Here is a 135,150-nt window from a genome sequence, read left to right on the forward strand (position 1 = left end):
GGGGCGGGTCCGGAAGTGAACATCACTTTAGTGCTTCCAGCGAAGCGAGGGCCTCCGGGTGGGTAGGTGACCGTGGGGAGCTTAGGGTGGCTGCACTGACGGGTCTCGAAGGCATGAACTCGGGGGCGGCTGCGACCTCCCGCGACAGTCCCCAAGGCCGGGGTCCGGAGAAGGCTGAGACGGCCGTGGGGGTCACAGGACCCCCGAAACCAGCTCAGCCCTGAGGCTTGGCGCAGCCCGGGGGGCGGGGCGCCGGGAGGGCTGCAGCCCCCGAGCGACAACACTGGTAGCCAACCGTACCCCAGGTTATAGAGCGCTGCCCCGCCCCAGTCCAGTAAACCCAATAGCGAGCAAGCAGACGGCACTAGGGGCGGGACCTGGGCGGTAGCGGCGGTGCGCGGGCGCGGCACCCGGAAGTCGGCGGCGGCGGAGGCGGTGAGTGCGCGGCTGGCTGCCTCGGCTGGTGGACTCAGCTCCCAGCGGGGCTGGCCCGGGCTCGGGGACTCGGGGCTCTGGAGGCGCGGGGCTCTGGAGGCCCGGGAGGGGAGGGGCAGGGTCCCACCTCCCCCTGCCTCAGTTTCCGCTTTTTGAGGCGTGAATTGGAAATCTAGCGGCTGTGTCCCGGGAGACCAAACCAACCCCGGGCGACTGAGGTTCCCACGCGTTGCTGAAAGGTGTTTCTAGTGATCCCTGCCCGCCCGGATAGGGCGGTTGGTGGGGGGAGCCCACTGGCAGGCAGGGCTGGTCTCACTGCAGGGAAGTAGAGACTGGCGGTGCTGGGAGTTGCGTGGTGGCTGCGGGGTGGGTGGGTCACGGTGTCGGTCACCAATGGAACCCTGAGTCACGCTGCTGCCTCCCTGGTCCTGCTGCAGGTGCAGCGGGGTGATAGCTAATCTATGTCTGAGTGGGCAGCAAATGCTGGGTTATTCCTATGCCTGGAGAAGACCTTCCTGGGGTGACTCAGGTGGTGAAACCCTCCCTCCAGGACATCAGGGGTTGGGGCTGGGTAGGGCTGCCCCCAGGGCAAGTTCTGGCCCATTTGCTAGCCTTTGAGACCCCCACCCTCACCCCAGCTCCTTCCATGCTTCCAGGCTTCATTCTGGTCCACAGGTAGAGGGAACCTTCTGCCCTTGGACCAGTCCCTGAGCCTCAGGCCACCATTCTTTTGCAAATATGTCACATGCTCGGTACAGGCCTGACTTGTCCTCCTGCTCCAGACTTGCTGACCACTGTTTTGCTGCTGCTGTCTGGGCTCAGTGCCCTCTTCCCTGAGGCAGATATGACGGGACAGCTACAAGGAGTGTCTCCAGCTGGTAGTGCTTTGGAAGTGCTTTCTCACACTTGCTTGATGGTCCTCTGGGAACCGTTAGTCCCCTGGGCAAACTTCTGGGGCAAGCGTTCATTGGCCAAACACTGTTCACAGTGAAGAAAACTCAGGCTGAAGGGTAAATGGTGTTCCCAAGGTCACTCAGAGCCAGGGCTGGCTCCTAGTGCCTCTGCTCCTTCTGGGTCTCTCTCTCAGGAGCCTCCCTGCATCAGGTGACCTGTCAGGTGGAGTGGTGGCAACTGGAGAGGATGGCTGTGTTGTGTTGGCAGATGGACACAGCAGAGCCTCTAGCCCCCTTTGAACCCCTTCTCCAGGATTCCAGTGTTCCCGAGAGGCAGAGTGGATTGCTCCGGTGATCCCACCCACAGGCCCCCGACCATTTACCCCAGTCCTGTAGCTTCGTGTTACAATGTGTCCACATGCTGGAGGCCCTTCAGACCAGGCCACTGCCTGCTCCCATGTGTGGTGACAACAGTCCTTCTCTGAACGAAAGCAACGGGCCATCCCTTCTGCCTGGCTGCCCAGCCCCTGAGCTGTTATGATTGCCTCATGTTTCCTTTGTCATTATGTGAGGGCTGTCATTTTGGTTATGTTTCCCCGTGGGTGTAACCATGTGCTGTGTGCTTGGACTTGGCCTCCAGACGAGCTGGCGGGCTCTCTGAAGGCATTACAGGTGGTGCTGCTGAGGCCTACTGTGGTGACGAGGTGAGGGGACCCCAGAGCCTGTCTGGAGAGACGAGGGAGGGAGACTGGGAGGCTTCTAGAGGTGAGGCCACACTGACACTGATGCTCTGGATGTGTGAGAACAGGGCCCACCCTTTGCCGACACGTTGGTCTGCGTGTGAGGACAGCACTACAGAGCCTGGCATTTCTGGGTTCCTGATGGGTTCCATGAAAATAAGATCTGCCAGAACCACTGTGCTGCCCTCTCAGGTTTTCTGTGCAGCTTTTTTCTTTCTCTCTCAACTTCCTTTCCTATTGCAAAAATAATATGTACGCACTTCAAAGTACCAAAGGCCGATCCCCATCTCCTGGTGACTGCCACCACGTGGGGCTCATCCTGTGAGGTCTTCTGTGCCATGCCAGCTTTAGGTGCTTGTTTTCATCCCCTTTTCATGGGTTCGTGGGAAGGTGGCCCCTTCCCCTTTGTTAACATGCAGCTTGCAGGGGCCACTGTGAGGACAGGCTGGCGTGTAGGGGAGCCGAGTGTTCCTGCCAGGAGGGGCCGAGGTGCAGGGGCTGCCTCATGATGGCAGCTTTCCTTAATTCTCAGTATTGCCCCCTCATTTGTGCTGCTCCTTTGAACTGTGAAGGGATGATGACACTTGGTGTGAGGCTAAACTAGTGTTCTTAAAACATCTCAGAGATCTTAGGAGAGAGTATCACTAAAGAGAATCTGTCATGGTGAAATGCCACTTAACAGTCAGAACGGTAAAATAGGGATTGAGGAGTCTTCCGTGGCTAAGCAGTGGGGAGGGTGGAGCACTGCAGTGGGCCGGCTGCTTAGGATATTTACCAACGTCAGGGCTTTCTTAGCTAAGGCCTGGAACAGCAAGCGACACTGTGTTCCCATGTGTGTTTACCTCTCTGGCAGCCGCTGGGAGGACTTCAGGCGTCATGTGAAAAGAGCAGCTCAGGCTTTCCAGCTCCGCCCCTGGGAGCTGTTACAGGGTGGGGACCACGTGCAGGGTGAGGAGGAGGTGCCTGGCTCTGCAGCCCTCCTGTGTGAGGCCCGAGGGATCCCGTGCTGCTCTGCACGGCTCCTTGACCCTGGATGGACAGACTGGCTAGACTCACAAATGTATTTCCAAATGTGTAAAGTGCTTGGCGTAATGAAATGGGACCTGACTCTAGGGACCAGTTAACCTCTGTCCAGAGTCTTAGCATGGGCAGCTGGGTAGGACACTGATTTTTTTTTTTTTTATTATTAAAGACTTTATTTGTTTTTTAGAGAGAGGGGAAGGGAGGGAGAAAGAGAGGGAGAGGAACATTTATTGGTTGCCTCTCAACTGGGGACCTGGCCTGCAAACCAGGCATGTGCCCTGACTAGAAATCGAACTGGTAGCCTTTTGGTTCGCGGGCCAGCACTCAACCCCCTGAGCCACACCAGCCAGGGCACAGGACACTGCTTTGAGGTGAATAGGGAGCCTCACTTTCCTGAGCATCTGGGCCCCCTGGCTCTGTGTGGAGAAAATACCACCCCTGCCGTTCACTGCTGCATTCTGACCTGGCATCTCCCCACCCCCTGCATGCCCTGTGTACCTTTTTAGTTGAAAAACGGAAGTGGTCCTGTTGAGGGCACAGGTATCCCTTGCCCCTCTGCCCCAGTGGTCAGGTGTGGCTTTGACACCAGCTCAGGTGGGTGGCGTGGTTGTGCGGAACTCACAACAGCCCAGCGCGGTCCTTGGTCCCTGTTTTGAGGCATTTTGAGCCAGGGCTGAGTCTGTTCTTGTCTACTTTTCTGTGAACAGCCTCACCTTCTGGACTTTTGTGTTTCACCCCATCCCCCCACCCAGGGAAACATCTCAAAGCCAGTGGGGAAGGAGGGTGGGTCTGTCCACTTGCTTCTCAGGGGCAGCTTTGGACGGTGGACGATCCATCTTACTTCCCTGACGTCAGAACCACCTACGTTGCGAGTGTCTAGCTCCGTGGATGGGGCACCGAGCCCAGCCTCTCAGTCACCCGTGTAGGGTGTAGAGACCATCGCCAGCACATAGATGTCTCCCTCGTGTCCACTAGTGTCCTGCAGACCAGGTGCCACTGTGCATGGACGTGCTTTCGGGCAGCTTTCTGTTCCAGGCTGCAGACTCCCTCGCCTGTGTTGTTTCGTGGGCAGCGGCACTGGTGTGGCCGGCAGGGGTGGGGCGTCGCACGCTCCCTCGGAGTTTTGGACGACTGTGTGAGTGGTCAAAAGGGAGACTGGCCCTCCAGGCACTAGAGTGCTGAGAGGCCTGGTGACTCGTGCAGGGCCCTGAGGGGCTGTGTGATTGGGTGTCCAGGTGCCATGAGGTTGGATAGACTGGATGCCCCGGAGACGGGGAAGCACAGGAGCCCATCCCTCATACCACCCACTTGGGCAGACCCTGCGCAGACCTGAGAACTAAACCATAATACAACCGGGCTAGGGTGTCAAGAAAGGGGATCTTGTCTGGGGACAGGAAGGGCGACCACTGTACAGGAAAGATGGGAAGATTCACTAAAGAATAGTAGACTTCAAAATAAATCGGATCCTTTTATTGTTATTTATTAATTTTAGAGAGACAGAGGAACATTGACTTGTTATTCCACTTATTTATGCATTCATTGGTTGTGCCCTCACCAGGGATCAAATCCATAGCCGCGATATATTGGGACGATGCTCTAACCAACTGAGCTACCTGGCTAGGGCAATAACAAGACATTCTGATAGGCAACGTCACAGGCAAGGCTGCAGTGCGCGGGATGGACTGGGAGAAAACATCTGTGGCTCCTGGAGCACGCAGGGCATGCCTGCCCGCACCACATCAACTGCGCTGCAGGTTGGTGCAGCAGAGGCCCAGATTCAGTATCCAGATCGGTGGTTCATGGACATGGTGGGTGCGGGGGACAAGACATGCAGGTACGAGAGAATGCCAAGGAAACTGGTGAGAGCATTACCTGCCACATCAGGAGGGTGAGTTGTGGCAGGTTCTGCCCAGGGGTGGAGCGGGGCGGGACCAGACTGGCCCCAGATGTTTGGAGGGAGTTGGGCCCTGTGTGCTCACCTGAGAGCCTCAGCCTCCTGGGTCACAGTCCTGGGAAGGTCATCGGCCCATTTGCATAGCTTGTGCACAGGATTCCACCCCCCAGGAAAGCTGGGCTACAGTAAGCAGGCTGGGGATACCACCCCTTGGTGAGGAGGGACCTGCACAGTCAGTCGTGGGGACGACAGGCAACCACATCCTGCCTGTGTGATGACACGATGCTCCCATACTTTGTGGAGGATGGTGTGGCAGCTCACAGCTGACTGGAGTGAGGGATCTTGCTGGAGGCGCACAGTTGGAAAATTTCTAGATGACTGTGCGTTTCTGGGTGACCTGGGAATGGGAACCACAACCATAGGTCCTGCTGGGCCCCAGCAGCTGCTGGTTGTGGCAGCAGGAGGTGTGGAGCCTCGGGCCTGGGGACAGAGAGGCTGAACTGGGCGGGCCGATGAGCGTGCAGCGGGCGTGCGAGAATGGGTGGGCTGGGAGGAAAGGGAAAGGAGAAGCCCTTGGTGCAAACGCTGGAGGAGGTGGTGCTGGTAGGCACTGGGTGGGTGGTGGCAGCCAGTTTGCGATGCCGTTAGCCCCTGGGCAGGGTGCGGTGGGCAGCCAGGTGGGGTCTGGAGAGGGGTGCATGACCACCCCCGCTGCATGACCACCCCCAGCAGTACTGAGGTCTGCCAGTTGCCCTGCTGGGACCTTGTCCATCTGAGCTGGCAGTGACAATGAGGCCTTATCAGTGGCCCTCAGGCCCTTCTTGCCTCCTCTCCCCGTGGCCTCTGTGAGCTCGATGGCCTGCCCTGCCTTTCACCTGCCTGCCTCTGTGCCAGGCGTGGGGGCCAGGGCAGCAGATCCTCACTGTTGGTCAGCGGGTTGTGGGCCAGTCCATAGGGTGCCAGGTCTTGTCCTCGTAGCCCTTGCCCAAGCCGCTGCAGTCGTTGCCACATTTCTTGGCATGTTACTCTGACCTGCTTTTAGCCAGGCCTGTCAGCCTGTGACATTTTCTTGTACTCTTGTTAGATGCCACATGGAGTGAGGTTGCACGCTTGACTCACTGAAGAGCTTGATCCTTCTGACAGGCAGTTTACCAGCTCCACGTGGCTGTTGGGAACAGCCCTGTTGGTCCTCTGGCAGGCAGGGGAGGAGGAAGGAAGAGGCAGCAGTCAGAGGGGGCGATTCCGAGGCAGTGGGTGAGCAGCAGGACGCAGCGGGCCAGGAGAACTCTCAAAAGCGCTATCAGCAGATGGGCTGTGAGTGCCTAGAAAGCTCCTATGCTTTGCAGCCAGTGCCAGCGCATTAAGAATAACTGTTGCCAAATCTGTGACCCATCCTTCCTGTGCTTCGGATTTGCCAGGCGGTTAGATGGGGAAAGCCAGACTCGCTGAGCTGTGATCTGGGGAGACTTCAGCTGCCTTTCTCAGAGAGGCTGGGAAGCTCTTGGCTTTGGTTTCAAGAAGACACTTTCCTTTTGCTTCATGCTTCACAGGTCCTTCCTCCAGGGGCGCAGGTGTGCCCAGAGATTCCAGGTGTACGTGGGAAGTGCTAGCCCTGCTCTGCACACGTGGATCTGCCCAGGCTGCAGGTGGGAGGACCTGGCAGAGATGCATGCTCAGGCTGGTGGAGGGTACCCCAGGGGTAATCGTGTTTTCTTAGCTGTGTCCAGGAAGGCCAAGGTCATAGTGGGAGCCCCAGGCTGAGTGACTGGTGAGCAGCAGTGAGTGGGCAGCTGTGAGTGTGGGTCCACTGGTCTCACCTGTGCCTGTGCAGTCTCGTGTACCTACCCAGCATGAATTGCAATTCCTGGGCCGGGGACTTTTGTCACCGTCTCAGTTGTCGCAGAGAATGAGCTTCCGGAGCTGCAGTCTTCCTGGTCTAGGCAGGACTTCATGCTGCTCTCTATTCAGTTCCAGAAGAGACCTGGGTAGTTTGTTCCAGCAGAGTTGTCACTCGGCCAAGCTCACAGAGGTCAGTGTTTTACGTGGAATCGTGGTCATTACAAAAATTGCCTGGCTGCAGCTGGGAGAGTCCGAGTCAGTATGAGTCATGAAGCGTGGCTTTGCAAAGCAACCATGGTGAGGACGCTCCAGGGGCATGGGGACCGCCGATGCCAACTTCCTCCCCAGCGGGACCAGCCCCTGGCTTTCTGTACAGAGCAGCCCAGGCTGCAGTGAGCACGGAGGGACATGCCTCCTACAGCGGAGATGGCACCTCTCCGTGGCCGGCTCTGCCGTCCGCTGAGGTGCAGGGCTGTGCCGGAGTCCCAGGCGCTTGGCAGGATGTTTGGCTGCCTCCAGGGCTCCACTCTCTAGCTCTTCGTGTGGTCCCTCCAGACTGCTGCCCACACAACTCCCCTCCTCAGCCTGGGCCACTCTCTGAGGTCTTCTATCCCTGCAGACCACTCCCCCTGAGGGTGAGGCAGTTGTAAAACTGCGCCTCCAGGGGGACCACACATGGACACAGTGACTTTCCACCGTGGCTGGGATGGAGCTGGCTGCCCATCACTGGCTTCCCCAGGGCCCTTCTCATGCCCTGGGGAGGGAGAACAGTGGGGCCCGTGCAGGAGGCGTGCTGGCTTCCCAGGGCCTCCACGATGACACAGGGTGGTGCGGACGTGCAGGCCCAGTGCCAGGGTGTCCTGGCCTTCTAAGCGGCTGCCTGGGAGCAGAGGTGAGGTCAGGGAGGCCCGCTTGACCGCGGCACCCCATGTGTGCCTGCTCCTTCACCCCTTGTGCAGCCCGCAGGTACCCCTCCAATGAGCCTCTCGGGTGACGTCAAGCTGAGCTCTCAGTGAGGGGACATCATGCCTACAAAGTGCCCAGCACGGGAAGAGGTTCCCCAGCTGTCCCCTCCCTTGCCCTGTGGCTCCCGGTGCCCAGCCTCCCCTGACTCAGTGTGTCACTGGCCAGAGAGCCAAGCTCTGTGCGGGGCCCTCCTCCCTGCACCCTGTGTTCCCTGGCTGCCGTCTTGGTTGCCTGGAGGCCAAGTGAGGGCGAGGAAGGGAAAGCAGAGGGGGGGCCCGGGATGACTCTTGCCTGTCGTCCAGAGGCTCTGCTGAGTGTGTGCACTGCTGTCGTGGCCTCTTTGGCCTGCTGGGGCAGGCAGCACCCTGAGCACGGGACTTGGAGGTGGGACATGGCTTCCTGCATTGCTTAGATGCCCGCCTTAAGGCCCGTGGTGGAGCTCCTGGTCAGATCCTATGGGACTCTTCTGCCTGACTTTTCTCTGGCTGTGGGCTGGGTCTGGCTGCCCCACCCTCAGGAGTAACCCCAGCACCTGCATAGCCCTTATTTCTTGGGCCTCTATGGATATTCCCCCTGGGCCTGCGCCTATGTGCCAAGCCCCAGGTGGAGGTGGGGACAGGTCGGTTGGGGGTGTCACCAAGAAAGCCAAGCACGCTCCTCCTTCCCAGGATGCTGCCCGACCTCTCCTACAGATTTTACCAGCTCAGGTGTCATTCAGGGTGAGCCCCTCCTGAGAAACGTAGATGCCACCAGCCTTACCTGGCGTGATGGGACCTGTTGAGGCCCCTCCCCCTCTGCTGGCCTCAGAGCTGTGGGAAGTGGAGAGGAGCATTTTCTCAGAGGGCCTGAGTGGCCCAGCAGGCAGAACGCTGTTTGCCACTGTGGGCAGTTCCAGCCACCTACCTGCCCCTCTCCTCTGCACCCAGACCTTGGTGCAGTGACTGGGATGACAGAGGCTGTCTCCAGAGCTTGTTCTCAGAGCCCTGAAAGTCAGCAGGGTGACAAGGTAGCCGAATGAGCAGGGGTGTCGGGAAGGACATTGCCAGGCCCTGGGAAGGGTACTGGAGCTCCGTGGTGGGCCAGGGTAGGGGCACTCTTGGAGGAGGGCCGTGTACCCATGGGACCTGCCAGGAGTTTGCTGAGACTGTGTATCGGGTATAGATGAAGAAGGGTGCTGGGGGTGGGTGGGAGGTGAAGCCAGGAAGGGCAGGGGCCAGTGGGCAGCGGGCCTGGCTTGAGTGGGGGGTGAGGGATTGGAGAGAAAGGCAGTTCCTGATGGTCCCCTCCCCAGGGGCTGGCTTTCCTCTGGTCCTTCCCTCCTAATGACTGCACCTTCGTCACGGCCGCAGCCCGGGGCTCTGCACCCACCCACCTCTGACACCAGGCTGCCTGGAGACCCCTGGGCAGCCTCTGCCCAGACTACAGAGTCCTCCCTGCTACATCTGGAGGGCTGGCCTGCAGTTAGGACAGCGGGATCCTATATCTGAGTTGGGGGTGGGGCCTGTGAGCATCAGGGACCAGGCCTGCCCTTTGCAGTGGCCTCATCTAGCGGCCAGGTGTGCAGCTCAGGGAGGGACATGGTGGGCCAAGGCAGACACAGTGGCCTCTTCCTCTGACAGTCCAGAGTGGCACATCCCTGATGGGGTAGCCTTCAGAATAGCCCTCCATCCAGCGGGGCTCTCGACCAGTGGGATGTCAGCAGGGAGAGGCCGGTAGGCCTCCTATCACTGCCTGTGGCAGCCGGAGTACCACACTCACCACCGTCTTGCGTGGAGCCTTCTTGTTTCTGAGAGAGACCAGCCTCTCTGGGCTGAGGGGCCTCTGTCTTGTGTGCTGAACTGTGGTCAGGTGGCAGGTGCTGGAAACCTGTCAGCTGTCCCCGGTGGCTGGGACACCTGAAGTCCTCAGAGGTCCAGCATGCTTCCTGTCTCCCTGCACTGCGTTCTGGATGATTCTGCTGACTCATGGCATCAGCTGTGTCTAATCGGCTGTGAAATCCACTGCTGAGTTTTAATTTGTGGTTACCCATAGCTTCCATTTCTGAAAGTTCTTTCTGGTGCTTCGTGAACCTCCTTTTCTCTGCAGATGTTCCCAAGTTCCCCTTTTCTGCAGGCAGAGCGTGGTTGGTTTATAGACCTGTGGGAGTCTCTTCCTGCTTGTTCTTGTGCATGGAGGTTTGTTCTGGTGTGTGGCTCTTCCTGGCTGTGTACTGCTGCTTGTCTGAGAAATTACTGTGGGACTTCTTGGTTTCCCACTAGGTTCTGTCTTAGGGCAGCTCTGGGTTTTGTCTTCTGTCCCCCTCACTCCCGAGGCCACCAGAGGCCTGTGTGCCCACATGAGTCAATGCCCCAGGGCGGAAGCGCCCCCGAACTCTGCTCTTCTCCCGCTCTGATGCTCACGCTCTCCAAGGTGCTGGTTCAGTCGGACATGACCTTGTTAGTGCTTGGCTGCTTCTACAATGTTTTCATTTTCTCAAGCATTTGGAGCTGTTTTTACCAAGAGCTTTAGGCCCCTCAGGCCATCCAACAGGATTGGGGCGCCAGGCCCCCCCTGGAATGATGGCTGCTAGTGGGCACTGCTGGGGACCCAAGGGTGGGAAATGCTCCTGTCAGCTCAGGCTGGTGGGCAGCAGCCCATCTCACGTGGCTGGCATTCCCTAGCATGTGGCACTTCTGCTAGTTGCCATGACAGTGCCTCACCTGTATGACTGCGGGCTTTACACACGCCTTCTCCCTCACTCGTGCCTGCTGAGGCCAGGAGAAGTGGGGCTGGGTCCTGGGGGTCGCTCCAGGGCATGCAGGAGCCAGTGGAGTCAGTCCTTTGCCCCTCCACCCCCACCTTCCACCCCAGCTCGACCAGCGAGCAGAGGGGAGTGGAGTGAGTGGAGCACCGTGGCGTTGTCCACAACAAGGCCTGGGAGCTAGCAGCCTCCGACTGGCTCTCAGCCAACGTTGTGTTTGTGGTGCTGGCCACGGCCTTTGGACCCTCTGTGGCCGAAGCCCCTCCTGCCCACTTGCCTGCCCGTGGGTGCTGGCAGAGTCAGTGTGGTGGGAACACCCCCTTCTATGGGTCCTGAGATGGGAAGGGTTTCATTTCAGAGACCCAAGAACCAGGAGTGATTCACCGACATTGGAGAGGCATGCTCCCCGTCACTGTTTGTCTGCCTCTCCCCATGGTGGGGAGTGGGTCTCTCCTGGAGCTGGGGGGGCTCGGGCCTGAGGCGGGGAGCTGGAGCCCTCTCTGGCCCATGCCTGCTGCCCATAGGCGTGCAGGGGTTCTGTGTCAGTGTTCCATACTGCAGGCTAGCCCCCTTCCCTATGTGGCTGCTCTGAAGCCCAGGATAGAGGCAGGGGTGGCAGAGTAGTCATGGCTTATATGGAAGATTAGAGAAAGGATGGACTAGGTGGGGCATCTTTCCCCTGCCCCTAGGCGAGGCCCCAACTCACTGACCTGCTTTATAATTGTGCCCCCTGGAGCAGAGTCCAGGCCCTACTCCAATAGGCTCCACACCCGTCTGAGACAGGCCACTGCACGGACCCTCCCTAGCCCCAGGGTGCCTCAGGGTGGGGCAGTTGGGTTCAGTGGCCTCCTCTAGGCACATGTGCACACATGCACACAGAAGCACACACGTGGACATATCCATCCACTTAACACATAGGCACAGATCCCTCTGCCTCACATATGTGCACAGACACTGAACACATCTCCCCCTGCTTGCTTACCAGGCTCTTCTGGTGTTGCGTGGGTCACTGGCCAGCAGTGATCATGGAACGCTGCGGATGGCTCGTCGAAAACACATGAGAAAAAACATGCACAGAGACAGACTAGTTTCTGTGGAGAAGTAGGGAAGGAATGGCCACCCCCTCTAGTGGGGAGCACGCTAATTTACCGTCCAAACCTGCTTTTATTGGGCTTGTTTTGCACAATAATTCAGGTAAAGTACAGTACTCATTACGAGGAAGTAAGGAACTCTGCCGGTCTATTTTGAGTTGGGGTCAAAGAGCTGTAAGACTTTGAGGAACAAACTAACTTCCTCCTTGGACCCTTCTCATTCATCTGAGAGCATTCTAAACAAAGAAGGTTTCACAGTAATTTACATGTTCTTTCTTAGGCCTGATCACCCGGGGAATCCGCCCTTTTCAGCACAGAGCTGCACCACCCTGTCATTGTTTCAGGCTTAGGTGGAGCAAGGGAACTAAGGCAACCAAGAGATAAAGAGATTTTCTCCCAGATGATGGGAACTCAGGCTATATCAAAGCTGAGGAGCGAGGGTTCATCACCCCCTTTTGCTGCAGCCCCCAAAGTCCTTCTTTTGGGGGGCCTCCCACATGATCGTGCCTGTCTTAGATCGTCCCCCCCTTGGGGAATCTTACCCGTCTTTGGCTAACCGATCAAGCTTTGGGGTTCTTTTATGAATGAAGCAGCAGAAACAGCATTCCTGCCAGGAAGATAAGCTTTTGTCTCCTTGCTGGCTTACGGTTCCAAGGGCGTTCCCTTAGCCCTAGCCTAGGAGGGGGTTACAGCTTCTGATACCAGGCAGGGCGGTTCCCAACATTCTGGGGCATCTTCTTGGCTCACTTCGGTACCTGCACAATCACCTTATTCAGGATCAGTGGCCTTGAGATCTCATCTCAGTTCTCAACTCATTTGTGGGGGAAAGCCCTGCTGGCTCCAGAGGCCCCAGGTGAGGGACCTGTGTGTGGTGGTGAGGAGGGAAATGAGGTGCACACCGAGTCCTCACCTGTCACCTGAGTTGGTGTCCATGTCACCAGCACGTGTGCTTTGCCCCTTGTCCCTGGCTGATGGGGTGTGCAGGGCCCTGTGGGAGTCTGGCTGTGCTTGGGCTGTCATGGGTGGAGGGCGTGCACCTCAGGCCCACGGTAGACACTGCCCCTGAGCAGCCCCAGGCCAGTCGGGTGTGATGTGGCCCTGCACTGAATGGCGGGGGGCTAGAATTGCTGCTGTTGCCGGGGAGGGAATGGGCAGGCTGGGTGAGGGCCACGGAGCGGGCTGCAGAACCTCGCTCCGGGTCAGGCGTGGACTGGCTGCCCTGCCCGCTGCTCCAGCTGTGCTTGTGGTTCTTGCTCTTGCTGCTTCTTCCTGCTAGCACTTCCTCTTGAGACCCCCATGTGCTCTGGGGCCAGTGAGCACAGCTGGCATCAGGGTGGTCTGGCCAGTGCTGACGAGTGTGCATGTTTGGGGAAGGGGTTGTTCAGTGCTGGTGAGCGTCACGGTGTTGGGCATGTGACTCTGGCACATCTAGGGAAGGTCACGGGCATTACAGAGTTGGTTCTGTTCCCCATCCAAGAACATCGCAGGTTAGGGAAGGCGGTTCTACTGTCCGCTGTTTACTCAATTCACTTTTTTTCCTTTTCCCGCAGACTGTGTGACCCCGTGTAAGCAAAGCCACTCTTGGTGACCCATGTGCATCATCTTCTTTAAGTTCGATCCTCGCCCCGTTTCCAAAAATGCATACAGGTAACCTCCTCACTCTGCGTCTGCCATCATCCGCTCAGCCTCGTTGCCCCACCGTCCTCAGTGCCCATGCAGGTGCCCCAAGCAGGGGAGGCATGCTGCTGCCGCCCTCGGGTGGGGAGAGGGAGGCCCCAGGATGAGCCGCGAGGGCGTGGCTACGCCCTCTCAGACAGTGGCCACTCAGCCTGGGGTGCTGGAGGGAATGCACGGAATGCTCTCCATGGTGAAGACCCTGAGTCAATGTATAAATATATTAAGACTCAGCCTCTAACGGTGGCTGTGGGCTGGACAGAGGAGCAAAGTGGGTCAAGGCAGGGGAGCCACCCTGGGGGCTCTGACAGAGGACCAGAGGTCAGCGGAATTGGGTAACAGTGGGCAAGGGCCTCACTTGGACTGGCTGGTCCGTGTTGCTGGAAGAAGCCTGGGTAATGTTGTCAGGGTGCAGGAGGATGGGGGACACTGAGGGTACCTCCTTTCTCCAACTTTAGACTTTGGACCATGCCCCTGCATGCCCCGGGGCCCCCCACCAGAACCCCATCATAATTTATCCACTCAGAGAATAAGGCTGAGATGAAACCCACAACCAAAAATGGTGTCTGAAGCTGCTGACTAGTGCAATTGCCTGCAAAGTTTTTATCATTTTAAAATCTGTACCAGCAACAATTTTAACTATTTCAACCAGCTTTTTGGGTTTGAGTCGCTGGGCCAAATCGCAGACACCGTGCTGCCTCACATGGTGGCTGAATTCACTCCGTCCAGGCCAGGGAGTGGAGGGTGAGGAGTGTCCAACACTCCCTTCCTGCAGAGGAGAGGGCAGCAGGCCCAGCCGGGGCCTGGGAGCTGAGCCTGCCTGGCCCCCGCAGGGTGAGCTGCGCGTCAGGGTGCAGCCAGAGGACAGATCCAGACCCAGTGCTTTGAGCAGGGAAAGGGTAACACACAGAAGGACTAGCGACAGTGGGGCTCGAGTGCCCACAGAGGAGCCCTGTCCTTTATCCCCTTGCCTGGGATCTGGACCCTGCTGGAGAGGCACAGCCCCGGCTCACTGGATGACCAAGGAGTCGCTGGGGTGCTGCACCAGCAGAACTTGCTGGGCTGCCCTTGGGTGCTGGCAGCTGTTGCAGGGAAGGTGCTGGACGCTGGGTACTGCTTAATGCTGTGGGCTGGGGAAGCCACAGGCTTGGCAGGAGGCTGACGCCCGGGAAGTCACATGTGTGGTGGGAGCCATCTGAGAAAGCACTCTACAACTTGCAAAAGTAACCTCTCCTTCTCCAGCGTCTCTCTGGCGCCCTCCACTGACAAAACATAATATGGCACCATCTGCAAAGTTCAGCTCTGTTACCACAGAAGGCAATGCAGAGCGAATTTGGGGCTGAGATGCAATAGCTGGCACAGTCCACCCCTTTGGCTACTGAGCTTTCTTAGGCACTCTTCCACGCTCATTTGAACTTCCAAAATCCAACAGAACAACTCTCTCTCCACCCGACAAGTGAAGAACTTCTCAAATGAGGAGATGCTGCCTGACAGTCACTAAGTCTATCACTTTCTGTATTTGCTACTCCCAGATTCAGACACAGCCCCTCTTGAGATGTTCTTCCCTGAGACTACCTCCAACCTCCTGCAAGTAAAATAAAAATGAGAAGAAGGAGGGAGGAGGGTGAGCACGGATCTCTCTTGCTTCTGCTCACAGCCTGTACGTCACCGCCAACAGCGGTCCTTGCAACAACGAACTCCTCGTGGATGGTGATTTGAGATGGCCTTAGGGTTTCTCTCAAATTGTCTTCGGCTCTAAGCCAAAGACTAAATATGCCTCCTCTGGGTGACTGAGTGGATATACTCATTGTTTTCCTGACCACATGGGAGGGCCAGAGGGGCTTCTGGTGGCTGCTACTGTTCTGGCTCTGGGGGTGTTCAGACAGGGAGAATGGACAGGCTGCAGGCTCTCTCTGTGTGTGCTTCTGTACGTGTGTGATGCTGGAACAGGACTGGAGGAGCGGGAGGGGGCTGTCATGGAGGGACACCGCAGCAAGGCCAGTGAGGAGAGGCCTGGTGAGCTGAGCCTGGGCATGTCAGAGATCTGGGAGGGACTCCCCCTGCCTGGAGTGGAAGGGGGAGCAGTGAAGGGGGTGGAGGGGAGCAGGCCCTGACTGTCCGGTGCTGCCAGGAGCTCTCTGTGCCAGCAGGGCCTGCCCCAGTGCCCCTCACGTGGGTTCTTTCCTGCCTCAGCCATCCCTGTCCTGGCCTGGGTTGCATCAACCTCTGTGCCCCATCCTGGTGTCCACTGCTGTATCCTCATCTGCCCCTTATGTAGGAACAGTCAAGAATAAGCATGTGCTTTGTTTAAAGTGTGTGTGATAAAGCATGTATAACGTAAACATTTGCCACTCTGACCATTTGTAAGTATCTAGTTCCATGGTATTAAGCACATTCACATTTTTGTGCGACCATGACCACCGTCCATGTCTAGAACTCTTCTCAGCTTCTCAAACTCTGTCCCCATCAAATAATAACCCCCATCCCCCTCGCCCAGCCCCTGGCAGCTGTCCTTCTCCTTTACATTGCCACGATCTTGGCTGCTCTGGGTACCTCGTATACATGGAATCATACAATGTGTGTCTTTCTGTGACTGGCTTCTTTCACTGAGCATCATGTCTTCAAGGGCACCCGTGTCGTAGCACATGTCAGGATGTCCTTTCCTTTCAAGGCTGAATAACATCCCAGGGTATGGACCACACATGCTTACCCATTCATCCATCAGTAGACACTGGGTTGTTCTGCCTCCGGACTCTGTGAGCAGTGATGCCGCTGTGAATATTGGCGTAGGAGTTTCTGCTCAGGTTCTGCTTCCATTTCTTTTGGATGTGCACCCAGCAGTGGAATTGCTAGATCTCATATAAATTCCGTGTGTAGCTTTTTTGAGGAACTGCCAAATTGATGTTGTCAGGTGTCTTTGACGGCCCTGTCCTAGGGCCGGCAGCACGGCAGCCCATGTCCCCAGTTGGGTGGCAGAACATGTCCTTATATCATGTCACGTGCACCATCCAGACTAGACCCTCTCCTCCCAGCCAGACAGGCCCGGCGCCAGGGCCACTATCCCCTCGAACCCTGCGCCCACAAAGCTGGTCCACAAAGGGGGGACCATGGAGGCCCCTGTGGCTCTGTGTGCTCCCTCCAACACCTGCAGTATCAACGTTGCAGTGCTCTCTGCCCCTTGGGGTAACAGGGACACCTGTTTTTCTTCATGTTCATGGGTGGAACTCCTCCCTGTAGTCTGGGTTGCTCTGGGTCAGATGACTACAGAGAAGACGTTTACAGAAGGACCCCTGGCCATTATCCCATATGTATAATGGTGCTTCAGATGAGTCGCCTTTGCCTTGCAGCAGACATAGACATCCTCATCTCTGATGCTGTGAGCAGTGTCTCTTGTGGCTGTGCCATTTTCAGATGCTGGTCTTATGGGAATGTGTTTTCCAGCTTTCAGGAGTTAGCCTCTAGGAAGGGGAGAGGTGAGCCTGTGCCTGCCACACCTTGCCCAGGACCGCCCAGTGATGTGCTCGGTTGGCCTGTCCTGCCACTCGGCTGGGCTGCTGGTGGAAGGTGTGGTTGCCGAAGCATCTCTCCCTGTCTCTCTTCCTTCCCTTGGGCTGTGTTTGAGCATTCTGTCATCTCTTTCCCACAGGAGAAGGCGTGGGCCACTCGGAGCATGTGTCTTGTGGGTTGTTCGTGCCCAGACTCAGCAGCCACTGCCTGAGTGGCCCTCAGTGCGGGGAGGGCGGGGGAGGGGAGCCAGTTCAGCGCCTGCCCAGGGAGTGAATGCAAATACGGCGTCTGTGAAGCAGCCTCAAGCCTATTGCTGGGACGGGCTGTTACAGAGCCTGCAGTCTGTCCCCCCCGCCCCCCCGCCCCCCGACATCTCTTGTTGCCACCCTGTTGCTCTCCCTATTGAGGATTCCCATTCCTCCAGACATGGCAGCCCCCCATGCCACATGCCACTGCTGCCTTCTCCCAGGCTCCCTTGGGCCTCCCTGTCTGTCCCCTGGGTGCTGGGCTGCCCTTGTGCATGTGTGGTCTGCCTTCCGGGTTGCATGCCGGCTGGACACAGACGAGCTCTTCCGGTGTCACTCCCTGTTGGGGTCACCTTGGACACAATGCATCATAGCCCCTGCCCAAGGGTGTGATCTCCTGAGTGGTCCCAGCAGGCCTTGCCCCCCTCCCCCCCCCGCCATGCCCGTTGATGCTCTAGGCACTTGGAACCTCCATATTTTGGTGGCAGTTACCCAGTGTGAGTATAGTCTGGGTGCCTGTTGGTTTTGCTCTTGTTTTGAATTCTGGTATGACTCTCTGCAGTACTCCAGCAAGGAGCCTGGTAGATAAGAACTTACGTTAGGGGTCTGTGAGATGCTAACATGGAAGTTTCCCATGCTGGCTGCAGCTTTGCCCTGATGATCTTGGCATGCTCTGTAGAGGCAGCTGTGTCCGATGTTATTCTGTTGATCTTATTTCCTTGATTGCAAAGGGACATGTGCTCTTTGGAAAAAGACCATGCCCCCCAAAGATGTGCAGAGCTAACCGTGAGCTCACAGTTAGCTCACACCACCCTCCCCACAAGGTGCGCAGACTCAGCCTACACCCACCCTCCACAGCTGGTGAGGAGCGCTCACTGGTCATGAATAGTTAATCAGTGGTTTCAGTGGTTGGAACGAAACAAAGGCAGGGCTGACGGGCTGTGCTCAGAGCCCCTTGCTGTGGCGGCTGTCCCCTGCCTCTGGGCACAGTGGTGCGGACGGTCCTTGGTCGGTGGTGTTGGCCCAGAGGCGGTGACTGAGCGGTGCCTTCCCTCAGGTGGAGCCCAGAGGTGGGCGCTCATCACACCCACACGTCTCTGAGTTGCGTATTTAATGAAATCCCCAGCAAACCACGAAGTTTGGCTAAACAGTGACTCATTTAATGAAAATAACCCAGCAATTAACGTTTCTAGTTACAAACACATGTAAATGCCCCTTGTTTGAAAGAGGCAGTTGAAAATCTTAGGACAGGAGGTTTTACTCAGTCAGCTTTGCCCCCTCTAATTTTTCCTTATGTAAGGATCAAAACCAGCCTTGCTTTGGGTGCTGCCTTCCTGGACTCCCCACCCCCCACTCTGCAGGTGGCAGGACCAGTGTGCGGAGGAGCGCTGGGCGTCTGAAGGAGGACCCTTGACCCTGACCACGTGAAACCACCCCCACTCATGGAGTTAGTGGGGAGCCCGGCCCCTGCGGCATGCGGCATCCCCGTCAGAGCTTCGGCGTCTCCACCCACTCCAGGACATGGGGCTCTTCCCTTCCTGGCTGCTATCCAGGCCATGGTGGAGGGACACCTACCAGGATGGCCCATGCAGGCAGCCAGCCTGTGGGGGCAGGGCCAGCCAGGACACATCCATGGCTTGGTTCCAGAAGGACAGAGCTGATGTGGGAAGTAGGGGTCAGGGCCCAGCTGGCCTCTCCCTCAGACCGTCTGCCTCAGCCCGAGGCTGGGGTCCAGGTCGGAGCGTGGCAGTTCGATTGTTCGCAGAGGATTGTTTTTGGCACCGCTGGGGCTCACATCGGGGCAAGGACCTCTCCTTCTTGGGTGCACATCCCTGAGACCTGGTGCAGCTCTGAGGCCAGCTCTGGAGAGGGGGTAGTGGCTGCAGGCCGGATGGGCATCCCACGGGTGGTGAGGCTTCGGGGCTTCCATAGCCCGAGTGTTCCACGGCCGAGTGCCGTCCGAGCTGCGCTGGCACCTGTCGCCGGGCTACATGGGGGAGTACAGAGTCAGGGCGGGGGTGGGGGTCGTACACTGTGTCCACGGGGTGAAAACACTTCCACGGCCTGGCCCTGGTTTCACTTTCAATTTGTGAACATCTTTGATCGTTTGTATTGTACCACAAGCAAATATTTATGATATCAACGAGATGGTATAAAAGTGATTTTTGAAAGTTTTTTTAGGACATGACCATTGACCCAACTAATTTGGTTTCGGACCCAGTGTGACCGCAGGCCACCAAGCCCCAGACCCTGGCCCCTTGTCCCCTGTTCTCCTGTGCACCAGCCGTGGTGCTTAGAAGGCCCTTTGGGGGTCGCTCCTTAGACCCAGAGGGGTTCCCCTCAACCGCCATCTGGTTCTTATTTAAATGGCAAAGCTGACTGGCAACTTAGATTTCTTACCTCTAAACCAAGGCTCTGAAAACTGTGATGCTTTTTCTAGCTGCCAAAGAAACACTTGTTCGATTCATAATGAAAAAAATCTAGTGAAACCCAGAAGCTTTCACCCATCCCTCCCCCAAACACCCTGAACTCTCAGGCCAGCAGCCCTCGGGGACGCTGTGCGCTGGAGTGGTCCGTGCGCACTCCAAGGCACGCTGGCGAGCATGCTCACACTTCCAGGATGCTCGCTGGGGTGTCTTCAGAGGAAGGGACAGGTGGACAGAAGGAGGGGCACCTCCCTGCCGCCTGCGTACCCAGGACATGCTTGGTGCCTCAGGTGGAACCCATCTGCAGGGCCCTCGCCTTCCTGGCCGGGGTCTTGTTTGCCGGCCCTGTTCTGGGTGGGCAGTGGGTGTGCAGGGCCGCACTCCGCCTCCTGGCCCCGTGCAGCATGGACACGCGTCGTCGATCCTCACCCAGCGCTGTCCTCCGCAGGGCCCTGGGCACCGTCTGGCCGAGGGCTCCCCGGAAACCACCTGCCGGAACTGCTGCCACCCTTTGTCCCTTGTGGGTTCCTCTTCTCTTTGGGATGTGCCCGTGTTGTTCCCGAGGCGACTTTTCCTCGTTAACTAGAGAGAAAAACAAATGTGGCTTTTGTGTTGTGACCCGACCGTTTCAGCTGTGCTCCTTTCCTCAGGCTCATCCTGGCAGCCAATAGGGACGAATTCTACCACAGACCGTCCAAGGTAGCAGACTTCTGGGGGAGCAACAACGAGATCCTCAGTGGTGAGTCTCTCCTCGTGGGGGGTAGCCAACACGTGGCAGGAAGCATGAGCCCCCGGTGGTCCTAACTGCTGCAGGTGCTGCTCCCCCGTGTAGGTTCAGATTGAGTAAGTGGGCTCAGGTGGCTCCAATGGGGGTGGGCTCCCAAGTCTCCATCCGGGGCCATTGTGGGTTGGCCAGTCCAGAACGGTCCACCCTGCACCGTCCATGTGGCTTCATGTCCTGTGGATCCCCAGGAGGAGCAGCCGGGAGCGTCAGTTGGCTTTATTTGGATCCACACTTGTGCTGTGGGCATGTGGTCATGTTGGTGTGAGGTACAGACCCACCCTGTCACTCTGTGCAGCATCACAGTTGGGGTGCGTGCGTACTTGTGCTTATATTGGTGCACGTTTCTGTTTATGCATGAGCACCCCTTCTCCGGTGAGAGCCGGTCTGAATTTGGGGAGCAGAGGTCGGGTTGGGATGCCTTCGGGTGGGAGCTTCACGAGGAGTTCCTGTGAGGGCAGGAGTGGAGGTGCCAGCCGGGTCCCCTGCCCACCCAGCCAACAGCCTCCCCCAGCCACTTGGACAGGGAGCTGTTCCTGCCCCTGGGGTGGGCAGGAGCCCCTCTGCCTGGGAGCCAGGTGCCAGGCAAGCACAGGGAGCCTGGCAGAGTTGACAGGGTGCCCAGTGTGCTTGGCAGGTGTCCTCCCGGGCCGCGTGTGCTGCGCTCTGCCTGCAGTGTCCGAGAGCTCAGCTGTGGGGCTGGCAGAGGCTTCCTGTGGAGTCCGTGGTTGGGCAGTGGTGTGAGGAAGACACCGCTGGGTCATCCTGGTGCCATGTGCAAGGAGGACAGGAGTGAGGCGGCCGGGGCAGGGCACTGTCCTGGGCAGGAGGTATGAGGGGTGGGGAGGGGAAAGCTACTGAGAGGCTGTGAGAGGGGACCCAGGGTGACTGAGTGCGAAGTGGGCAGAGGCTGCATCTCTGGGCTATCTTGGCCTCGTCTGAAACTGCACAGGAAACCTTGGGAATGTCTAGACATACAGACAGGAGGCAGTGGGCTAGTGAGGAGCCCCATGCTGTGTAAATTCTGGGCACAGCAGTACAGTGACCCCAGGGTGGTGTTTGTGTGTGGGGGGTGGTCCTTGGCTGGGTCAGACATGGCTCTTGAAGTGGTCCCAGGGCAGGCCTGTGAGGATGCAGGAGGAGCGCTGAGGGGAACGTGGGGGCATGGCCAGGACCACCCCGGCCATCCTGGGCGGGGAGGGCGCCGAAGGGGTTATGGGACAGGGCAGGCTGTGTGTGTCCACACCGCAGGGCACAGATGGGAGGCTGAAGTGTGTGTGTTGGGTGGGGTGCTTGTCAGGACGTCGGGGAGAAGGGCTATTGCCTTGGGGAAGGGAGGCAGGGGGCACCTCTGGAAGATTCTTGTAGATGAGGACATGGAGGCTTGGAGGAAAGGTTAGCCTGCCTGGGCCCCTGCCCCAGGTCCAGGACGAGGTTCTCGAGATGGAGCTGGTGCTCTGCTCCCAGCCCAAGCTCCAGGATGCTGTCTGGGGATCAGTTGTCCTGAGGGACGGGTTTGAGGAGCGCATCTTCCGAGTGTCCTGTTGCCCTGCCCTGTGGAGTCAGAGCCCCTGTCCCACAGCCCTAGCTGAGGTGCGACTCCCGTGGACACAGGGGTAGGGTGGGCACCGCCGGTGACGATGCTGGCGTCTGCCCAGGTCTTGACATGGAAGAAGGCAAGGAAGGAGGCACGTGGCTGGGCATCAGCATGCGCGGGAAGCTGGCGGCACTTACCAACTACCTGCAGCCCCATCAGGACCCATCCGCCAGGGGCCGAGGTACTGTGGGGCCCAGGTACTGTGGGGCCCAGCTGGGGCTAGCCTGGAAGGGGGTGCATAGAGCCTTGGGGGCGGGGCTTCCTTGGGCCTGCACAGAGACAGGAGGAGGAGCTAGAAGGGGGAGGAGGGCATGCTTTCCTGGGCCCTGCACTCCACTGACTGGCCTCATAGTGGGAAACCACTGTCAGCCTGGCCCACGTGAAACCCATGGCACTGACCTTTCACCCCTCTCAGGGGACGTGCTTCACACTTGTTCCCCGGGGAGTGTGTCACTCTTGACTCTGGGTCGTTGTCCCCAACTTGTCCAATGTTTGCCGAGCAGGTGCCCCTGGGAGGACAGTTCCATGGACACCATTGTCCCCACCAAAGGCTTTTCCCTTTGTCAACGAGGTGCAGCCAGCCCATGTGGGACCACCAGTCTCCCCAGGGGGAGGGGCTTAGCCCGCTGCCTTGGCCACGGGTGTCTGTTCCCCGCTCATAGGTGAACTTGTGGCCCACTTTCTGACCGCGGACATGGACAGTTTCTCCTACCTGAAGAAGGTCTCCACGGAGGGTCACCTGTACAATGGTTTCAACCTCATAGCAGCTGACCTAAGGTGAGTTTGCCGGGGGTGGGGACGGCAGCCCACCGAGTGCCGCCTCAAGACTGGGCCGTGGGCTCGGCCAGGAGCAGCTTGGGGTGCTGTGGCTTCTGTGGCAGCCTCTCGGACATCACTCCTGGTGGGCTTGGTGAGAGTCCTGAGGCCCAGCCCCTCCCAGGCCCCCTGCTGTGGGGACTTGGGACGTAGAGCCTGGCAGTGGGGCTTCCCGTGACCGTGTGAGGGCCTCTGGCTCGTGCCCAGGAGAACTGGAGCATGACTGCCTGGTGCTGTCCTGGCAGGGGGTGTGACTCCGCCTACACCCACCCCTCTGCCCCCAGGTCCCCTCCCCATGCCTGTGTCTGAGGAGCCCCCTGTGCTGGAGCCATGCCTCACTGGCACTGCTCGCTGGTGGGCGGAGGTGCCTTGGGCTAGAGAAGGAAGGGGCAAGCACAACTGGCAGCGGCCCTGGAGCACGCTGGGACCCATGGTGTTCGGGTGCTGCTGAGCACGGGGGCCCCGCCGCAGCATCTTCCAGGGGCTGGGTCTGAGTGGGCAGCATGGCTACCCTCGGTTTCTGTGAGGGGCTTGGGGCTGTGAGATTTGGGAGTCAGGTTGCTGGGGTCTGAGCTGTTTGAGAATGGCAGTTGGAGCCTCGCCAGGCCCTGTGGGCACACAGAGAGGTGCCACGGGGGCTGGCAGCTGTAGCAGCAGTTGGCGGCTACCTCTGGCCGTGTGCTGAGCCCCTCACGTGCAGCACTCAGCATATCCTCAGAGCCACCGTGCACCTGATGCGGCCAACCTCAGACAGGGAGGTGGCCTGGCCACAACCACTGGTGGTGTGAGGTGGGTCCCAGGAACCCCTGGTGCTGTGCTAGAGTCCCGAGTGCGCTGGAAACAGCAGCTGTATCACACCTGTCCTGCCCCAGGCTGGGAAGGAACACCGTGCTCATTCCCACTTGGTGCTGGCTGCCATTGGGCTGTGGCCTGGCGCTCAGAGGGTGTTTGTTTCTGCAGTGTCTGGACCTGAACCCGGGGCTCCGCCCCACACCAGCTCAGCAGCAGCCGCACAGGCACTGTCTGTGGTGTCAGTGTGGCACCCTTCCCACTGCAGACATGGATCCCCGGGCTGAAGTAGTTGTTGGTACTCGGCTCATGTCAGGGGGAGAAATGCAGCACCCTTGTCTTCTGAGGGGACCACAGAGGACCATCAGTCAGACACTGGTGGACAGGGCAAGGGAGGGTGCGGGGTCTATATGCTGGGTGCCAAAGTCCCACCTGTCCCTGCCTGCAGAGGGATGAGTAATGCTGTTGGCAGTCTCATTGTACTTGGCAGAATATGCCGGATGGGGGGTGGAAGCACTGTGGCCAGAGTGGAGAGGCCCTGGCTGGGGGTCTGCCCCTCTGCTGGCTGAGGGCCTTGAAGAGCAGCCAGTCGGTCCAGGGGTCGGCAGGAGCAGCCTGCACCCCCTGACCCAGGTGGGCTGCGTGTCTGGGCTCCCACCCACGTGAGGCGCAAGTGAGAGACGTGGCTGTGGGCACTGCAGGGGTTTTGTGTATTTTGCTCTTCAGTGAAGTGAGCATGCCTCCCATGCTCCCTCCCTGCTGCCCTCTCCTTGCTCCCCTCCTCTCCCCGTCTAAAGCCCCAGAAGTTGGTGGATGCTTCCGCCAGCGCAGGCGCCAGGGGAGGTGGTCAGTGCCCCACGGTTGGCCCAGAACAGGTGCCTGTCCTGAGCCAGTCTCCTCTCACAAGGGCGGGTCCATGTTCCTTTCTGCCCCGGGAGCTCCAGGCCTGCTGTGGGGCACGCCCTGTCCTGCCTCTGCCTCGCAGACAGCTGTATCAGTCCAGAGGCGGCAGTGCCCCTTGGGAGGAGGCCTGAGGGTATGGGCAGCTGCTGACCCTGGCACTTACTGCCTGGAGCCCTCTCTTCCCTGCGTTGGCCTGCTCGAACCCTCGGCAGCTCTGTGTCAGTTTAGGGGTCACACTGCCTGTCAGTAGTTCTGTGTATGTCTGACCTGACCCAGGAGACCAGTCCCTTGGCTCAAACACCGGCAGGACTTCGTTCCAGCAGTGCATCAGGTGGCTGGGTGATGAGGACCTCATGCTCTGAGTGGACGCTAGGGGTGGGCAGGCAGTCCTGTAGGCGGGGGAGGCCAGCAGGGCAGGGGCTTGGTCCCTTTAGAGCCTGAGCAGCTCCCTTGGCTCCTAGGCCACGGGGTTAGGGCCTGCCTCCCCAGACACAGCCAGGTGTCCAGCAGGGGAACCAGTGGGTTATGCCCAAGGAGCAGGTTGGCCCAAGGAGCACCCCAGTGCAGGCCCGAGGGTGGAGGGAGTCAGAGGTCAGAGGGATCCAGAGGGCACAGGGAGTTAGACATCAGCCAGCAGCCCTGGTGGTAGGTACCAGGAGGAGCCTTGAACTCCTCCCTGAGTCAGATCCTGAGTCAGACCCCCTTCTACCTGACCAGGCTTGGTGGGCGTGGAAGCCCACTCCTGCAGGTCCTCATGCTTTCTAGCATTTTGCCTGCAAACAAAATCTCTGAAGTCATTAGACAGACCTCTTAAGAAAGGAGCCAAGGGTGTGGGGAGGAAGAAAGTGAGCAGGACGTGAGGCCTCCTGGGGTCTGGGAGTCCCGCCTGCAGGGCGGCACCCAGCGGAGGAATGGCTGGGGTGGGCCTGGCCAGTGGGACTCCCCTGCCCTCCCCAGCCAGCTTGTTCCTCTGCCTTTGTTCATCCTGAAAGCTCTGGTCTCTTAAGTCCAAAATTCAACCAGGAAGTCAGCCCATGGGCCAGAAAATGTCCCTTTTGAGTTTGCAGAAAGGCATTCCAGGTTACAGCAGGAAGCTCTACTATGGTATTTTGGAATTAGAACATATTCAGCTCTGGAGCATTTTAAACTATTTTAAAATCCACGCTCAGTGTATGAAAATAGAAAAGTGTGGTCTTTGGTGCTTTGTTCGGAAGCCTCCATCACCCTGGGGGATCCCGTCTAGTCTGGAAATGATGCTCAGAGATGAGCTGTAGGGGTAGGGCTGAGTCTTTACAAAGCGGACTGGTGTTCTCGGGGTGTGGGACTCAGCCCCCTGCAATGGTCATCACTGGCAGCCTTTAATTCCCCTGCTGTGGGGCATTCAGCGAGTTTTAGATGTTGTCACTCCCAGGCCAGTGGTTCCCGTGGTGAGCCAGGAATCTTGATGACCCTGCCTACAAGTCTCCAAGGGGTGGGGACCCTGAGTGCCCCTGACCTGGCTGCAGCGGGCCCCTGTCCCTGTGCTGGCTGTTGGCGGGGGGCTGGGGATTGGGCTGCGGAGACTGCCAGGCAGCGAAGGGTCTGCCCAATCTGATCTGTGGCCCTGTCTGACCTTCTCTACCCTTCTGTTCACAGCACAGAGAAGGGAGATGTCGTCTGCTACTATGGAAACCAGGGGGAGCCCGAACCCATTGTCCTGGCACCAGGTGAGCCCGCTCTGGTGGGTGGTGACAGGGTGGGGGCTGCTCCTATGGGGGCACCTCTGTATTTTTCAGAGACTAGATCCCTGTCATACTTCTCTGCTGAGACTGCTTTCTGGCTGTTGGTGTATCTTACGGTGTGCTCCTACCTGGCCCATGTGCCAGGCTGCCTTTGGCTCGGGCCACCTTCCCCCAGCACCGAGCCTGTGACTGCCCTGAAAAAAGGGGGACCTGGAAGCCACGAAAGGGCACAGGCCACCACCTCCCCACATTCTGTGCGTTGGCCCAGAGGCCTTTGTGGAAGCGTCAGGAAACTGTCTCCATGACGCCCTCAGTTCACCGCGCTAGAGGCTCTGAGACTGCGGATGCTTCTTTGCTAGATTGTTGCTTCTGTGGAAACTGCAAAAAGAAAAGAAATTCTTTTCACCTACACCCTGTGGTTTCATCCCCAGCCTGCCCTCGCCTGGTCCGTGTCGCCGCTTTTTAAGAACAGCTTTGTGGAGCTCTAGCTCACATATCATACAATCCCCCCAGTGAAGCGCACTGCTTAGTAGGTTTCAGCGTGCTCACAAAGTTATGCAGCTGTCACCGCTACCTGCTAACACTTCCGTCACCTCCTAAGCAAACCGTACCCACTGGCAGTCACTCCCTGTCCCCCCTCTTTCCCTGCCCCTGGCAACCGCCAGTCTACTTTCTGTCTCTGTGGATCTGCCTATTCTGGACACTTGGTACAAACGGGGTCATGCAATGTGTGTCCTTTTGTGTCTAGGTTTTTCCACTTAGCATCTATGTTGCAGCCTGAATTAGGGCTTAATTCCTTTTAATGGCTGCATTATATTCCAATGTACGTATATTCAACATTGTGTTTCTCCACTCGTCCTTGGATGGATCTCTGGGTTTTTTCTACCTTTTGGCCATTGTGGATGGTGCAGCTGTGACATTCGTCACAAGCTTTTGTGCAGATGTGTTTTCATTTCTCTTGGGCAGATACCCAGGAGTGGAATTGCTGGGTCATAAAGTAATCCTTAATCTTTTGAGAAGCCGCCAAACTGTTTTCCCAAGCAGCTGCACCGTTTTACTTTCCCACCAGCATGTGAAGTTTCAGCTTCTCCACATCTTCGCCAAAAGTTGTCATTGTCTGTTTTTTCGGTTCCAGCCATCCCCATGGGTATGCGTGTCACCTCGCTGTGGTTTTGATTTGCATGTCCCTGATGTCTAATGATATCGAGCAGCTTTGCATGTGTGTATTTTCTTTGAAGAGATGTCTGTTCAGAGCCTGAATTGGGGTTTTTTTATGTTATTATGAAGTTGTAGTTCTTCATATATTCCGGCTACTAGTCCCTAAGCAGACATATGATTTGCAAAAATTGTCTCCCCTTTTCATGGGTTTTCTATTCACTTGATTGTTTGTCAAGCAGATGATGAACAAGAAAGTTTTGAAGTGCATTGTTTTCGATTTTGATGATGTCAATTTTATATATTTTTTTTTGTTTATGTTTTTTGGTTCATAGCTAAGAAGTTGTTGCCTGATCTAAGGTTGTGTAGCTTTCCCTTATACTTCCTTCTAAGACTTTTATAGCTTTAGCTCTTACATTTAGGTCTTTGGGACATCTTGAATTGATTTTTGTGTATGGTGTGAGGTAGGGGTTTCACTTCACTCCTTGCATGTGGCTACCCAGGTGGTCAGCACCACCGATGAGTGGCCTTTCCTGTCACTCCCGGTGGATAAAGCACCATGATTCCTGGGTTGATGGCATGGCTGTGAGGTCTGGCAGACCCAGGGCTGCCTTCCTTGGAAGTGGCTGGAGTCACACCATACTCAGCCAGGATCCTGCCTGGAAAGTCCAGCAGCTGGAGAAGGTGGTAGTGCCCCATCCTCAGTGCATCTTTCCGGACTCGTGACCCCGAGTGCCCCTGCTGCCTGTTGGAGCCTCTCTACCCCAAGGCCATGCCTCTCCTTCTTTTTGACGCAAGAAACCCGTTTCCTATTTTGTGATGACTTCTATTAACCGCTGAGAACTTGTTCTGAGAAAACTTGTGCCAAGACCTCAAGGCTCCCCCAGCCAGGGTCCCCACCAGCATGCAGAGGAGGCCCTGCCTGTGCCCACTCGGGGCAGGGGGCTGTCCTGATGTTGGCAGGTTCTGTAAGTGCTGTGATGTGAGCCAGCGCCAATTTTGGGACACGCCCTCCTGACCTCGGTTGCTGATTCTCCTACCCTTGACCTGCTCAGGTGGACCTATGCCTTGAAGTTTTTTTCTAGCTTAGAAAGGGATGGGAGTGAGATGTGGGGATCGTGCCTTCTCAAGGCCCCCCTTTTCTTTGTCCAGTTGGATTTCAAGTTGTTTATTCCTTCTCGTCGAGGCCATTTGGCCTCTGTGCCTTGCAGTCTCCGGCTGGTGCCCCACCATTCTGAGTTTTCCATCTCGCTGTGCAGACGGGTTGGGAATGCCCGTAGAGAAGATGATGGAGTGTGGGGCAGCCTGGCCTCAGTGCCCCCGTCTGTACCCTGGCCCCTCGCCTGCTGCCGTGTGGGTGGGCAGGAGTTCACCCTAAATTCAGACAGTGCGGCCTTTACACTGATGGACTGGCCTCTCCCTCCAGGGACCTACGGGCTGAGCAATGCGCTGTTGGAGACGCCTTGGAAGAAGCTGTGCTTTGGGAAGCGGCTGTTCCTGGAAGCTGTGGAGCAGAGCCAGGCCCTTCCTAAGGATGCCCTCATTGCCCAGCTTCTGGACGTGCTCAACAATGAGGAGGCGTGAGTGGGTGGGTCCTGTTGGGGTGAACAGGGTGTCCCCCCATCACTCTGGTCCTGGGACAGAGAGGCAGGCAGTCGTTGCTGCCCTGTGAGGCCCGTGCAGGTGGCTGGGGCCAGCTCCTCAGCTACGGGAAAACCTGACAGATATGCTGCCTCGCTGACCTCTGGCCCCTCCACCTGTCCCTGTGGACTGATGAGGTTTCCAATGGGGAGACTCTGATGATGGGAGATGGGGCAGTCGCAGGCTGGTGTGCCAGGAAGCCTGGTGCTGCTAGAGCTTGATGGGGGTTGCCGTGGGGCCGAGAGCAGCTGGACGCAGGAGCTATGGCACAGACAGACCCACCCTAGATATTACCTGGGGAGAAGGAGCCTCTGACATGACTTCCTGGAGGTACTTCAGTGGCCTCTGCAGGGGGCACCTGCCCCAAGGAGACCACCCTCTGGTGGACCTTAGCCATCCCAGTGGTAGGGGAGTGTGTCAAGGCACTGGCCAAGCTACCTTTTTGCTATGCAGTGACACGGCCCACACATCCATCCTCTACCCCACTCAGGCCAGGCCAACGTCCTGCCCAGATGCCCAATGGCCTCTTAGCAGAGCCCCGCCATAGCCTGCCGCTTGCTCCTCTCCCCTGGGGCCCCTCTTGCCCCTTGCTCACCCTCCTCTCTTCTCTGAACCATGAACCAGGACATAGCCTCAGCACAGCCACCCCTCAGGGACACCCTGCCTGGGCCCTCCTAGTCCATGCTTAGCTATAAATCCACGCAGCCCTCGGTCACTGTCTGTCATCCCTGCTGGCCCAGGACAGGCCCTGGCTGTTTTTATTGACACTGTGGCCCCCAGTGCCAGCAATCATGGCCGGCAAGCTTCAGGGTTGAGTGGGTTCCTGCCACATGGAGAGATGCCCTTAGGACATCTCTTGGGATAGGCAGGGAGCCTATGTGGCCAGGTGACTGTACCTCTTAGCTGGGCCCCTGCCCGCAGCACCCCCACGGACTCAGGCCCCACTGAGAAAAGAGGACAGGCTTGCTCCCTGGGTGGCTTCTGCCCCTCTGCAGGGGCCCCTGTGCCGCTCTGGCCAAACAGACCCCAGGCACTTGCAGATCTAGAAGAGCCTTCCCAGCTCTGGGCTCACAGGTGCTCCTGTTCTTGGGGTCCTGGGTCCTGGGTCCTAGGAAAGTTCCCAGTGACTCTGTCAGGGGCAGCTTTCCCAGTGATCACCATCTGGTAGCCTGGGCCCGGCGATGCAGTCCTAAGTGAAAGTCTTGACAAGGATTTGAGCCCTTGGGCAGAAAAATGCATGAAATAATAGCCCTTCCAAGGCTGGAGGTGCCTCAGGCACTACAGGGCTCCGGGCAGGCAGCAGAGGTGCTGGCTGTGACCCCTCCTCTGTCTTTCCAGGCAGTTGCCGGACCCAGCCATCGAGGACCAGGGCAGAGAGTACGTGCGGCCCTTTCTGAGCAAGTACGCGGCTGTGTGTGTGCGTTGCCCAGGCTACGGCACCAGGTACGGCGGGCTGCTGGGTGCATCCGGTCCTGTCCCATGAGGAATCTGGCTTTACCCAAGCTCTGTGGATCCCAAAGCCTCTGCCTTATCTAGAAGCAGCTGCCATTTCAGCTCAGGGGGCTATGGGGTGAGCAGATGCCAGCACCCAGGGGCACTGCAGGCCAGGCGCACAGCCCCTGAGGCTTCCACTGCTTCCCAGGAGGGGGTCCTAGGCTGCCTCCTGCCCTCTTACGCTGCCACATGGGGGCCAAGATGGCATTGGGCATACTCTTGTCAGCAGGGTCAGCAAATCCCTGTGGACTCAGAGGTCTCACTATCTGGCTCTTCTCTTCACTTGCTGTGACCAGGGTCAGGGTTAGGTCATCTCAGCCTGGGATGTTGCCTTATCCTAGGAAAGGTGAAAATACCATGGTTGCAAGATGAAAATGTCCAGGAGGGAGAAGCTGTTGGCATGGGTGTCTGTTGTCCTGGCAAATTCCTTTCCTGCCTTCTTCCCTGCTGGGGGCGAGGCTGGGAGGCCTGGCCCACCAGAGGGCAGCTCAGATGCTGCACTTGGAGGTGGCTGGGATGCACAGGGGAGGGTAGATTGCTGGTTCAGCCAGATGCTCCAGGAGTGCTGCTGCTACGTGCCTGGGCCCTCTGGCCTGGAGGTGGAGCATGGCTGTATGTGTAGGCCACATCTGCCTAGGCTCAGCTTGTGTCGGGCCCCGTGGGCACCAGCCTTGTGTCAGGCTGGGGATCTGCAGCGACTGTGATGGATGGGCCCTGCCTTTGGGGGGCCATGGCCCGCAAGGACTCGGGGACGAGGTATTTGGGCCACGACAAGTGCTGACTGGTTTTTAGGTTCAGGTTGTCTGAGATTGAGCCAAGCCCCTTCTTTCCCTGCAGTGGGAGAGGTTGGGTTATTGCTGCCTCTGTGCAGGTAAGGAGGTGGATCTCCCAGGAGGATGTGAGCCAGCCTCGCTGTGGTGACACGGCTAAGGCTCTGCTGATGCTGAGGGCATCGGGCAGAGAGATGGACATGGGAGGTCCTAAGGACCACTGACCAAAAGGGTGGCAGGCCCCCCAAGTCTTCCATCCTTCAGGGAATGGCAGTTTCAAGCCCACTGGCTAGGGGATGGGGTGGTGGGCAGGGCCAACAAGGCGTGAATGCCCAGCACTGATGCTCCTGGGCCCGATGATACCCCCTGGCCCGAGGAGGGTGGCATGGCTCAATGACAGTCTTTCTTGCTGGGCTGGCTTTTCCCTCAGTGGGAGCGTCATTTTCCTCAAGCCTCTCCTCCATCACGGGCTTGTTTTTGTGACTAAATTGTGTGTTCCTGTGTCCTTGGTGTGTGAGGCAGAACACCAGGTCTCCGCCCTGGCTGGGACCCCCAGTTCATAGTGTGCACGCGCCCACTCTGGGTGTCAGCCTGCACTGGGTCTGCTTAGGGACTTGGTGCCTGCCCTCCATCAGTGGGAGACAGGTGCTAAGTGAGTACTGGCCATGGGGAGGGCCAGGGAGGAGGAGAGGTGTGCTGAGCATTTGGGGTGGGGAGTTGGGGGGTGGCGAGGGAGGGCACGAGGGAGTTTTCTAGGTGAAGAAGGCCTGATCTCCAAACAGTTGACAGGTTGGCCTCTTGGAAGCGCTGAGTGTCCACATCGGAGCTGGGCCATTCCCTGAGCGCCCTGGGGGATTCTGAGGGGGAAGTGCGTTGTCAGCCCAGGGTTCACTCTGGTGAGAGTGGTGAGCGGTTGAGGCTTGTACTACAGAGGGTGGGCAGGGTAGGCTGGGGGAGTTTCACAGTGGAGGCAATAGGACTCATCAAGCGGGGAGCTCCAGTCCCCATCAGGCTCAGTGCCCAGCTACCCCAGAAGGGTCCTTCTACTCCCCGAGGCTGCTGCTCATTAGTGACCTGCCTCCAGCTAGGCTGAGTGCCTAGCACAGGCCCCGGGTGTGGTGGGCTTGACCCTTCTGCCTCAGATCTGACCCCCGTTGGGGCTCTGAGAGGTGGGCAGGGTGCTGAAGGCAGCAGGCTGAATGTGGGCCCCGTGCTCTCTTTCAGAACCAACACAGTCATCCTCGTGGACGCGGACGGGCACGTGACTTTCACGGAGCGCAGCATGCTAGACAAAGACCCTTCCCGCTGGGAGACCAATACCCATGAGTTTAGGCTGCAGAGCTAAGTCCCGCCCCTGGGTGTAGCCAGACAGCTCCTGTAAGGCCCTGCCTTGAGGGCTGGATGGGAACCTTCCACAGTACATGCACTGCCTGTGTGTGACTCCGCCAGTGTCCCTCAGGAACAGGGCCCTCTGATTTGTGTGTGGTCTGTCCGTGTCCCAGTATCCAGCTTGAGGTCCACTCTTATGCCAGTGGGAGTGACAGAACCCCATAGCCAGGTCAGGGGCAGGTCCAGGCGTGCTGTGCATGTGTGAATGCACCTGGTCCCGCCCCTGCCCATGCATAAAGACACACTGCAAGGCACATGCTTGCATACATGCCTATAATGCATAGACACCCATGTACACCCCTTGGGGACACACACACAGGCACAGGCAATAGATATGTGCACATGTGCTGGAGCACACACATGCACTTGTGCCAGACAGGTGGAGCTGTGCCTCTCACACCAACACATACTTTTGGCCAGTGGAGCTTTGCTTTAATCAAAACAACAGGAGTTTAAAAGTGTCCCCTTCTCTCCTGGGCATAGGCCAGTTTCTGACAACCAGACCTGCTCTCGCAGGAGAGATAGGCCACATTTGGAATGAGGAATGAGGAAAACACAAGAAAAACCTACTCTCAACGAAGCTCAGGTCTGGTTGGTGGGCCCAGTGGTCCTGTGTGCACTAGGGGTCCCATGTGCATGGGACTGTCCTGTGATTGGGAGTCCTTCATGTGCTGGGCACCTCAGCAGCCTGTCAGGCCCTGCCTGCCCACTTGTCATGGGTTCTGGGCAGGCCCATCTCAGTGAGAGGACACAGCCAGTCCTTGCCTTTCCCTTCTCCTCGGGGAGTCAAACTTCATAGGAACCTGTATTTGAACGTGAGATGTCAATAATAAAACTCTGAGGCTGTGGTGAGTCCACATAGTCCAGGCCCTTAACTCATGTGATGGGGACAATTGGAGCTGCTGTGTGTGGGGGTTGGGAGCTGCTCTCCTGGACTGCAGGAGTTCCCATGGCACAGATACCACTACAAGGCTCTTTCCACTTTCTCCTTCTGCTTTGGCTTCCTGAGTGCTAAGAGGGTCCTTGGGCAGAGGCTGGGGTGCGAGGGAGCCTGTGTATATGGGACACAGTAGTTGCCAGTGACAGGGCCTCCTGATCTGGCCTGAGGAGCCAGGGATTTACCCAGATGCAGTGGGGAGCCCCTGGGAGCCCCATGAGGGAGCAGTGTGGTCAGACCTGCACTCAGTGTGGACCATGGAGGCCAGCTCAGGCTCCCAGCTTGGGCACTGCTAATACCCGACACCCTCTGTCCGCCTCAGCAGGCTGCCTCCCAGCATGGACCCCACCCCAGCATCCACCATGGCCAGGCACATCCACCCTCGGGAGGCACCACAGGCTGGGTGCAGAGCCACTGAAGAGCCTCCAAAGATGTCCACCTCTGCCCCAGGGGTGGGGCATTGGGGGAGAGCTTTCCCACCCTTGTCAGGGACCCCTCTGTGTCCAGCCTGCCCAGGGCTCCCCAATAGTCTGGGTCCCCCAAGGAAGGGACAGTTCAAGGTGTAGTTCTGTGATTGTTAGGGGTTGAATTTTGTATCCCCCAAAGATATGCTGTAATCCTTGTTAGGGACCTTATTAGGGTTTTACAGAGCTAATCAAGATAAAAGGTCATTGGTGGGGGGACCCTAAACAAATATGTCCTTATAACAAAAGGGAAAATTTGGACACATAGACATGCACTTAAAGAGAACATCCTATGAAGACAATGAGTATGCTGTCACATGCCAGGAAATTACCAGAAGCTGGGAAAAAGGCCTGGAGCAGATCCTTCCCTGTCACCGTTAGAGGGAGCGTGGCCCTGCTGTCACCTTGATCTCTGACTGCAGGCCTTCAGAACTGTGAGAAAATAAATTTCTGCTGTTTATGCCAGTGGTCCCCAGCCTTTTTGGCACCATGGAGGGTTTCTTGGAAGGGGGGCGCGACAGGAGGTGGAGTTCAAGCCAGCTTTGCTTGTTGCCCGGTTCCTGCCTGGGGGTTGGGAGCCCCAGGTTTATGCCATTCATTTGTGGTACTTTGTTATGGCAGTCCTGGAAAAATCACATAATTGTGACCTTCACTTTACAGATGAGGAAACCAAGGCTTGGGGATACACCGTAACAGTCCCTCAGTCCCAGGGCAAATGGGGAGGCAGAGCCATGAGGCCGGGAAGGAGCACAATGAGGACAAGATGGACCTTGGGGTGCCTGCCCTGTGGGCCCACAGTCCTCCCACACTGGTCTCATCCTGCTGCCCAGCACCCCTCCCACCTTCACTCCTCTGAAGCCCCTGCCACTGCTTATGGCTACACTTTCTGCACAGTTCCTGCCCCAGGGCCTTTGCACTCATCCCTTCTGCCCAAGTGACTCCTCTTCCATGTATACCAACCACAATCTCCCTTACATCCTGTGGGCTTTTGCTAAAGCTTTCTGGGGGAGGGGGTTCATCCCATCTAAATTTACAATTTTCCCTACTTTGGTCTCTCTCTGTATCAGCTAGCACTGTGTGACATACTATGCATTTTGATTGTTTCTTTTATTTTTTAAAAAGATTCTGTTTATTTTTAGAGAGAGAGGAAGGAAGGGAGAAAGAGAGGGCGAGAAACATCAATGTGAGAAACATTAATTGGCTGCCTCCCACACTTGCCCTGACTGGGGACTGAACCTGCAACCCAGGCATGTGCCCTGTCCGGGAGTCCAACTGGCGACCCTTCATTTTGTGGGACGACGCACAGCCAACTGAGCCACACCAGTCAGGGCTTGATTGTTTATGTGTCTCCCTATCAGGAGAGCTCCAGGAAGTCAGACCCTTTTCTCTCTTGCCCACTGCTGTATCCCGATTCCTAGGTTAGGTAGATATTTGAACCAGGAGTGACAGTGCTGATGTTTCCCAAGCCTTGTGTTTAGGTTGGTGCCTTGAAATGAGGCCTCTGTACTGTTAGAAGGGTACGCAGACCCTGGGAAGCTGATGTCTTTGAGAAGCACTTTTGACACACCATCAAGGAAGGCCTGGGCCTGACTTTGGCATGGCTTAGCCAGTCCTTTGTGCTTGCCACCAGATACATTCGATCCCTGAGTCCCCAACATGGGTCCTCTTCTCCTGGGTGGATGGGAAATTCATCCCTTTCTCAGATGAGCTTCTGCTGCTCTCTGACAGCTCAGCTGAGGTGTGCTGGCCTGGAGGCTGGAAGTGGGAGGCTGACTGATACAGAAGCATCTGTGAGCAAGCATGACCAGCTCAGGAACGCATTCTGACTTCAGGTCTCGTGCTGGCAGGCCTGGGCTCCTTGCCTTCTGCCCGCAGGGACCCCTCACAACCCCATCTTTTGATATGTTTTGTCAATTGATGGTTATTGCCACTAATTCAATGTCAACAGGAATCCTCAGTTTGGGGTGCAGTAAAGAGAGAAACTTCATTCAGTGCAAAACTGCTCAATTGTGACACAGCATGGCTGTGAAAAAAGCATAGCTATAGAACTCTGGGGCCATCCCCTTTCCAACTAACAGCTCTGTTCTGCCCTGCAAGTCATCTTTGGTGTTTCAGTTTAGCCAAAGAAACACAGTATTAAGTTTTTGTTGTTTTTGATGGAAAGGAAAAGTGCACTCTGAGCCAGAAGGGAGCGGGCTTATATGGACAGCAGCCCCTATCCCTAGTCTCTGATTGGTCCATCCTCATGCAAATAAGGACTTCAAATCCTTGTAGTTTGGCCCAAAAAACTTCTGTTTGGTTAGAATAGAGCCACTCTGATTGGCTAGAGCTGCACAGCTCCAATTGGACAGGGAAAGCCTCAGTCCTATTGGTTGAAATAGGATTCCAGAAACTCCATTATAAGGGCTTGCTCAGATGGCAGAAATACAGTGCAGGGAGGCAGTTGAATGATGACTTCTCTGTGGAGTGCAGTTTGTGTGAGTCCCCTGTGCAGAGATGGCTGCAGGGCTCTGTTTTCAAAAATTTGAGCCCACTTAGCTACCAGGATCCCTTCTTAGTAGGTATCTGTTTTTCTCAAATTTCAGTTTGGATTTGTACTCATTTGCTGGTAACCATGATCACTTGTTTAAGGTGCCAGCCAATGGCATCATCCAGGCTCTTCAGCAGAGACCTGGCCTATAGATGAGCCAGGCTGCGGTGGAAACACAAGCTCAGAGGGAAGTTTCCTCCCCTAAGATGGGCGGGAGTTCCCAGCTTTCAGGTATCAATCTTTGTGACTTGGAGGCTGGAGCCAGGTGGGGATTGTAGGGGAGGTCCTGTGGTGAGGGTCCTTGTCTTTCACCCAGATGGTCCCCACCCTTGAGGGAAGCTGGCTGCAGGGTGCAGGTCTGAGGTCTCAAGTTGGATTAGGGCAGGTGCAGTCCCCCAGCTCAGCAAACAACAAAATATAGAGAGGTGGCTGTGACTGAATGGTGGTTCAGCTGAATGGTGGCTCTGACTGCCCTGGGCCAAGGCCAGCAGCTGGCTGAGTCCAGGAACCAGACCCTCATGGGGCTCGGTGCCACTGTGAGGTGACAAGTGTTGACCACTGAGTCAGCCAGGTAAACAGAAGGAGGCAGGGAAGGGAGGGAAGGGCCTGAGTCCGCAGCTTCCTCACCTGCAACACTCCCTCTCCTGGCCTTTATTAACCTTTTTATTCTGAAATGATTTTAACTTGCTACAAACTTGAAAAAATAGAACAAATAATTTCAATATCCTTCAACCACTTCCCCCAAATGTTAACACTACCTAACCACAGTAAAATGATTAGAACCAGGAAATTAGCATTGATACAATACTATTCACTGATATGCAGACCTTATTTGAATTTATCAATTGTCCCACTAATATCTGTTTCCTAAGCCAGGTTTCAATCTAGGATCCAGATCCCACATTGTAATTTGTTGTGTCTCCTTTACTCAAAGATGTTTCCTCAATCTGTCTTTGACTTGCATGATCTTGACACTTTAAGTATTTTTTGGTAGAATGTCACTCTTTTGGGTTTGCCCAGTGTTTCTTTATGAGGTATTGCCTTTGGGGCAGAAATACCAAGTGATACATGTCCTGCTCAGGAGGTCCACAATTTGTCCCTTTCCCGGTGCTTTTTTTTCCTTCATTTTTTTATCGAGGTATAATTAATTAATATACACTGCAACACATCCTTACAGTGTATAACTTGGTGGTAAGTTTGGATGTGTATGCATTTGCCGGTGACTTGGATCTCTTGGTTAAGGTGGTGTCTCGGGTTTTTTTCACTGCAAGTTACTGTTTAACCTTTGCTATTAGTATCTTGGGGAAGAAACTCTGCAACTCTGTAAAACCGCCCCCCCCCGCCCCCGCCAGTTTCTCATAGTTTTGCCCACCATTTTTTTTAGCATCCATTTTTGTCTTAGTGTGCTGTCTGCCAAATGGGATTTTTTTTTTAGTCTATCATTTCTACTTTATTTACTGGAATGCTGGTCTAAGGAAGAGCGGTCCCTTATCCATTTATATCCTCCTCCCCTTCTTGAGGCTCCTGATACAGTATTAGCAAATGGGAAAGTGCTAGACAATTGAGGATACTTGTCCTTTTTCACCTAAGGATTATGTTTAATGATTTTAATAGGAAAATGTCTCTGTGGACAATCTCTACGGCACTGTGTAGACTAGAGGCGGCCAGAGCCCGGGGACCACAGGAGTGCCCCGTGATCCTGGCGATCCCGTACTCCTGGGTTCCCAGCATTCCCCCGCGACTCGCTTCGTTCCCGGCGTTCCCCGCGCTCCCCTATTCCCGGCATTCCTTGCGCACCCCGTTCCCAGCGCTCCTCGCGGCGATCGCTCTCCGCGCGGCGAGCCCCGCCCGGGTTGCGACCGTTAGCGCGGCCGCGACCTCGGCGTCTGGTCCCGCCCGCGCGACCGCGCTATTGGGCTGCGCGCCGAGGCCGCGAGCGCCCTGCGCCGCCGATTGGTGGCCTCTGCAGCCCGCTCCGCGGTTTCCCCAATGCGAGGCGGCCGCGCCCAGGGATTGGCCGCGCGCCGTCAAGGCCCGCCCTCCGCTCGCCCGCGCGGCAGGCGGGTCCCGCCGACCGGGGAGAGCCTGGGTGGCCTTCTGGTTGGCGGTGGCGGTCGGCTGTAAGGGTCTTCCTATTGTGGTCGGGCTGCGGGCAGCTCGGGCAGGCCGCGGGCGCCGGAGGTAGGTGCGGGGCGCAAGGGGCGCCCCGCGGGCCGGGCGGGAGCTGCGGCCTGCGAGAGGGTGCGCCCTTACCCTCTCGGGCGGAGGGCCGCAGGCCGGGGCGGCACGGCGGGGCGGGGCGGGTGGGCGTGAGGCGGGCATGGCCACGCGGACTCTCGGCCATTGTGAGACTCTGTGGCCGCAGTCCTGGGAGAGCGCTGGCCCGGGGTTGCCCCCGGCGGGGGGGTGGGACGGTGGGGGACTTCGGCTGGGGGGCGGGCCGCCACTGGTCGCTTTCCGCCCGTGTTAACAGCCCGAGTGTAAAGAAACACCCCTCGCCTTGTGGGCCCGAAGCCGTAGCATCGCTTTCAGGCGGGAAAGGTATGAACATGGTAGTGTTCGCTTACGACCCTGCGGGAAATCTGAGAAGTCGCCCAAGTCTTTTTCTCCGCTAAATGCTCATGGATTGAGTATCACGTTGATAATCGGGATGTGGTTTTGTTGTAACAACGGTCGTGGTAGAAGTAAATGTAATGTGGCAACCTGTTGATAGTGATACCTGTCAAGTATCATCTGATGGACTTGGGTTGCTCATGGTAGGAATTTGATTTACAGTTTTTGCATGCTTGCATGTACCTTGTTACCTGATGCTTGGCAGTCGAGGCCAACCACTAGGACGGGACACTCTGTTTCCTGGCAGCAGAAGGGACTTTTTAGTCATCGGGCTATGGGCAACCCCGACACAGGCCTTCACTCGCTCAAGGGAGTAGATGGCCAGTCGATGGTGCTGCCTGTGAATACAGGATGTGAAGCCCGTTGGAGGATGACAAAAGGAATGGATGAGGTCATATTGGTGCTGGGTTGGGCGAGAAGGCACAGCAGGAGAGGCTTGACCTAAAGGCCGCAGCCACAGCGTTGTACTATCACAGTCGGTGCCTCTGTCAGCCCAGTAAGTGGGCTCCCAGTGAAGAAGGGTGCTGTCCCAGTGTGTTGGTTTTGCCCCTGGGTCAGGGATTCAGGGAAGCCTGCTGTGAGTGAGCCTGCTGCTGGCTTACAGTCCCGCTTGGCAAGCAAGGTTTGCATCCCTGTGTTCAATCAGCTGAAGCAGTAGTGAGGCCAATGGCGGGATGAACCATCCTTTGAACCCTTTATGGCCAGGCACTGTGTGGGGCAGGTCCCAAATGTTTTATAGTCTACCCGTGACCTTGGGGGTAGGAAACATCTGACTGGTTTACCCAGTGAAGCTGTGGCTTCTCTTGTGGTTGCCCTTTTCTGCTTGGTGATCTCATCCAGCTTTCTGGCTTTAATGCTGTCTCTCCTTGACATCTCCATCTCTAGCCCCAGCCTTCCACCTGTGCTGCAGCCTCACCTTTCTAACTGCATCTTCCACATCTCTGTGTGTTCCTTTGCAGCCAGGTAGCCACGGCCAAACCTTTATAAACCCCAGTCTTTATCCCCAAACACTGCTCATGTTGCATTCACCACCTCAGTGCATGGCAGCTCAGTTCTTGAGTGTGAAGCCACATGGATTCCTCCGAGGTGTCCATGCAGTCCTCAGGACATTTCTCACCACCTCTGGCTCAACGCTGGTGAGCCTCTTAATTCTTCTTTTTGTTGTCACCCTTGCCCCTCCCCCAACACCCACCTGAAGTTTTTTTGGACATAGAATGGTTCTTTTAAATTGCAAGATAGTGTAGCCCTGACTGGTGTGGTTCAGTTGGTTGGATGTCATCCCATGAAGTGAAAGGTTGCTGATTCCATTCCCGATTTGGGCACAGGCCTGTGTTGCAGGTTTGGTCCCTGGTAGGGGCACATGCGAGAGGCAACTGATCAGTTTTTTCCTCACGCTGATGTTTCTCTCCCTCTCCTTTCCCTCTCTAAAAATAAATTAAATGAAATCTTTTGAATTAAATTGAGAGTGTAAAATTGAGGCAGCACATACTGAAACTAGATTGCTTGGGTGGTAAAGTAGCTCCACCACTTTCTAGCTATGTGACCTTGAACAAGTTGCTTAACCTTTCAGTACTGTATGACCACCGGCAATTGAAAATGCATAAGGTGACCTGGCTGTGTGGCCAAGTGGATTGAGCACCTGCCTATGAACCAAAAGGTTGCTGGTTCCATTCCCAGTCAGGACACATGCCTGGGTTGCTGGCCAGGTGCCCAGTTGGGGGCATGAGAGAGGTAACTGATGGATGTCTCTTGCACATCATGTTTCTCTCCCTCTCTCCCTCCTTTCTCCTTTCTTTAGAAATAAATAAATAAAATCTTTTTAAAAAATGCATAAAATGCCTAGAACAGGCTCCTGCTGAGAGTTGGCTGCCACTGCTGTCCTTAGATCATGTGACCTCCCTGCTTGGACCCTCCCGATCAGTGGGCCCATCTCAATTAAAAGCCAGAGCCCTGGTCTTCCTTGCCCTCATTGACTTGGCCTCCAGTCGTATCTCCTTGGCATACTGCTCTCGCCTGCCACACCACACTCCTTCCCCAGGGCCTTTGTTCTCTGTGTGCTTGGAATGTCCCCTCCTCACACCACTACTGCCCACCTGGCTCACTCTCCTTACCTTCAGATGGACACCAGCCGTGAGACCTTCCCTGTCCACCCTTTCCGAAGCTGTCTCCCCTTCCCCAGTTCTTTGTTTTTTCTTGAGCACTTCTCAGTTTTTCTTAGTCATTACTTGACTCCTGCTAAAACGTGAACTCTGGGGAGCAGGGATTTTGTCTGTTTGGTGTCCTCAGCATCTAGGATAGGGTGTGTGTGTGCCATTTGTAAGGTGTTCAATAAACATTTGTTGATTGAGTGGAGAAAGCTCGCATAGGGAAAGTAAGGAACTTGTCCAGGACTGCCCCGCTATGGGGCTTTGCCCCAGGAGCTGCAGCCTTTTAGGGCCGGGCAGGTTTTCCTGGTCTCCCAAGGGGTGCACACTTTCTCTCCAACCCACCCTTTGTGCCTTTTCAAGGCTTCCTTTCATCAGTTATTATCATCTTTGCTTTGTGCTTTTATATGGCTGTTTCTTAGCCTTTTAACATGGTAGCAGGTGTTCCCTGTCCTGTACTGCCATTTGTCTTCAATCCCCCCATTTCCTCATGTCTTCATTTTAGCTTTTTTAAAGCCCCCAGAGTCACAGATTGGCTCTAGTTGGAGCTGGGCAGACCTGCCAGGTGCTGACAGGTTTGGCCCTGGTCTGATCTGTGTTCTGTAGCACTGGGCATGCTGACCTGCCTGTCCTTTTCTTAAAATGATCTTTCTTGGTTGCCAGGAGACTGGCGTTACTCCACTTGGTGTTCTGGTGCCTCTCTGGCTGCAGTCTTCTCAGCGTTTACTGCAGTTCACTCTTTATCTGTCATTATCTATGTGCTGCATTTCCTTCATCCTTAGCACCTTTGATGGAAACATTTCTAGGGGAGGTATTGTGTTAAGTTACCATTGCACCAGAACAGTAAGGACATCTTAGAATCTTGGAAATAGAGTGACAGCTCCATGGTCATTGCCCTTCCAACTGCCCAGGTGGTAAGGACCTTGTCTCTTGTTTGTGGTAGTGCCTTCCTCAGAGTAGACGATCAGTGTTTGGTGAATTAATTGATTAAATCTAAACAAGTCTGGTTTATATGCTGTGTTACCTTCACAATATGGCCACTATGCTCTGTCCCTTCACTGCAAACTTTTTAAATGTGTGATGTCTGCTGACTCCTGTCTATGCAGTCAGGCTGCCCCCTGTGCACATATGGGCATGCATGTGCATACCTGTGCCCGTGTGCATGGCATATTTGTATATTTGTGCATCTGCACTGTGTATGTGCCCCCTGCATGTGGCTTCTGCTCTGATGCCTGTGCCTCCTGCAGACCTCTGGGTTCAGGATTGCCCCCTGAGCTTTCCTTCTCAGCCTCATGTCAGCCCTCTTGTCCTGCTTCCTCTGGAGTGAAGCTTCTCAGAGTTGTGTCCTCGCCCCTCTTCTTGCTCTGTGTTCCCTCTCTGGATGGCCTCTTTTCTGTGGTTTTGACGACTACCGCCTTGCTAAAGCATTCTGGCCCCTTTTTCTGGGCCAGTTACAGTTCCAGAGCTGTAGACTCAGCACCTGTTGGACAGAAATGCCTGGAGGCTTCATCTATTCCCCTCTGTGGGCTCCTGCCTGAATGCTGGAACACGTGTTCCTCCAGGAAAAAGCCTCATTGGCTTTCAGTTCCCTCTTGTCTGTGCTCTCCACCTCTACCCTGTTGGCAGAGCAGTCAGCTCTGTGTCTTCACTGTTCTAGAAGGCTCCTGTCCCTCTTTCATACCTTGGTCCTCTGGCCGAGAGGACTCCTGTGCCTTGGTTACAGGGACTGTGCCTGGTTAGTCTCCTTTCTCAAATAGGGATTGAATTGTGGCATGAGGGTCACCTCGCCCTTGGTGGCTCCTCATTGCCCCCAGGGTGGAGCCAGGCTCCAGATGGCACTTAGAACTCCCTGGGCCTCGGCTTCAGCTGTCTCCTGTAGCTGCCCCACCAACCCTGGCCTGGCTCCCTTCCCACAGCCACCACCCCTTCCTCTACTGGGAACAGAACCACGCCACCTCTGGCGACTTCAGCACGCTGCATCACTGTCCCGGTCCACGTGCCACCTTGTGGGCCCAGGAGAGCCCTGGGGTCCAGGGTGGCAGAGCGCCTGGCTGTGCCTCTGAGGCCCTAGTGCTGCAGAGTTGAGCTGAGGGTCTCGCGCTCGCCCTCTGACTGACCCAGCCCTGGCAGGTGAGTAGATCGATGTTGCTCTAATGGCCGGAGGGAGGCCGCACACCTTATGTGTGTTCTGGAAAGGGCGGCCTTGCACCATTTGCTTGCTTACTGAAGAAGCTGAGGGGAATGCTGTGGTGAAGTTTAGTGTAGGTTTTTAAAAGATCCTTTTGAGCCTTAAGATAACACTGTTTTTATGCTTCTGAAGTAGGGACTACAGTGGACATTTAATGAAATATTTAACTTTGGACTTATCATTTAGGTCTTGAAGAAAAAAGTAAAGGTAGTGTGTTTTAAAGCCTACAAGGTTCTCTTAGACAGTATTATTTTCTTTACTACACTGTTAATAGCACTTGACTCTTGGTACCAGGGAAGCAGACCGTTTCTGTCACTTGTGACGATGTTTTTAAATCTCTTTGCAGGTAGAAGAAGAAAGGTGCCACTTTGGCACGAAGAGAGAATCGCTTAGTCGTCAGTCATTTAAGCTGAGTGCATTGTGATTTCCAATAATTGAGGCAGTGGTTCTAAAAGCTGTCTACATTAATGAAAAGAGCAATGTGGCCAGCTTGACTAAGCCGTCAGCGTGTGCAGCGCGGGCAGGACGGCACCGGGTCTCGACGGACTTGTGCATGTTAGCTGTATAGATTTATGTAAGGTTTTAAAACTGGTCTTTTAAATAGTCTTAACTACTTTTACTATGGAGACATATGAGAGTCCCTCTCCTCTCCCGCGTGAGCCCGCAGGAGAAGCGGTGATGGAGAAACATGCTTGCCCCCTCCAAGCGCTGCCCTGTGAACAGTCTCCACCACCTCCCCTGCAAACGTCCAGTGATGCAGAGGTAATGGACGTTGGCTCTGGTGGTGATGGACAGGCCGAACCCCCTGCTGAGGACCCACTCAACTTCTACGGAGCTTCTCTTCTCTCCAAAGGATCCTTCTCTAAAGCCCGCCTCCTCATAGACCCGAACTGTAGTGGCCACAGCCCGCGCACCGCCCGGCACGCACCTGCGGTCCGGAAGTTCTCCCCTGACCTTAAGTTGCTTAAGGATGTAAAGATTAGCGTGAGCTTTACGGAGAGCTGCAGGAGTAAGGACAGGAAGGTGCTGTACACAGGAGTGGAGCGCGACACTCGTGCGGAGTGCGGTCTGGCCCTTAGCCCTGTCAGTGGAGACATGCATGCTTGTCCCTTTGGTGGGAGTGTTGGTAACGGGGTAGGCATAGGGGGTGAGAGTGCTGATAAGAAGGATGAGGAGAATGAGCTGGATCAGGAAAAGAGAGTGGAGTATGCAGTGCTCGATGAGTTAGAAGATTTTACTGACAATTTGGAGCTAGATGAAGAAGGAACAGGCGGGTTCACGGCTAAAGCAATCGTGCAAAGAGACAGAGTGGATGAAGAGGCCTTGAATTTCTCCTACGAGGTATGTCAGTGACCTCTCCTTTGGAGTGCCCTTAACAAAACCCAAAGAGAGGTGTTTGGGGACTGCAGCATCTTTTGAAAACTGTTGTTGCAGAGGAAAAAAGCCCATATAAGGTGGGATAACAATATGGAAAAGAAACCAAGGTTTTTAACTTTAACGAAAAGTTTGGCTGACAGGCCTGCCTTGTACCTTTTACCCAACCTGAGTTGGAAGGTGCTGCTGAGACGCGCTCCCTGATGGTGTGTGTGCCTGGGCCGAGCTTTTTGGCTTCATTTGTTGGTTTCATCCCATTTGTTTTTTTCAGATGACCATGCACCGTAAAGGCACACCTAGGTCCCCTTGAGAGCGTCTCATTTCTCTGTTCACTCTTCACTAGTGTTATTAAGCTTGCCCGTGGTGCAGGAATGTAGGTGCCGGGGCCATGGTGTCTGAACAGTATGTCTTGCAGGACGATTTTGACAATGATGTCGATGCTCTTCTGGAAGAAGGCCTTTGTGCTCCCAAAAAGAGGAGAGTGGAGGAGAAATATGGAGGAGACAGTGACCACCCGTCTGATGGAGAGACGAGTGTACAGCCGATGATGACCAAGATTAAAACAGTGCTCAAAAGTGAGTTGGCTGGTAAAAAAGTAGTGAGTGTTTGCTGGGCAGCAGAAGTGCAGGTTTGAGAGCCTTTGGGACACCAGACAGCAGTCTGGGCATACTTTTGAGTGCAAGGTAATCGTTTTGGCGGAAGGGGACAGACAAGACACAAGGGATGCACCCAGAAGCAGTACCACCCGTGTGCATGTCATGGTGTGTGCTGTGGAAACCACACAGAGGCTGATGTCTTGCAGAGGAACTGGGAGGGAACTTCTGACAGGGTGGGGAGTGCACCCCTGAGGAGGGGACATTATTGTGTTCTGGGAGATGACAAGACTGGCAACTAGTGTGTGTGGAGGCTGAGGCCAGAGGTGGGTGCTTAGCATAGTGGCACGTGAAGGTCGAGGTTTAAGTTCTAGGCTCTTTCACTGTTGGGGTAAGCCACTAGAAGCGTGGAGGTGTCGAGGGGAAAAAAGGATGGTACAATAAATCTTGTTCTAGCATAATTGCCCTCAATAAAAATGTTAAATCTAATGAAATGCTTTTTAAAACAGGTCTAGAAATGTGTTATATTTTAAAAAGTTAAAAGGATACCGATACTTGGAAAAAATGTATCTTTGTAGTTGGTTGTAAAAAGAGGCAGGCAGGTGTTGTTACACAGTGTTTGTCTAAAGGCACAGCTCCTGTGGCTGCAGCACAGCCTGTGTACTTCAGGTAGGCAGGGTGGGAGCTCCTGTGGGACAGGTGGAGGTCTTCTGGAGGTGCAGACAGTGGGATTTACACTTGGATTGGGGGACAGAGTGGAGAGCAGTGGGGAGATACCCAGAATTTTGGTTGTGCAGCTCCTTTGCCAGTGCGGTGCTGGTCTGGGAGGAGCCTGTCAGTTTCTCTCTGTCCTGGCAGCACCTGTGAGTGTCCGGGTTGAGATGTTGGGCAGCAGAGAAGGGCCGAAGTGACACACGGGGACTCAGTGGGCAGATGGAAAAGGGAGTGGCACCCCAGCACCAGGTCCCTACCCAGCAAGGAGGGCCCCAGGATACCTTAGATTGAGGGGCAGGGTGCAGAAGCTGATGAGGTGTGATGGGGGGAGTGGGCAGGTGGTATGCAATTTCTCCTGGCTGTGGAGTGGACACGTCACTGGTGAGTGGCATGTGTCTGCCCATGTTGGCCAGTGGTTGGAACAGGTTGGGCGTTGAGTTCATTGATTGCAGGTGGAGATCTGCTTGGGTCTGTCTCCACTTTTGAGGAGGGGTTAGAGGGCAGTCCTCACCTCACCTTGGTGTCTTTGGCAGATTTGCTTTGTCCTCTTTTTGTGGTTTCAGCAACCTCATTCTGTGCAGGTAAAGCCAAGCCCATTCTGAGCGGTGCACAGGTCAGCAGTGTGCCTGACGGTTCTGTATGCCTGCGTGGGCACAGCCTTTTCCTCTGCAGCCTTTGCCACCTGGAAGCGGCGCCTCCCTTCTAGGAGTTGCAGCTCAGTCCTTGTGCTCACAGACTGTTTAGGCACAGCTGGGGCTGCTTTATGACCACTTGTTGTCATAAATGAGTGGCCCACATGCACCCGTGTCCCATGTTGTGGTTGGCTTGTATTTCATTTGCTTTTTCTCCTAACTTAGCACAAAGCTGGTGTAAGGCAGCAGCTTCTTGGCCCTGGCTCATTGGGGAGAGTGCCTGACAGGGTTCCTGCACTTGACCTGCAGCACTTCCTCCCAGGGACCATCCTGATGTCCGCTGTCCAGTGTTGGCCACGTGTGGTTGTCAGGCCTGGGGCCCTCCTTGCTGGGCAAGGACCTGGCACTGGGTTCCACCCTCTTTCCCATAAGAGTTGCTGGTGCTGTTTTCATTGTGCATATATTTTTGTAGATTTCATTTGCCTTTTTTCCTTCTGTTTCTAAAATTTTTAATTTGTTCCCAGTATCTGGAAGAAAATTAAGTTTTAGTTATCTTTGCCTTATGCTTTTCCCAGCAACTGGGCCTGGCATCAAGTGGATAACACGTCTTGAGCTTTTTGTTAATGACTGCCTGTAAAGCAGGGAAGGGGTTGGTTGTAGTGGTTTAAAACTGAGTAGGTTTTTTTCTAATTTGAAGTAGTATTTTATATGCTGGTGAGAGTTGTACATCTTAGGTACGATGAAGACTTGTCACCTGGTCACAGGGCATGGTGTTCAACAGGCATGACGTGCAATTTATTAGCGAAGCTTACCCAGCCCCTGTGGTGTCTCTGGCCACAGCCAAGGTGGGAAGGTGAGCAGTTGAGTGTCCGTGGTGCTCACCAGCTGTGGAGGCAGCAGCTGAGGCTCCTTCATGCACCACATGCTGTCCCAGGCCAGGAGTACAGCAGTGAGCAAGGTAGACCCTTTGTTGCTGTCACAGAAGGACTTAGAGTCTGTTGGTTAAGCCCAGATGAACGAGCACAGCGAGAGCACCGCTTCATGCAGAGGAGGTGCTAGGGGCTGCCAAACAACAGGCAGGGCTGGGATAGGCTCTGGAGGGTGGGGCACTTCCCTATTTGTCTAGTTCTTAGGGCTTCTTTTCAATATTTGATCCATTTTGCTGTTTTTGTCTGCCGCATGTCATAATTTTTAAGAAGTCCCAACAGTTTTTGTGTTTTTCAAGTGATTGTAGGATGTTCTTCTGTGCAGGTCGTGGCCGCCCACCTACGGAACCACTGCCCGATGGGTGGATCATGACATTCCATAACTCCGGAGTCCCTGTGTACCTGCACAGAGAGTCTCGGGTGGTCACCTGGTCCCGGCCGTACTTCTTGGGAACAGGAAGCATACGGGTAGGGGTTGCATCAGTTGTGAATGTAGTCTTGTAAATTGGCAGATAAGAACCTGCATGTCTGCACCCACTGCATCATAGCTGACCCTCGGCAGGGGAAAGACAGGATATTCAGACCTTTGGGGTCATTCCTGTAATCCATTGCCATTTTATTGTCCACAGAAACATGACCCTCCTCTGAGTAGCATCCCCTGTCTGCATTACAAGAAAATGAAGGACAACGAGGAAAGGGAGCAAAACAGTGAGCTCGCCCCTAGTGGGGAGGTATCCCCTGTCAAACCCCTCAGCCGATCTACAGAGCTGGAGTTCCCCCTGGAAGAGCCTGACTCCATGGGGGCCGACTTGGGGCCTCCAGATGAGAAGGACCCGCTGGGTGCTGAGGCCGCCCCTGGAGCCCTGGGGCAGGTGAAGGCCAAAGTTGAGGTGTGCAAAGACGAATCAGTTGGTAAGTTTCCAGAGGGAACTCTCTTTCCCCTTTGCTGCCTTGCACTGTCTGCAGGGATGCCACTATATTCCACGCTTCTGGGGTGCCTGCCCCTCTGCTGAAGGCCATCTGTTCCTGGTTATGTGTGTGAGGAAGGAACTGCTGGGGACCTCTGTCTACTCCTGCATGGCTGCCAAGGCCCCACGCCCTGTTTGGAGAACCTGCTGGGGTCCCACACTCCAGGCCCCTGCTCCTGGGCTCTGCAGGGCCCACGTGGCTAATGCTGCCATGGAGGTGGCTACTGTCAGTGCAGACCTTTCTTCTCTGTCACTTTTATGTTTTCCTGGAGTCTTGCTTTTTCCAGTAGGATGTGTTTGTGAAGTGTTTTGATTTATCCTGATGTGCTCAGCGTGAGCTTCTTCAATCCACGGATTCAGTGTTGGGAAACTTCCACTATTCTGTAGGCATTTCACGCTTAAACCCTGCAATTGCTTTTTGGGTGTGTGCTGGTATTTTTCACTCTCTTCTGTGTCTTTTAGCTTAGTTCTACCCATTCAAGGTCTAGTTGTTTCTTCAGTGATGGCAAGCCGTTTTAGCCCACCTGCTGAATCTTGTTCAGAGAGGACTTTGTGTTTTCAGGACTTCTGGTTGTCTGTCTTGCTGCCTGGCTTGTCTCATAACTATTTCGTGTGAGGAGCCCTGGAAGAGCTAGGGGGATGGCGTCTGGGGGATGGGGGAAGGAGCATGATGGGTGGGGCCTCGGACACCTGGGGAAGGTTTGAGTCTCACTGACCCCCAGCTCCTGGTGGATGAGCCTTTGCCTCTCCTCAACCTGCCTGACTGGTGTTGCCTCCCTCCCCAGTCCAAGTTGGCTTCCTCTGTCTTCTGTTGGTGTGCTGGGGCTTTACTCAGCGACCTAGCCAGAAGGGAGCTCTCTCTTTAAGGCAGTGGTTTATTTTTTCATACCATCTTTTATGCACGTGTAAATTAATATGTCCCTGTTTTTTTTTAAAACACCTGCCTCTGGCTTTTAACCTCAGTGCTTTCTGAGAGGTGACCACTGGTGCTAATTTCCAGACTTCTCTGAATTCATATGTAAAGAAATAACATACCCTATTTTTCGGACTATAAGACCCCCCCCCCCCAATAATGGTTGTTAATGCTGCTGTTGAGTTCTGTTTACATTTACATTGGTGAAATATTATGTTATTTATGTTACTAAATATTTTACCACTTTTTTTTCTTCAAAAATTTTTTTTTCTGTTTTCCTCTAAAACCGAGGTGCATCTTATGGTTTGAAAAATACATGTAGTTTCAGCTTATAATTAAGTAGGTGCGAGTATATTGTTTTGTAGCCTTTTCTCTTTTTAAAGATTTTTTTTTTTATTTCCAGAGAGAGGAAGGGAGGGAAGAAGAGAGGGAGAGAAACATCAATGTGTGGTTGCCTCTCATGCACTCCCAACTGGGGTCCTGGCCCACAACCCAGTCATGCGCCCTGACCCAGGAACCGAACTGGCAACCCGTTGATTTGTAGGCCGGCACCCAATTCACTAGGCCATACCAGTCAGGGCTGTAGCCTTTTGTTTTAAAAGGCTACATCTCAGTTTTTCTAACAGAACCCCTCCCTCCACCTTCTGTTGGCACTGTTCTTAGGGCTGGGTGTGAGCCACTACATGCGTGAGTGGTAGGAGGCAGGTAGGAAACTAGTGAGGCCGATGGGAACCTCTAGGAAGTAATGGGTGGGGGAGGTGGTAGGTGTGGGGGTAAAAGTAGGAGGCCCTGGGGACCTTGCTGAATGGTGAGGGGAGGGGTACTTAGTGGAGGCATGGCATCTGGGGGAGCTGTGGGGTTGGGCCAGGGACCAGGTGGGGAGAGGTGTGATGCGTGCCAAGGCCTGAGCTGCCTGGGTGTGTTGCTGAATTTGGAGGCTGCCAGGGTGGCTGGAGGGGAGAGAGCAAGATGGACAATGGGTACACAGCTCCTCTGACTACTGTTGGCAGTCAGTGCCTGTTTTGATACAGGGGCAAAGGCCCTGAAGGCTGCCTGATTTTTTTTTTAATCTTCCATTAAAAAAGAATTTTTTTTGTTCTTTCTTCAAATAAACTAAAAGAACATCCTAGAAGTTTGCTCATAGGGATCTGCCATAAAAACTTGAACCACTTGAGTGACTGGACCTAACTCTTTGCTTTCCTCGCCCTTCCAGAGGAATAGGGCAAGAGCAGTGGGGATGGCGGGTGGGAGCTGTCTGACGGGAGGCCATCGCTGTCCAGTTCACTGGGCAGAGGAGACAACTTGATGTGGAAAATCAGTCATTTGGTCCTCTGGAAATCTTGTGCAGATCTTGAGGAATTTCGGAGCTACCTGGAGAAGCGTTTTGACTTTGAGCAAGTTACTGTGAAGAAATTCAGGACCTGGGCTGAGCGGCGGCAGTTTAACCGGGAAATGAAACGGAAACAGGCCGAGTCTGAGCGGCCCATCCTGCCAGCCAATCAGAAGCTTATCACTCTGTCTGTGCAAGATGCACCCACAAAGAAAGGTGAATTGGGGCTTGAATTGTGACGTTGGCAGACTGGTTATACTGGTAATTTTTCACTTGATCTTAAAATGTATACTTTGCGTGTGAGTTGCATTTTAATTCAAAGCTTACGTTTACCCTGCAAATACACGTTCATGGCAATGAGCCCCTAACACAATGACCTGGTCACTTGGATGGTGCCAGGTCTGAGCGTTAGCTTATAGGAGGGTCCTCACACTGTTTTTGAGATGGTCTTTTTTGTCACAGAATTTGTCATTAACCCCAACGGGAAATCTGAGGTCTGCATCCTGCACGAGTACATGCAGCGTGTCCTCAAGGTCCGCCCTGTTTATAACTTCTTTGAATGTGGTAAGTTTACTTTCCCGTTTCTCAGTCCTAAGGTCACACGCCTTACTTTGGTCATGGCTGGGGAGGCAGGAGCTGGCTTTAGCTGAGTTAGAAATGAAAGGGAAGGACAGGGAGAAGGGAGTTGCAGATAGGCAGCTCAGTTTTATGGGACTGTGTCCAGTCTAAGGGTCAGTGCCCTCTGCTTCCCCTCATTTGTTCACAACCCCCTTCCTCATCTTTCTTTGTTCCTTATTCTGAGGAAGGCCTCTTGCTGTCTCCGGCTCCCCCAGGTAGATGAAGGGATTTCAGGCCTCCACTTCCCATCAGCTGTCTCCTGTCCATCCTTGTCACACCTCTATGAAAACCAATTTGTCTTCCCCCTCGAAGCCAGAACCTAGGAATTACTGACTGTTCTTGTTGCTTCTTTGGCTCACTACATCTGTGCTCCCCTGCCCCTCACAGTCCTGTGTCTGTTTCTCAGATGTTGGTCCCTGTCTCTGGTGTTTCTACCTCTGACCTCTTGTTTCCCCTCTGCCTCACTATCCCGTGGTCCCCATTTACCGAACTCTTCCAGGTGTGCTCCCTGCCGCCCCATCTCAGCTCCATCTCAGTGTCTCAGGGTGTCCCCTTGTCTCTGCCTTCTGGCAGCAGCCCTGACCCCACTTTGTCTGTTGGTGTGAGCAGATGGTGTGTGTGTGCATGCATGCTTTTAATGTCTTGGCAAGTGTGTTTTAAAACAGTGATTTTAATTTTAAGAGAACCCAAGTGAGCCTTTTGGTGCCTCGGTGACCATTGATGGTGTGACCTATGGATCTGGAACTGCAAGCAGCAAAAAACTGGCGAAGAATAAAGCTGGTAATGTGCCTGCTTAGGTTCGGAGCCCCACGCTACTCGCTGTGTCTGCCCCTCCCCTGGTCTGGGGAAGGCTGAGCAGCAGCCCATGTGGGAGGGGTATGGGTGTAGAAATCCATTTTATTTATGTAATTATCTCTTTTGATTTTTAAAAATTAAGTGCTTATTGGGAAAGACTCATATATAGAAAGTAAAACCTGAGAAATACAAATAGAAGGTCCCCTTCTCTTTTCATTAGCAGCTGGCCTAAAAGCCCCCCCCCCCCACCCCCACAGAGCTGCCTAGGCTGTGCTAGGCACATGTTTTATAGTAGGTTTGTGTTTAAAGCGAGCAGAATGTGGGTATGCTGCAGATGGAAAACAGGGGAGCCTGCGTGCTGTTGGCATTTTCTTCGAGTGGTTTCAACATTCATGAGGACAATATCCTGAGTCCTTCAAACTCCAAATTTGGGACTGCCACTCACTGAACACAGCATAGCAGATCAGTGAGAAAGGTTATGTTTTTTGGTTAAAACTCATTGCTCTTTTTGACCATGTAGGTGCCATTTGCTTTTGTGCCCAGCACAGGTAGCTGCGTGCATTCTTTTCCAAAAGCCATTTGTTCCAGCATCAGAGCTATTTAGCCTCTTAGGAGTGGACCACATTTCAGGGGGGGCATTGGGTGCATTCCAGGCCCTGGCACCCATAGGTTGATTCTTGAGATTTCTACCATTCCCATTATTGTCCAAAGCAGCTCTGCCCCTTCATAGTGTGAAGTATGTCAGTTGTATTAGTCTCACTGGGTCTCCAGTTAGTGAGAGTGTTTTTGTTCTTGGGACTCAGCATTTCCCTTGTGTTGCTTTCCTTTGTCAGTGTCTGCTGAGGACAAGTGGGGTAATATGTTATTGTCTGCCCTTCCCCTGTGAGGCTGTGCTGGGCTCACACACTCCGCACCATTCTCCAGGAAGGCCTTTTGTTGAGCTTGGAGAAATTCTGCCAAAAGACTTTGTTCAACAGTCTGGGTGTTACCAAGGTTATAGAGCAGATGACCCTCAGAGCAGGGCCCAGGGTGGGGGGCAGAGACATCCTGGTGGCAGGGCGTTGCTGCACTGCTCCCCATGTGCAGGGTTCTACTCCTTCTGCCCAGACCTTGCTGCTGTCTGGACGCCTGCACTTGGATATCTTGCAGGCACTACAACCCTATGGGGTCAGACTATTGCACCCCTCCCCCACTCCTGTGCCCCACTTTCCCCACCTCAGTGGTGAGTGGCAGCCTTGCTCATTCGAGCATCCGTGCTTAGCATGGCTCTATCTTGCAGACGCTTTCTCCAGAGGATCCTTTGGATCTGGCTGTATCTGCCTGCCACACTTACGTACCCTGCTGAGTTCACTGTCCTCCTTACTTGGTCCAGGTTCTGCTGAGCCATTTGCCTGCATGTCACCTGATTCCTCTCACATGCAGATCTCCTCTCCTAATCTGCTACAGGTGCCTCACGGCACAGGTCTCCTTTGCTGGGGATATGCTCTTTTCCATCCTCTGCTGTCTCTGTCTCTGCAGCACTGCTGCTTCACGGTGCTCTATACCCCCACTGAGCCCTGGGGTCCCTGGCCCTCCCTGCAGAGGAGCCTGTGTATAGCTTGCCCTGCAGATGGGAAGCAGGCTGGGCCTGAGCCCTCATCCTCAGGGCTTTTCTTTTCATAGCGAGAGCTACGCTGGAAATCCTCATCCCTGACTTCGTTAAACAGACTTCTGAGGAGAAGCCCAAAGACAGTGAAGAGCTTGAGGTGAGTGTCATGGCTCTGCCCTGTGGGGCTGTGACTGCAGCGCAGCCTGTCCTGCCCTGCTGTGCGGGTGCCCCCAGTGGTTGGGTCGCCCAGACTTCAGGTTGTGTTGTTGGGTTTTACCTCATGAAGGGGAGCTTGCTTGTCTTGGTGAAAGCAGGGGAGAAATGTCGTTTCTGTCCTTGTGACACACGGTTGATAGTGGGAAGTGGCTCGTGTGTGATGAATGTATTTGGGAGCACATCAGCTTTCTTCATAGATCGGGAGCGGACCTTTGAGGCAGAGTCAGCAGCAATTAGATTGTTCTTTATGTTAAGAACCACTTAAAACTACTGTGAACTTTTGTTTGTTTTTGGTATATTTGACTCTATGATTTGTAACAAGGCTTCTCAAACTCCGAAGAATGCTTTTTTTATACAAGCTTTATTGATACCTGTTTCATATACCATACATTTTACTATTTTAAGCTCAGTAGTTCAGTGGATTTTTGTGTATTCAGATTTGTATGATCATCACAACAGTCTAACCTTAGAATGTTTTGGCCGGCACTTCCAGTGCTCCCCTTCCCTAGCCCCTCAGCACCCGGAAATCACCGATTCACTCACTGTCTCTCTGGGTTTGCTGGTTCTGGACACTTCCTGGGAATGAACCCCCTCACATGCGGTCCACTGTGTAACTGGCTTCCTTCACTGAGTGCGCTGGAGAGCGTGTTCTCCTGTCTGTTCCTGGGTTACTGAGCTTTTGCCAAGACTAGATGTTGGGTTTTCTCAGATGACTTTTCTGTTTCTGTTGAGAGGATCATGTGGTTCTTGTTTTTTACTCTACTAATATGGTGATATATTACATTGAGTTTTTTTTTTTTAAGATTTTATTTTATTTTTATTTTTAGAGAGGGAAGGGAGGGAGATAGAGAGAGAAACATCAATGTACGATTGCTGGGGGTTAGGGCCTGCAACCCAGGCATGTGCCCTGACTGGGAATCGAACCTGAGACACTTTGGTTCGCAGCCCGTGCTCAATCCACTGAGCTACGCCAGCCAGGTCAAGTTTTTGAATGTTAAACCGACCTTGCATTCCTGGCATAAATCCTACTTGGCCATGATGTACAGGGTGTAATTGTTTTTATGGGTTTCTGGATTTGGTTTACCAGTATTTTGGTAAGGACTTCTGTAGCTGTATTTATTTACAGGGGATGCTGATCTGCAGTTTTCTTAGGATGTTTTTGTCTGGTGGTGTTAGGGTAATACTGGCCTCAAAGAATGAGTTGGAAAGTGTTCCTTCCTCTTCCATGTGTTGGAGTAGTATGTGAAGGAGTGGTGTTAATTTTTTAAACATTTGCTAGAATTTACCTGTGAAGCCATCAGGGCCTAGAGTTTTCTTTGTTTGAAGTTATTTAATGATTAGTTCCATCTTTTTACTTGTTACACATCTATTCAGATTTTTTTCTTTCTTTTTGAGCCACTTTTGGGACTTTGTATATTTCTGGGAATTTTAAAATTTCATCTAGGTTATCTAACTCATTGGCATAAATTTGTTTATAGTATTTCCTTAACTATCCTTTTTGTTTTGGTAAGGTTATGATGTAACTTCTTTAATGCTTGATTTTAGCAGTTTGAGTCTCTTTTTTAAAAATTCTCATCTGAGGATATGTTTAATGATTTTTAGGAGGGGGAAAGGGTGGTGGGGGTGGAGAGAGAAATATCGATGAGAGAGAGAACCATCAATCAGTTGCCTCCCATGTGCACCCCAACTGAGGATGGATCCCGTGGCCTTTTTGGTGTTGTATGGGGACAACACCCCAACCACCTGGGCCACCCAACCAGGGCTCAAGTCTTTCTTTTCTCAGTCAGTCTAACCAGAGTTTTACCAGTGTTGTTGACCTTTTCAAAGTTCCAACTTCTGGTTGGTTTTGTTGGCTTTTCCTTTTTTTTTTTTTTTTTTTTTTTTAATTCTTTAGGTGCTCTAGCCTTTCTTGTGCTAGTTTTGGGTTTAGTTCCTTCTTTAATAGTGTCTCATGGTTAGTGTACTGATTTGAGGTTTTCTTTCTGTATAGCTTACAGCTATAAATTTTCTTCTGTGTACTGTTTTAACTGCATCCCATAAACTTTACTGTGTTGTGTTTCTGTTTTCATTCATCTCAAAGTATTTTTCTAATTTCCTTTGTAATTTCTTGAACCCTTGGTTATTTTAGTTTACATAATATATTTGTGGCTTTTCCAAATTTCATTTAGTTACTGATTTTTAACTTAATTCCATTGTGTAAAAGCAGTTAGTCTGATTTCAATCAGTCCTTCCATGTTCCTTTAGGCTTGTTTTGTGACCTAACAGATGGTCTGTCCCGGGCAATGTCCCATGTACGTGTGAGAAAAGGGTATATTCTGTTACTGGGTGGAGAAAACCGGATGTCTTTTAGGTCTAGGTGATGTGCAGTGTTTTCTGCGTAATTATTTAATCCATTATTGTCAGTGGGTATTGAAGTCTCCAGCTGTTAGTGTTGGATTGTTTACTTCTCCCTTCAGTTCTGTCAGTTTTTGCTGTATGTACTTTGGACTGTCAGTTGCTTTCATTTGTAATATTTGATATAATAAGAAATATCTGTTTGGTTTTTGACCTTGGTTCCTGGGACAGAGCTAAAGTAATACAGTAAGTTATTTTTTTGTTCCCAGTTCTTGAACTAGCTCCAGGTTGATAAAGGTGAATGTAATGTCTTTTGTTATTGTTTTTTTTTTTAACTTTTTAAATTGTTTTGGGGTGGGGGGAGAACACAGTGATTTGTTGTCCCACTTATTTATTTATTCAGTGGTTGGTTCTTGTATGTGCCCTGGCTGGGGATTGAACCCATAACCTTGGCTCATCAGGATGACGCTTTGACTGACCAAGCTGCCTGGCCAAGGGTGTTCTTACTATTCCCCTGTCTACCACATTGGAGTTTATTTATGTTAGCGAAGTGACTTGGAAAGACCCTAAGGAAGGGGTGAGGTGCTGTTTGCCAGGGGAACCTACATTTAATTAGAGGGTTGGAATTTTTAGCCCCACCCTTCATTCCACCCCCACCCCCAATTTCCAGCCAAGGGGGTAAAAGGGCTGGAGGCTGCCTGCGTTAATCACTCATAGCCAGTGGTAATCAGTTGTGCTTCTGTAGTGAAGCCTCCATAAAAAAACGTAGCCAGTGGTGTTTAGGAGCCTCTGGGCTGGTGAGCCCATGGAGACGGAGGAAGAGTGGCGTGCTTGAAGAGGGCGTGGGAGCTCTGTGTTCCTGCCCTTCTCCAGTCCTTTGCCCTGTGCCAGCACATTTCAACTGGAGTGCCACAGAATTTTTAGAACGTTCAATACCCTACTATTTAGTCAGGGCACTGACCTCTTTTCCCTTAGATTGTCAAGTAAAAAAATGACAACCGCCAATACAGCAATAGTTGTCCACAACAAAAACCTATTTTTTTGTCAGATTGGCGAACATTTTTTGGTATGCCACAGAATTTTAGTAATTAGTTTATGCGTGCCCTGAGATGAAAAAGGTTGGAAATTGTTGGAATAGGGCACTGTAGGTAGTTTGCATTTTCCAGCAATTGGTCTGTTTTATCTAAATGCTTGAATTTATGGGTATTGGGTTCTCGGTGGTGCTCCCTCGTGGTCCTTCCCTGTCTGTTGGGCACCAGTCTCCCAGCTCTCCTGTGCTGTGCTTAGGGGGTCCCTTCTATCCTTTGCCTTGTGCTGTCTTGAGCAGGAGCTCCCACATTCCCCTGACCGGTTAACTACCAGCTACCAGGTCATTGTGTGTGGGCCTTTGCCAAGGCCTTTGGGTGTTTTGGGGCTTCTGGGCACGCAGCGCACGCGTGTCCTGGCTTTAGCTGTCAGGGAGAAATCTGAAGCTGCAGGGTACGCAGGGTCTCCTCCTGCTCGGCCAGATCACAGGTCCACAGCCCAGGTGCTGGCTACTGGTTCGAGTGGGTTTCACAGGGTGAATGAAAACTGAACATTGCTGATGGGTTGGCTGCCTGGCCAGCCATTAAGGATGTGTCCAGGGCCTGGGCCTGACTTCTTATGAGTAACTTTTCCTGGAAACTGATCCACACTGATGTGGGCCCTTAAGAGTGGAAACGTCTTGTGGGCACCTGTTGGAAGAATAGTAGCCAAATGATAGCAAGAGGATTTCCTGCTGACAGAATCGGCAGTTCTCTTCAGAAACAGTGCCTTTCTTTCCTCAACTCAGTCACAGTAAACACCCCACTGCCCTGCTCAGAGGAGCTGTGCCGTGTGTTCTTATAAGAAGAGGGGAGGGCAGCGGAGAGAACACCATGTGGAGATGGGAGTTTTGCTGCCACAAGCCAAGGAAAGCCTGGGGCCACCAGAAGCTGGACAAGTCAAGGAAGGAGCATCCCTGAGAGGCTTTAGGAGCAGGGCCCTGCTGACACCTTGACTTTTGGACTTCTGGCTTCCAGAATTGGAGGAAATAAATTTGTTGTTTTAAGCCACCCAGTTTGTGTACTTTGTTACGGCAGCCCCAGAAGACTGCAGCCCCCACTGGGAGGTGGGCCTTGCTCCTGGGTTGCTTCCCGCATTTACCAGTCACTCTTGCCTGGCATCTGTCTCGGTTGTGCAGGACTTCCCTTTTTCTCCTTACCTGGTGAAGTGGTTTCCTGTTAACCTTTAGTAATCTTTCTGTTCTTTGATCACAACGATCAGCTTTACATCCAGGATGACTTTGTGTTTGAGATGAGAGCCTGGCGAGGCCCTCTGCAGCCTTCCGGGAGATCGGCTGATAGAGAACGCAGCTTTAGTCGGCTTGTCTCCTCTCTTCTGCAATCTCACAATGATCTTCACGTTTTTCTCCAAAGGTGGTTTATCTTGAGATTTCTGACTAATTATGTGAAATCTGAAGATCAGATTCAGAAAAGACTCCTTAGACTGGTTGGCTGTGTGGCCCTGGCCCTTGGCTGCACCAGAGTCTGTCAGCCCGTCCTCAGCACTCTTCAGCCTGGTTCAGTGTGGCTCCTTGTCTGTGTCTCAGAGGGCCAGCTGGACAGTTGAAGAGGGGTGAGAGGTGCTCCCCAAGGCACTGAGGAGGACAGGAGCATGGGAGCAGCTCTGCAAGGCCAGCACTTAGGAGAGGGTGATTTGTTTTATAGTATTTTAACCACATCAGCATCGAGGACTCACGGGTGTATGAGCTGACCAGCAAGGCCGGACTGTTGTCTCCCTATCAGATCCTTCACGAGTGCCTTAAACGGTAGGTGGGGGCTTCCCGTCCTGAATCAGGTTGTGGGGACTTCTTTCTGGGTGCCCAGCATCTTTACTGGCTGTTTACCCTGGCTTAAGAGGCCATACTAAAGGCTGAGCCATTACAAGTATTCTCTGCGGGCACAGAGGCCTTGTAGTCTCTCAGAACCCTGTGGGAGGGGGTTGGGTGTACTTGGAGAACCTCATCCTCTTCATCCAAGAATCACTTTTGGGGAAAGGGTTGGCATTGTCTTCAGAGAGCCCTTAAAGAACTCTCTGGAAGCAGCTATTTCTTCCTCCTCAGCTGATGTCAACCATTGTCTTTGTTTTCTCCTAAAGAAACCATGGAATGGGTGACACATCCATCAAGTTTGAAGTGGTTCCTGGTAAAAACCAGAAGAGTGAATATGTCATGGCGTGCGGCAAGCACACAGTGCGAGGCTGGTGTAAGGACCTCCCCCCCGCCACTGCTGACTGTGTAGTCAGATGACTGCTGGGGTGTTGCCCTATTGGCACCCCTCAATGTAGTCTCTCTGGGAGTTTTGAGCCCCTGTGGCTTGGCCTGGGGCCACTGCTCTACCGTTGCTCCTGAGTTCTGGCCATGTGTGCACTGACTGCGTCCAGTAGTGTCCGCTAGCATTTCACGTTGAAATCTGGAACATAGCTGGCCCGAGATGTGGCTGTGACAGTCCTCTCTCTCTGCTTCCTCTCTCCTCTCCTCCTCCTCCTACCGGGCTTGGACTGGTCATTCTGTCTAGGCCTTACGTTCCTCTCCTGCCACCTCCGTCCCCTGGCAGCTCTTGGTCCCTGTGGTATTGGGGGACATCCTGCTCAATTGGTAGCAGAGCCTCTGGCTTGTCACACTCTGCATCTCTGTGCTGGGCGTGTGCTGCCCCTCTGCCTTCTGGTCTGTGTGTGCTACCTGTGCTCTTTACCTAACTGGAGTGTTGAAGTAACCGCTTTTTAGAATATTTTAAAAGGAAACTTTGTGTAACTACTGTAAGCACAAAACCAGTGCTGTATAAATTAGAAGGTATGCACAAGTTGACCTGTGGAAAATGCAGGGCCACATGGAGACCTGGTGTGTCCTCCGCTCCAGGATACACCAGCCCCACTGAGAAGTGTTCCTGAGCAGGTGGGCAGGGTGTGAAGTGGAGGAGGGGTCCTGGTGTTGGGACTCCCTCCTCCAAGCCGGGAGGCCCTGTATGGAAGTGTGGCTTGCCTTGGCCTACTGAGCCAGAGTGCCCACTCAGTACTTGCTATTCTCTAGGCCCACTCTGCATCCTGGCCCTGCCTTCCCTCTGTTTAGGAGCCTCCTCCAAAGCACACATACACTCTGGAAACTCCCCCTATGGGCCTTCCACTGCCTGCCTCCAAAGAGCTCAGGCCACATGTTTCATGATACCTTGTTGCTGCTTGTCTGTGTGCCTGGAAATGGGGGGATTATGCTGGGAGGAAGGACTCTTAAGACCTACCTTGGTCGCGTCCTGGCCTTCTGGAGCCTCTGATGGGCTGTCCTACGAAGTGGGGTTGGGGTGGGTCCTGGTCCGGGGTTTGTGAGGTGCCAGTGCTCTTGGTAGAGAGCAGTTCTTTGCCCTTTCCTGTAGAATGTGCCCTTGGCTCAGGTTGGAGGGGGCAGGTGAGCTCCTTTTTAGGCAAGGTGGCTGTGTGGACAGCTGGGTGTGTGTGACTTCTCTGCATATCCTTTCCCTCTTCACAGGTAAAAATAAGAGAGTTGGGAAACAGTTAGCCTCTCAGAAAATTCTTCAGCTGCTGCACCCACATGTCAAGAACTGGGGGTCTTTACTGCGCATGTATGGCCGTGAAAGCAGCAAGATGGTCAAACAGGTAACAGAACCTCTCTCCCAGCCCTGGAGTCCCACTGTCATGGGGGACAGAGTCAAGCAGCTCTGCTCGTGTTCATGGCCGCTCCTATTGGGCTGTCTGTTGGGCCATGTCTGTGACTTTGTGGGGGTGGGAGTCTTCCCTGCCCAGAGGGCCTGGACCTGGCTTGGCAGTATGGGGAGGGGACTAGAGTAGCGGGAGGTGCAGATGGTGAGTGCTGCCATCCTGACTTGAGTGCTTAGTCCACTGACAGGAGGCCTTATGCCAATTTGAGTCCACCCAGTGGCTGAGGGAGAGTGAGCACACAAGGGCAACTCTGGGCAACAAACACAGTACTGACCTTTAATTCAGCAGCCTGCGTATCATCTCTTTTGCTTCTGCTGCTTTTGCCAAGATCTTGAGATTTAAACCAATAGTCTTAGGTTTGTGTGCTTTGTCGGGTGGAGGGAAGTACCGGGAGGTGAGTATTTATTTTTTCCCTGATGTTTATAGAAAGTCTGTATTATCAGCACCCCAGTAAGTGGAGGGGTGGTGGTGTAGATGGTAGGGACTGCAAAGGGTGAGGAATATGCTGTGGATCCTCAGACTATTCCTGAAGATTCCCTTGTTCTAGGCATGACAAGGCGGGGTGAGGGAGGTGACAAGGGCCCCCAGTGTGCTTAGGGGAACCTCAGGGTATGTGTTGAGAAAACTTGGGTGCAGTGCAGATGGTGTTTATTGCACCTTTTGTATATACCTGCTTCTGTGCATCCTCTTGGGCTAAGATTGAGGGAGAAAGAGCCCACTTTGGCTGGAGGGCAAGAGGTCCAGCGCAGGCACAGCCCAGCATGGGGCTTTTGGAGGGCAGGTGGAGCCTGGCATCCATGGGACAGCAGTTGTCCTGAGAGATGGGGGGTGTTAGGACATTTTGATCTTGCACTGAAAGTCTAAGGCATGCAGAGAGCTCAGTGACGGGCTGATGGCCTCCTGGCTAGGGCCTCTTCAGGCAGAGGGCTCTGGGCATAGTGAGTGCCTGGCTGACAGCTCTTTCTGAGGCCATGTCCAGCTTCACTGTATCTGGGCAGGAGTGGAAACAGCCAGGGTGCTTTTGTCTTGTGGAAACAGGAGGTTGTGGCTTTCTGTCCACTGAGGATGGGGCAGTGGGGGCAACATGGACTGCACAGCGTTCTCTGCACAGGTCGAGGGTGGGGCAACTGGTGCTGGGCCAGGGCAGTCCTGAGACGGAGGCACTGTGCTCCCCAGGAGACCTCAGACAAGAGTGTGATCGAGCTGCAGCAGTATGCCAAGAAGAACAAGCCCAACCTGCACATCCTGAGCAAGCTGCAGGAGGAGATGAAGAGGCTGGCCGAGGAGAGGGTGAGCACGGCCGTGGCTCTTTCATCCCCTTGCCCCCGAGGCAGGGGGAGGGGGCCAAGCTGCGTCATATTGTGGCATCTGTGGGGAGAAAGCTGTCTCCTAAGAACCTGTCACTAGTTTCTGACACCCTGGCAGTGCCCAGGCACCTGAAAAGCCCTAATCCTTCCACATTCAATTTGTTTGTCCTTGAGCTTCAGCATTCGTGGTACTCGTGCTAAATCACGAATGCTGGCAGCCCTGACTTGTGGTTGTGAAGGGCCCTGCTGCTGTGTGCTGACTCTGGGTCCCCAATAGGTGCTGGCTGTTTGAGGACAAGGACAGTGTACTGGCCAGGCAACCCCCGCGCCCCCCAGTTCAGGGTCCTGTGGGTGACAGACTGCTGTCCTGGGTCTCTTCCTCTTGGAGTCCTCAGCAGTTCCAAGTGGGGAGTGTGGTTCACAGAACAGTTAAACTGGGGTAGGGCTCAGTGTCCGTGCAGCTTTCTAAAGCCAAACATTCAAGGGGCCTCTGGGCTGACCTTGTCAGCTGTGGCATCAGCCTGGGCCCGAATAAACCTTGAAGGAGGTGTTGTCTTTGTGGCCTTTTGGGTCCACGAGAGGCCTCACTCCTGCAGGTTGGGGGTTGGGAGAGAAACCCACCCAGGTGGTATATCCTTGGTGGCTGTGATCTCCTTGGCCCTTCACTTTTTAGTGTATGTCCTTATTCTCAGGGAATCGCGTGGTACTCTGCTGTTCAGGTAGAGTACCTGACCCTCCCAGTCAGCTCCCTGTGCGGCCCACTTCCCTCCCTTCTAGCCTGAAGTCTCAGAGCAGAGATGCAGAAATGCCCTCCTGCTCCAGAGGCTGCCTGGCACCAATCTACTAGGCTCACCCCACCCATCCACCTGTTCCTCTCGGGAGCTTCTTGCCTGAAGGTGGGCTGCAGCAGGTTCTCATCTCACTGGCATTTCTGACCTTTGTTGTTTTTCTAGGAGGAGACTCGGAAGAAGCCCAAGATGTCTATTGTGGCATCTGCCCAGCCTGGCGGTGAACCCCTGTGCACTGTGGACGTGTGAGGAGGTAGCAGACTGGGCATGGGGGCTGCCAGCTCTGCTGCTGGGGAGACCACGCACCGCGCACTCTGCAGCCCCTTGCCTCCAATCTAAGTTCCTCTCCTACAGCCACACGTCTGAGGGGTGGGGCTCCAGTACGTGGGGACAGCCAGGGCCATGTACTGTACCATACCGTACCGTACCATTTCCTTGGGGGCCACCCACAGGTCTGAGTGGGCATGTTAAAACATCAGCTCAGCCTGCCTGCACAGGTGGAAGCTGAGCTTGGAGATGACCTCTCTTGTATGGACTTACTGCAGACTGGTTTTATGAAGGTTTTCATGAGTTTTAGTACACAACCTGCACTGACAAACAGTAGTTGATGACAAGATGAAATGAGAAAGTGATGGTCGGGTCACATGGCACCCTGTGCCCAGGACTCACATGGGCCGCTGAGGGGCCTGGCGAGAAGGCTCGTGCTGGCAGCCCTCCCCTTCCTGTCTCCTGTGTTCCCCTTTCTCTGAAAATGTTATAACAGGAATGAGCATTTCAGACCGTTTTGGTTTAAAATAAACACAATGTTAGAACTATTTTTCAGAGATTGCAGGCAAATCATCAAGGTGATTTATTCAGTATGAGCCTCAGTCTGGCTTTTTGCCCAAGCCCTGAGCTGGGGTGTGGTCCATTTTTCTTTTTTTAATTTTTAACTTTAATTTTGATTTTAGAGATAGAGACACATGGATTTGTTGTTCCAGTTATTTACACATTCTTTGGTTGATCCTGTATGTGCCCTGACTGGGGAACAGATCTGCAGCCTTGTGTATTGGGATGACATTCTCTAACTGCGCTGCCTGGCCAGGGCCTTCTGAGTACGTCTTAATGCTCTAAAAACACACCTCAGACATCAAGGCCCCTTACCTGGCCTCTGGCAACTTTTTACTAAAGATTTTTGCACAGTCAATTCCCTCTGTCCGCTCTTAATTTTTAAAGCTTTTATGATATTTTAGCATTTGGAAAGAAACAGTGCGTAGAAGATAGATTTGGAATTATGTAGCAGATATGAACAGTTAATGCATTTTAGCACGTGGATTTATTTAAGAGGAAACAAGGACCTTTAGTGCAATCCACTCTTGATCACAAACTGGCACTCCTCTCCAGAGGTGGTGCCGGCACATGGACGGTGGCTTCATGGATTTCAGAGGCAGCTGCCTTGTGCAGCCAGGCCTGGTGACCAGCTTACTCCTGACCAGCAGCCTGTGCTCTCCAGGTGGCCCCTGTGGACAGGTGCAGGGGTAGATGTGACCCTGGGTTGTCCCCATATGCAAGGCAGTGGTGGTGAACCATCTGTTTCCTGTCCCTGAGTACCTGTTCAGGGTGCCACATGCTCACGGTGCACTGCCAGATACAGGAGCCCGGCACTGGGTTGCATTGTTAACATTCTTGGGGTGTGTCTGTCCTCCACCACATCCCCTGTGGATGCTGTTTGCTTCCAGGAAGACAATGTTGGCCTTGTGGGCCACCCAGTGTATCCCTCCCTCGGCGCCTGTGTGACCAAGGTTGGCTTCTGTGTTGACCTTTATAAAACAGAATTCTCAATCAAGTTGCTGTAATTATACACTTGCTTCTGTCTTGCCTCCTATCTGCAGCTGTGAATAATCATTTGACCGTGACTGTTTGCCCTTAAAACAGGCAGATGCACCATTGTGAACCAAAGCTTTGTGCACGTGTTACTAGAAGTGGGTGAGCCTCACTGCGGCCTTCCCAAGTCTTTCCTCTGTCCCATGTGTGGGTGCGAGTGTTGTGTGCACACAGCTGTACTGTGAGGGTGGAGGGCAAGGAGAGCCTCTGCTGATGCCACCTGTCATGTGCCTCCCAGGTGGCAGCTGGGCCATTGCTGTTAACAGTGACCCTTGATTGGACATATAAAACAAAACTGACCAAAAGGTTGACTGGTGTTTTTCTTCTTCCTGACAATGGGAGATGGGGGGCCTGGTGGACCCTCAGTTTGCCAGAACCTCTGGAGCAATCCTCAATGGGCTAGGGTGTTTGCCTGGACACAAACCCAGGAATGTCCCTGCCCAGCTTTCCTTGGTCACCATGCAGGTTGCTTTCCTGCAGGGCTAGCTGCGGATAAAAGTTGAGGTTCCTCTCTTTGGTGCACAGGAAGTGGGGTCTAAGCAGGCAAGGCCAGCCCCTTGCCCTGTGCTCCTTACCCCACATACACACTTGGACAATGGCTGTGAAGTCTGACTGCTTTTCCTTGGGCTTAAGCATAAAATACCAAGTTCTGCTATAACTTCCATTGTTCAAAGGACCTGGGAGAACCACCCCAAAATCCAGCTCTAGCTGGGTCAATTCTTGGCTATTCCCAGGGCTGAGTCAGAGGCTGAGACTTAAGACTTACCCCAAGTGTACCTTCTAGCTGTCCCTTTGCACCTGCAGTGGGGGACAGAGGAGCCTGTGTGCCAAAGCCCTGGGTTCTTATCACAGAAACATGGATAGTTCAGCAGTTGTTTATTCTGGCCATTGTGGCCCAACTGGTCCAAAGAGAACAGGAGTGTGTGTGTAATGTATGTGTCCCCAGGGTACAGGAACTATGGCCACAGGGACAGGAATGCCCTAGGCAGGACAGCTGGGTCTTAGGCCATGTTGGTTACTGCCCCATGGCGTTTCCAGGTGAGGCAAGGACTTGAGCCACTTGGTGTGTGCCCGTGATGTGATGCAGACTGAGCCCTGTTGCGGAAGGGCTGGTTTCCATTGCTCCAGGGCCTAGGAAGGAGGGGAGAACCCAGCTTCCTGCTGGGTATCACCAGGGGGCCCTGGTGAGTGCTGGGCAGGAGGGTCCTGGGGCTCCAGGGTCTCTGTGTCATTGGGGTGCTCCACTCTCTCGAACAAGATGAGCATCTCGCAATGTGGTGTCTGCGGGAACAGGTCCACGGCCACAGCCTTGACTGGCCGGAAGGGGGTGCCCTTCACCCGGTTAGATGGGGCTCTGCAGAGGCTATGGTGGGAAGGGAGCAGTCAAGGTCAGCCATGTAGCTGGGTCTTCTGTAGGGGGTATGAGGCTGGGTGCTGGCCCCGTTTCACCCCAGACCCCCACCTCACACTCACTCGACAAAGTTGCCCATGGCCGCCCGGGGGTTGCAGGAGACATACAGGAGACGCTTGAGATTCTCAGCTCTGCGGATGGCCAGGATCACTTTGGAATCTGAGGAGGCAGATTCCTCAAGAGAGGGTCCCCACCTCAAGGGGAGAATGGAGGCCCAGTGGGTCTGGACATCAGGCCTGAGGCTGCACAGCCCGGAGTGCCACCTGGATGTCATTGCCCTCCTCTTCCCTGTACTACCCCCAAGTGGAGGCTACTCACGCAGGCCAGCACGGGGTGGGTCCAGGATGGCAATGAGCTGCTGGGAGGCCAGTTTGCTCACCAGGGCAGGCACCAGGTCCTCAGCCCTCCCGCAGTGGAACTCGACATTGCTCAACTCTGCAGAAGACACAGCAACCCCGCTGGGACCTGGGATGCCTGGCCCCACAGGGCCCGCCCAGTGCCTGGTGTCCTGAAGGCCCTAATCAGAGGTGCCTGGGGAAAACACTGGCCAGGTGATGTGCTCGCCCTCCTCTCAGGCAGTCCTGGGCACATATTAGGGGACGTGTTGTGCCTTCTGTACAGTCCCCACCCCCCTTCTTGCCCTAGAAGCAAGGAGCTGTGCAAGGTGCACAGCAGAGGTGACTGCCCGCTGTGTGGGGCCCCGGCTCTCACCATTGTTGTGGGCATTCACCCGGGCATCCTCCACGGCCTCCTGGCACAGCTCAATCCCCACAACTCTCTTCACCTTCTGAATCAAGGAAAGGGCACAGGCTGATGGTGCCCTGCACTACCCCAGGAGCTTCTTAGGGAGGAGAGTAGCAGGAGGCATTGTGGGGGTGTAGAGGAGGATATGGGACAGGCTGGGGGTCACTGGGAGGTGTGGTCATGAAGCGGTGCCAACACAAGGGTGGGGTAGGGAGAGGACATCTTCAGCTGGGGCAGCAGAGCTTACCTGGGCCAGGGCCAGGCCAATGGTGCCGGTGCCACAGCACACATCCAGCACTGTGCTCTCCGAGTCCAGCTGGGCCCAGTCTTGGATGACTGTGTAGAGCACCTCAGCAGCCGGGCTGTTCACCTGGAGGGTGGATGAGCATCCCTGCCCAAGTTAGCCTTCCTTCCTGCATCCACAGCCAAGTGCCTTCGTCCCCTGGGGCACTCCCCTGCTCCGAGGCCCATGGCTTAGTCCCTGGCTCACTTATCTTTTCTAGGTCTCCTGATCCCATCCCTCCCCACCTCTAACTGCCTAAGGACCCAAGGGCTAGCCCTGCCACTGCCTCACCACCCACAAGACACTGGGCAACCTCACTCAGGGTCCTGGTTTTAAAAGCCACTCAATGCTGACCCCCTTCCGCCCAACTTACCGTCTTCTAAGTGCTACATATGTGGGATCACGCCTCACCCCCCACCTAGCAGCATCAGGTACGAAGACTAATCAGAGCTCACACCAAGGCCCTGGTGTCACCCCATCTCCCACTGCCCACATGTGCTTTTCCAGCAGGGCTGTCACAAACAAAGATCCCGTGAGTGCAAGTGACTTCCTGCCTCACTGCCCTTGCAGCTCCTCTGCCTGAGTGCTCTCCCCAAGACCTCTGCATGCAGTTTGTCTCCACCCTCGCCCATATCTGCTATGTCCCCGTGTCACATCAGGCCTCCCTCTCTGTGTCTTTATGATCCCCTAGGGGACTCTGGGTTACCTGGAAGAAGGCGTGAGGGGAGATCTGGAAGGTCAACCCCAGCAGGTCTTCATGGATGTACCGGTCCCCAGCTATGTGCTCCAGGGGCAGGCCCTCTTGGCTGGGAGTCTTTCTGTGGGTGGTGGGGCCAGTCATTATCACCGGCGATCGAAAGGACCCACACCATACTCACATCCCGGCTCCTTACCGCTGCCCCTCCTGCACGAAGTAGAGGCAGGTCACCCCACTGGCTTTGCCCGGCCCCCCTGTGAAGTACTGTGCCAACGAGGCCTTCAGCTCTGCCAGCTCCTCGGGGCTCAGTTTCTGGAGGAGGCAGTAGAAGAGGCCCTGTAAGGCTGTGCTGCATGCAGCCTGTTCCGGCCAGGGCACCCTCCTAAACTGAGACCTGAGGATGGAAGTAGGCAATGGCCATGGCTTGGCCTCGGCGGCTGGTGCGCACGGTCAGCTGCTTCCAGTGGCCTGAGTACGTCTCTGGATCGTATGCCGAATACGGAGTAGACCTGTGGGAGCCATGAGCAGCTCTGAGTCCCCAACATCTGCTGACCAGCCTTTTTACTTTCTTCTTCAGTCACACCCACTGGGCCACAATTGTAGGACCCTCCCCTCCCCCACCACTGGCAGGACCCAGGCTCTTTGTCACCAGACCCTCTCAGAACACCTGGGACCCTCACCCCAGCCACAAATCCTCACCGGATAAACTCCTGGAAGGCCTTCACGACCTGCTTGGTGGCCTCGGGGATGTGCACGGTGTCAAAGGGGGCCGCAACAGCACATGTCCCGCCCTTGTACTTTCCCAGCCGGCAGCCGACAGTGTTGTCCTCCCCGTCCACCCCGACTCCCACCAGAAACTCACACTTGTTACGATACTCGGTCTGCAGGGCGGGCAGAAGGAGGCAGAGAGACACAGCTGACCTTACCCTGGAGCCCACCACTTGTGCATGGAGGGCACCACAGTGAGAGAGAGTGGGTGGGTGATGGCCATGTGTGAGAGGCCCCAGACCCTCCACAGGACACGGCAGTCCTGGGGACAAGGCTGACAACAATGAGCAGTCTCAAGACCAACACGAGTTGTCGACGCAAAGCAGGAGGAGGGATGGGGTGAGGACAGCTTCTTTAAGGGCATGGGGTGAAGGTCTGTGGGCCTGACCTGCTGGGGCGACGGCATGATCCCCTCCAGTGGGCAGCAGGCTTTGCTGTGCTTCTGCCTCTGCGAGAGCAGCCAGGGCAGCAGGGCACGGTTGGTTTTCCCAATTTCCCTATGGAGTGAGGTGGGGCCAGGGTTAGACTCGGCCCACTGCCGCCAACCCATCGCTAGCTACTCTCCAAATGCCCAGGTACCTGGGCCTCTCCCCTTGGGCCTCACTGCCCCCACTGATAACACAGCGTACCTACTGGCTAGCTCCCTAGAGCCTGTGCAGACACCCAGGATACAGACACCCTGTACACAGCACAGGGAGGACTGCGCAAGCATGGAGCTGAACAGAGTTTGGTGTCAAGGGGGTGACTGTGTCCACACTCACTTGGCGAGCTTCTGCAGCACCTGTTCACACTCAAGCCGCTTCCGATCAAGCTGCTCCGCATAGGGCACAGTCCAAAGAGGGGTCACTACGTCAGCCACGCTTGTGGCTGGTGCCTCACCCTCATCCTCACGCTGTCTCTTCCTGGCCATGGGATCCGCCTTGGGCTTGGCCAGACGCACGCTGAGAGGGCGGCCCTTCCAGAGGGCACCGTGCAGCACACGCAAGGCCTTGTCCCGCTCAGCAGCACTGCGGAATGTCACAAAGGCGCAAGGAGGTTGGCCAAAGAGTTTGGTTTTATGGGGCTGCAGGCCAAAGCGTCCCAGAAAGCGCCGGACATCACTGAAGCTGGCATGGCGTGGCACGTTCTGCAGCTCCAACTTGAAGATCTCAGAAGTGAACAAGTCGTCCCTGATGTAGTTGTAGAGCCCAGACTGAGGCCCTGACTCAGCAGGTGTCCCAGTCCCCTGTTCTTCCTTCTTCTCCTCGTGAGAGGTTGGGGCTACAGAGATACCCAGAGCACTGCTGCTGTCCTGGCCGTAGCCCTCCATTGTCCTCAGGCTCTGGGTAAAGACAGGCAGGGGCTTGGATGGTGGCTGGACTCCAGGTTCTCACCGCCGCACATCCAGACCTCCAGTAGTGCAACCCACACCCAGCTCCACCCCCTTTCCATCATCCTCAGCTTCCACTCCCTTCCTCTCCTATCTCAGCCCTCATCACCAAGAATTCCCCACCACGCCCCCACCTTCATCTCCTCCCATTAAGTCAGCAACCTCTGCCACGTGTCTCTCGCCAGAATCTCCCTTCAATGTACCTCATTGTCGAGCTTGTCATTCATTGTCCCGTCCATCCGCTGCGTGGACTGAGAGCCCCACGAGGGCCGCCTCACCCTGGGCCTGGCGCACCGGAAGCTCTCAAAGCGCTGGTTTAGCGCCCCGAGGCCGCCCCCGCCCGGCTCCAAGCCGGGGGCGGGGCTGGAACCCTCAGCGCTCAGGTCCCAGTCTCAGACGTAGGGTGCACGGCCCGCCAGCCAAGGCCCCGCGCCAGCCAAACGCCCGGCCGGTCGCTATCCCGACAGTCAGCGCGTGCACGCCAGGCAGTGCGTCTCTATCATTTTGGCTTTCGATACGTAATCACTGAGCGCCGGCTCCGACTCCGGCGTCTGGCTGCCGCTTTAGCGAGCACAGGGACCGCGCGGGGCCGTGGGGCGGAAGTGCGCGTGAAGGCCGCCGGGAGCGCACGCTCTCCTCACTGCCAGGAAGCCGGGCATGCGCCGCGGGCATTTTGGCGGGAAGCGCGGGGCGGGCCGGACAATGAGAGTGTCCGTTGCTTGAGCCAATAAAGCTGCACTGGTTTTGAATCGCGGCGCGTTTCCCGCCGCTGGGGTCAGGGGTCAGGGTTCGGGTCGCGGGGCGGAGGGAAGAGCGAGCGGGCGGGCGGGAGGCGCCGGCGCCAGACACAGAGTGAAGGAGCTACGAGTAGCCGCCGAGAGGCCCCGGAGCCAGCGAGGACCAAGCCAGCCGAGCCGCCGCCGCCGCCGCGCCGCCATGGCGGCCACCAAGGTGCGGCTGGGCCCGGGCGGGTACTGGGCGGGGGCTGGGGGCCCGGGGCGGCTATCGGCGGCCACGTGGGCGGCCCGCGCAGTCGCCGCCAACCCCCGCTGGCCTGCGGTCTCGCCGCTTGCGGGTCTCCGTTGCGCGTCGCCGTGGCGCGTCTCCATGGCGCAGGGTCGCGTTGTGTGGAGTGCGGCCTGGAGACCTTCGCGGGTGAGACGCACGGGACCTAGGGGCTCGGGCCCGGGGGCTGCGGGGCGCCCGCGCGACCTTGGGGCGGCCCCAATGCTCAAGCTCTTTGGTCTCGTGTTCACTTGACTGCACGCCTAAGGACGCAGGGTTGGCGAGTGGTTTCCTCCGACTCGGCCCACTTTCGGGCTTTCTAACAAGACCTTGCATCCCTCCTTTCTGTAGTTTGCGCAGCACTTCATTCATTCTGTGCTAGTCTCGAACCGTCACAGGCCTCTGCGGCGGAAGCTCTTGCGTTCCAGCAGGGTCCTGGACGCGCCGACCCAGGGTGGGGGCGGCTTTGTTGGCAGCGGGTGTCTGCTTTGCTGACTTGACTGCGGCGGAGCCGCAGTGCTGTCCCACGAAGGAAAGCAGCGAAGGGCTTATCTTTTCTTTTTCGGCTTGAGTCTGGTAATGAAGTGTCCAGATTTCTTACAGTCTTATAGATTATCAAGCCACGTGTTCTACACGAGTTGAACCTAAAATAATATCCTTTGTGCTGTATAATTCTCTAAACTGGACCTGAATTTAATGGCTCTTATTTGTACGATTCCTTTGGATTTAATTTCCGGACCAAGATAAAGTTGACAGAACTGTGGTTTCCTTTTAAAAACTGGCAGTCGCAACTTTTTCTTCTAGTAAGCAAGTGTACACATTTTTCTCAACCAGTAAAAACTCAAAGGGTTGCTTTTTGATTTAAGGGTAACATTGTCCTCTTCAGTCCATTGTGTCTTTTATAGTCTACACTTGGCAGTATTGTTATCCACGTTTTATAGGTGAGGACAGTGAGGCTCAAGGAAATGGGGCAGTTTCTCCCAGGCCACTGGGTTAATAGGCCGCTGAGTTTTAGGAGCCCCAGTCAGATGTGATTCATGCATCTGGGGTGGGTGCTGAAGCCTGGTGTGTTTCACTGTGCTGGACAGACATGCAGACTTTCCTAGTGTGAAAGGCTGTGACCTTAATTTCTTGCTTTGGGGTGAGGCCATTAGGGACGGCCAGTTAGGGCTGCCCACTGTGGGACCTGGTGAGCCTGGCTTGCAGGCCAAGCTCACTGCCTTCCATCAACTCTGCACACCCCCCTCCACAGGACATCCATGAGGACCACGACACCTCCACCGAGAACGCAGATGAGTCCAACCACGACCCCCAGTTTGAACCCATAGTTTCTCTTCCTGAGCAAGAAATTAAAACGCTGGAAGAAGATGAAGAGGAGCTTTTCAAAATGTAAGCTGATCTTGCTTCAGGAAGAGATCTGTTTGGTTTAAGACGGAAATTGTGGTTTTTATGGGTGCTAAAGTCTTGGCCTGACCTTTAATTGGACTGAGGCTGAAGAAAGGGCCTGGAATTGTGTGATGACTAATCCCATGTGGAAATCAAGGCTTCTGGTAGAGTCCACTCATGAGGTAACTCCTCACCACTGCCCTGCAGCCAGCACCGTGGAGGACACAGGCACTCCTGCTATCCTGTCGCTGCTGCTCTTCCTGCAGTGGCGCACCACCGCCCCGCTGACTCGCGAGGCCTCTTTACTTCTGTTGAGCCCGGAGTCTCTACCATTATTGTTATCTTTCATCTTTTACTACTATCTTGTTTTTTTGCCATAGATTGTGGCAGTCTGAAGCTTGTGAACCCCTGATTCATTGTTTTTAATGCACAAAATTGTGCCTGGTGTTACGGAGAAAAGTGGGTGGTGGTGTAGTTACTGAGATTACTTTTTAAAAATTACTCTAAATGTGCATCTTGGCTCCTTCAGTGAGACGCTGTAGGGCCAGTGTTTGTTTTGTTTTGTTTTGTTGGGGGGTGGGTGGCATTGTTTTTGAAGCGGTGCCTACACTAGCAATGTGTTACTGAGATGTCTGACAGAGTGGGGGCCTGTGGCCTGTTGGCTAAGCTCATATTGCAGGAGATGTTAAAAGTCAGTGGGAATATGCTGTAGTGTTGCCCCTGTTCAAGTTTGTGGGACTCCCTGCCCCCGTTCAGACCTATCCTGGATACCAGGTTATGGTTTAAGTGCTTTGCCCTGGATGGGGCAGGGGAGCAGAAGCCATCACCAACACTGGGCACCCTTAGAGGCAGGGAGACCACCTTCCCACAACTCCCAAGGGCCTGGGAAAGGAGAATTACGTGCTCCCCTTTGGTTTCGGAAGATGGTGGGCATCTCCCTGAAGACACTCATTCTCCAGGGCTCTGCCTGGCCCAGAAATGATGCTGCAGCCAGGGGCTGGCTCCTCCCAAGAGTGAGGACTGCTGGTGGCACTGCTGCTGTCACCTCCTTGTCCCTGCGGGGGTAGAGGTGCTCCTGGTGTCCTGGTCATAGGCCCTTCCTGAGGGAAGAGAGGCCAGCAGGTCTGGCCTTTGCATCCGGGCCCTCGGGGCTCTAGGTCAAAGTCCCTGAGACATCCTTGTGAGAACATGCTGCCACTGGAGCCCCAGGGCACCAGGAAGCCCCTGCACAGTGTCCGGAGACAACACGCTCAGCAGGCTCAGGGCAGCTGCTTCGCCAAGGAGTCAGGTCTTTCTGTTAGAAAATGTTCTTTTTGTCAAGTTAAAACTTGGAATTTGCTTCTTCAGTCTTTTGGTGACAGTTTGGCATGTAGTTTTTAGAATGTAAAAATACAGTCATTTGTTTAATGCCCAGAAAATAAGTGTTTTTCTCAAGTAAGTGTTTGACTCTTCTGACTTTTTCTGTGTGTCTAAGCTCTTAATGGCTTTTCTTGAAGGCGGGCAAAGCTGTTCCGATTTGCTTCAGAGAACGATCTCCCAGAATGGAAGGAACGAGGCACTGGCGACGTCAAGCTCCTAAAGCATAAGGAAAAAGGGACCATTCGCCTCCTCATGAGGAGGGACAAGACCTTGAAGATATGCGCCAACCACTATAGTAGGTGACCTCTCGGGTGTGTGTTTTTATTCCGAGTCCCCACACTCTGCATTGGGACAGCTTCAGACCTTGGAGCAGCCTGCTTTCGGGGCTGTGCTGGGAACCCAGGAGCGTACTGGTACATGGGGTGCTTGCTCACAGTGTGTTTTTTTAATTTAAAATAGGAAATGAGTTTTCCCAACGTGCCTCAGAACTCAGAGCAGACCTGCAGAGAAGCTAACCGCGCACAGGGGTGTGGAGTCTGGGCAGGCGGGACCAAGGGGGCTGGATGCAGAGCCCCAGTGTGGGCTTGGGACCGGGCTCCGCCTGAGGGCGTGTGAGTGCATCTGTGTGTGCTCGTGTGCATCTGTGTGTGGGGCGCCTGGGCGGCGGCCTTCCCACCCTTCGGTGTGTTCTGTCCCCACATAGTGTCCCCTGAGTGGGATATGGGAGTGGAATGGGGTGGGAGAAGGTGGCTACTTTTTCACTTAATGTGAAGCTTCACAGGAGTGGGTGGGGCTGCAGGAGGCCCTTGGCACGTGGGATTCCATAGTTCTGGGCTTAGTGGGGTGTGGGGTTTTAGGGTTAGCCACGCAGGGCCCAGGCTGCGACGATGTGACAGTGAGCTCATCAGTCTTTGGCTGCTGACCTGTCGGGCAGTGCTCTGAGAATATGTGTCTTCGGAAGCTAGTGTGTCCTGGGTTTGGTTCCTAATGCCAGATGGGGCCCCTTGTCTGTCTGTGCCCACGGGGTGAGCGCTGGCGGGAACCAGAGCGGGATGGCCCTCAAGGGTGATGCGGAAGAATGGATGGGCTTGCAGAGGCCCTGCAGGCGGGAGGGTCCTCTTCGTATCACAGTTGCTTCCGCCCTGGTCCTTGCCCACCAGCCCAGTTTGAATTGCTTCCTAGGGGTCTTTCTGACACCTGTGGTTTTTTTAGAGCCTTGCCAGGTTGCTGGGTCACTTCCATGTGAGTTGCAAGTGGGTTCTGGGCCTGGTGCACACCGTAGGCCCTTGGACCGGGTGTTTGGCGGCAGGAGAAGGCTGTGCACAGCCTGTATGGCACACGGGCTTGTGGGGTGTCCGAGTTGGGGCTGGGCAGCTGTGGTGATGGCTGTGCAGTGCCAGAGATCTCCATGCCCCAGAGTCCTCTGCCGCTGGTGTACTGCCAGGCATGGCACTGGGGTGCTTCTGTTCTTTGGGGAGCTGGTCTCCCTTGTTCCCCTTGGGTTTGCATAGAGCCTGAGGAAATGGGGTAGGTTTGCTTATTCCAGACCATCATGGCTGTGTCTTCCATGGCATGTGACTGTGCCACAAGGATCTTGGCGCCCACTCTGGTATCCTTGTCCCTCCCTGCTGGTCTCCCTGGACAGTATGAGGCTGTGTTGGTTTGACTGTGCATCTTTCTGGGTGATCACCCCACTTCCCAGCTTCTGGCTGTCTGCTGACCCCCACCTCCCAATGGGCAGGTCCCCAGTGGTGTGGCCGAGTGTGGCCACAGCCATGTGGTAGACACCCTTCGCAGGAAGGGCTGGGTCTGGTTGGCATCATGCCCTCGTCTGACCTGGGTCTGGGGGCTGCAGCTGGAGGCTGGGTATGATCGGCTACATTGGCTTTGGAGCCCTTGTCTGCATTGGGATTAGAGACCGTCGCTAAGGTGTCTTCATAGTCAAGGAGCAGGCCACCCTGTCCCCAGATTTAGGGTGGTCCTGGTATAAAGAGAATGTGGGCATTTTTAAAAGAGGTTTGGGTAAATTCCAGATTGTCCTAAATCATCCCTGTTTTGACCAAAGTGGGGTGTTGTGTTGGTGGCCAGGACCGCAGCTGTGGTGGGTGGCCGGGGTAGTGAGCTCGCTGCGTGGCAGTGGGCATTGTCCTCACAGGGCTTCTCCTGCAGTTACGCCAATGATGGAGCTGAAGCCAAACGCAGGCAGTGACCGTGCCTGGGTCTGGAACACCCACGCTGACTTTGCCGATGAGCGCCCCAAGCCGGAGCTGTTGGCCATCCGCTTCCTCAACGCTGAGAGTGAGCAGGAGGGTGGGCGGGCCTCTGGGCGGGCCGACTGCTGCCGCCTGTTTTACACTGTAGCAGCGCCATCACTCTTCGGGGAGAGGTGACGGTACCCGGGAAGCTGTTTGGGGGACTGTTTCTGCCCTGCTGTCTGGTGGCCCCTCAAGGAAGGGATCTAAGTGCAGCCAATCTGTGTGCCCTCAAGGCCACCCCCAGACCGAGTCCACGAGCAGTGCTCTCCCCTGCTAACCTCAAAGGAGGCCATGCCAGCTGGTTTTCCCTCACCATCACCTGGGTGCCAGCAGGGCTGTGCTAAGATCCACCTCTCCCCTGCTTGGGTGTCTTTCCAGCCCAGATTGTCAAAAGCTGTGCCCAGTGGGCCCTGGGGGACTTGGGTGGGTGCTGGGGTCCAGTGGCCTAGTAGCTCACCATCCGGTGCTGAGTGGACCTCACTTCTGCTTTAGGAACGGGGCCTGCCCAGCGTCTACTTTCACCGTGAGTGGAGATCAGAGTACCTGAGGAGGAGGGCCCAGGCCCTTGGTTGCATGAAGCCACCACACTGTGCTGCTGTGCCCAAATTGTTACAGAGTCAGATGGAAGGAGACGGCCCAGCACGGCCACTAGCCTCGGCAGGGACCCAGGAGACAGTCACTGCACGGTCTAGGCAGAAGTGGGCCCGGGGCCGCGTTAAATGGCCCAGCTTGTCCTTAGGTCAGAATGGCCGTGAGACGAGCCCTCTGGGTTCTGGCTCTTCACGTTCATTGGGCTTGTCCCCTTCACTGCTCCGGGCTCTGAGGAAGTCTCTCTTCTTTCCACAGATGCACAGAAATTCAAGACAAAGTTTGAAGAGTGCAGGAAAGAGATTGAAGAGAGAGAAAAGAAAGGTGATGCGGTGTTGGTGGGTGGGGGCCTGCTTGCAGACTCACTCTGCACCTGGCTGCAGTCCCAGGCAGGTGCTTTTTTCGTCTGCCACAGAAACATTCCAGAGTGCTGGGACTGCCTTGACCTGTCAAGGGTGACGCAGCTGCCCTGGGACACGGTGCTTTCTGGGGAGGGAGCTGGCTGCCCAAGCCCCAGGTGCATGCTCGCTGGTCTGGCCTTGGGGCACTTGGCAGGTGAAGTCACAGTGTCTGACTGGAGCCCTACGGAGGCTGAATGGGCTTCGAGAGGTGCTCATGGTCACTTGCTTATTCAGGGCCTGACAGTGGCCGCCATAGCAAGTGATGACCAGATGTGACTGAGCAGACTGACCGAGGTCCCAGGTCCGAGTGTGTGTTTGTTCAGGTGGCTCCGGAGACACCCGGTAGAATGGCCTGTCCTGTGGGGCGCGTGTCCTGGGCTCACATGGGGCAGGTGCATCTGGCTACAGCGCGGGCTGGGGAGAGCGGTGCTTCTCTGCTTTCTTACTGTGCCCCTGTGTTTTAGGAGGATCGGGCAAAAACGAGAATGCCGAGAAAGTGACTGAAAAGCTAGAAGCGCTTTCAGTGAAGGAGGAGAGCAAGGAGTCCGAAGATGAGGAGACCAAGGAGAAAGCCGAGGAGAAGCAATAAGTCCTCTGCCCTTGTTTTCTGTTCCTTCCTTCCTTTTCCTTTTTTAAAAGAGAATTTGCCCTGGCCCTTTTCGGTTTGTTTTTATTCTGTTTTGTTTTTACAAGGGACTTTATATAAAGAACTGAATTCTAGCATTCAGGTGTTTTTTTTTTTTTTTTCTAAGTTTTTGCCCTATCGAAGATGACTTCAGAAAATCCATTCCCCAGTCATGAAAATGTACTGTGCTGACTTTCTTTTCCATAGTGGAAACACTTATTTATAGTCATCGAAAGTAGTGAATAAACGACACGTTGGAAACCCTCATGGAGGGCAGGACCGTGTGTGCGCCGGCCTGCACTGGCTCCAAGGCGTGGGGTGGCGCTCTGGGTCTGACCCTGCTGGTCATGCTCGTTCTGTCCTGGACTTGGGGCTGCCATGGGGCAGCTGGGCTGGGAGAGACCAGTGCTGGGTGCTCTGCCTCCTGAAGGCCTGATGTGCCTCTGCCCTGTGGTGAGGAGTGGGAGGCCCTTTTTTCTTTTTTGCCTTTGGGGAAGTGAAAGGGAGACCACCAAATTTCTTGGCTTTGGTACAAGGAGGCCAAGCAGACCTCCATCCAGGCTTTGGCCAAGGCCGTCCGCTCAGCCGGCAGCCAGGGACGGACCAGTCCCACAGCATGCACGTGCAGTTTGTGGCAGTGTGTCGGCAGGGCTCAGCCCCACCGCCGCCATCGGAGAAAACCACTCCATCCTCTTTCTCCCGACATCTCCATCTGGGTGGAATCATGGATACCTGCAATAGCTCTAAATAAAGGATGCTTTCAAGAATGCAAATGGGTTAGTGCCATTTGGGGGTTTGGCTTGTAGGTGGGGTGCCTCTGTAGACACCCTATGTAGGGGAAAAGGGTTTTCAGTGTGCTGGCAGGCTTTTGAAAGCACGTGGTCTCACCTGTGATGGTATGTTCCCGGGGAGGTCACCTCTGAGGAGCTATGTGTGGCCTCCCCACCTTCCAGTGGGGGTGGGGAGCAGAGGTGGACCGACCCAGAGTGGGTACTCATGCCTCCTGTGTTTGCCATTAACACCTCCCAGAGGTGCTTCAGTGTGCTGACGTCTGCTAGCAGGGCCCTATGTGTCCTGTGACATTTGTCCACTTTAAACTGTCTGTGGTCAGTCTGGGGGGCACACCTCTAAAGGAAGCCACTCAGGTTTTAACACTGAAGACATCACTGGCCAGCTTCGAGTGTCCTGGCAGCCCTAGGCCTCAGGGCACAGGTCAGCATCAGTGTGGTGGGTTTTCCCACCCCAGGAGGGACACCGAAACTTGGACATCTCACCCTGCTTGAACTGCAATTGTGCTGTGAAGGGCAGGTGTCTCTTCCCTGTGAGGCCTCTGTTGGGTGATTAGGTGGAGGGTCTCGGGCTTGATCCTCTGGGGAAGGGGGATCAGATACCCCTTTCAGCATAGAATGGATGTTTAACATTGTTTTAGGCCCCAGTAAAAGACAACTCCCCACTTGATGTAAAACCCCAGGTTGACTTCCTCTTGGGTAGGAAGATGTAACTGCAAACTGGGAAGGCCCCTTTGAATTGGAGGACAGAGGTGCGCCGTGACCAGGCACATTTAAACTTGCAGCTGTTACCAGCACATGCAGAAGGCGCTACCACAGGAAACGTGGATACAGTGGGGTTCCTTTAACCCTACAGCCCCCTGTCCCCAGCCAGCAATTTCAGGTGGGCTCCCTGTGGCACAGAGGTGGTGAGAAGCCAGGATTGGAGTGCTAACAGTATTGGGGATGAAAAGAGGTGAGGTGACCTATTACCTTTTCATTCCTGTGAAGAGCAGGGGTGTTGGGGAAACTGCTTTCATTTTTCTGAGAACTTAATTCCTTGGGTGGAGTATTTCTGGGCTGTGGCCTCACTGGGTCCATCCCACCTGGGATCCTTTCTGCCCAGGCAATCTGCAGGCACCTCAGTAAAGAGGCATGAGTGTCCTTTCTTCCTATGACCAGCATTTGGCACTACACAGCTTTCAGCTGTCCCAGCACCCCTACACAGCAGAGCCCCGCTCTGGATGCAGTGGGTGAGTCAGGAGGAGCCTCTACTGATGAGTGGGTCTGTGTCCAGGCCCAGTTACCAGAGGAGGGGTGGTCTATGAACAGGGCTGCAGAAAGGCAAGAACAAGGGTGACGCCGCCGTAGGGCACGGTTTGGCTGGAGTGGTGTCCCTTGTCCCGAGGGCCTGTTTGTAATCTTAGGCCACCATAGGGCTATGTTATCTCAGCCATGAGGAGGGGTCTGCTCCAGATGGGGCCTGTTCTTTGTTCACCTTGGCACTCTGAATCCACCCTACTGCCCCAGACCTCCCCTCAGAGCTAGTCCCCCATGCCATGGGCCTCCTGCAGTGGGTAGAGGCCACAACGGGGTGTTGTGGGAGAAAGCGCATCACCATATCTGCTGTCAAGCTGCCTTAACGCCGCGGTCTGGCCCCGGTCCCGGGTTCCTTAATAGCAGCTCACAGCCCGCAGCCTTCGAAGCTGAAGCCTTAAGAAGGCCCACCTACCAGCAAGGAGGGGCCTCCAGGCCAAGAAACCCCAGAGCATCTGGCAGCTTGGCCTGAGGAGATGGCCGCTGTGTCGCGGGCGGCCACGGATGGAGACACTTGCTGATGCCCACTGGAGAGGCTGTGGAGCTTGACCGAAGTCCCAGTCTCCTAGAGCCTCTGCACACGCTGCCCCGCTGGTCCCGCCCATCCCTAGCGGGCTCTGCAAGGCCGCTGGTCCACCTTAAGCGGCGTCTGCGCGGGCGGGGGGATTTCCTGCTGGAGGTGGGCCTGACCACGGGCCTATCCCACGCAGGGGCAGAGTGCCCGGTGCTTCCTGAGGGGTGCTCCACCCTGTCCCATGGAGGCTGAGGGTCTCGCCTGGCCTTGGACCTTTCACCTACTCATACTCTCAAGCCTGCAGCTTGGGCCAGGAGACGGAGGGACCAGTTCCCCACTGTCCTTACCCTGCCTGCTAGCTGTGCTCGGTCTTGCCGAGTGGCCAGAGGGCTGTGAGGTGGGAAGGGGATAAACAACCAAGGTGCCCCTGCACAACTCCCGACCCCTCGTGAATACCGGAGTGGGAGGAACTCCAGATGAGAGGGGTCTGGAACTATCGAGAACAGCGTGGAATAGGTCCATCAGCCTGCCCACAGGGACACAGTGTTCCGAGGTGTTTAGGGACAGGTCTGTGCAAACAGAGGCCTAGGAGGGGACTGACATGCCTCAGCACCAGAGCCTGCGGGCTGGGAACAGGGTGCCTGGCGTTCTCTATGATATGATGTCCACCTGGTGGGCATGGCCTGCAGTGTGCTACGGCTGCGGTTTCCCAGAGCCATAGGCAATCGCCGGGCGGGTGCAACAAGGCGAGGAGTGGTGGGTCTGAGCGCTGGGCAGAGCCCGACCAGGTTCAGCCAAGTGCGCATGCGCGCGCGCGCGCGCGCGGCTGGGCGCTCTGGGGTCCCAGGCTTGGGTGGGCTCCGGCATCCTGCGTCGGAAGGAGGGCGTAGTGGGACTGGCGTTTTCTCCTGCGTCCTCGACCCCGCCCCCTCATCCCTCAGCCCCGCCTCCTCGCCTCCCAGCCCCGCGCCCCTAGCCGCCGGGTCCACCTTAAGGGGCGCGCTGACATCAGCCGCCGCCGCGCCGCCCGTAGGGTGGGATTTCCTCCTCCTCTGCCGCCGCCGCCGCCGCCGCCGCGGGTCCATCGCCGAGTCCAGCCCGCCCCGCCAACCCCGGCACGACCCCGCCGGCCCCGCCCGTCAGGCCCCGGGGAGGGATGCGGCGGCGCGGCGCCCAGGATGCCCCGCAGCCCCGGGACGCGCCTCAAACCCGCCAAGTACATCCCAGTGGCCACAGCCGCCGCGCTGTTGGTCGGCTCCAGCACCCTGTTCTTCGTGTTCACGTGAGTCCGCCGCGTCGCCGGGGGACGCAGGGGCCACAGCCGGGTCAGAAGGGGCTGGGACTAGGTACAGGGACCCGGCGCAGCTCGGAGGGCTGGCCAGGGCAAGGCTGGCACCAGGGTTTTAGGCATCGTGAGTCCTTACCCTGGGCTGAGGCTGAAGCCGTGAGTGTGCTTTTCCTGTGGCACCAGGGAAAGATGAGTCCTGTGTGTGGGGACACGAATGTCGGGTGGGCACCTAGTGAGTGTGCCAGGCAGGCCCTAGGTGTGAAGCACTGGGCCTGGACAGGAGAATGTGCAGTGGGTGCTCAGGGTGTGGCTGCAGCCTGCCCCTTCCTGCAGTCTTCAGGAGGCGACGTGGGCTGCCTAGAGCCACCAGCTTTTCCTTGGAGGAGCTGAGGGCTCTCTTGGGTCCCCTCTCGGTGTCTGGCCAGGGGCCAGAGCCAGGTTGTTCCCAAGTAGGTGTGGTATGGGCTGTTTCTCATGTGTCTGCCCCACCACAGCCGTTGGTGACACTGGCCTGGCAGTGCTTTCCTCCGTTCTTCCTTGACCTTCTTCATGGGAAAGCCTAGTGATCACAGCTGGAGGGCCTAGGCCAGGCCACACCCAGGGACCCTGGTCACAGCGGGCATTGGAACTCTTGAGGCAGAAAGCAGGCAGGGCTCTGGGCTTTTGCAGCTTTAGCTTCTTCAGCTGAAATGCAGGCTGGTTCACAGACCAAAGTGGTGGGCTGAGGATACAACTCCCTCCGCATGGTTGTGGGTGCTTCCCAAATCTCCTTCTGGCACAAGGAGAGGTTGGGACACCAGACTTGAGCCATGCGGGTCTGTGACCACCCCCTTCCACGAGTCCCAGGCTCAGACACAGCCCAACTGACCAAAGCAACAACCATTTAAAACTTCCTGGGGACTGGGGGCCTCAGGTGTGCCTGAAGCCAGTGGGGCCTCTGTGCGGAGGCGGGTCAGCTCAAGTGTGAGTGAACTTGGAGCAGGGTGGGCAGGGGCTGGCATGGCACCCTTTCACATTAGTAAGAGCGAGGGTGGCTGCCTTGTGTATGGTGAGTCTGCGCTGGGTGCCTGTGGAGGCGGGAGAGCCCACTACCTGGACTCTGGAGCTGGGTAGGTGCCATAGGCTGCCAAGAGCGTGTTTAAAAAAGGCCTGTGTGGATGGGCTTATTTCTAGCTTTGGTGGGCAGGAGTGTTCTTGTCACTCAGAGGCTGCTGCCTGTGGGGCAGAAAGGAGAGGGGCAGGTGGGCAGCAGGCGCAGGAAGAGGGGGAAGGAGTCCTGCTGGGTTTTCTGGGGGGTTGGGGGGTGGTAGCCCAGCCCAGTCCTGGCTGGGGGTGGGTGCCTCAGGGTGGGCAGTTTCAGGGAGTCTCAGCTTTTCATTTCCTAAGTGCAACTTAGCATTTTCCTCCTAACATTCAAAGTAATACATGTTCACTACTGGGAGCTTGTGAAACGCAGGAAAAAAAATTTAAAAAGGAATTGAAATTGACTCCACTCCAGAGAGCCCATTCATCTCTTTCTCCAGGCTCACCTGGCCTCCCTGTACCGAGCTGTGTGAGATGAGCCCTTCCGGTGATTTCAGAGGACTCTTATTCGCTGTCCTGTGAACTTGACCCAAGTAGTAGGCTGTGCAGCTCCCGCACCCTTTGCACTCTGCTGTGCGCTGGGTCTTCCTTCCTCTCTTCTCACCAATGGGGGTCTGAACTCAGGGACGCCACGCTGGGAGGTGCAGGGATCCCTTGGGGTACCATAGGTGGTGCCTGCTTTCTGCCCTGTGTATGGCCCAGGAGAAGGTGCCACGTATGTCCCTGTGGCAGGATGATGGTCCAGGGGCACTAGCTGGGGTCCACGTGGAGTGGCCACCTAGCCAAGGGAGCCTCACTTATCCCCAGGACAGGGGTCCCTTGCAGCCCGACCCTGAGGCCACCCACAGTCCCTGGGCCAACTTGATCCTGGCCTGCCCCACCCTGGCAACTGGGTTCTTGAGAAGGGGCTGGCTAACTCTGTGGGCGGCCAGGCCCATCCATGCCGGCGCAGTGTGCCAGTTTTGGGCAGGCAGGGGTCCAGGTGGTCCCCTCCTCAGGACTGGTCTTTCATCACCCCAGTGCCTGAGCTTCTTTCTGCTCTGTTTCCAGGCCCAGGCCTGCCGCAAACTCAGACACGTGCGGGGCGGGCAGCACTGCTGCACCCTCTCCCTGACCCCAGGGTTCTGTCTCCTCTGCCTTTGATTCCTGGGCTTCACTGGCTGCTGAGGGGCCTGGGCCCTGTCTCAGCACTCAATAAACATGAGGGCAGGTCTACACGGGCAGTAGCTCCTGGCGTCACACAGGGTGGTGCACTGGGGGCCTGGAGGGCCAAGGCCAGCTCCCTGAGGGGGGCTGGGACCAGCAGAACATTCGGGCACGTTGCTACGAGAATGTGGGGCATGGAAGGGATGCCAGGAGGTGCGGGCCTCCCTACTTCGAGAATGGGGAGCATATTACTGCAGGGCAGGCTCCCAGAGGCCCCTCTCCTCCAGGAAGCCTTCCGGGGCTCCTGGTGCAGCTGTGCCTCCCTGGGCCCTAGAAGTCCTTCACTCTGTGGCTCAATGCCAGGTTGGGTTAGATGCTGGGGTTGGGATGGGGAGTCCAAGGGTCCTCAGTCCCCCGTCCCTGTTTCTTACCCCTCCCAGAGCCACTTTGCAGAAGGATGAGATGCTGTGAACATCAGAGAGCTGGGTAGCCTGGCAGCGCACCAGTGCCTGGGGCTGGGCTGGGCCGTCTTGGGTCTGACTGCAACCCATGGGTTGACTTCTGGGATGCCAGGGCCTGTTCCTGGGATGGGCCTGAGCCCTTCCCATGCTCAGAGGCCCAGACAGGCAGCAGGGCCCAGCCTAGGACTGTGGGAGGTCCAGCCCAGGGCCAGGCCAGCCCATGGTGGGCCCAGGTGGACAGAGCTGCTGGCTGGGGCTGCAGGGGGTGGGGGGAATCTTGGTGTGAGGCCCCCGCCAGGACTCCCTGTATGTGGCCTGTGGTATCCCTGGCCCCTGAGCTTCAGTTTCCCTCTCTGTAGGGATCAGATGGGTGGGCACTCATGGCCAGAGGCCTTTCCTGGCCTGACTAGGGCAGAGCAGACACAGACCCTCTGTTCCTGGGTGTCCCTGTGTATGAACATGAACTGTTAATGAAGAACCCAACTTAAAGGAAAATGTCTGAATTAAAATTTTCAGTCCCCAGAAAACTTGGGTGCCCATGCTCCTCCTGCAGAACCTCCCACCCAGCCTTGGTCCTGAGCCTTGACATCGGTGGGGCTCGTGGCATTGATGTGTGGTCCTGATGCTGGGGAGGAGGGCCTGGGGGCTGGTCGGGGACAAGGGCATGGAGCCTCAGCTGGGCTGCCCCCCACCCCCAGCCCAGTCTCACTCTGGCCTGAAGCCTAGCTGTAGCCAGCAGGGAGTGTCCGGCCCCTTCCCAACAGGGCGAGCCTATAAGTGCATCATCCCTTAGGTGGATGTGAGGTTACATTTCTGTGGGCAGAGGGGCCCCCTGGAGCCTCGGACAGACTCAAGGTGGGCTGAGCACTGTTGTCTGCCAGGCTCTGCCCAGAGCTTGAGTGTCCTCACACGTCCTGCTTACCTGGCCCACGGGAGCCGAGGGAAGTGCAGAGGTGGAAGGGCGCTGAGCAGCGGCCCAGCCTGAGTGAGGTGGGGCTGGGGTTGGCTGTAGGAGAGGCGTGTGTTCACAGGTGCACACGTCTGTATTTGTGCAGGTGTGCCTGTGTGGCCACGTGCATGTGTGTTCATGCAGGTGTGCAAGCATGCACACGTGTGCACACATGCACACACAAGCATTGTGCATGTTTGCCCTGTATGTTGACATGTGTTTGCGTGTCGTTTGTGTACAATCACACATGCATGTGTGTCCATGTGCCTGCTATGCAGTGTGTGCTCATGTGCCTACACATGTATGTCCCAGGTGGAACACACGTATATTTCTGCGTGCATGCTGCACACGTGTGCATGTGTCTGTCCCTGCCTGTTCACGTGGGTACATGCTTATGTCCGTGCACGTGTTTGCATAGGCTCTTCCATCTCCCCCCCAGTCCACACGTTTCCCAGGGTGGCTGGGTTCCAGGCCTTGGCAACACTGGAAGTGAGCCAGTGAGCCAGCCCCCTTAGGTGGGAGCTAGGCCTGAGCCCCCTCAGGGCACTGCCTGGTGGTGAAGGCCACCTGGGGATATCTGGGGCCAAGAGTGCATGGGTGTGCCTAATCCTGGGCCTGAATCAAGTCTGGGGGTAGTGACTTAGGTCTCAGTTAGAGGACCCACCACTGGCCGAGGCCCGAGCCCCATCCCTGGGTACGTGAGGCTCAGGCAGTGGGTAGGTCGTGCGCACACTGGCAGAGGCCACCCAGCACCTCTGCAGGCATCGACTCCGTCACAGCACAGATTTCTAAACCTGGCCCCCGAGCCCCACAGCCACACCCTTACCCAGCATCTAATCAGGGTCACTGTCCAACCCCTGCGGCCTGGGTGCTCATCAGAGCTCAGGGAGGACGAAGCAGCACAGGCTGCCCAGGCTGGCGGGAGCCCTGGTCCAAATGGGGGTGGGGCTGCCCGTGTGGCTCAGGCTCTGCCAGCCTATGTCACGGTTTGAATCCCAGCTCAGACACAGATTCGTCCTAGGACCTTGGGCCAGTGTCAAGCCCTGCAGTACCAGCTCCTTGTCTGTGAAGTGGGGAGGACAGAAGAGAAGCACCCCTGACACACAGCTGGGAGGGTGCAATGTGTGTCCTCGTTGTGCAGGGCAGATAGGCAGCCAGTCCTGTGCATTCGTCAGCGAAACCTGGACAGGGTGGTGGGTGGGGCTCACACTCCAGGCTCCCCCCCATGTGTCCTCTGGTCTTCAGTGTCCCCACTGTTGCTGCGCTCCACATCTGCCTACGCACCCTCCCTCAGCCGGCCCCAGTGCATCCCAGGTTCCCTCGGCCTCATCCTTCCCCAGATCAGGCTGCCTCCCTGGCTCTTGGACTGTGCAGGAGCATGAGGGCCGTGTGCTTCCACGCGCTCCTGCCACTGCCTTGAAATTCTTCATACTTTTTAAATAAGTGGCCTACATTTTCATTTTGCACAGATTACGTGGCCAGCCCTTCACAGAAGGCGCCATGGGGAGGGGGTTCAAACCACCCGTTTGGGGGCCACAGCGCCCCACCTCTCCCTGGATCCCAGGCATGCTTGGGAAAAGCCCTTCCACACTGGCATTTGGACCTGTGCCCCCGGGCCTGCCTTGCTGGGCAGGCCGTGCCTCAGGGGCCCACTGTTGCCTTGCTGAATGGGGTAGGATCAGAGCCACAGACACACATTGAGCACTGTCTGTATGCCAGGCTTCAGCTTGCAGGGATGGGGAGTGTGGAAGGCGTCTGCTGGTGGGCACTCCAGGCTGCCTGGGAAGGGGGTGCTAGAGGAAGCCCTCCTGGCAGAGGAGGGAAGCCCGTCCTCGGGCCGTGCATCCACCTCCATGACTGGTCCTGGAGAAGAGGAAGGGGTAACTCGGGCTCTGGGGTGCCTAGCGTGCTGCTGTGGGAAGGGAAGCTTTAAATAGCTTCTTGCTTTCCACTAAAAATAGCGAAGTTCTGCTGTCATGGAGGTGGTTGCTGGGTGGCGGGGCTGGCTCCTGGCCAAGCCAGGCGTGGGCGCACCAACGTGGCCTGCATGCGCTGGGTGACAGGCGGGGCTCACAGCGAGGGCTGCTGTGGGGGATCCCCACTGGCCCCCAACTTCACAGTGGGCCTCAGTACTGGGAGGGGAGAAGACCCCCCGGACACCCCTGCTTGTCACAGCAGCCAGGAGCCATGGGAGAGCTGGGGAGGCCAGAGGGGCTTTGTAGGAGCTGAGTGGGGGACTCTGGGACCTACTGCTGAGTCGGGGCAGGGGCCACAGGCCATGTGCCCAGGGACTGGCGGGTCTCCACAGACCGGACTCTGGTCAGGTCCCCAGAGGGCTGAGGAAGACACCGTCTGTGGCACACCGCCCACCAGGGAGGTAGGCATGACCCTTACGGGGCACCAGGAGTCTAGGAAGGCGTCCTGGAAGAGGGGCAGCCTTGGGAGCCAAGGTGCGAGAGACTTGGAATGGGTGGGGGAGACTCCATTCTTTTCTGGAGTCTCCAAGCGTTCTGCACTGTCATGTGGAGAGAGGTGACCTACTAAAAAGAAGGGGCTGCCTGGTAGCCCAGACTCTGAGACTGCGCCCCTCAGGGAAGGGAGGGGTTAGCATTGCTTTGCATTTACTGGCTGACAGTTGGGGCCCCTCCCACCCAAGTATCGTCCTGCTAAGGGGCCCCACAGGGCTGAAGACAGGGCTGGGTGAGGATGGGGAGGTCTGAGCGGTCGTCACTGGCTTCTGTCAGTCATGGCACATGGCACTCGTTTCCCTCCTGGCAGCCTGGGAAACATGCTGGGTGGGGTGGGAGGGTGTGGGTGGGCTCTGGCCGCCCCTCCTAAACCGTGCCACCCTAGGCCTGTGGGCCTCTCGGAGCCTCAGTTTTCTCAAATATGAGTTAAATTCCTCACAGCTACCTGAGGACTTGCCGGGCTTAGAGTTGGTGCACAGAGTCCGTGCTTGCAGGAACGGTCCCGCCCCGACAGCTGAGTAGAGGAGCCGCAGTCAGCTGGGCGGGGCCTCCCAGAGGGCCCAGGGCAGCAGTGGCCTTCCTGACTGCCATGCTCAGCGTCAGGGTGGCCTCGAAGACCTGTACATGCATGGACATGCCTAACCCCTCTGCTCCTGAGTCGCCTGCCACGCTCCCAGACCCAGCTCCGCCCTGCTGTCCCACATAGGTGCCCGTGGCTGACACGAGCTGTGTCCCCAGCTGTTCCCGTGTACAATGGCATCATCTTCCTCTTTGTCCTGGCCAACTTCAGCATGGCCACCTTCATGGACCCTGGCGTCTTCCCCCGAGGTAGGACCTTGTGCCAGGACAGATTATCTGCTCTTTTTCACTAGAGTGTGAGTGGCTGACATGGGGAGAGCCTTTGGGAGGGGTTCCTAGTGGGTGGGCTGGCAGAGATCGGGGAGGGGCCCTCCTGCCAGGGAAGTCACTTGCCGGCCCCTCCCTTTGGTTCTGGCTTGCAGCGGACGAAGACGAGGATAAGGAGGACGACTTCAGGGCCCCGCTGTACAAGAACGTGGATGTGCGGGGCATCCAGGTCCGTATGAAGTGGTGTGCCACCTGCCATTTCTACCGCCCGCCACGCTGCTCCCACTGCAGCGTCTGCGACAACTGCGTAGAGGTGACCGCCCTGCCGCCCCATCCGCCCCCTCCCCGCGGTGCGCCCGCCCCCACCCACGGTCTGCCCTGACCTGCCGCTCCTGCCCAGGACTTCGACCACCACTGCCCCTGGGTCAACAACTGCATCGGGCGCCGCAACTACCGCTACTTCTTCCTGTTCCTGCTGTCGCTCAGCGCCCACATGGTGGGGGTCGTCGCCTTTGGCCTGGTCTACGTGTTGAACCACGCCGAGGGGCTGGGCGCCGCCCACACCACCATCACGTATCCTTGGCCTGACCATAGGGGCATCGTGGGCTGTGGGCGCGTTTCACAAGGGAATCCGTGCTTGGGGATGGGTCAGCTGTGTGGAAATACCCAGGGGATGGGCAGCCTTTCTGGGGAGGTGGGCAGTTTGTCCACAGGCACCTGCTCTGTGTCTCCGCCCTTGGCCGTTGGCCTTAACGGGCCAGCATGGCTGTCATGTGTGTGGCTGGCCTCTTCTTCATCCCTGTCATCGGCCTCACCGGCTTCCACGTGGTGCTGGTCACTCGAGGGCGCACTACCAATGAGCAGGTGCAGACCCGGGCGGGCCCCACAGTCAGAGCGATGGGGGTCCCTGGTGCCGAGAGGGCCAGGCTGCACGGGACCCTGGGTGGGGGCGGGGCTCCGGGGACCCTCAGCCGAGGCAGCTGTGCGGCACATCCCGGTGGGGTTTGGGGTGGGGCTGTGCCGCTTCAGCCACCGGGGGACCCAGGGCCTGTAAATTCCACAGCTCCCTGCAGGGACAAGCTGAGGTGGCCTGGGCGGGGCTACCACTGGGCTGACCCTGACCAACCTGTGAGGAGCCCCAGCTGTCTCTCTGTCCGCCTTGGCCTGGGCCCCGGGTGGCCGCGCTGGCTGAGGGGTCCCTTGTCCGCAGGTGACGGGGAAGTTTCGTGGGGGCGTGAACCCCTTCACCCGAGGCTGCTATGGGAACGTGGAGCACGTGCTGTGTAGCCCCCTGGCTCCCCGGTGAGGCCTGGGTAGGGCATCGAGGGGGCCTCTGCTGGGTTCAGGGTGGGCAGCTGTGGGCCCTAGCCTGGTCTCCTTCTGCCGTTGGCAGGTGGGCCTGGCCCTGCCCTTGGTGTACACTCACACCCGGCCACCCTTGCCACTGTCCCCTCTGCCCCTGGTGCAGGTATGTGGTGGAGCCGCCCCGGCTGCCACTTGCTGCTCGCCTGAAGCCGCCCTTCCTTCGGCCTGAACTTCTGGATCGAGCCCCACCGCTCAAGGTCAAGCTTAGTGACAATGGACTGAAGGCTGGCCTGGGCCGAAGCAAGGTGGGGGCCCTGGGGTGGGTAGGAGATGGGGTGAGAGTCACACTCTTGGAGGTGGGAAGCAGCTAGGTTGGAGGGGCCTAGAAAAATGGAAGGGGGAGGAGTTGGGCAGATTCTATGGGAGGGTCCTGGACCCAGGATCTCAGGAAGGAGTTCCCAGTTAAGCCCTGTCCCTGGCCCACACTCTACCCACCACTGACCACATGCCCTCCCAGTCCAAGGGCAGCCTGGACCGGCTGGATGAGAAGCCACTGGATCTGGGGCCACCACTGCCCCCCAAATCGGAGACTGGCACGTTTGGCAGTGACCGGCAGACCCCGCGCCCAGGCAGTGCTGGTGAGGCGGGGCCAGCTACATGGGGGGAGGTGGTGTGGGTTGACTGTGGCCTGACTGCGGTCCTCCTCCCCCAGAGAGCGCCCTGTCGGCCCAGAGGACCAGTCCCCCGACACCTGCAATGTACAAGTTCCGGCCTGCCTTTCCCACAGGTTCCAAAGCGCCTTTCTGCGGGCCGAGTGAGCAGGTAGGAAGCCTGGCCCCACCCTGGAGACCCTGCCCCAGAGGCCTCACCCCCTGGGAGGCCCTGCCTGGGGCATAGAGGGTGTCAGCAGGACCCCACCTCACAGAGATCCCCTTGGGGGCCGGCGGAGGGGAGCAGGGCAGAGTGTGCTGGGCAGGGCTGGTGCAGGCAGTCCTGGCCCCACTCCCTTTGCCTGCACTGCCCGCTGGCCTGGTAGGCGGCTGCCCACAGGAGCACTGTGTGCCAGGATGCCAGGAATTCCACCATTAGTCACTCCAAAAGGCCCACGGGAAGGCTTCAAAAGAATCCGAGATTGTTTGAGAAAGCCCATTATTTCTCTGAGTTGTGTAAGTGTCGTGTGCTCACCGTGGAGCAATCGGTAGCCCTGGACTGCCTGAGGAATTCCCAGGAATTCCCCACGAGTTCCCAGGCTGCCCGTCCTCCTTCACGGCCGCCGGAGAGGCAAGCCCTGTGGCTGGACCAGCACACGTAGACCAGCCTCCAGCCCCCAGCACCAGCCCAGGAGGCCCCTCCTCTCAGGGCTGACATTCTATCTGAGCCTGCTTCTCAGGGCCCACTGGTCTGGACAGCGAGTCCGAGCCTCCCTGGCCAGTGTGCCGCGAGTGGCCCTTCTTGGGGATGGGGATGGGTTTTGGGTGCCCTCACTTGGGTCACCTCCTTCCTGGGATTGTCCTGGATCCCACTGAGGGTCTGGGGTTGGCCACGTGCCCCAAGACCATGTCTGTGCCCACCCATGCCCCCCTGGCTTTTGAGGCTCTTGTCTCCAGCCCAAGCGTGGAATCATGAAGACTCAGTGTGGCTGCCCTGAGCTGGGTGGACTTCAAGGATACTGCCCTGGGTGTGTGTAGTGGCCAGCAGTGGCCCTGTAGTGCCCCGACCTTCAGGGGTGGGGTGCCCAAGAGAGGGCCCTGGTCACTGTGGTTATTACATCTCCTTGAGGTCCAGCTCCTGAGGTGACCCTCCCCCCACCAAAACTCAGACTGGAGCAGGATGCACACCCTTCCCCAGGGAAGCACCACCAGAGGCTGCTGCTCTGCCCCACTTCCTCCTGTGGCCAGGGAATAGAGAGCTTCTGGGACACCTTGTTGGTTGTACCTGCTGCCACCTGGACGTCCCTAGGATGGCAGCCTCCGTGTGGGCACAGAGCATCCGATGCCCAGGTGGAGCGTGGCGGCGGGCAGTGGCAGATGTGCAGCCTCTGTCCCTGCAGGTCCCCGGCCCCAACTCCCTGACCCTGGGGGAAGACAGCATCCACAGCCTGGACTTTGCGTCTGAGCCCAGCCTGGACCTCCCTGACTACACAGCTGGCGGTCTGCACGCCGCCTACCCGCCATCCCCACCGCTCAGCGCTGCTGATACCTTCTCAGGGGCCCTTCGATCCCTGAGCCTCAAGGCCGCAGGCCGACGGGGCGGGGACCACGTGGCCCTGCAGCCCCTGCGCTCTGACGGTGGGCCCCCCACACCCCACCGCGGTGTCTTTGCCCCCCACGCGCTGCCCAGCCGTAACGGCAGCTTGTCCTACGACAGCCTGCTCAGCCCGGCCTCGCCCGGCGGCCGCGCGCGTCCTGCCCGCCCCTCAGCCAGCGCGGCCAGCTACCGCTCGCCCTACCTGCACCCCGGGGCTGCAGGCGACCCTCCGCAGCCCCCGCCCCGCAGCTTCAGCCCGGTGCTGGGCCCCCGGCCGCGGGAGCCCTCACCCGTGCGCTACGACAACCTGTCCAGGACCATCATGGCCTCCATCCAGGAGCGCAAGGATAGGGAGGAGCGTGAGCGGCTGCTGCGGTCTCAGGCCGACTCGCTCTTCGGTGACTCCGGCGTGTACGACGCGCCCAGCTCCTACAGCCTGCAGCAGGCCAGCATGCTGTCCGAGGGCCCCCGAGGCCCTGTGCTGCGCTACGGCTCCAGAGATGACCTGGTGGCTGGGCCTGGCTTCGGGGGCGCCCGAAACCCCGCACTACAGACGTCGCTGTCCTCACTGTCCAGCGCAGTGAGCCGGGCGCCGAGGACCTCCTCCTCCTCCCTGCAGGCGGACCTGGTCAACAACAACGCCCCGGGACCCCGGCCGGGCAGTGGCTCCCACAGGTCTCCCCTGCGCCAGGGCCCGCCCTCCCCACCCAGCACTCCCCGCTCGCCTTCCTACCTGGGCCCCAAAGCCGTTGCCTTCATCCACACGGACCTCCCGGAGCCACCGCCCTCGCTGGCCGTGCAGAGGTGGGTGCTGGGGGTGCTGCAGGCTTCCCGGCAGTGGGCAGGTGCCCATCTGTCTGTGGGGCCACTTGGCTAAGCCAGTGTGGGTTATCTGCAAGGCCTGATGTGGCCTGTGGGGTGGCCCTTCCCCACCTTGCAGGCTCCTGGCCAGCCTGCGTGAGGGTTGCGCCCTTCCAAGGGTGCCCTGGCACGTCCCGAGGTGTGCAAGGACTTGTATCCTGGCCTAATGCCCCACATGCCCTCAGCCAGCAGACCTATGCGTGGGGGCCCCGGGCCTTCTTCCTCAGGAGGCGGTGCCACTGTCCCTGTCCAGGAGGCTGAATCTGGGGGACAGCACCCTGCAGCACAATGCCCTACCATGGGTAGGGCCCACAGTCCCTGGGAGCAGGGGCTTCCCTGCTCAGAGGTGCAGAAACTGGGCCCCGAAGGGCAGGCTGGTCCCAAGCCCCCAGTGGGTGGGTAACTGAGGATGCGGACCGGCTGCTTGGCAGGTCAGGTCCAAGCTCAAGAACTTGAGTGCAGGCTGGATCAGGGAGTCTCTGCTGTGGGGGCAGCAGGTCCAGCAGGTGGTGGCTGCGCAGTGGCAGGGACGGTGGCCGAAGGAGGGAGGGCCCCCTGCCCTCCTGATGAGGCAGTGAGGTCATTGCTAGGAAGGCATCCGGCCAGGAGGGCAGCCCCTCATTTTCCGGGGCGGGGGACAGGGAAGGGGCCACCCAGACGGTACCTTAGGGTGCCAGGACCGGGGAGAACCAGGGCCTCAGCTGGCCTCCCCACGCTGTGATCTTGCCAGTGGGAGGGACCAAGGGACATAGGGGTGTGACAGCCATTCTGATGCCTGCCCTGTGACAGCATAGCCCTCCCCCTGCAGGCTCGGTGCAGCCCCCTGTTTTCTGGGTGGCCCCTCCTGGGCCCCTTCTGGGCTCAGTGGCACGAGCCACCCAGGGCTCTGTCTGCATCGTCTGTCCCGTTGCCTTCATCGGCCTCTGTGCTGCCGTGGTCCCTTGTTCACTGTGTGTGTGCATGTATGTGTTTGCTTTGATGCAGGGACCACCCTCAGCTGAAGACCCCCCCAAGTAAGCTTAACGGGCAGTCCCCGGGCCTGGCCCGCCTGGGCCCTGCTGCCGGCCCCCCGGGGCCCTCCACCAGCCCTGCCCGGCACACGCTTGTTAAGAAGGTGTCTGGCGTGGGTGGGACCACGTACGAGATCTCGGTGTGAGAAGTGACTGCCACCCATCTGCCGTGGCACTACGGGGACCAGGACCCCCAGCGGCTGCCCCCACCCCCTGACTTCTCTGCCCTGACAGAGGAGGCGGCCCAGGCCTGGTGTGGACACGTCAGCAGGAGCGAGAGCCACGCTTCCACAAGTCTGTCCCCTGTACCCCACCTGTCCATCCCCTTGTCTGCGCCCCGGGGCGTGGGCAGGCCGAGGGCCTCAGGCGGCAGATCTGTGTTGGTGCCCCTGCTTCCGTAGCCAGGCCTTGAGGGGGCGCGGACTGCATCTGTGTGGACTGCACCCATGTCCCGAGGTTGTCGCCAGGCTAGCCCCCACCATGCCCCTTATAGATGGGTCCCTGTGGCCCAGACGTGGACAGAGGGGCCTGGGTCCCTGGCCGTCCTCCAGACTGAGGGCCTGCTGCCTGGCTGACCCCAACCTGCTGCCTTTCAGGGACCCGCTGGAAACTTCTAGTTGGGTGAGGCCGATTCTTCTGCGGGGAGTCCAGCCCTGGCCCGCAGGCACCCAGCTCCGGCGCTCCTCTGGGTTCTGATGGACAGGGGGACGGACAGACGGACAGACTGTCAGCTGTGGGAGGGGTCCTGGCTCCACGTGTCCTGTCTCGCCCAGCCGGTGGGCGTGTCCCCGTGTCTGTGCGCTGAGCTGCCATGCCATGTCCCATGTGTTAAAGCTCAGGCCCCCGCTGCCCCCACTGCCGGGAAACTCGCTGTCATTGAAGCCTTAACCTCTGCTTTATGCTCTTGTGGGTGGCAACGGGGGCAGGCGGGAGCAGGCACAGGCGGGACACTGCTGCAGGGGCATCTGAGACCAGGAGCCCCTTCCCTGCCAAACGAGATTCCCTACCCCGAGGCATGCAGAGTCGGGGCGCCGGAGCCTCGGCGCCTGCGTGGGAAGCACATGGGGAGGGGGTCAGAGCTCTGCCTGGTGCCAGGGGCCCGAGAGTAAGCACACAGCAGCGTCTGCTTGCGTTGTGTCTGTTTTATGTTTTTATATCTACATCTATATATCTATAATTTTATTAAAAAAAAAAAAAGAGTCATTTCGATCCTTTCCTTGAGCAAGGCCAGGGCTGTTGCTGATACCCAGGGGCTCCGGGGTGGGGGCAGAGCCAGCCGGGCCCTGGGAGAGGTGGTGGCCAGCAGCAGGGACAGAGCCTCCGTGGGGGCACTTCTGCTGACTTAGGCGAGTTGAAGTCTGGGAGGTGGGGCTGGCCCACGGGTCTTTGGCTGACGAGCATGTGGCTCCCCGGGGTCTGCGTCATTCCTGGCAGTAACAGGGCTTTTGGAGAAAGGCTGGGGCTGCAGCTGCCCCAGGGGCCCCCCGGGAACCCAAGGGCTTGCAGGAGATGGAGGAGGGGTGTACATGGGGCCACCCGCTGGCTGAGACCCTGTGGGGCTGTCTCCGAGTTCCACAGCTGCTTTGGCTGGGCCCACCCACCTCTGCCTGTTAAATGTGTGGAGTGGAGGCATCGGCAATGCACAGCTTTTTGGGACTGAGACAGCTGGGCAGAGGTTGGGGGACGGGTTGGCCCACTGTGGGAGGTGCCCCAGACCTTGGACCCCCGCACTGGGCAGCTGTGCCCCCAGCTGACCTCCACCTTTCTGCTTCTCTCTTATGGGACGCTGCGGCCCGCAGGGGGCGGATCGGCACTTGCAGCCGTGGATGGGGGCGTCGTGGCCCATCCAGGGTGCCCCCCGGCCTGCACCTGTGCCACCTGGGCCTCTCAGAGGACCGCCCACTACTGCAGGTCCCCTGGAGTCCGGCCGCTGGGGTGCCCCCCCGAGGAGCTGTGTGCCGCCTGCACTTGGCCGCCTCCAGCCTTTTCCCCAGCCTCTCAGGGCCTGAGCGGGATGCCAAGTAGGCATCCGTGGGGCCCAGGACAGCCCAGCCCAGGATGTTTGGGAAGCCAGGCTGCCACAGACCCTGGGGTGTTGGCTGAAGGTCACCTCTCTCTTGGCTAAACCTTGACTGACTCCCAGCCCACTGGGGCCCGTGACCGTGTGCCCACCCACCTCAGGAAGTTCCCGTCTGCTGGCAGGGGGCCAAATGCCCCAGGCGGGGGCCCCGGGTCTGCTGGGACCAGCATGGCCTTCCCAAGGTGTCAAGCCATCACCTTGACCTCCCTGCTTGACTAAGCACTTTAGACGCCACTTCCTCCTCAGGAAGCCCAGGCCTCTGTGGTAAGGCTGGGGTGGGGGTCTCAGGTTGCCCCCGCAGGTCACTGCACTCCTCCCTCCCTGACCCCAGCACAGATGCCTTAACCGGAGTCACCAGCCTGCTGAGCCGTCCAGGCCCTGCCAGGGCGGGAGGAGAGCCGGCCGCCCAGCCACTGCCCGGCAGCCTTCGCTCTTCACTCTGAGACGTGCACTGGGGGTGCTTGGGGGTGCTCGGCTGGGGCTCTGCCATCCCCAGCCGGCTGGGCCTGGAGGCCCCCAGGGAGAGGGTGGGGCCCCAGCCCGCCCGCCCGCCCTTCCTGCTGGAGCAGCAGCTCTGTGTCTCCCACGTGGGGGTGAGCAAGCCACAGAGCTATTCTTTATTGTTTTAGAAGGAATTCTCTACCCCAATTTAATGCCCTAAATAAAATTTTTGGTGTTTACCTCCACAGCTCTCTCCAACAATGTGGTCCCCCTGTCCTCCCAGCCCTGGGGTGTGCCGGGAGGTTGGACTGCACAGGGGCCCTGGGTTGAGGAGGCCACAGCAGTGGGGCTGGGTGGTGGTGATGGCCGGGGGCTGGGGGGTGGGGAGGGCGAGATGGTTGGCCAGACAGAGACCTCGGCTTACGTGATAGGTAGGAGGTTCAGGCTGAGCACTGGACCCGCATGGGCAAGGAGAGGATCTCTGTCCTCACGGACAGTGGAGACCCTCCTGGCAAACCTCTGCTCAGAGCCCTCTTGGTGCTGGGGGCAGGCTGGGGACTTCCTGCGGCGGGGGGGGGGGGGGGGCTGGGGGGGCTGCCATCCAGCAGGCACTCGGGGCACGAAGACCGAGGCGGGGCTGCCACCCTGCGGACCCCCACCCACTGCGAGGTCAGCCTCAGGATGCAGCAAAGCTCCCTGTCCCCAGCTTTCAGACATGGAGAGTCTCAGACGCTGTATGTGTCACTACTGTATGTCCAGCCACAGGCCCAGCCCTCAGGACAGACCCTCCTCCACCCTTCCCCGAGGCACTGGTGGGGTAGGGGCTGGTGTGCCAGCGGTGCTGTGGGCAGGGGCTGGCTTGACCGCTGGGTGCCTGGGGCCGTGCCGGCCACCTGGCCTCCTCCTCATTGGGGCAGCTGGGCTTCCAGGCTAGAAGGGCAGGAAGTCATCCACTTCGAGGCGCAGGAACGGGCCCAGTAGGGCCCGGAGCTTCCAGACGGCAGCGCGGCTCAGCAGAGGTGGCACCAGCCCCTCGAAGGGTGTGGGGTCCACCACGTACACGTAGGCAGCGGTACAGGCCAGCAGGGTGCCCAGCAGCAGCCTCAGGGCCAGCAGCCTGCGGGCAGTGGTGGTCAGGGGGCAGGGGCACTTGAGGGACAGTCCAGGGGACCGGGCTCCACCCGCACGCTCTCACACCACCTACCAGAGCTGGCCTTTGAGGCCTTCGGAACATCCCAGCTGCGGCTTTGCCTTCTGCCGGGGAGGGGGGCAGGTCAGAGCCTGCCCCCGCCCCTGCAGGGGTCCAGGTGTTTCGTGTCCCCGCTCCGACAGCCCAGGACACGCCCCCCGCCCCCCGCCCGTGACTCTGGATGCCTGGCTCCTGGTGGGGCTCTCACCGTGGGGCCTCTTCCATTGAAGCCCACCTCTCCCCTCCCCAAACAGGGCCTGCAGGGTGGGAAACTCGGCGGGGGTGCTGCTTACTGCTACGCACAGGTCCTTTCTTGCCTGGGTGCGGCACTGGGCACGGTCCCTGGGGGGGCACAGAGTCAGGGCCACCTGCACTCCCTGCACCGGCCTGGCACCGCCTCGGCCTGGTGCCATGGAGCCAGGGAGGGGCTGGGGATTGGTTCATCCCATCCCGACAGGACACCTGCCCCTCCCAGCTCGGTCAGGCCACCCCGACCCCACACATCACCCCAGAATCTCCAGCTGAATGTCTTCCATCTGGTCTAGCACGCCCCGGATATCCTTCTTGAGGTTCTAGGGGGCAGAGGAGCAGAGGGTCCTCCATCCCTGACGGTCCTGCCACACCCCCTGCCTCTCACCCCTCCCCCAGCCCCGCTCATTCCCTGCCTCCCTCAACCTCTGGGCACGGCTCTTCGGGGACCTACCAGGAGTCCGGTGGCCTGGTTGTTCAGTGCCATGTGCACCTCGGCCACGCCGTCCCACACCTGGTTGGGGGAAGGCTAGGTCGTGCTCTCAGGATGTGCCCCACCCTGCGGGTTACCCAGCACCCCCTCCACCCTGGCCAGGCGGGCACCTCGGTAATGGCCATCTTCTTCCTCTCAAAGGACAGTCGGATCTGCTGTAGCTCATTCTGCGGGGGGACGGAGCACAGTATGGGCACGGGCAGGGCCAGCGGGCGGTCAGCCTCTTCCCCCTCCACCCACCTGGGGCTGGTGCACGAAGGCCCCGCCCCGCCCGGCCCTCCAGCCCCTGCTGGCCCCGGGTGCCCACCTGGGACTGCTGCACGAAGGACTCCTCGCCTCGGCACAGCTCCCGCCGCAGCAGCTGCAAAGGTGCCCTGTCCTCCAGGGGCCTGGAACCAGCCTGCTCAGGAGGCTGCAGAAGAGCCCCTGGGTCAGCTTCAAGGTCATGGACAAGGTCTGTGGTCACGGACTGCTCAGGAGCAGGCGTGGAGGGTGTGGTGTGTGGCTGACTCTGTCGGTCCTGACAGCAGCTGAAGCCCTGCTGGGCCCGGCTGCCGCCCTGTGCTTACCCAGGCCAGGGCTGTTCTGCTTGAGTGCTCCAGGCACAGGGGCAGGAACTGCTGCTCTGGTCCCAGAAGGGCCCCCAGCTGCTCCCGCAGGTCCTGGTTCTGCCTTTTCTGGGGGAGGGAGGCAGAGAGATGGGATGCCCGTCACGGCTGCTCCTTGGGCAGGAGCCTGAGACACAGGGCTTAGGAGGTCCAGGAAAGGCTGTGAGCTCATTGCGCAGATGGGCGCAGAGCCTGGGACCAGCCTGGGCGCCTCACTCACCAGATTCTGGTTCTCCTGCTCCAGCTGGAGGAAGGAGTGTTCTCCAGGCCCCAGGGGCACACTCTGGAGCTGGGAGGAGGCTACCCTGGGTGAGCCTGGGGTTCCTGCTGCCTGCGGCAGGCAAGGGCACAGGCAGGGTCTGGGCCTTGAACCGGGGGTTCCCCCCTGCCTGGGTGACCCTGGCTCCCTTCCTGAGTGCAGGGGCCAGACCCAGCCCAGCTCTGCCTCCATCTGTCCTTGTCTCACCCCTGCCGGCTCTCTGGGTCTCTGTCTCTGCGCCTCTCCCTCTTCACATGCAACAAAGCCCCCAGGTACCCCACTACCTACCCTGGGCCCTCCGACCCCTGGCCCTGGGGCTGGGAAAGTCCTGGCAGACTCCACTGAGTGCATGGAGCTGAGAGGCCCTGGGCAGGACCAGCTTACAAACCCCTGGCAGGGTGGGTCTAGGCATCCTCTGTGGCTGCTTGAAGTTGAGGGTTGGGGGCACTGAGGATGGGAGAGGCCACAGGGCCCCAGGGTTTTTGGCCCCTCCATACTTTCCTGTGACCCCTTCCTGACCCCAGTCCAGGCTCTGGCCTGGCCAGACCTGCCACCCTCTTACTGAGGGGCCCCCAGGTGTCTCAGCTCACAGGTCTGCCTTAGGGGTGCCTGTCACAAAGGCCTGGGCACAACCAGGGAGGTCACAATGGGCCAGAGCTGGCAGGGCCCCTCCCACCACACCCCTGTTCTTGAAGTAGCCTCTTCTGGTCACCCCTTCCTCAGCTTCCCCAGCCCCCTGACCCCAGCTACTTTCCTAAAGTGGAACACGGGTAGCAGTCACACGGTGAAGACAAAAATCAAACAACAAGCTAATTATGTGCCTGAGGTGACCCACCCTCACACCTCAGTCCTCCTGCGGGCACCAGCCCCGAGGCCTCTGACCTATCCCATCCTTCCGGGGACGCTGCCCGTCCCGCACAGGCGGCCTCATGACCCCTCTCTCCCTCTCCACACAGAGTAGAGCAGAGCCTGGCTTTTTACCCAGTGTTTCCAGGGGCTTACTTATTTTAAAATAACGTGCCGAACATTTAACGGTCCTGTACGGACGATTGTTACCCTCTCTCTACAGGTGGGGAAACTGAGGCATGAATACAGTTAATCACTTGCCCGAGGCCACACCCCTGTTAAGGGATGGGACCGGATAGGTAGGAGCTCGCTCTTCGCCGCCTCTCGGGTCGTTGTGGCCACACGTCCGATGGTGGTGCCAGCTCCCATGGCGGTGCCAGCGTCGGGTTCCTGGTGTGTTTCTCCTCTCTCCTTCTCAAGGTTGGCTCCTGCTGCCTACGCGCCATGCCTTCCCCACCCCCACTCCTGGCATGTTCCCACGACCCCCGCTTCCTCAGTGCCCTGCCTCATTTCATGGGAGAGCACCCTCAAGGAGCGCCCTCAGAATGGTGGGTCGGAGGAAATCTGAGTCCTTGCGCAGCACAGCGGCCCCCAAGCCCTCCCCTCCTGGGTTCTCGCTCCTCTGCCATGCGACTCTGCCCTCCCCACGTCCAGAGACCTGGCCCTCCCTTACCCCGGCCTCCGGGCCAGCCTGAGGAATCCTCTGGGCCAACGGCTTATAACGAAGTGTTGGCAGCTGGATGCCTGTGTACTGGGCCTTGACCTCTCCCTCTTGCTGCTCTGGGGACCCTCCGCCATCGGGGAGGCCTTGCTACGGCATCAGAGGACACAGGGAGAGGCTTCTGTCACTTTGACTGGGAGCCCGGGAGGCCCTCGAAGAACGGCCCCACAGGGCGGCCCACTTGCCAAGGCCTGGGCTAAATCACGCTTGCTCTGGCCACGAGGTCTGGGAGCGGGCTGCCATGTGGGACCCGATCGGGACAGCCCTCCCGGGTCCGAGAGCGTCTCTCTCTGACTTCACACTTGCCAGGTGCCGGGCGAGTGGGAAGATCGCTCAGAGGGTGCTTTCCCACGGGAATTTGGCGGGGGGCGGGGGCCCGCGGCCCTCAGCACGGCTGGAGCAGGCCAGGCTTGGCGGCTGGGCTGTTGAATTTCAGCAATCAATCACTTCCAGTTTACAAGACGTCGCTATTGTTCTCTCAGTGCCCCATTCTCTTCTGGGAGCATCTTGTTCTGTTTTAGGGACAAAGGGGCTTTGGGGGAGGGGAACGTTTGCTCCCTGCGTTTCCTCCTGTTCTCTTTGTGGTTCATCTTTCCCTATTTGGTCTCAGCACCCCCTCTCTACCAGACGCTGTCCTCGAGTGCCTGGCTTTCCTACTCCTGCGAACATGGAGGAGGCCAGAGCTGGCCAGCGCGTTCCGGTCCCGGTGGGGGCTTGCATGTCCTCCCGTCAGACCCCTGGAAGGAAGGCCCCCCAACTCTGGGCAAGCAGACGTGTGCTCGCCGCAGGTCCGCAGTGTGGACTGGGGGACGGCCTGGGGGGTCTTCCCGAGCAGCCATTGTGTCACCTGCTGTCCTCACAAGTGTTGGGTGGTCATTCCCAGCTGTCCCCTAGCCAGCCCCACTTCTTCGCTCTGCCTCATCTGCACCCAAGCTGGCATGCCTGTCCAGCCAGCCTCCACTTCCCATCTAAATCAGTTCATTGAAGTCCCTCTTCTGAAGGGGGTCTCTCTCCGGTCCTCTTTACCGTGGTGGGGGGTGGGATACACTGCAGGGACCACTGGTGTGGGCTGCTCACCCACAGGAGAGGTGTGGGGATGAGCCAGGAAGGATGGGCCTGAAGCGTAGCCAGCGGGGGGCCAGCGGGGGGCCTGCTCAGCCCCCCAGAGGAGGAAGGGGCCCCTGGGCCCTCCCCTGGCCTTGGCCATGCCGTTCCCCTCCAGAATCTCATGCATCTCAGAGTACCTGCTTGGGGAAACTCGAGGTGGCAGCCAAAGAGTGCTTTTGGAGGGCATCTGAGGCATGGCAGCCATGGGGGCAGGGGTGGGCCAAAAGCCCTGGGTAGCTGGGGTGGTGAAGAACGTGGGTCGGGTAGGGGCTGCCTGCTGCGCTCAGTGCCCTGAGCCTGCCAGATGCTGGTGGGAGCCTGGAATGTCGCGTGAGGAGAGAGGCGGTCCTCACGGAGGCTGGTGGTTCCTTCCCCGGGAGGGACAGCAAGAACAGCAGGGACCACACACGGGAACTGCTGGGTGCTGGGCGGGACTCCTGTCCTGCCGTGGCTGCACAGACCGAGCTGAGAGGCCCCAACGCCATGGCAATCCCCAGTGAGTTTGAGGAGAGGCCTGGAGCACCTGGATGACACGGGAGCCTCGGCCCCACCCACTGCCTCTGCCCACTGCCCGTGATCCTGGGGAACCCCCCTTCCTGACTTCCAACTCCCATGCTGTGTCCCAGAGAGCTGGAGGCTCAAGCCCAGCTCTGAAGACCCCACTTCCCCAAATTCTTCCTTCCTAACCCCCAGTGGTCCCGAGCTAGAGAATGCCCCAAGGGGTAAGGGGTGCTCTCAGAGGGAGAGGGTGCTGGGGGTCTACAGTTGTTGGCATTTCCAAGAAAGGGGACAGATGTTCCAAGGCACCCTGAAAACCCATGTCCCGGGGTGGAGGGGTTCACATTGACCTGAGCTCCAGGGTGGGGTCCTGTGCAGGCCACAGTCCGGGCCATGGGCAGAAGGCTTGGCTCCAGCACCGGGTCGGGGGCTCCCAGGCCACCGCCCCCATCAACAGTCAGCACTCCTCCCTACAAGCCAGTTGCCATGGCAGCTGCTTGTGCCCAAGTTGCCATGACACCCAGTGGCCTCAGGGAGCCTGGAGCCCTTAATTGGGGGGTGGGCGGTGGGCAATGGGGGAGGGACAGGAGGCCCATGCCCTTCCTGCCCTGAGCCAAGCACACCTGCCTGGATTCACTGTGGCCTCGACATTCAAGGCCCCACACTCATTTCAAAAGCTGAAAAATAGGTTTGCAGCAGATGAAACTTGGGATCCCTGGGCCAGACACAGCCCCTCAGGGGAAGTTTCATCTCTGTGCCCCCAAACCTGGGCTTCTGGCTAAGATCCTATCCCTCTAGTCCTCGGAGACTCCTTGCATGTCTCTAAGCCCAGCAGGCTTTCTGGAGCATCCTGGGCGAAGGGTTCCCCTCTTACCTGGGCCTTCAGGTTACTCTTGGCCCACACCCCGTGCAAGGGCTTGGGGGGTAAGTTATCCTTGCACTGAGTGTGTAACAGGCAGAGGGTGACTGGGGTTGCCCATAAGTTGTCTTGCACCTCCCAGGTGCCCCTAAACTCATAGCCAGGAGGATGGACAGATCCACTGGCAGTGACCGTGGGAGAGACGGGGCAGCCTGGGGAGTGACCACCCCATCCCAGGGCCAGAGGGCAGGCACACTCTGGGTGGGTGGACACACCTGTTGAGCGTAGGCGGCTTCCCTCCCAGGCCCGTGGGCAGCCCTGCAGGGTGGAAAACTGCCTGGGGGTGGGCCCTGGGAGTGGGGTGCAGGTGAAGGTCAGAGGAAGGCCCCAGGAGGGCTGTGCCGTGAAGTGCTCCCAGGTGGTCCCGTCTCAGAGGCTGGGGCTAAGATGGCGGTCACGCTCCTGTGCCTGCCCTGTCCCCAGTGTGGCTGATCAGCTCCAGGGCAGGGGCCATGGCAGGCCATTCATTTTCCCCTCTTGGGGGACTCTCTAACAGTGCTTCTCATTTTTTATTTAAGGATCAGAGGGATATTACGAATGTCAGGAAAATCCTCTCAGGGACAGCCAGCACCAATAAATTGCCATCAGCCAGGGTGTCGGGGACTCCAGGCTGGGGAGGTGGCCACGCTGGGGGCTGCGGAGGCTTCTGTGCCCCAGTTGGGGGATTCCGTGGGTGCCTGCTTCCCCAGAGGACCCTGCCCAGCAGGTCCACCCACTTGTCAGCATCTCATGCTCCTCTGTCCTTGCTGGATAGCCAGGGGTGCCTGGGCAGCCAGCAGGGCTGGAGTGCCTGCTGGTCAGTGCCAGGGTCACCTCAGCAGACCCTCACCGGGCCCAGAATCCAGGATCCCCGCCCACTTTGCTCTTGGCTTTCTGGTCCCACTCAGCTCTTACTGGGAGCAGATGGTCCTGGGCTATGAGCTCCTGGGACCCGTCCCTGTACCCAGGAACAGGCCCAATGGGGTTGAATGAGATACTGGGGGTCGGGTGAGGGGTAGAGACCTTGGGCGGCCACAGGCCCTGCTACTGTCCTCCTAACTCTAGGGGCCCAGGAGATCCCTCCACGTGAACGACTAGCTCCCTCTCCTGGTTGATCAAGGTGTGCATTCCAGAATTCACCACCAGATGGCGCCATAACACTGCAGACAGAATGTAGACTTGAAGGGACCAGGGCCCCTGACTGCACCAGGGTGGAGGAGGAGCGCTGGTGGGTCCAGCCAGGTTGAAGCTTTCAACAAAGTAGGGACAGCGCTGGGGGATGGGAGACGCTCTGACCCGAACTGGATTTGTGGTTGGCATGTTAGTTTCATCCCACTGTTCACAATGAAATAAGTAACTGAGGAACTTAAACACTGGCACCCTGGTGCCTGCTCCCTCCCAAGGGGCTGAGCTCCCCCCTCCCCCAGGCCCTCCCCACCACGAACTTTTGAGGCTGCTGTCGGGCTGGCCCTGTGTTGCCTCTTCGTCAGTGGGTGGCTGTTGTGAGGCGGTTTCATTCTCAGGTCCTTTGTTTGAAGGTGGCACAGCTGAACACAGCCTGCAAACTCGAGCAGCAAGCTCAGTGCACAGGCCGGGTCAGCATCCCCCCCAACCCGAGGGCTACCCGCCAGCCCACCCAGCAAGAAGCGTGTTAGCTCACCCCTAGCTAACCTCTACCAGTACACCCACCAGTCAAGTAGCTTACAAGCCGCTGGTCACCTACTCACCCTTCCTGCCTGCGTGGCAGCTGCTGCCCCCAGAGCCTCCCAGTGCCTGGCCCTGGGGCGCCATGGGACTCCTGGGGGCCCAGCTCAGCCCCCTGGCCAGTCGGCCCGCTGGAGTCAGCTTTGGTCAACAGGACAGTGGGCAGATGGATAACACCCCCTCCTTCCCACTAGGCCTGCTCACTACTGCCCCTCCCTCCCCTCCCCCCTCTCTGGCCTCAGGCCAGCTTTCCTGGGCACCGGGGCTAGGGCGCCAGCTGGCCCCAACCCACCACCCACACCCTCAGCCAGCTGCCCAGCAAGTGGCCACCACCCACCCACCGCCCAAGTGCGGCTGATGGAGCACCGCTCGAGCCCACACGGCCCACTCTGGGCTGCGGGAGAGCCGCCACGCCCCTCGCAGAAGGCAGGGAGGCATCCCTCTTAGTAAGGCCCTGAGAAGCTGATCAAGGGCGGTGTCGCCCCTCTCTGGTGTGCCCTGAGCGGCTGCCACACAAGGGAGACAGTTCGTTTATCTCAGGAACTGGGAGCGCGTTATAAAAATGGTAATTCTTGGAGATTCAATTATGTGTTTTCCTTGTTATCCCCAGTAATCAGGGCTGTGGGATGATAAGGATCGAGGGGAGGAGGGGGCTGCGCCTGCTGGGGGCTGAGCCGCCCGGCCTCAGTCTTCCCACCTCGGACCGGCCCATCTGGGGCCCCGCCGGCCTGCGTGGGGGGAGATGACGTGACTACGTGGCTGCTAGGGCGCCCACCTCCCTGTCCAGCCTCCCCAGCTGGGGACAGTCTGTCTCCCGAGGTCTCTGTGGGGGAACAGAGGGGAGCTCCTGGAGAGTTCGGACCTAATTCCCCCCCCCCCACCCCCGACTGGGCGATGTCTAGGCTGTAAATAACGTCCCCAGAATTAACGGCACTGGCAGCCAACAGCACCAGGTGATTGGAAAAGGGTTTTATGGCCCCGAGGGTGAAATTGAACTGGCATTGGGACTTGGATTTCCAAGATGGGATTTTCCTCCCCGGCAAAGGGGCTCGCTCCATGCTGATTAAAGTGGCAGTTCCTTGCAGCTAATCACCCGAGACTGCAAGCTCATTGGGGCACTGTTGGGACTTCCAGACCTGGAGGTCGGAGCTGGGGTCGCTGCCAGGCCATCTCATATCATCAGACACTGGCACCACTTCTAGGGAGAGGTGACCCCACCCAAGCAAGGGCCAGGGAGGGAGGGGGCACTCCCAGGGAAGGAGGGCTGGCCTGGCTGAGTCACACAGGAAGGGGGCTGGAAGGAGGTCCCCAGCCTGGCAGTGGGAGTTATTTCTGGCGTCAGCACCCACAGGCCCCCAATCAGCAGACTCAGGGGCAGGGCCTGGCTTTGAGCTGGGAACTTGACCTTGGATTTGGTTCTCCACCCATGAATGTCCTTTTCTACCTGACTCTGAGATGCCCAGTGTCCAGCCAGGCTGGGCAGGAGCAGCCCCTGCCTTCAATGGGCCTGTGTGGCGCCCCCTGCTCCAGTGGGCTTTCAACGCTCTTTGAATGGGATCGGGGGACCTGGGAGGAGGTGCCCACAGCGGACCCCTCGGGCTGGGTTGGGGTCTGTGGAGGGAAGAGGGCGCGGCCCCACCCCCTACACACACAGGCCACTGTCTCCGGCCAGCGGCTCCCTCTCCCTGCCACAGGGACTCTGACCGTCACGGCAGACCCCCTCCCCCAGGGGGCAGAGAGGTCCCTCATCACCCATCTTTTCCCAGGTAAGGACGCAGGTTCACAGAGGTGAAGGCTCGCCTGGGCTCACACCGCGGAGGAGCAACAAAGCAGGTGAGCTGAGGGCCTTGGAATATTCAGAGCCACCCCCTTCTGCCAGGGGCTGGTGTGTCCGGGCACCCAGGGGCGATGCGCCAGGGCAGAGGGGGGCAAGGCCAGCCTTTCAGCCCCTTCCCCGGGCGGGGGGAGGGCGAGCCCTCTGGGCTCCATCCCACCGGCCGCAAAGTGGCCCCACCTGGTCCTGACACGGCCCTGACAGGAGGGGACGGCGCCCGGAACCCTTCGTGTGCACTTTTCTGAGTCATTACCTTCAGTTCACTTACAGTAAATACTGGGCTATTTTTTCTTCCTTCCAATAATTGGATTTATTTATTTTTAACTAAGATTAAATGTTCTCTGTGGGTTCAAGATATGACGCTGTCCTGTCAGGCCCGGTGAAGGCTGTCCCTCTTCTCGCCTCCCAGGGGGAGCCCACCGGCAGGGAAGGGGCGGCTGAGATGTCGCTGGTCTGGGAAACGCTGGGTCCTGGAGAGCCGGCTGTCAACCTCACTGCCGTCACCGTGAACGTGCCCATCATCACCATTGCCTCCATCGTCGCTGCCACCGCCACCACCACCATTTGCAACTCGGCCACCGCCATCTCCATCACCTCTGTCGCCATCACTGGCACCCCTGCACCACGGTCATACCACGTTCATCATTCCCACCACCACAGCCCCCGCCACCTCCATCACCACTGCCGCCTCCGCCACCTCCATCACTACCACTGTCACTGTGGTCGCCCCTTTGGCACTGCCTGGCATGGCCGCTCCCCCGTGAGTGTGTCCTGGGCCTTGGGCCCCCCATTTCCCTGTAGCCTGCCCCCTTGAACACCAGACTGAAAGGGTGGCCCTCTCCTCCGTGTCCACACCCAGCCTGAAACCCGCCAGCCTTGCTGAGACCCACAGGCTGGGGCGCACCTGGCCCCACGGCCTACTGGGAGAATTGCACTGAGGACTCTGCAAGGTGCCTGCCACATAGCAGGTGCCCACCCGTGGCCCTGCTGGCCCTAGGCAAACGTCAGCTAATGCCAGCTCTAGGCCCAGGTGGCCCCACAGGCCTCCCTGACCTCAGGCTCAGCCCCACTGCCAGTCTCCAATGTCCTCAGGAGCTCTGGCTTTGACCCTATTGCCACCAGGAGCCACTCTCCTGGAGTGCCCCGGGCAGCTGTGGGGACAGGAGAGCAGTGCCTGCGGCTGACTGGGGCCGGGCCCCTTGGTAGGGGACACAGCTGGCACTGTAGAGTAACGTGACGTGACACCGGTGACCTAGCACCACAGCGGGTGCAAGCTCCCGGCTCACGTCCCAACAGTCACAGCAAGTGGGCGCGGCAAGGCTGCCCTGTCGACTGGGGGCTCTGGCCCCCCACCTGGCAGTGCTCTGTGGCCCTTCCTGGGCCTCGCCCCCTGTGCCCTCACGGGCTGCTCTGTAGAGAGCGTTCAGCTTCCCCCACTCACAGGCGAGTTCAGAGGTTCCGAGGTGGAGGCTGGCCCAGAGGCGGGCTCTGCTCTGCGGACACCTGGACACCCCTGATGAGTGCCCGGCCTCGGCCCCCAGCCCTGGGCGTGGCTGGGGCGGGGCCCCTTCGGAGGCCCCCGGTGGGGCGCCCTGCCTAGGATGAGGCAGGGAGAGCACACACAGGAGCATTTGCCCTCCTTGTGTTTGGGAAATATTACCGATTGAAAACCTTAAATCTTGCCCTGGGTGGTGTGGCTTGGATGGTTGGGGCGGTGGCCTACAAACCACAAAAGGTCGTGGGTTCGATTCTCGTCGGGGCACATGCCTGGGTTGAGGGTTCTGTCCTCAGTCAGGGTGTGTACAGGGGGCAACGGATGGATGTTTCTCTTTCAAACCCATATCTTTCTTTCTCCTCCCCCCACCTAAAGCAATAAAAAAATGCCCTTGGGCAAGGTTTTAAAAAATTGAAAAAAAAAAAAGAAATATTCTTTAAAAAAAATCTTAAATCTTGGTGACACTCTCAATGGCCAGATAATTAATACAAGAGCAGATAATAATTACTTAATGATTAATAACTACACTTAATAGTTTTCAGAGTAATTGTGATAAAGAGAAAGTTAAATTAAAACCCATTAAAAGTGCTGGTGCCCTGCACAGTTCGGGCACCTTGGTGCTGGGGGCGGCGAGTTGTCTGGGTCGGGTATGACTCCAGTGGACCTCTGGGTCGGCCCGCCTTCAGGACTCCGCCCCAGGGGTGGGTGTTCTCTACACACAGGGGGGTAAGGACCTCACACCCTCCTGCAGAGAGGTGGAGGTCTCGCCCAATCACTGGACCAGGTCGGCGGAGCCTGTCTTCCCCCTGGGGGACATGTGGAGTAGCCATAGGGTTGGATCAAATGGGGCCAGGAGTCTCTGCTCCATACCTGTAGGTGTCCTGGGTCTCAGGGCTGGTAGGCAGGGAGACCTTCTGCCTCTTCTGCCTTCTGTCCTCCTACTGCCCACAGCCCCTCTGGGAGCACCCATCTGCCATCAGGTTTACCCTGCCATGCCCTTGGGATATGGCTCAGGGGTACTCTGTCCACCAATTCTCACTAAAGTGTGACTGGTTGCTCCATGCTGCCCTAAATCTCCAGGCCTGCAGTCTGGTTAGATTAGTAGTGAAGCCTTCACCTGCAGCAGAAAGAGGGCAATTCCAGGTGAAGGAGGCCTGGCATCGGCTGCCCTGAGGCTATGGACTCAGCCAGCCCTGGACAGTAGCATGGAACCCTGGTAGGGGCAGGACTGGGGGACCTGCTGCCCTTCAGGTGAGTCATCTTTTCTGGTCCTGGTTCCTGGCCCCACCTGGCAGACTCTCAGCTGACACCTTACCTTGGCCTCCCAGCCGAACCGCCTGTTTACACCCCTCTCCTGAGTCATCACTGCTTCCAGAGCCCTCAAAGCCACCTTGGCCCTCACCTGGGGACAATGCAGTCCCTGCACAGCCTGCCGATGGTGGCACGGAGCGGTGCCTGGCGCCTGATGGTGGGCCAGGGGCAGGCAGATGACTGCTTAAACCGCTCTTCCAGCTTTTTTGAGAGTTTGAAATTTTTCAGAGCAAAAAGATTGAGAAAAGGTGGCATCTGGGGAGACAGAACAGGGAAGGTGGCAGCTCCACGGGGGCCAGGCAGGGATGCGGCATCGCTCAGAGCACACAGTTGCCACGGGTGATGGGCCAGGCCGGGCTGGCCCCTGCTCCGGTTTCCCCATCTCCCACTTTGGAGAGCGCCGCCTCCCTCGTCTCCCCTTTTCCAAGGACACACCTAGATGGGTAAACTGAGGCCCCGAGAGGGGCGGTGCTGCCCAAGGTCCCAAAGGCAGGCAGCTGGCCCCTGACCCGCACCCTTACAAGGCCCCACCTGCGGTCCAGGCCCTCAGGTCCAGACCTCCTGACTCCGGGGGCAGGGTCACTGCTCTGGGAGTGTCCCTTGGCCAGTGCTCCCTGCCAGCCCATTGAAGCTCTCAGCTCTGAGGTCGGACGCTCCGAGGTCATGAGTGGGTGTACAGACTCCCCAGCCTGGTTGCTCATTCAGGTTCCTCCACAGAGCCTGCTCCTGTGCCCAGGGGCGTCCTTCCAGGAGTTGGCTGTCCACCCATCTGAGTAGCCATTGGCCTTGGCCCTGACCCTGTGGGTCCCCAGTGGGGTGGGCTGGGTCCCCAGACGGGCCCACTGCCCGTCTTCCTCGACTCCTCCTGCCACCCCCTGGCCTGGCCCCCTTGCACCAGCCCAGGAGGGGCTGGTGACCTCAGGGAGGAGAGCTCCCAGCATACTCCCGAACTGAAGGGACAGCACTGATGCCACATGGGGCACAAGGTGGCTTTGAGGGCTCTGGAAGTGGTGAGGGCTCTGGAGAGGGGTGGACACAGGACAGTTCGGTTTGGAGGCCAAGGTAAGGGCCAGCTGAGAGTCTGCCAGGTGGGGCCAGGAACCAGGACCAGAAATGATGGCTCACCTGAAGGGCAGCAGGTCCCCCAGTCCTGCCCCCACCAGGGCTCCTGGCATCTTCTGATCTCCTGTCCAGGGCTGGCTGAGTCCAGGAGGGACCCGGCCCCAGTCTCTGTAATCGGGGCTGTCCATCCCCAGGCCTCAGTTTTCTCACCTGTAAAGTGGGCTTGGACACTGTCAGCAGATGCTGAGGCTCCTGTTATCAGAGATCGTTGGGCTGAGCCTGTCCCGAGGGCAGCCTCCACGTGGCTACCAGGGTGGGGATTCTGGTCGTGCACCCTGGCCACAGCTTCCACCCCCAGGGTCACCCCCAGGGTCAGGGCAGAGTGGGGGAAGGCACTGTTTGTGAGCTTGCCTTGCTCCAGGGCTGCTTCTGCCTTCTCAGAAGCGGCAGGGGGAAGACGGTGGGAGACAGGCCATAAGCCATCCTCCCTCGGATACACTCGCTGTGGTCCGTGACTGTCCTGTGGACCCCGATCTACTCCTCTGAGGTGGGGTCAGAGGCTGGGGAGGGTGCTCCCCCCCTGATACCCTCAGGAGGTGGGGCAGGCAGGCTCTCAGGCCCACTCAGGTGCTGGGGGAGTGGATGGGGGGGCCCGGGCCACGGCACTGATCGCCCTTGAGGCCGAGCTCTGCCCAAGCTCTGGACAGTGCTGAGGTCCGGGGCACCCAGGGATCCCCCACCGGAATCCTAGCAGGCCCTCTGGGCGCTGGACTACTCCCTCATTAGTCCTCGGGGATTCCGGGTGAGGGCAGGAAATTTACTGGTCTGCCTAATTAGGCCTCTTCATTAATAATACATTCCCACTAATGACCTTCTCTCCTTTGTGGCATTAAACCTGTCAGCAGGCTGGTGGGGCTGGGAGGCAGCTGGGGCAGCTGGGGAGGCCTGGGGGCCCCAGGAGTGAGGGGGCTCGGGGAGGCTGGGTGGGGAGCCATGGGCAGGCAGGGTGGGCAGGGGCGGTGGCCCGGCCTAGAAGGCAGCTTGGCAGGGACTGGGCAGGGAGCCCACGGAGCCCTCCTCATCTGGGGTCAGGGGGCGTTTGCAGGGAGGTGCCGCGCGGTGCCGGGCGGTGGGTGGTGGAAACGTCAAAGGACAGGTTTGGGGGACGAGAGGCTTGGACGGCACGTTCGGGGCGACCCCACGAGGAGACAGAGAACTAGTGCGGCAACACTTCCTGTGGGGAGGGCCTGGGCCCTGGGGGGCATTGTCACCCCATTTTACAGATGAGGAAACTGGGGCCAGGGAGCAGAGGGATCCAGCCCTGCTCAGGATCCAGGCGAGGAACAGGTACTGGGGGAGGGGCCTGTTCCCTCCAGCCAGGCCCTTTCCCCAGGATGCTCCCCTCAACCCTGCCCAGTCCCTGTCCCAGCCAGTCCCGCCTCCTGCACCTGCAGCGGCTGAGAGCCAGGCCCTGCAGCAGCAGAGGCACCGGTAGACCCTGGGTGGGGAGTGAGGGCAAGGCCGGCCCTGGTGGGGAAGTGGGGGAGTCTCAGGCCAGGGCCCGAGGACACCCCACCTCTGGATCAGGCTGGTTCCCGCCATCCCCTCTGCAGCCAGCAGAGAGGAGTCCTCCATCAGGCATGGCCACAAAACTTCTCAGACTTAATTAAAATCAATCTCCAATTATTCAAATGCCATTGATTTGGGTCTCGACCGATGGGGAAAGTATGATCATCATTATGGGAAACGCCAATGTTAGCCGGAGTGCCGAGCACTCACCAGGCCCGGAGCAGCTCGAGCAGATCCGGCTTCCAGAGCCCTCCACGTGGGACAGCTCTGCCACTCCCGCCCGGCGCCCCAGAGTGGGCACCTCCTGGCTGAGCCCCAGGAGCTCGAAGAAATGGGGGCTCTTGGGGGGACCGACAGTTGCCAAAACATGTGTGTCTCGGGTGGCCGATGTGGGTGTTCCACGCAGATGGCTTGACATCCCCGTGTGGCTGGGGTCCGTCCTCCTGCTGTGGTGGGGGGACTCTGGCCAAGTCTCACTGGGGTCCCCGGCTGCTGACCAGGCAGCTCCCCAGGCCATCGGGTGCAGCAGGGGGGTCCCTTGGCCTTGACATAAACTCCTGTCTCTCACGCGGGTTTTGGGGCCTGGACTCAGCCTGGACGCCTGTCGAGCAGCAGGGGGTCCGGTGAGCAGCGCCAGACCCTGGACCCCTGGGCCCCCCTTGGCTCGGACCCTCAGCTTTGGCTCCGCAGAGGAGAGGGGACGGAGAGCAGGACCAGCAGCGGAGGTGGAGCACCAGGGAGGAAGGGGGTGGTCTGGCCGTGGGCTGGGAGAAGTGACTCAGACCAGAGACCCTTGGTCCTGGGCTGTCCCCAGGCTCTCCAGCCCGTCCTGGGGCAGAGGGCCAGGCTCACGGTGAGGTCCGCAGGGCGGCCCCAGGCAGAGGAAAACCCGGGGAGATGGCTTAGGTTGGGGAGGAGCAACTGAAGCCACATTGCCAGCCGCCGAATCCAGCCTGTTGTTTCCCTAGAGAAACAAATGTAAAATCCTCAACTCTCCTGCCCTTACAGTAGAACGTTGCATAAACACCTCCCATGGACGCAGCAAACTGGAAACCTGTATGGTTCTCGCCTGGCTGCGGATGGGCAGCGGCCTGAGGGGAGAGTGGAGGGCAGGAGGCGAGCGAGGTTCCGGAGGAAAGAGGGAGGGAGGTCAGAAGTCACCTGTGCCGCTGCAGTGTCCGGTCCTGTTTCCTGTGTCCTCCGACCCTGACCGCTGTTCCCAGCTGCCCCCTGGCCTGAGCCTCTGTCTGTGCCCACAGCAGGGGTCAGGGTCCTCCAGGGTGGGATCGCATGCTGGGCGTGGGGGTGGGCTGTGACAGGTCCCCAGGCTGCCGGGGCCCGGCGAGCTGCGGCGGGGACTCCGTCTGAATTCCAGTGTGTCTGCCCTGGCTCCCTGGCAGGGAGCAGAGAGCGGGGAGGTCAGCGAATGAAGGGCAGAGAGGCCCAGCCCTGGGCCCTGCCAGGCCAGGAGATCGGGGCACAAGTCCCCATGTGCCCATCGGTGAGTGGGCCTAGGGGTGGTGATGGAGGACACTCGGACACTGGCCATCCAATACTCAGCCTCCCCTGCACACTGGACCTAACCTTCTTCGCGCTGCCTGGCTGGGCTGCCTTGTGCCGAGTGTGCTGAGTGTTTTGTTACTTTAACACCCAACTTCCTGACGAGTAATTACACTGGACTTACTCCACGTCCCATGGCTCAGTGTCCCCTTAGATGTAAGTAAATGCGACTGCTGTAGTGGCAGCAAAATGAGGCCGGTGCAGCCGCGGGGGCAGCCTGTGTCCCAGGTGGGGCCCCTCCACTGGGCCATGCGCTTGGGGGCCCGGGCCGGAGGGGTCCCAACCCTCCTCTGAGCCCTGGGCCTGCGGCTGCCCCGCTGCCCGAGGGAGCTGCTCTCTCCCTGCAGATGATCCCCGTGCCAACCACAGGAGAAGCTCACGCCAGTGCAAGGACAGCTAGAAAATGCAGCAGAATTAGACAAAGGAGAGTGAAGATTCCTGTCACCCCAGAAATGGGTGTCCTCTTCCCTGTGCTGTTCTCCCAGGGGCCTGCCCGGGCTCTGCCTGGGGTCGGGGTGCTCTCTGAGGCCTGTGGTGGGGCTGGGGGAAGCGTCCCTGGGGGTGGGGGGGCTGGGCAGGGAGGGGCTGCCAGGGGCCCAGGGCGTCCTGCTTGGTGGGCTTTTCCCTGTGGAGTCTCCTTCCGCTCCAGGAGGAACAGGGCCAAGTCAGAGTGGGGGGAGTGGGCCCGAGAGAGGGCCACTCTGGGAGCTCCGAGGAGGTCACCAAGTGGTGCTGTCCTCCCTCTGGGCTGGGCTCCCCTGTGGGGCCTGGGGGACCCCTGCGGCGGGAGTGGCCGGGGCCCGAGGGTAGTGGGCAGGGTGGGCCTGGCAGTGTGGCGGCCGGCTGGGCCCGGGCGTGGCGGCCAGGGCAGGTCTCTGGTTGGCGGAGGTGCTGGGTCTGGTGCTCCCTCCACAGCTGCTACGCTGTCTGGTTTCCACTTGAGGCCAGGGACACATCCTCCTTGCCCTCCCCTGTCCCCCTGTGTCCAGCTCGGTGCCCCGAGGGGCTGGGTAAGTGTGTGCTTGAGGACATGGCAGCAGGTTGCGTGCTTCCTCCCAGGGACGCCCCACAGTTGGGCATCTGTGGGGGATGAGGAGCCACCTCTTTTGTCCCCTCTCGGAAGGACATGGTCCTGGCACCCCCTGCTCGTCCGGTTCCTGTCTGAGCCCCTGGCTGGTGGTGCGGCAGCGGCCACTGTTTGCACAGAGCGGATCCGGTGTGTTTGTTCAGTGAGATTGACTCTGCCAGAGCTGCCCCTCGGGGCAGGCGGGGGGCGGGGGAGTGAGCGCGACACCAAGCTGGCCCGGGAGTGATTCTCGTCACTGCCGACCGCTCTGGAGGTGACGGCACTGCAGCTGGCCCCGAGCACTGGGCATCACAGCTGAGAGGCAGCCGTCTGTAGTGGGGTGCTGGACCCGAACAAATCAGGTCCTCACACAGTGACCCCACCCCCTTACCTTTGGCCAACCTCCCAGGGCTCTGAGGTGCTCATGGGGCCCTGCCCTGGGCCCAAGGTCAAGAGCAGCAGCCCCCTTCCCTGGGGGACAAAGACTCAGACCAGAGGCTCAAGAAGAGTGGGAGGTGGCAAGTGTGGACAAGAGATGTGGACACTCTGCAGGCCTGGTTGGGGGAGGGGTGGGACTAGCCTGTGGCCAAAATGTGGCCCTAGAGCCAGGGACACTGGGGTTCATGTCTTCACTCTACCATTCACAAGCTGGGGGACCTTAGGAAGGTGAGCCTCCATCTCCGAGCCAGTGGGCAGGTGACAAAGAGGAACCTGCCCCTCAGTGAGGGTCAGCAACCTGCTGGCCGCCCGCCGTCTGGGCCCTGGTGTGTCCCCGGCAAACACCCACCAGGGAGCAGGCTGGGGGAGTCACTTGGGGGTGGGACATCTGGGGGGCATGGGAGGCAGCCGACCTCGCTTGCAGGGCCTGGGTCCCACGTGTGCACCGAGACCCCACCTGGGCAACGGTCCCCCTCAGGCCAGCGTCCCCTGTGGCTCTGCCTCCTGAGTGTGGTTGGTCCAGGGTTCACTGCCCCCTTTACATAGTTGGGACCAGAGGGGACCCTGGTGGTATTTTTTCCCCATCAGTACTCAGAGGGTAGCTCAGCTACAACCTTGGGGCCACTTCCTTTTTTCTAGGGGGGCAAGTGGGGTCCCAGTGGGCTTCCAAGCCGTTGCCCTCTCTGGCACACTGTCCTGAGCCCGGCCTGCAGGGCCTCACGAGGCCGCTGGAGATGGCCACACACCCCTTAAGCTCCGTTACGTTGGTCTCGTCCCTCCCTGGGCCCAAGAGGGCCTGGGGCACCTTTAATCGTAAGCGTTGGGTGGACCTGGTGCTGTGCTGGGTCCAGCTCTTTGAGGCCGGAGCTCCCACCTCCTGCTCTCGGCCCTGAGTGGCCACGTACGGGGTCTGACCGCCACGGAGTGCGGCCTCCCGCTCAGCCGGCCTGTGCGCCAGCCCACCATGGTCAGGCACGCACCGAGTGCCACTGAGGGGCCCCCGCAGACACCGCGTGGAACAGGACCTCACCAGCCCATCCCCGTTCCCGTTCCAGACCCACTGGCTGAGCACACCAGAGCCGCTGGGCTGGTTTGTTCCCTGCAGCAGGTGGGTGAGTGGGCGCTAGTTGCCCCCGTCCTCAGACCTTTCCTTGCAGCCCGTGGGGAGGGGGCTGTGACCCAAGGGCTGGAAGTGTGTACCCAGGGGCCTGGATCCCTGAAGAGAACCCCAGACTGGCCAGCCTGGGGGACCCTTTCTAACCTGGCCTGCATCCCGTCCAGCCCCGGGGGCGCAGAGCATGGCATCTCCCAGTGCCCACACTGGTGACCCCTGCCTCTGCCTGACAGCCCAATGCCACAGCGCCCCTGCCAGGCCCCGCTGGGGCACCCTCGATGCTGTCTGTGGTTTTACGTGTTTAAGACCAAGGCAGTACAAGGTCTGGTTGGCCCGCCCGTCTGTGGGGGAGGCCATGAGCTGCTCAGAGCAGGGTGGGCGGGGCTCTTCGCTGGTCCCAGATTTCGAGAGTTACACACACAGATGGGAAAGCAGAGTCTTTAGGGGAAGTGGGGGTGGGGTGCACACGGAACCCAAGGGGAGAAGCCCAGGCTGGCCCCTACCCCCTGCCCCTGTTGTTTCCGTAGCAGCCAAGGAGCACACAAGGACTCTGCGGCTGTCGCAGACATGGCTCCCCGTGCATTTCACAGCCCACGACCGCTGCGGACACCGGGCTCCCCCTGGAGCCGGGAGATTCATAAACTGTTTGTGGATTTTTATGTCCATGATCCCGGGTAGCCACCGCCCAGGAGCCTGACCTGTCTCGGCGACCACCCCCACCCCCGCCCACCCTCAGGGGAGAAGTCTGGCCCCTCCTCCTCTCCCAGGCGCTGTTCCACGAGCCCGCCCGCTACCCTGGGGAATAACCGCCTCTGGCCAGTCTCCAAACACTGCACCTTCCAGTCTTTCCGCACTCCCCCCCCGCCTGCGAGGGGGGTGCGGCTCCTCCGTCCTCCGGAGCACTTGTGCGGGTGAGGCCTTCCTATGTGAAGGGACCCCCACCCCCCTAGGCCAGAGGGCCCCCTGCCAGCGGGGCTGCAGGACGAGGGCTCCTGTGCCCCCCGCAGAGCCTGTCCTCCTGAGCCTCGGGTCCTCTCCTGGAAAACAGACTAATATGACGAATGTCACTGCTGAGAAAGTGCCACTCAAGAGGCTGGCACTTGGGCACTGTGACCCAGGGCTGGGGGCAGAGCGGCCCGGCCGGGCCCAGGGCCAGGGCAGGGCTGCCAGGGCCTGGCTGTGCGGGGAAGCCGAGCTCGGCGGGGAGCAGGCTCATCAGTTGCGGACTCACGTCCCTTCATTACGGCGCCTGCAGAAGATGTTCTCTGATTAGTCTGCTGAATTATGAATCAGGTTCCGGGTCCCTGTGCAGCTGTTCCCAGCTTGTCATCCCCACCACTTTATTTCCCTATCTGCTTATAAAACCAGGAGCTCTGTCCTGCAATAAACACTTCAAATGCTTTTTTCAGGGGCTAATTAATTGTGTTGCATTTCTCCGACACAGCATGTAGGCCGGACCTGCCCCGAATCCCCAATGTGGTGCATCCCCCCACCTCTGAGTGCCTGGGGCCAGGGCTGGGGTGTCTGTGGGGCCCAGGCCCAGGGCTGCCTGCGGCTTTCTCCGCGCTGGCTCTGGCAGGCTTGGTAGGCACGACTGTCCCCAGAATCCCCCTCAGGACCCTCTGGGGACACTGGACAACACTCCCCACCAACTCACCTGTGACACATCCAAGGTCAAATCCATACTCCCCCCGCTGACCGGCAGCACTGACCCTGTGGCTCCGCCCCCACTTCCAGGCTTCACCGCACCTCCCGCACACGCACCCTCACGTCCCTGGACTTTGCCCGGCCCTTCCCCTGCCCAGAGCACCTTCGCCGCTCGTCCACCTGGTGAGCTGCTTCTGTCCCTGCTCCCAGGCCCCCCGGGTGGCAGTTTTAGGGGAGCCAGTCTCTGCAGAGCTACCCACTGAACTCTGCAGAGGACGCCTTTGGGAGCCCCGCTCCGCTCTGCACCCTAGGCCTAGCAGAGAGCGTGGGGAGGAGGTTGAAAGCAGCGACATTAATGAGAAAACAGAATCACAGTTATTCCGTCTCAAAACAGAGTGCTCGGGGACGGTTCTGCTGCAGCAGCCGTGTCAGTGTCCCCAGGGCCCGGCCCGTGGCTTCTTAGGAAGGTGAGTCTTCATGTGGGCTCTGCGTGGAGCCAGTAAGAATTCCGGGTGTTAAACCCGTGGCCAGGTGTTGGGGTCCCCATCTAGCTCCTGTGGCAGGTGGGGCCTGCTCGACTGCAGACGGGACCCAGGAGGCACCTATCGCACGGGCCTGGTGGGGCCAGGCCTCTGTCTGGAGGTCAGCGTGGCGCCGGGGGCTGCTCTCCTGCCTGCTGGGACGGGCCGGGCTGGTCCTCTCCAGTCTCCCACGACCTCTTTCCCAGGCGCTGGGGAGGGAGGGGGTTCAGCCGATCTCCTGACAGTCTTCAGCTCTGGCCGGCACCTAAGCACCATCCGGGCACCGTGGTGCTCTGGGAGAGGGTGCCCCGTCAAGACCACAGCCCTGTCCTCATCCACCGGGGCATGGGGGTGGTGAGACCAAGGACAAACTTGGCTGTTGGGCTTCCAGGCCCAGGGGTTGCTGGGGGCCCCTCCCCAACCTCAGAGGCCTCGTTTTCCAGCTGCGTGGACACCGGACACCCTGCCGAGAGCCATGGGCTGGGCTTCCCTGCTGCATCCCCCTCTGTCCAGGGCCAAGGGCACCCTGACCAGGAAAGCTGAGGCTAAGGGGGGCCTGGCCCCCTCCCAGTGGGCCTGAGACCCTTCAGTCTGAGGCCAGGGGAGACTTGGGGAGCATGACTACAGTGGTGACACGGGGACAAGGAACCCTCGGACACTCGGAGATGTGCCTCGGTCTTAGTGTGGGTCCCCCAAAGCGAGCAAGCCCTGGCCCTAGGCTTGGGGTGGGAACCTGTTTGGGAAGCCGGGGCAGGGACAGGGAGGGCGGGAGGCGACCTGGCTACGCCAAGGGGCGGGGTGCTGGGGCTGCTAAGGCTCAGTCCGACAGGGCCCCAGGGAGCCCAGTGGAACATGCACCTTGCAGGGGTCGGGGACAGAGGCCCCTGACGGTGCCTGCGCCACACTTGGGGACAGAGAGGACCTGGCAGGTCCTCAGCCCACTGAGGGGTGCCCGCCTGTGAGCAGAGAGGACCTCTGGGCCTTCCAGGAAGGGAGCCCGCTCCACCCCTTGTGGCCCAGGGACCCGGGGTCAGGCTGCCCCCCACCCTGCCAGGCGGGCCCAGGCTGCCCACAGGAGCCTGCCCGGAGGAGATGGAGCTGGGCTTTGCTGGTTGGCAGGGTCTGCTCAGAACATTTTTATGGCTGTTAATTGTTATGCCTCCATTTAATTCTGGGTGTCATTCCTTGTCAGCCAAGCCCGACAGGCTGGGATTTATGCCTCCAAATTACGGGGCTTGGGCTGTTCAGAGGTAAAACAGTTACCCATCAATCAGCCACCAACTGGTTTACGCTTGGGGCTGGCAGCCCCGTCAGTTGGTACGGGTGGCCATAGTGGCAGCAGGACCCCTCGTGGGGCAGGGCCATCATCCGGGGCAGGGCCCTCATCCAGGGCAGGGGCGGGCAGATGGCAGTCCCACTTCAGCCAGCCCCTTCCTGTGTCAGGGCTCAGCTTTCTGGGGAGGCAGGCCCTGCAGGGGAGGAGCCCAGGTCTACTCTCACCTGGGGGCTCAGCCTCCTATACACACGCTGTGACCCTGGGGGGCGTGACCCTGAGTGCTGCTCTGTGAGGGTGCTGCAGACCCAGTTTGAGTACAGGCCCCTTGTCCCATGCAGCGCCTGGCCAGCCACCATCCCTCAGCCCGGGGCCCCAGCCGGAGGCTCAGCCAGCCTGGATCTGCAAACACAGGTGAACGAAAGCATCCTTGAGCTGGGATGGGGAGCCATGAACTCGTCTGCTCACTGCCTTCTGGCAGAGAGTCTGTGCCTCAGTTTTCCTCCTGTGACCTCCGTGCACACACTGGCTGTGGAGCGTGGAGAAGCAAGGCTTAGCTGCCCTGGGAGGGGCGGGCTGCACAGATGCCCAGGCTAAGACTTGGAGGGCTCTTCTTGGAAGGGAAGGTGGGTAGGATCCCAGGAGCTTGGAGTCGTGGGGCATGTGAGGTGTAGGGAGTGAGATGAGGCAGTGGGTGAGGTGGGGACAGGTTGGGGTGAGGTGGGCAGAGGTGGGGGGGTGGAGGGGGAGGTAGAGAGGGCAGGATGGTGGGGCAGCTCTGGGGCCTTGCAAGGCCTGGGGGGAGCTTGGTGGGGGAAATTCTGGGGGAAAAGAGCAGATTTTTCCTGGCCTGCCTAGGGTGTGGTTTGGAGTCTACTGTGGGGCCAAGACCCCTTGGTGGTTCCGTGGGGAGGGCCCCTTAGGCTCCCGTCCCTCAGGGGCCGTGGGGGTGGGGGAGGAGGAGACAGCCAGCAGACGGGGGAACGCAGCTCTTCTTAGACCTGAGCCCTCTAGGCCGGGCGGTCAACAGCCTTGTGGTTCTATGCCCCCATCCCGCCCCTTCCCGAGGTCCGTCCTGGGCCCTCGACTATCTGGTCAGGTGGTGTTGGCTGGGAACTGGGCAGGGCTCCCCTCACCCACCAGCGCCCAGCACTGCTGGCTGCTCTGGTGGCCTTGAGACCTGGCTGTGTCCCCTGACAGGGGCATCTCCCGTCTCACCCTCCCTTGCTCCACACGCGATGCCCCCTTGGCAACTCTGTGTCCTGATGCTCTCTTCCTGTCCCTGTGGGGAGCCCACATCCCACGCAGATTCCAGCATGAAGCAGAGAAGCTGGAGGCTGCTCCCATGGGTGCCTGCCCTGCGGACCTAAACTCAGCCCCTGTGAGCTTCCTCTCACCCCAGCGCGCACCACTGTGCGGCCAGCATGCAGCGCCCTGCCTTTGGGGCCCTGAGGTGGTGGCTGTTCCCCTGCCCCCCTCGCCCTGGCCTCCCGCTGGGGCCTGCCAAGCCTGTGCCTCCTTCACAGGCCCAATGCCATCCCCAGCTCTCGGTTCTGCCACGGCTTTGAGACCCTGCCCTGGAGGAACCCTCGGCCCGGACCCCCTGGCTCAGCCTGGGTGGCAGTGCCCTGGGCTCACCCTTGGCGGCTGCTGCAGCCCAGAGGCCGGTTGTTTGGATTTCCTCCCAGGTCCAGGACATGCCTGAGCTGGTGAGCTGGCGAGCTGTCTGCATCGGGTCGTTCAGAGAGAACCCGGTGGTTTGGCTGTTTGTCTTTCTGGCTGGTTAGCTGCAAAGGGTGAGTGAGCAGAGGGAGGAGTCAGTCACACAACCTGGCCCAGTGTCACCGGGTGGCCTCCTGGCTCTGGGTTCCCCCAAGGCTCCTGCGTCTTCTCCTCAAGACCAGGTGCGAGTCCCCAGCTTCCGTGTCCTCACCAGCAGAACTGGTTCAGCGACAGAATCACCTGCATTTTGTGCTGAAACTCCGAGTACTGAAAAGAAATAACCCCACTTTTTGCTTTCTCAGCCCTCTTACCACAGCTGAGTACTGAGCTGTGGCGCCGCTGGCCTTGGTGACTGCAGACTGGCCCTTCATTGGCTCTGACAGCAATGAGGCAAAGGCAGAGGCCCAGTGTCACTGCACATGGCACCCCCACTGGGTCCTGGTCATTGCCAGTGTGCTCATTTGCTTTCCCAAGCTCGATGCCCAGCTGGCAGCCCAGGCCACCGGGCACACTCCCTTTGGGGATGGGGTGCAGGTCCTCCCTCCTGGCTTCTTCCTCACTGACAGGGAGGGGCCTCACTGACAGGGAGGGGCCAGCTGCCCTAGGTGCTCCCCTGGCTGATCTTGCAGACTGGGGCTGGGCATTGGCATTGGCATTGGGGGGAGGCAAACCTCCCCCAAACTGACTCTTGAAGCCTCCTGGGATGGGTGTGGCTTTGATTCACAGGCCACATCGGTCCCCAGAGGGGCTTCTCTGAGCTCCTTGCACAGGGGTGGGTTGGCCAGGGCCAGAAAGGCTACACCTGCCCCCAGCTACAGCCAGATGCTTGCCATGCAAGAGGGTGGCGGTGGGTGTGGGGTGCCCCCTCTAGCTCTCAGCCAGGGGTCCAGCCTGCCTTGTCACACTCGACAGGGATGGGGCCCTGCCCTCCCAGGGAGGGAGGTGCTGAGATCAGCCTTAGGACCCCCACAGTGGCCTGGCTGTGCATGCCTGGCCTGGGCTGCCTGATGCCTGCACCCAGTGGGGCTTCTGGACCTCCCCCTGCCACGCTTGGGCAGCCACTCTGGCGTTAGGAGCCAGGGGAGCCTCTGACAGAGCTTATCTGCTGGCTGAGCAAGTGCGGCCGGTCTGTTTGGAAATGTCAGGCTGCTGGGGCAGCACCTGCTGCCCCACCCCCACCGCCCCGCTCCTCCCAGATGATGCTAGAAATGGGCTTTGGCCTCAGTGATGGAGCCAGGCCAACATCACCGAGCGGGAGGCTGGCACGCAGATTGAGGGAGTCCCCCTGGGGGCTCGGGGCCTCTCGGGGACAGGAGGCCAGCCCCCAAGGGGAAATGCTGATGAATCAAGGCCTGCCTAGGCCGACTTTTCAGCCCTGGTGGGCTGGTCGATGTGGAAGAGTGATGGTGCACTTGGGACCGTGGGGTGTCTGAGGGAGGTTTGTTGGTGTCAACTGATTTCCCTGGGGGCCTTGCTGGCAGCAGCCACCACGATCCCTAAGAACTGACTGTGCCAGTTTGAAGAGCAGTGGGGAGGCCTGGTGGCCCACTGGAGGAAGTTTGGTAGTTGGCAGCCTGGGCCTGGACCAAGCCCACGATGGGCGTGCAATGGGCTATGACAAGGGCGTTGTGGACAACTGGGGGTCATGGGCGGGTCAGAGGCCGGGACGTCGATGGAAGGGTCTGTGAGGGAGAGGGGTCAGAGGGAGGGGAGGTGCACTCCAGGGTGGGGGGCTGTGGGGTGGATGGCACTGGCTAACACAGTGACAGGACAATTGAGGGACCCAGGGGGATAGATCCAGGCAGGACACGGATCTGGGGCACCAGGAATGACCTCTGGCTTGGGATTTGGTCCACCCTACTCATTTTTTGCAACCCATCTTGGCTGTCCCCTCCTGCCTACACTGCTGGGCTCAGGTCCCTATGGTCTCCTCTGTGGCCACCACCTTCCTGTGCCCTGTGCCCTAGCCACCCACATTGGAGTCCCTCCTCTGGGCTTCCCTGGTCCTGATGTCAGTGAGAGAGCCACCCGCTGCCTGTCCCCAGGCCTTGGCCCTCTCTGGGGAGAGAGCCCTTTCCCTGGCTGGTGGCTCTGAATTAGGTTTCATTTTATCCTTATAGTTGAATGACAAGGAGCAGGACCTAATCCCATTGTCACCATCATACTGTCCAGGCTCCCCGAAGAAGGGAGTGCCCGTGGCCGGCCGCCATGCAGAAGCAGTGAGGGGGGCCCGGCGAGGCCAGCTCCCAGCCTGCGACCGCAGGCTCCCCGCTGGGTGAGGGGGCTGAGAGGGCCTGGGCACAGCAGCTCCTCCCCGGGCCCTCTCACCTGAGCTTCTCTGGGTGCCACCTGTCTTTTTCTCTCTGTTCCTTGTCTCCCGCTCTCATTTTTCTTGGTGTTGCTGCATGTTGTCACCAGCCCAGGTGAAAAGTCCCCTCTTCCCTGGACTCAGGTCCCTACCCTATAGTCAGACCTGTCTCTTCTCGGACCCCGGGCCATGCGGGACCGTTCAAACACAGGGACGTTGCACCCACACCGACCTGGGCCTGGTCCCAGCTCAGCTCCCTGCACACCGCAGCCCCACCTGCAACTCAGCCTACCTGCCCACCCCATGGGCGGGGGACGTGTGTCTCACATGGTGGTCAGGCTGGCCTGGTGGGGTCTGACAGTGGTGTACCTGCCCTCCCACAGGTCTGGCCACTCTGAAGTGCGCCCCATTTCCGTCCTGTGTGGCCCTGAACATGTGTCCCTGAGCCTGGTCTGCTGATAGGGCACCCACACAGCCTGGCCGGTACCCCCCTGTGCTGTTTCTGTATCCTGAGGATGCTCAGGGTGCGTGCAGGGTCTCAGCCAACGTCCACCATCTCACCCACCACCTGAGCTGCCCGCAGTCAGACTCGAGGTTTCCCTGGGTGGTGACGGGTCAGCGCCGCACTGACCGTGGTCCGGGGCCCGCAGCCTGGGCCCGACCCTTCCGGGCTGGTCTCTGGGAGCCTCCTGGCCTCAAGGGGGCTCGGGGTTGGCAAGGTGGGGACAGCTGGTTGTTTTGAAGTCCGAAGCAGGGGATCCTGCCTAGGGAGCCTGGTGTACAGTGGGGACAGATGGCTCTTGGCAGGACATGTGCCCCCACACTGTGAGACCAGCTGTCCCACGCTGGCATGGAGCAAAGCTTCCGGCAACCCCAGAGGAGCCGGGTCTGGTGGTGACCAGGGGCCTAGGGAGGCTGGGGGCCTGCATACGGCTGGGGCTTGAGGCCCGCAGTGCAGGGCATTCCTGACCTGTCCAGCCTTAACTTTTCGTGGATTTTCATGATTACTAAAGAAAGCGCATTTTTGTGGAAATCAGAATGTAATAATTCTGAAAACAATAAAGAGAAACGAGGAAGTTCATCCCACTGCTGGCCCCTCTCGGTGTGGGCTTCTCTCCCGCCTCGGCTGGGCCGCCCCTGGGAGCCCTCGCGCCCGGCTGCATTCGAGTGAGAGGCCTGCTTTTCCGTGAACACGACCTCACACACCATGCCTTCGGGGACGCTCCGGCAGCTCGGGCTCAGCGGCCACCCACGTTCCCTCATTCAGGGTGCCTCCTCCCTCTGGTCAGATATTTGGGTCGTCTACAGCTTCTCTGTGTCCTAAGCGAGCCAGCAGAGAAAGCCCTGGAAGACACCGGTGTTTCTGTGTTCTTCTCAGGGTCAATTCCTGGTGGTGGCTCACAGGGCCACGGTGGGCCTGGCCATCCCCGGTGCCAACGGCACCACCGTGAATATAAAGCCTCTCTGCCTTCCATGCAGCCTCCCCCCAGGCCGGGCCCACCGTACACGCTTGCCAGCCTGGCCGGCCTCTGGGGCCTTCAGGCTGCCTCGTCAGCTGTCACAGAAGGAGGCAAGTGCGGATGCCCTTGTGGCAGATGCCCTCCCAGGCCTGAGGTGTGCTGGGGTGGGGCCCTGAGTTCAAATCCAGCCTCTGCCACTCCCTGGGACTCATGTCCTTGTCCTATGGGGGCTGGCGGTGCCATGGGGGCAGGAGTCTACTCGCACTCCCTGAGGCAGTACTCAAGGATGGCTCCAGGGCTGACCTGTGAGTGCGGCCCGGGCCTTGGGGTCCATGGTGTATGGGGCCCCTGGGGGCCTTCTGGTGTGGCAAGAAGGGAGCCCCCTGCCATGTCAGGCCTGGCCACGTCAATTCCTGGTCCCCCTGGGTTGGCAGGAATGGGCACTTTAGGGCTGAAGAGGCTGAGGTTGGCCCGCCCATGCGGGTCACCAGCCAGGCCATCCTGAACACTTGTCACAGGGCCCGTTGGGGCTAGTTTGAAGGATGAGTGAACCGCCTGCTGCAACAGTCACACGTCCCCATGCTGGCCCCTTGCCACCCTGGGGACTGTCGGGGGAGACTCCAACTGCGAATCTCAGAGCCAGGGACTAGGTCCCATTGCCAGGCCTCCTTGGCCCCCGTGGCCACCATCCCCAACACGGAGGCATCCTTCTGCCCCGTGCTGGTGTGATGGGATGGAGTTGTCACCATGGCCACAGGCTTTTTGTGTGGATAAGGGCTCAGGGAGGAGATGCTGGTGTTGAGCTGTGGGGCCACCCATGGTCCACTGGAGTGGCCCCTGGGACTCACGGCTGTGTCTGATGTCCCAAGGCCAGGTGGGGGTCAGTCCCAGGGGCCTAACAAGCTAAAAGGCCCTGTGGAGAATCCTGAGGCCTCTGGCTGGACAGGAGGGGGCGGGAGTCCCTGTGGGCACTTGGGAACACCCCAGAAGCCCAGCTGGCCCAGAGCCTGGCAGCTCCATTGCACTCTGGGTTCAAGTCTGGGAGCATCTCAGAAACCACCTAAGACTGACTGACAGGTCGTCCACTGTGTGGCTGTGTCCATGAGTCTGAACAGCACGCAGTGGCCAGGGCAGGTTAGCCCGCGCTCTCAGGCTCCCACGGGGTAGGGCTGGGGTGAGGGGGATCGGCCCTGATGCTCTTGGCTCCCTGACTCCAGAATTGACCTCCTGATCCCTGAACCTTGGACAGACAGACTCTGCTTGCCCTCCTGGCCCCCTGGGCAGGGTACCCCCTGAAGTCTTGGCCCACTGTCAGCTCAGGCCAAACTCTTCCAAAGATGGAGCCTGCCACCCGGGAAGCAGCTCCTTGCCGCTTTGCAGGCCTTTCCCTCAGTCCCTCTGAGTGGGGGCTGGGCGGGGGTCCTCAGGAGCAGCCCCGCCCTGGGCCAGATTACTTCCTGTTACACAGGGATGGACAGATGCTGCCCCACAGGACAAGGGTTGGGGACAGAAGCACCCTGGAGGCACCCTGGCCACGGTGATTAGAATGGCCATTCCTCCCTGACCCTAGGTGGCTGAACCTCAGTCTCCTCAGGACTGGTGGGCCCCAGGGCAGCTCCCATCTTTTCCTCAGCCCCTCCCACCTCTGGACATCCCCAAGACTGTCCTCGGCTGGGGGCTGTCTCAATTACCAACACCGCCTGGGCATTGGTCGCCACGTCTGCTCTTACCCTTCCCTTCACTTGGCGGTTCCTCCCCCAAACCTCTGCCTGCTGGTAACTCCCCTACCCAGAAAGCTCTGTTGCAAATGCCTCCCCTTTCCAAAGGAGCTGGGGGCGCGCTTTGCTGCCTCGGAGGCAGGAAACAGGCCTCACTTGGCAGGCAGCTTTACCCCAGGACCCTGCTGGGCCCCAGGTTGGGCCCTTGTACTGGGAGGTGACGGTTTCTTACAGACCCTTCCACAGGTCCGATCGCTGCCCTCCATGGCTCGGGATGCCCATGAGTCCCTGGGGGAGGTTTGTCTCTCTCAGCATCCCCTGCCAGGCCCAGGAGATGCTGGGTCCAACAGGGAAGGGACTGGAGTCTCTGTTCTGCCTGTGAGGCCTTCTCCTAGCACCCACGGCGTGCAGGAGAGCTGTATCCCACCTGCCCATAGGGCTCAACACCAGCCAGCTAGGTGCGGATAAAGAGTGTGGGAAGTACACAGCTAGGGGCAGACCCGGGGTGGGGCCACCTCTCTCACTCAGGTGGGGGGGGGTACGGGGGAGGGGCCACTGAGGCTAAAGCTCCCAGCCTGGATCCAGGAAGCCACGTGTGTCCCGTAGCTTTGCAGGACACAAGGGGAAGAGCAGGAGGTACCAGCTGGGTGCGAATCATTTCACTGTTAGAGTGAAGTCGGATTCATGGGCGCACTCACCCACAAGGGAAAGTGTGATCTGTCCAGGAGGGCTGTCTGTCTGTCTATCTGCTCTCCTTGGAGACACTCCCAAGCTGGGCCTTTAGGACCAAGGGAGAAACGGTCCCTGGGGAAACCCTGAATTCAACAAAATGAGGGTCCCTCGCAGGACTTCTCTGAGCCCTGAGCATGTACGGTGTCGGAGGTCTGACTGCAGGGCGGGTGCCTGTGTGTGGACGCCGCCAGGCGGGGGCCGTGTTCATGCTCCCCCGGGCCTTGGGCAGGGGACCGGGGTGAGGCTGGGGCTGTCGGGGACTCCAGGGCCTGGGGCAAGCAGAGGAAGTGGAAGTGGGAGTCCCTATCCCCAGATGTCCGTCTGAACTGGGGTCGGGATTCTGTCGTTTCACGTTCCCTAGACGGTGCTCACAGAAGATGCCCTGTTAATGCTGCGTTGGCCACAGGAGGCGCTCTCTGACCTCTGGGTGGGGACGTTCTCCCTGCAGGCGAGAGCCCTGTCCTCTGAGACGTGACAGGGTCGGGGTCTCTAACTGAGGAACGAGGGGACTGGTCCCCCGCCAGTCCCGAGTGGAGCTGAAGCCACCTGGGGAGCGCTCCAGCCTCTGTGGTCCTGGGCCTCGTGGGATTTCATCGTGGGTTCTGTTTTCATCGTTTGTGTGGGTATTTTCTGTCTGCCGCCTTCCATGCTTGTTTTCACTTCCAGTGGTGCTGTAGGATTTCCTTTTAACATACAATCACTTAAGTAGGAAAAAAATGCATTTGAAGAAAACTCCCCAGTCAACAGCAGTGAAGCAGGTGGGCAGATGCGGGCTGAAGTGGAGTGCGGGCTCCGGCGGGGCGGGCACGTGGGTGGCGGCGGCTCGGGAGGGGCAGCGGCGGGGTGGGGCGGGGATGGGGGCCAGCGGACCTCCTGTGTTGCTGCCCAGATGGGCTCGGTCCCCTTGGCTGCCACAGTGACCGTGGCCGCGCTTGTCCAGCCCTGGGTTCCCAGAGTCCCTCTGGTCTCACACCCACCTGCGCCCTTGAGCCTGTTTCCAGCTGTGTTTATATTTTGTTTGCTGTGTCCAGGCGGTGGGACCGGGGTGTCTCGGGGGAAGTCTGGGGTGCCGTGAGTCGGCAGGGGCTGCTCCTGAAGCTCACCCCTCATGGGCGATGACAAGGGCCAGGCTTTTGGGGGCTGCGTTTTTGCTCACACCCTTTACACGGAGGGTAAACTGAGGCTCGGGGTGTCACTCCTTAACCGAGGCTGCAGGGCCTGGCAGGGGCCCCAGCAAGGGCTGACGTGGCTGTGCCTGGAGCAGGGGTGTGGGGGTCTAGCCGGTGGGCATCTCAGGGGTCCCCCCTCAGCCTTGTGTGTTGGGACTTCGTGTCGGTCAACCTGTCCCTGCGAGTCTCTCCCTGATGTGTAGAGCAGAGCAAGGGAGTGAGGCGGGAGGCTGGGCTGGGCCCAGGGCGGGCTCTGCCTGTGGCTGAGGTCATGCCCTCTGGCTGTCAAGCCCACACAAACGGGGTCTAGAATGGCACTCGCAAGGGCCTGGACACCCTGAGTGGGCAGGAAGAGGGGTATAAACCCTTGGACTGAGCGGCTGGCTCAGGACCCTGGGCGCCAGAAATTCTGGGTTCGAGTCCTGTCCTGGCTGCCTTTAGGTGGGAACAGCGCTCCCGGCTGGGCTCTCGCCTCCACATGCCTGCCGTCACCCCCAAGGAGGGCAGGGGCTGTCGGAGCCTGGGCAATGCTCACAGAAATTGCACTGGGGGGTCCCGAGTCCACAGTCCCTGGTCGCCCGGCCTTTGGGCTCCCTTTGGGCAGATGAGAAAGCTGAGGAGAGTCATCAAGTCACCAGCCTGGGTCTCACCGAGAGCCGGTGACAGAGCCTGGCATAACCCTGGCCGGTTAGCTTCCCGTGCAGGGAGCCCCCGCCCACTGCCCACTTCCTTCCACCTGGAGCGTGACTCCCACCGCTGACTCCCAGGTGAGACCCACCATCTGCTTCCCCTTGCCACACCCAGACCACTCCAGCCCCGGCCCTGTGACCAAGACGGTGTGGCCATTGGAATAAAATGTGTCGAACACCCGTATGCATAAGGAAGAAGACAGAAGCCACCAGAGCCCAGTCTCAGCAGACCAACGGTGTCTCTTCGCCTCGCTTCTCTGCCCACTGGTCTGAGGGGAGGCCACACCGGTGCTGCGGCCACCCACGGCTTGTCACCCTCCCTCTCCAGTCATCGCCTCAGGGTCCGAGGCCCCATCACTCGGCTGGTCTGTCCTGGGCCGGACAAACCCTGGGGGCTGGCCGTGTGAGTCGTTTCCAGGACTTCACAGGTATAAACCTCTCTGCACAGACCCCTAAACACGGAGCTCGAGTGGTGTCACTGGCGAGTTAGGTTGACCCTAGTAGCAGGCTCCGGGACATGGGCCGTGGACCCGTCTGCCTCCCTACTGGTTTCCAGCAGGGACCTTTCTCGTAGGTAGTAGACTCCCTGACTGCCGCGAGGACACTGCCAGACAAGAAGCTCTAATCCCCAGTTTGCTTTGGAGGCTGTACAGATGCTGTGGGAGGGAGGTGCACAGGGTCAGGGGATGGTGGGGGGACCCTACCTGGGGCTCCCCTGGAGCCAGCCTGGGAAGTGGGGTCTCCCTGCATCAAGCTCCTGAAGACCCAGCCCCTGCACCCTAGGATCACCCCTCCCATCCAGGGGCCTGGAAGGAAGGGTCAGGGATGTGAAGCAGGCCTGGTTGTTGTGGGTGGGGTCGTGGGCATCCCAGAGGTGCTGGGCTGTCATGGCGGCTGGGGTGTGTGGGGGCGGTTGCCCGTGTGCCAGATGGAGGCCCCCCAGGCCTGGCTGGCTGTCCCAGCGTGGTGCTGGCTCTGGGCACAGGGTTGTCTGGGGAGGGCTGGGTGCCCCAGGAGGCTCCATGCCGCTCTCGGCTGAACCTCGGGGAAACGGGTCTCTATTTCATGCCACGTGGGCTTCTTGGAGGCAAAAGGTGTGGATCAGGAAGTGACAGATCTGAATTATTGGTGACCTTTAGGCAGGTGTTCCCGAGCTGCCCGCTGCCCGCCTCCCCTGCCTGTCCCCAGAGCAACCTTCCTCTTCTAGGGACTGAGGGCACTCACAGCGTACCCCGCTTTCACTTAAACATCAGGACAGGGCCTGATGGGTCTGCACGGGAAGGTCCAGAACCTGCCGTCTGCCCTGTGTCAAACTCCTGGTCACCTACATCCCCTGCTCGCCCAGACACTCTCAGACCTTCAGACCTACCACTTGGGGCTCATACCTGAGGGGCCCCTCCTTGCCCAGCACCTTACCCCACACATGTGGACATGTATCACAGTGCTGACTGTCACAACCACGTGTTCTAGAGTCCTGGCCAGCCCAGGGCGGTGGGCATGAGTGGGGCCTCCGTGACAGGGAGCTTCAGCCCAGCCACTCACAGTTACAAGTGCCTCGTGCGGGCTGGGGCAGAAGGCCCTGAGGGCGGCGGGCCGCCGGAAGCCCTCCCAGAGCCTCACACCTTGACAGACAGGAGCCCTGTTGTCTCGAGGGCCCTGCCAGCCTCACCCTGCCTCCTGAAAGTCCACGGTTCTGCCTTCTACCTCGGGACCCCGACGCTGCCCCATCTGCCTCTCCTGGGTCATTGCTGCCTCCCCACGCTGATCGTGCGAGGATTAGAGCCAGGAATCGAGAAAACCAAAACCGGGTTGTTCTGGAGATAAGGGGTCAGAAAACTGGTCCTGGCCACTGAGTGTGGTTTTTGGCCTCCGGTGGGCCAGCATGACTCCCTGTAAGTGGGGTCGAGAGGACTGTCCAGCCCCAGAGACCATGTGAGGCCCCTGGGCAATGAGGTGTGTGGCAGGGGCCTAGCTTGGTCCCTGCACTCTTTTTCCTCTCCACCAGTGGCAGCTGCCCCCAGTACCCCCCTAGGCCCTATCTGGCCCAGCCAGGTACCCACCCTCGATGGCTCTGATTGGCCCTGTTCACGGATTTGAACTGTGCACTTGGCAGGCTCCGCTCAGTGCACAGTGCAGCCGCTGCCCCAGGCACGGAATGGGGGTCCTTTCTGGAGGCAGAGGGATGCTGCTGCCACCCCACAAGCATGAGGTGCTGGTGCGGGCACTGGGGCAGCAGCCTCTGAGGAGGGCAAGCCCCCACGTGACTGGCTTTTCGGAGATCCCGGGCAGCCAGGGGCTGGTCCTGCAGCCTCGAGCCCTGCGACCGTGCAGCCGGGTGCGAGGCCTGCTGCCCAAGCTCGTGCTGAGAACAGGCCTCTCGGGGGGCCTGCACGCCCCACAGACAACACTGATGCTGTTTCTGCCCAAACAGCCAAATGCCAGACATCAATTCCAGGCTCTGCTGGAAACTCGGAAATCGATGCCCACAGAACGGGAGGCCAGAGCTGCCACAGGCAAAGTTGGTGGCCTCTCGGCAGGAAGCGATTACTGGCTGGAGGGGCTGGCGGGTAAACAAGGCTCAGGACTGGTGGGCGTGTCCTGGCACTGGCCGTCCTGGCCGGGCACAGACATTCCTGCTCTCAGGCTCCAGGGTCAGGAGGAGGGGGTGGTTTACGTGGCCTGGGCCCCGCAGCTCCCTGCCTGTTGGCTCAGCTTCTCCGCTGACCCCCACCCCAGCTTCTCCCAGAGCCCCAGCACGGGGCATGCACGGGACAGGCGCCTTCCTGCCAGGCTCCGAGCGCAGCTGCTGGAGCCTCTTGCTCGTGTTCTGGGCAGGGTTTTTCACGTCTCTAAGCCTCAGCCTCCGTTTCTTAGTCTGTAAAACAGCTGTGGGGGTGGGCAGTTTCTTGGGGACCCACAGAAGCACCGGAAATGCAGTGTGGCTTGCTGGCCCAGCCCCTGGGCTCCCTGGTCAGGTTGGGGTGATGCCATCTCCTACCCACCTGGGTGTCCTCCCCTCCCAGCATTCTTGGTGTCCTTGTGGAGCTGCCACCTGGGGCCTGCAAGCCGATGATGCTCTGTTCAAACCTGCCCAGCTCAGCCAGTGGCCCCGAAACACAGAAATGCCTGCGTTTCCTACTGCTGACCAAGCCAACACAGGTTCCGACTCTTTACCCCTGTCCACTGCCCTGGGCCCCAGGAAGCTGCCCGTGCGGACCAGACCGGTGGGCTGGGTTGGAGCAGAACAGGGAGGTGGAAGGAGGATGAGATGGAGGCTCCAGGCTGGCTGAACAAACTGGGAGGCCTTGGGTCCCCTCCGGTGGCTTCTCCCCTAGGAATAGCAGCTTCCTCCTCCCTCACAAGGTGCGACTCTGCCACGGGCCCTTTCTCTCTAGTCTGCCAACGACAGGGTTCGGGCTGCTTTGGGGGTCCCCGCATCATCCCTCCTGTGCACATGTGGTTTAATCAGTTTAGCCATCAGTACCCTCTCACTGAGGCACCCTGGCAAATCCAGAAGACCCCAGAGAAGGAGCCTGCTGAGGCCCCGCAGAGGTCCTGCAAAGGAGTGCCAGCTGGGGCGACTTTCCACGGGAGGCCCAGGAGCTGCGGGAGGTTTGTGGGTTGGGTGCTTGCTTAGGTGCCTGCTGGGTGCCCTCCTGAGCCAGGGGGCTGAGAACTGGGGCCGATGCCCCGTTCCAGATCCCCACCCCAGTACCTGCCCCCGAGTACCTGTGCCCCCCCGCCCCCGTGTGTGGGAGGCCGGCCAACTCACCCTCCCTCCCACTTCCAGAGAGGCCCATCTTCCGCCAGGCCTCTGCCCACGGCGGCCCCTCGGCCCCAGGGCCCCAGTGTGCTCTGCAGTGGGGTTCTACCTCTCAGGCCAGGCTGGCTGTCCTACCAGTCCCTGCCAAGGGGGTGTCCAAATCCGTGGCTTTTGGGAAGAAATCCCTAAACACAGTTGTAGAAATCTGCAAGGCTGAAGAAGCTTGAGGCACTGGCAGTAGCGTGTTGGCGATGGTGGGCCGGAAGCCAGCGGAGCCAGCGACTTGCCCCCGGGGACAGCGCGGGAGGGGAGGGCTGGCACTGAGCCGGCAGGGCTCGGTTGAGTTTGAACCCAGCTATAGAGCAGCTGGTCGGCCGGGCTCTGCCTCCTCCCCGACTTTCGTTCTATATTAAAGTTGATCCAGAATCGGGGAAGTGCAGACGGTGGCCACACCCGCTGAGAAGTATTCAGGGTTTCGGAGGCTCCTCCTCCTCCTCCAGGTGGCTTCCCTGAGAGGAGAGGACTCCGGACCTGGGCCACCACGTTGCTGTGCCCCTGGCTTGCCTCGGCTGGTCAGGAATCCCTCTGAGCCCTGGTCTGGCCTCGAATGGGTTTGTGTTTGTACCAGGGGGCTGTCCCTTTCTGGCCAGGCTGTCTTTCTTATCTTTGCCCCGGCCTCCTTGCCACTTTGCCCTGTCACTGCCTGCTTGGTGCACACCATCTCCCTGAGCCTCTGCCGGTACCCTGCTGACAAGAAACCTGAAGCCGAGTGGTCATGGTGCCTGCACAGGCCACACAGCTGTCCAGGCCACCTTCGGGTTTGTGCTGGCAGCCGTGTTCCGGGAAGCTGGCTGGCACCTCCACCTGGAGGAATTTCAGGCATGTGGCCAGGCCCTTCCTGGCCCAGGGAAGGGGAGCAGCGAGGCTGTGGGGTGGGGTGGGCGTGAATGCAGACCCTCCCTAGGGATGGGCTTGCCAGCGGTGTCCTGTGGTCCCAGCCTCATGTCACCTTCAGAGGGAAGAGATCCATCGGTCTCATCCCTTGGCTGTGGCACCTGGTGGCCTTTTTGACAGGACCTGGGTGAAGGTCTTGGGCTGGGAGCACCCATGACTCGGGCCTGCTCACTGGCTGCCTCCCTCCCGCCACGGGACCTCCCTCCCCACGACTGAGCTGAGCTGAGCTGACGTGGGTGCTGGGCTTCGAGGGCTCCTCTCAGTGAGCAACTGAGCATGTTGTGTCCTGGGCTCCTCACATGCAGCCACACGTCTCGGCTGGCACAGTTTTTCAGCCCGCCTTCTGTGGGACAGGGCCTGGAGTCTGGTGAGATGGGTTTCTCGGTGTCCTGAGGGCTGGAGGT

The 135,150-nt window shown here is 58.2% G+C and overlaps 6 protein-coding genes and 1 non-coding gene across 19 annotated transcripts; 5 read left to right on the forward strand and 2 right to left on the reverse strand.

Moving 5' to 3' along the window:
* The first annotated feature begins 399 nt into the window (after positions 1 to 399).
* On the forward strand, positions 400 to 33,381 carry TANGO2 (transport and golgi organization 2 homolog). Of its 7 annotated transcripts, none has more exons than XM_045819886.1 (10): positions 418 to 435; positions 6,536 to 6,631; positions 13,172 to 13,268; positions 20,124 to 20,212; positions 21,913 to 22,032; positions 22,514 to 22,628; positions 25,995 to 26,065; positions 28,662 to 28,815; positions 30,215 to 30,319; positions 32,365 to 33,381. In XM_045819886.1, the coding sequence occupies exons 3-10, from the start codon at positions 13,213 to 13,215 to the stop codon at positions 32,483 to 32,485; spliced, it is 831 nt and encodes a 276-aa protein (XP_045675842.1). In that variant the 5' UTR covers positions 418 to 435; positions 6,536 to 6,631; positions 13,172 to 13,212; the 3' UTR covers positions 32,486 to 33,381. The 7 variants fall into 7 exon arrangements, with proteins under 7 accessions (XP_045675846.1, XP_045675842.1, XP_045675849.1 ...); XM_045819889.1 differs by lacking the exon at positions 418 to 435 and adding an exon at positions 525 to 674; XM_045819888.1 differs by lacking the exon at positions 418 to 435 and adding an exon at positions 6,205 to 6,299.
* Positions 33,382 to 38,485: 5,104 nt separating this feature from the next.
* DGCR8 (DGCR8 microprocessor complex subunit) lies at positions 38,486 to 65,400 on the forward strand. 4 transcript variants are annotated; one of them, XM_045819799.1, is made up of 16 exons: positions 38,488 to 38,641; positions 38,934 to 39,001; positions 43,134 to 43,347; positions 43,752 to 44,746; positions 45,195 to 45,354; positions 47,970 to 48,112; positions 48,274 to 48,556; positions 50,874 to 51,071; positions 51,318 to 51,419; positions 52,155 to 52,253; positions 53,931 to 54,013; positions 59,136 to 59,236; positions 59,566 to 59,672; positions 60,947 to 61,074; positions 62,314 to 62,427; positions 63,398 to 65,400. In XM_045819799.1, the coding sequence occupies exons 4-16, from the start codon at positions 44,027 to 44,029 to the stop codon at positions 63,479 to 63,481; spliced, it is 2,322 nt and encodes a 773-aa protein (XP_045675755.1). In that variant the 5' UTR covers positions 38,488 to 38,641; positions 38,934 to 39,001; positions 43,134 to 43,347; positions 43,752 to 44,026; the 3' UTR covers positions 63,482 to 65,400. The 4 variants fall into 4 exon arrangements, with proteins under 4 accessions (XP_045675752.1, XP_045675754.1, XP_045675755.1 ...); XM_045819796.1 differs by lacking the exon at positions 38,934 to 39,001 and having other exon boundaries at positions 38,486 to 38,641; XM_045819800.1 differs by lacking the exon at positions 43,134 to 43,347.
* A 554-nt stretch (positions 65,401 to 65,954) lies between these two features.
* TRMT2A (tRNA methyltransferase 2 homolog A) lies at positions 65,955 to 70,856 on the reverse strand. 2 transcript variants are annotated; one of them, XM_045819830.1, is made up of 12 exons: positions 70,571 to 70,851; positions 69,760 to 70,319; positions 69,387 to 69,495; positions 68,930 to 69,111; positions 68,625 to 68,739; positions 68,427 to 68,542; positions 68,240 to 68,351; positions 67,498 to 67,620; positions 67,218 to 67,293; positions 66,825 to 66,941; positions 66,569 to 66,665; positions 65,955 to 66,458 (listed from the first exon to the last, which is right to left on the reverse strand). In XM_045819830.1, the coding sequence occupies exons 1-12, from the start codon at positions 70,604 to 70,606 to the stop codon at positions 66,227 to 66,229; spliced, it is 1,875 nt and encodes a 624-aa protein (XP_045675786.1). In that variant the 5' UTR covers positions 70,607 to 70,851; the 3' UTR covers positions 65,955 to 66,226. The 2 variants fall into 2 exon arrangements, with proteins under 2 accessions (XP_045675786.1, XP_045675787.1); XM_045819831.1 differs by having other exon boundaries at positions 66,280 to 66,458; positions 66,569 to 66,637; positions 70,571 to 70,856.
* Positions 70,857 to 71,160: 304 nt separating this feature from the next.
* On the forward strand, positions 71,161 to 78,755 carry RANBP1 (RAN binding protein 1). Its single transcript, XM_045819832.1, has 6 exons — positions 71,161 to 71,318; positions 72,625 to 72,761; positions 74,255 to 74,412; positions 76,287 to 76,415; positions 77,219 to 77,284; positions 77,826 to 78,755. Exons 1-6 carry the CDS (start codon positions 71,304 to 71,306, stop codon positions 77,948 to 77,950), a joined length of 630 nt encoding a protein of 209 aa, XP_045675788.1. The 5' UTR covers positions 71,161 to 71,303; the 3' UTR covers positions 77,951 to 78,755.
* LOC123806675 lies at positions 77,317 to 77,442 on the forward strand. The gene has a single exon (XR_006783524.1). It is a non-coding gene; the product is annotated as a small nucleolar RNA SNORA77 (small nucleolar RNA).
* A 2,861-nt stretch (positions 78,756 to 81,616) lies between the features above and the next one.
* ZDHHC8 (zinc finger DHHC-type palmitoyltransferase 8) lies at positions 81,617 to 96,899 on the forward strand. 3 transcript variants are annotated; one of them, XM_045819858.1, is made up of 11 exons: positions 81,617 to 81,866; positions 88,686 to 88,807; positions 88,981 to 89,138; positions 89,226 to 89,398; positions 89,587 to 89,689; positions 90,036 to 90,127; positions 90,294 to 90,435; positions 90,648 to 90,768; positions 90,918 to 90,952; positions 92,181 to 93,181; positions 96,048 to 96,899. In XM_045819858.1, the coding sequence occupies exons 1-11, from the start codon at positions 81,763 to 81,765 to the stop codon at positions 96,271 to 96,273; spliced, it is 2,277 nt and encodes a 758-aa protein (XP_045675814.1). In that variant the 5' UTR covers positions 81,617 to 81,762; the 3' UTR covers positions 96,274 to 96,899. The 3 variants fall into 3 exon arrangements, with proteins under 3 accessions (XP_045675814.1, XP_045675812.1, XP_045675813.1); XM_045819856.1 differs by having other exon boundaries at positions 90,843 to 90,952; positions 96,048 to 96,897; XM_045819857.1 differs by having other exon boundaries at positions 90,843 to 90,952; positions 94,223 to 96,188.
* An 800-nt stretch (positions 96,900 to 97,699) lies between these two features.
* Positions 97,700 to 100,062, reverse strand: CCDC188 (coiled-coil domain containing 188). The gene is made up of 9 exons (XM_045819729.1): positions 99,529 to 100,062; positions 99,270 to 99,377; positions 99,008 to 99,112; positions 98,811 to 98,867; positions 98,662 to 98,721; positions 98,466 to 98,530; positions 98,252 to 98,300; positions 97,974 to 98,050; positions 97,700 to 97,886 (listed from the first exon to the last, which is right to left on the reverse strand). The coding sequence occupies exons 1-9, from the start codon at positions 100,060 to 100,062 to the stop codon at positions 97,700 to 97,702; spliced, it is 1,242 nt and encodes a 413-aa protein (XP_045675685.1).
* Positions 100,063 to 135,150: the final 35,088 nt, after the last annotated feature.

The sequence above is a fragment of the Phyllostomus hastatus genome, unplaced genomic scaffold (assembly GCF_019186645.2).
Source record: "Phyllostomus hastatus isolate PE091 unplaced genomic scaffold, TTU_PhHast_1.1 phas_scaffold_387, whole genome shotgun sequence".
Classification (NCBI taxonomy): Eukaryota; Metazoa; Chordata; class Mammalia; order Chiroptera; family Phyllostomidae; genus Phyllostomus; species Phyllostomus hastatus.

Coding starts and splice junctions, on each gene's coding strand:
- TANGO2 (XM_045819890.1), top strand. CDS start 13,213: ATGTGCATCATCTTCTTTAAGTTCGATCCTCGCCCCGTTTCCAAAAAT. Junction 22,629..25,994: donor CTCATAGCAGCTGACCTAAG/GTGAGTTTGCCG, acceptor TTCTGTTCACAG/CACAGAGAAGGGAGATGTCG. Junction 26,066..28,661: donor ACCCATTGTCCTGGCACCAG/GTGAGCCCGCTC, acceptor CTCTCCCTCCAG/GGACCTACGGGCTGAGCAAT.
- DGCR8 (XM_045819796.1), top strand. CDS start 44,027: ATGGAGACATATGAGAGTCCCTCTCCTCTCCCGCGTGAGCCCGCAGGA. Junction 52,254..53,930: donor ACTGGCGAAGAATAAAGCTG/GTAATGTGCCTG, acceptor TTCTTTTCATAG/CGAGAGCTACGCTGGAAATC. Junction 54,014..59,135: donor AAGACAGTGAAGAGCTTGAG/GTGAGTGTCATG, acceptor TTTGTTTTATAG/TATTTTAACCACATCAGCAT.
- TRMT2A (XM_045819830.1), bottom strand. CDS start 70,606: ATGGACGGGACAATGAATGACAAGCTCGACAATGAG. Junction 66,942..67,217: donor GGTGAATGCCCACAACAATG/GTGAGAGCCGGG, acceptor TGTCTTCTGCAG/AGTTGAGCAATGTCGAGTTC. Junction 66,459..66,568: donor GCCATGGGCAACTTTGTCGA/GTGAGTGTGAGG, acceptor TTCCCACCATAG/CCTCTGCAGAGCCCCATCTA.
- RANBP1 (XM_045819832.1), top strand. Junction 74,413..76,286: donor GATATGCGCCAACCACTATA/GTAGGTGACCTC, acceptor CTTCTCCTGCAG/TTACGCCAATGATGGAGCTG. Junction 77,285..77,825: donor TGAAGAGAGAGAAAAGAAAG/GTGATGCGGTGT, acceptor CCTGTGTTTTAG/GAGGATCGGGCAAAAACGAG.
- ZDHHC8 (XM_045819856.1), top strand. CDS start 81,763: ATGCCCCGCAGCCCCGGGACGCGCCTCAAACCCGCCAAGTACATCCCA. Junction 89,399..89,586: donor GCCGCCCACACCACCATCAC/GTATCCTTGGCC, acceptor TTAACGGGCCAG/CATGGCTGTCATGTGTGTGG. Junction 90,128..90,293: donor TGTAGCCCCCTGGCTCCCCG/GTGAGGCCTGGG, acceptor CCCCTGGTGCAG/GTATGTGGTGGAGCCGCCCC.
- CCDC188 (XM_045819729.1), bottom strand. CDS start 100,062: ATGGAGGGGCCAAAAACCCTGGGGCCCTGTGGCCTCTCCCATCCTCAG. Junction 98,301..98,465: donor ATTCAGCTGGAGATTCTGGG/GTGATGTGTGGG, acceptor GTGCCCCCCCAG/GGACCGTGCCCAGTGCCGCA. Junction 97,887..97,973: donor GGCCTCAAAGGCCAGCTCTG/GTAGGTGGTGTG, acceptor CACTGCCCGCAG/GCTGCTGGCCCTGAGGCTGC.